Raw genomic sequence first — 126,500 nt, 5'->3', positions numbered from 1 at the left:
TGATTCATGTGGTTTAATTTGTTATTGAACACCTTTGGAAAATAATGACAACTCATTTACTTATAATTAAATAGAGAATTGAGAAAACAAGTAAGCCCTTAGAAGACCATTTTAAAATCCAAGAAATTTTTTAAATCATCACTCTTTTTCAAATGGCATAAATTAGTCTTTCTTACTTGGGCACCCTTCTCTTTTTTTCTTTTTTTTTTCTTTTTTTTCTTTTTTGTTTTTTGGGTTAGCTTGTTAGTACACACCTATGTCAATACACACATTCCATGTTAGTACACACCCATGTCTAACTTACTTGGGCCCCTTGATTTAGGGTGTCAATTATCATTTTTGAATTTGGTAGGAATCAATATTCAGGCCGCCAAACGATCCCCAATCCATCTAATAAATGTCCCAACTCCCACGTTCCAGAAAAACAATAAATTCTAAGTTTGAAAATCAAGAATTTGGGTCTTTAATGCAAAATCTATCGAAATCCATGTTGCCCAAACAGGGAATTATCATTACAAGCTTCAGTAGTCCGCAGACTACCTTTCTTTTATCTTTTTATATTTATGTTCTTCCCCTCCGTTGCGCGTAGTTTTTAATGAGTTTGGCTGTTTGCTTTGAAATGTCTCCCTCTCTCGACGCTCTTGGGATGAGAGCGGCTTTTCGCACACGCATCGTTTGAAATGGCCAGTTTATTTAATACTCTGGATTACCATAATTGTTCATGCACGTTCATTCAGTAGTTTTACACGTGGCATTATCTGCCCCTAATAAAACATTAAAGTAGTGTTTTATACTATATATGACATATACGGTCAATCTTAAATTTATTAAATAATTATCACTCTTGATTAATGGTAACCCACTTGTTAAATAAGGACCGTTTAAAGCTGTCATTGTAATGGATGAACAGATGTATTTCATTTGGTATTTTAAAGTATTAAATGATTTTAGTGGTCGAAATAAACTGTATTACAGAAGATTTACTGATAATTTGAGCTTTAAGTGCATTCCACGAGTATAATTTTAAGTGCATGAGTATCAAGTACAATGCTTCGCCAGAGTAACGAAGCTTTTCTCGTTTGAAAAAATGGTGAACGTTGACGTTTACTTCTACTACTGCCACGTGAATCGTGATATAGGGGTTTGAAATGTTCCTTGAGAAGTGGTACGTTGATCGGTGGCACACTTGCCGGTGAGGCACGCGTGTCAGGGATCCAACCACTTATGAGGTGGGGCCCACCGTAAAGTTGTAATGGTAGGAAACATGCTGGCCCACTTGTCAGGTGGGTCACTCACATGGATTGCGTCCTGCCTACGGCTGGAAGATTATTTGTCCATGCAGGGTTGTGTGGGCCCACCATGATGTATGGATTTTATCCAATCCGTTCATCCATTTTGAAAATGAGGCAGATCAAAGGCTCAAGTGGACCAAACAGAGACAATTGAACGGTCACCATTAAAAACTTCTCAGGAGCCATAGAAGTTTTTGATCAAGCTAATATTTGTATTTTCCCTTCATTCAGATCTACATGAGCTTGTGAACGGTTGGATGCAAATAAACATCAGAGTAGCATCTGGGAAGGTTTTAACGGTGGGTATCATTATCACCGTTGCTTGTTGTAGTGTGGTCCACTTGAGCCTTACATCTACCTAAATTTTAGGCTTATATCGTAAAATGATCTGGAAAAATGGATGGACGGCGTGGATAAAACTCATATATCACGGTGGCCCCACAAAGCCCCTCCCTGGACGGATTATTGTCCAACGGGGTAGGACGAAACTCGCTTCAACTGATGCAAGACAAATTAATGGTCAGAAAAGCTCTGTCCAGTCATTCATATCCAAGGCGTTTCGACGTTCACGTGTGTGGCCCACCTGGTCAGTGGACGTGCCTGATCGTTGTGAAAGGGAATGTTCAGTGTCAGAGCTTTCTGACGTGTATCCTTATCCGCACGCGTAAAAAGAGCTTTCACGCGTGCCGCCAATCACCTTAACAGTCTCTACCGTAGCGGCCCAGGCAGGGGCTCTGTGGGGCCCACCGTGACGTATGTATTTTATCGGTGCCGTCGATCCATTTTTAAGATAATTTTTAGGATATCAGGCAAAAATCGAGATAGATCCAGGGCTCAAGTGGACCACACAGTTGGAATTGAACGCACACCGTTAAAAACTTCTTGAGAGCTGATCGAGCTGATATTTTGTTTTCGCTTCATGCACACGTCAATGTGACCTTACGAACGGTTCGGATGGCAAATAAAAGTCACGATGAGGCGTACAAAAGTTTCAACGGTGGGTATCATTATTACTGATGATCCCTGCGGTGTGGTGCTCTTGAACCTTAGATCTATCTCATTTGTGGGTTCGTATCTTTAAATGATCTTAAAAACATGAATGGTCAGCTTCGATAAAACGCATAAGTGACTGTGGGCCCCACAGATCCCCTGCCATACAGCACGATTAGATCTACGCGTGAATGGCATCAGCATACTTTTTTGCCGAACGCGGATCGCGTCCTACCCCCGCCAGGACGGTAATCCGGCCGGGCATGGCTCTGTGGGCCACCATGAAGTAAGTGTTTTCTCCATGCCGTGTTCATCTATTTTCTCCAATCATTTTAAGGTTTTAGGGTATAATACTGAAAATAAAGCAGGTCAACATACCGCACTAAAGGAAGCTGAAATGATAATGATACCCACCGTTGAAACCTTTCTAAGGGCCACCGTGATGTTATTTTAGCATCCAACCTATTCATAAGGTCATGTAGACGTGGATGAAGTGAAAACACAAATATCAGCTTGATCTGAAATTTCTCCAGCTCCCAAGATGTTTTTAATGGTATACATTCAATCCCCACTTTGTGGTCCACTTAAGCTCTGCACCTGCCTCACATTTTATATGATCCTAGAAAAACGATGAACGGCGTGGATAAAACACTTCCATCACGGTGGTTCCCACATAGCCCTGCTCGTACGGATTACCGTCCGGGCGGGGGTAGGACGCAAACCGCGTCCTTGTTCGGCACATGTTTTTCACGACGGGCTCGCGAACGGACGCGGATTACGTGAGGAAAGGGTAGCTGTTCAGTGGGTGAGGCCATGACCGTGGGCCCACCTAGATGTAGGTATTGTATATCCGTGCCGTTCATTGGTTTTGACAGCTCATTTTAGAAATGGTCCCAAATATTAGGTAGCACAAATTTCAGACGGACCACACAATAGAGATTGAATTCCCATCATTAAAATTTTCTTGAAGGCCACAAAAGTTGTGGATCAAGCTGATATTTATATTTTCTCTTCATCAAGGTCAGTGTGACCTTATCAACGGCATGGATTGCAAATAAACATTACAATGGGCCATTAGTAGGTTTTAATGGTGGGCATTCAATCACTACTGTTTTTCTATAGTGTGGTCCACCTAAGATTTGGATGCCTTAAAATGAGCCGACAAAAAAGACAAACAGTTCGATATACAACACATACAACAAGGTGGGACCCATCCACTAAGCCGTTATGCCTCACCTAATCTGCGGTTGCCCTGCATGGTGAATGGATTAGAGTATTTGTGTTGGAGATAGCTTCATGTATTCAATTTGCATATATGGCCACATAAATCATAATGTGTAGTAGATGATTCGATTTTGATCATCCATGCATAAGTAAATGTTGTTGAGCGTGCTAGAGTTGAATTGGACTCAAATACAACATCATATGAAATAATGGTGATTGAACTGCCATCTTTAAAAATCACATGTGAGCAACAAAAGTTTTGCATCAAGTTGATATTTGTGCTTTCCTTTCATCTAGTTCACGTGACTATATGACCTAATTAATAGGTTGGATGGCAAATAACTATTATACTAGGCCTTAAGAAGTTTTCAATAGTAGGCATTCAATCACCAATGTTTCCTGTGGTATAGTCCACCTGAGATCTAGATCTACCTCATTTTTTAGCTCATGGCCTAAAATGAGTTGGGAAAATAAGGGGCGGCTGCATGATCAAACCCATGTAGCAGGGTTGGGCCCAACACTTTGTATTTGAGGGGTCACTATTGAGTTCAAATCCCTAAGGGCCGGTTTGGCCGGTTGGATTGGAAGGGATTGGATGGTATTGGAAGGGATTGGAAGTTAAATCCCGGGATTGGCCAGGCGTGCCAAACAGAGTCGGTGATTTGATCCCAATCCCATGGATCTTAAGACAATCCATTAACAACACCATCATTACCTTTAAATCCCATCCAATCCACCATAATCAGTTCAAATTTGCCTAGGACGTGTTTAGTTCGAGGGATTAGAAGGGATGGGAAGGTTTAATCCCAGGATTCACCAAGCATGCCAAACAGACTACATATAGCAATTCAGGGATATAGCAATCCCATGGATCTCAAGACAATCCACTGACAACACCATCATTACCTAGAAATCCATGCCATCCACCCTAATACCATTCAATCTCTTCCAATCCACCCGGCCAAACAGGCCATAAAGGATCGTTAGGCACTGTGGATTGGAGGGGAATGGAGCCCTCGTTGTTTGGCAGCATAAAGTTCCATTCATTTCAATATTTGCAAGTGTAACATGTATGTCACTATACACTATCATTCTATTGGGCACATGACTCACTAATAATGATCAGCACCGTCCAAACATTGTCCATGTAAATCAACGATTAAAAATCATTGGTTAGTCGATCAAACATGATCTTGTGCTTGTGGCCCATCCGAGACTTGGAATTTCATCATTTTCCAGCAAAGCATATATTTCAACGGACTTATCACAACCATTATGTCAAAAATTACATATCTCACTAATTAGAGATATTAAAGTTGATTTAGTTATTAAATTCAAACCCCTGTAAATATATCATGGATAGGTACTTTTAAATTAAAGTTGATTCATATTCCAGGGTGTCAAACAAAGTAGGAGGATTGCAAATCCAAGGGATTTCTAATCCCAGGGGTTCCAAATCTACGCTCCCAAACAGGCCCTAAGAAATTTAGGTTGATTCAAAACTCAAGTGGGCCATAGGACAAAGAAGAGTAAGGATGGGGAGTCGGGCATTAAAAGCTTCATGGCTCGTAAATGCTTCAGTGTTGGTGGGTGTTAGGTGAAATAACCTGAGTAATGGGTTGGATGATATATAGACATTGTAAAAGATTTTAATAAGCTAACATTTCTATCCCTACTTTCCTTGCAATGTGGCTTACTTGATTTTTGGGTTAACTTGGTTCACGTCCTGAGCCGTCTCAAATGATAAGCCAACAAAATGATCGGGACATGCATCATAATGACATTGTAGAGTTTTTTGTTGCACAGACTAGCACTTTGTAGTTGGAAGTAGGCTACTCACCTTGAGAAAGGCAAGCTCTACAACAAGGGACGTTTAGATAAGAAGCACTTACAAAATCACAAGGCATGCAAAGTAACAGAAAGTAAAGGACTTGAGTTATGGATCCTAAATTAATGATATGTTTGGATGGTCGATTACTCTAATGTAGTGCAAAACTCACATCATTATAATTTATTCTAATTATATAGAGTGAGTTGTCAAATTTCAATTGCTTGGTGATTATAGAGGTGTGTTGATGTGGCAAAGTTCTATGGGCATCTAGCAATTCAAAAAATGAGGTAGATCTAAAACTCAGGTAGACACCACAAAAGCAGTGTGGATTGCAATTCAAAACTTCTAAAGGTTTGCAAATGTTTTGGATCAAGCTAGTATTTGTGTTTTACCTTCATCCAAGTCTGTGTGACCAGGTTGGATAGCCAATAAACTTCACAGTTGGCCTTAAGAAGATTTTGATAGTATATGATACTGTCCCCACTACTTTCTTTAGTGTGTCCACTTGAACTTTGGATTAGCCTCAGTTTTTTGACTCATGCCCTAAAATGATATTGCAAAATGGATGGAGCATGTGGATATAACACATATTGATGCACATTACGACTATACTATAGTAGCTAATCCAAACAAGACCTAATTAATGTATCAAGAACAAAATTTACATTTATTTGATGACCTTATTATTGGATAAGAGGACAATTATTAAATGATTAAAAAAAATTTTAAAAAAATAATCTTATGAACTTATTTTAACAAACAAATGTCCATAAACAAAAGGTTAGAATCAATTAACAAATATGATTTAGTGGGCAACAGTGCATTTCACAGTTTAATCAATTTAATTTAAGTCAATGTATGCCACCTGTACAACTTCAAAGTGCCCAAGTATCAAGTGTCATGGAAAGCCCGAGTATCGAATAACTCCCTTTTTTTCAAATGTCTGAATCCCTTTAAAATTCGTACACGTGAGAGTGGTCCCTGCTTTAAATGCCGTGACCCAAACGTGGAACGATGCGTCTCTCCCATGTAAAATTCCTATCCAATATTTTCAAATTGAGAAATGTCTACGTACGACGATGTTGTACGTTAACTTCATACAATGTTTTCTTTTTCCAAATTAAGCCTGGTCGGGACCTGACCGTGGGCCCACCTTGATGTATACATTTTTTATCCAGGCTGTCCATCCATTTTACTGGCTAGTTTTAGGGCATGATCCCAAAAATGAGGTAAATCTAAACTTAAGGTGTACCACATCATGAGAAATAAGGTGATTGTACGCCCACCATTAAAAAAACTTCTTAGGCCTGCTGTAATATTTATTTTCTATCCAACCTGTTCAGAAGGCCAAACAAACTTAGATGAAGGGAAAAAATTTCATTAAAACTTTTGTAGTTCACGTGAAGTTTTTAATGATCAATCATCCTTTTTTTCTGTTGGTGTGGTCCACTTGAAGTGGAGATCTAATTTATTTCTTGGACTCATGCTTTAAAATGAGCTGACAAAATGGAAGAGTGGCATAGCCATACAATACATACATCAAAGTGGGCACTACGACCTGACCGCAGCCGAACCCGTGCATAAGGTGGACCGCAGCATAAATACCAGGCTAGGAAAAGATGGGACCAGTCTATTATCAGATGGGCCTCATTTGATAAAGTCTTCTCAATTGATTGGACGATCAGGAACCATCCAGACGGTTCGATGTCTGATGCAGGTTATTGATCAGATGACTAGGATAGTTCAGTGCCCTTGAATTCTGAGATATGGCCTACTCAAAAGGTGACCCACCAGAAGAACAGTTCCGATCACCACATGGTTGCAGCTTGTACCGTTAGAGGGTGCTGCAGGTAGGATTTAGCCCTGCCCCTAGCCAATGGCTAGTGGTCCGTGCTCTATGGGCCCCATGTATTTCATCCATCCGGTCTATCTATTTTTTCAGATATCTTATGATATGATATAAAAAATGAGGTATATCCAAATCTCAAATAAACTACATCACATGAAGTAATGTTGATTGAACGCTCACTATTGAAAACATCTCGTAAGCCGCAAAAGTTTTGAATCAACCTTATATATTTGTTTTTCACCTTCATCTAAGCCTATATGATCTAATCAACAAGTTTGATGTCAAAACAGCATTTTAGTGAGTCTTTGAAGGTTTTTAATGGTGATTTCATTTACTATTGTTTTCCTATAATTTGGTTTACATGAGATTTAGATCCCCTTATTCTTAAAATCAAGCTCAAAAACGATATGAAAAAATGGATGGACAGCATAGATAAAACACAGGCACTATGGTAGAACCCATAGTGCATCGTCCACCACTCGTCTAGATGTCTGCTACATCAGCATGATTTTCATATTTTATCCACTCTATTCATCCATTTTACCCTATAGTCTTAGGGCTTGAGCTTAAAAATGATGCATGGGTTTTAGAATTTAATATTTATAAATTTTTAGAGTTTAGGATTCGGGGTTTAGGGTTCTTTAAGGTTTAGAGTTTAAAATTTCGAGTTTAGGTTTTAAAATTTAGGGTTGAAATTTTCTTGCAGCCACTGTGTGAATTCAACATCTATTGTTGAAATATTCTCGAGGGCCACATAAGTTTTGTATCAAACTTATATTTGTCTTTTCTCAAATGGGCCACACAAAGAAAACATTGTGAATTAAAAATCTACTGTTAAAAAAAAATCCTGGGAGTATAAAAATTTTGGATCAACTTTATAATTGTGTTTTTATTTTATCCATATTTATATGATTTTATGAAGAGGTTAGATGGCAAATAAACATTATCGTATATCCTAGCAAGGTTTCAATGACGGAAATCATTATTCTCACTGTTTCATGTAGTATGATCCACTTGAGCTTTGGATATGCTTTGATTTTGGGTTCAATCTATTGAATGATCAGGAAAAACGATTGGACGGCGTGGATAAACCATATCCATTCACGGTGCGCCCCACTGAATTTCCTCAGCATGATAAGAGCGCGCTGAGTAAGTAGATTGCCTTTCATGCAGGGCGCGCCGCTGCAGGAGTACTTTACCGAGACATTTGCTAGCCCGCGCGAGCGCGACTTCAGTGCTACCCGGTAAATAGGACGATGAAGATACCGTGACCATAGTACCTACCTAGACGTATTAATTATTCATCCACGCCGTCCATCTATTTTTTCAGATTATTTTAGTATGCAGTAACAAAAATGAAGCATATATAAATTTCAGGTGGACCACACTACAGGAAACAGTTTTTATTGAACACTTAACCGTTAAAAACTTACCAGCATCCACCGTAATATTCCAACCTATTGATAAGGTCAAGTAGACCCGTATGAAAGGAAAAAAACAAAAACCTGGTCGCTTACAAAAGATTTTTAATGGTCAATAACAACTTTTCCTGTAGTGTGGTACACTTCAAACAAAAGATGAACGGCGTGGATATACAATGCATACATCGATCTGTCCACCTACGGCCACATCGCTGTTTCCGTGTCACAGCCAAGTGCGCACGTGCATAAAGTGGTCCCCACCGTGGATTCGGACGTACATAGAAATCAAGACCGTCCATTCATCAGCGGCCTACTTTGTCAGTTAAATGCTGAAAGCTGCCCAGTTTTGAATTGTCCATGGTTGTACAGGAAGGCCTATCTAGCACGTGGAGTATATTCATCAGGGAGCGGATTAGGTGAGGCCCCAGAGGATCCAAGGTGGGTGGGACTCATACTTTGGGGCTCATACTGATATATTTGCTTTAAACCCACACCGTCCAACCGTTTTAAATGTTCATTTTATAACATGATCCCAAAAATGAAGTAGATCCACATCTTATGTAAACTATATCATAGGAAACAGTGGCGATTGAATCCCTACCATTAAAAACTTCACGAGAGCTACTGGAATGTTTATTTGTCATCCAACCTGTTGATAAGGTCACAAACATCTTCAAAAACCACACAAATATCAACTTGATCCAAAACTTTTATAGATCTTAGGAAATTTTTAATGCTCAATTACCATTATTTCCTATATCACGATGCACCTTGGATTTGGATCTACTTCATTCTTTGGATTACGCCTTAAAATGAGCTTTCATTATGGATGAATAGCGCAGATGTAGTCCCGTACATTACAGTGGGCCCTACCGTAACGGATCCCACCAAATAAGGCAGTCAAAGGGGATTAGGTGTGCCAGCCCCGCCTCATCCAAGCAAGTACGATGGGCCCACCTTGACGTATGTATTCTATATTCATATGGTCCATACATTTTTGTCAAATTATTTTAGGGCAGGAGCCTTAAAAAAAAGAGATTTAATTATTAAGTGGACCACGCCATGGAAAATAATATTGATTTAATTCTCTACCATTGAAAACCTCCTAGGCCCAGCCTTCATATTTCGGTAATATTTATTTACCATATGTTGATAAGGTCACATGATCTTGGATGACTGGAAAACCTAAAAATATCAGCTTCATCCAAAACATTTGTGGCTCATCAATGGCCCATCACCATTTTTTCTTATGGTACGGTACACTTAAAATGATCCGATAAAATGAATGAACGGGTTGGATATAAAATAAATACACCAAGGTGGGCCCCACATCCACCGTACCTAATCCACTCTCACATCCTCACCTAAGATAGTGTGGCCCTAATTGTGAGGCTTATCTTAATTATTTATTGTGCATCCATGTCGTCCATATTTTTTGAAAGCTCATTTCAGAGCATGAACTAAAAACTGAAGCTGATCCAAATGTCAGGTGGACCACATCATAGAAAAACTGGTGATTGACCGTTAATAACTTCTCATGAGCCACAAAAGTTTTGGAATAAGCCTATGTTTGTTTTTTACCTTCATCCAGGTCGGTGTGACCAAATCAACGGGTAGGATTTGCAAACAAACATTACGGTCGGCCTAGGAAGTTTTTAATGGTAGGCGACAAGTAGCCTAAAAAAGCAAGGATACGATAGCCGTCCAAATTCAACTGGCAGAACTCGTTACAATTTGAATGACTAGAGTTGTCCCATTCTCTCAGAGTTTGTCCCAGAGCCCACCGACATGTGGGCCCACCAGATAAACAGTCCGAATAACCTGATAGGCTTGACACGTTTATCGTGAGAGGGGAACCTGTTGTACAGAGCCCGCGTACAACACTCGTCATCTCTGGGCCCACCGTGTTCTTTACGTGACATCCACTCCGTCCATCAGGTGGGCCTCTCGATATTATGCTTTAGGGACAAAACTCAGGTCAATCTAGAACTCAGGTGAGACATATCATTTGAAAAAATGGGGGAGTGGACGGCAAACACAGATTTGTGCGTGGCCCCACTATAAGTAGTTATATTTCATCCAATCCATTCATCAGGTGAAACCTACAAGGATGAACATACAACCCAAACTTATACTGATCCAATAATCATGTGGCCGATAATTCGTGAATCTAGAGGTTTTAGGCGTGATTTTTAAGATTCATCATTTCAAACTTCTTCCCTTGATGTGGCCCACCTGATAACTTTTTAAATACAATATTTTATCTTTAATATTAACATGAGGATTCTCACCTGATGGACGGAGTGGATTTTTCGTGAACAAGACGTAGGGGATGTTATAGACAATTCCGGTCCCGAGAAGAAGCTGCACCGCGTGAAAGAAAGGGAAGTTTTTGATGCTCCGGCAGCGTATGGCTCTTGATACACAGGCCTTTAGAAATGGTAGACGTGGAGTATATTAACTCAATTTAAACCGACTAAATTGTGAAAAATTCTGGAATTAATTTTCATGAACAGAATAAGCTGATTTTAATGCTCCTAACCTCTGATTTTTGGACACTTGTTTTTTGAAATTAAACCATTGGATATTTTCATTTCTAACCGTCCAATAATTATTCAGCAATCTAATATTTAGCTAACTAAATAAGAGTAATTTTTTGTTTATGATACATCTAAACTGCCACACATAATTTGTACAGTTTATTTTGAATTATTTATATGCCAGGTATGCAATTTCTCAGTTAATTTTAACTGCCTGCGCATCATTCATCACATTCTGCCAGAGTAACAAAATATTTCTCAAAGGACGACGCTCTCCCTCTCTCTAGAGTTTCAACCTTGTATTTCGGTAGGGTTCGAAGTAAAATGCCGGTCCTTTTTGGGCATTTGAAATTTTTTGAATTACCAGTCATCAACGGCATTCCATTTCAGCAGTCTTTTATTCTTTCGTCTTTTAAATTTTTAATCAATAGATAAGGGGTTTTCATATAAATATATTATCCTGACAGCGCAATTAAAGGAAAATAAAAAATAAAAAATCATACTATCTTTCCAATCACGTTTAACCTTAGGATAAAAGAAAAAGCAGGGTGGGGCCCACTTGCCCAGTGAAACGGACGGCCATTTGGTCAGTATCAAACCGACTACTCCTTAGGTACCTATCTGACTGCACAGTGGGGCTTTGTGTGGTCCACCCTGCTTTATTTGTTTTATCCACCATCCATCCATTTTGATAAATCATTTTAGGGCTAAATCAAAGGTCCATCCATTTTGACAAATCATTTTAGGGCTAAATCAAAAGCTCAAGTAGAACACAACAATATGTAGCAGTGGGGATAATGACACCCATTGTTTGAAAGCTTCTCAGGCCTACCATGATGTTTATTGATAGCCAACCTACTTGTGAGCCCGCGCCCCCATGATTTTTGAAATTAGTGCCTTTCAAAACTTGGGATTTCGATCCATCAATACCAACTTTGATTGGATCGAGAAAATCTCGAATTTTTTTGTTTGGTCTTTGTTCGGCACTGGACCTATTCAATTGATAGAATATGGAGGCTTGATCGATCAAGATAAATCTAAAATATTAAATTAGCTTTATGGACACTTTTGAGCATATTCAATTGAATTAAACATGTAGGGTCGACGAGTGATTGAAGTTCACACAATGGTGCGCGCAACTTCTCCGCAAGTGCACGATTTTGTTTCTAATATCGAAATTGTGTTATATAAACTAAGTTATTACAAGATTAAGGTTAACACGTGATTGTTTTATAGAGAGATAGGATTTTGAGAAGGAAAATTTACTTGTAGAAGCGAGGGTTTTGAATTCGTAAGTTCTCCATTTCTTGTAATTTCGTTTTCATAGTGGATTATTTATTGTTTTATGCCGTAGATTTTTCCCACAAAGGTTTTCCACATAAATCGTTGTGTTTCTCTTTGTATATTCGAATTTTATTTCTCTTTACTTGTTTGATTCACATCTAGGCCACATTTGGGTAATGCTTCCATACTCAACAAGTGGTATCAGAGCGATCAAGTTATCAAGTTGGTTTTTCATATTGAATTTGAAGCCATGGCATAAAAAGATATGAATGTTAAGTTTGAGACGAAAAAGTTTGCATGTAAAAATAATTTTAAACTATAGATAGTGAATATCAAAACCCTTCTAATTTAGCAAAAGTTACAACAGGTGCTCCTTAAAAAAGCAAAGTGTCTTGAAACTATGAATGATGAAGAGTGGGGGGATCGAACTAGATTAGAAGACAATTAATGCAATCCAATTGTACTTAGCCGATGAGGTCATCTATAATGTCGTCAATGTGATAACTACCACAAGATTATGGGCAAAGTTGGAGAGCTTGTACATGATGAGGTTGCCCACCAACTATCTGTTTCTAAACAAGCAGTTTTACAATCTAAAGATGGTAAAATGGATGGATCTCAATGAGCATATCAACAACTTTAATAAAATACTTTGTAAATTGATAAGTGTGGAGATAAAAATCGATGATAAAGACTAAGCCCTAATCCTATTAAATCCTCTTTGAGAGTTTTACAAGAATCTCGTTAACACTCTATGCTATAATAGGGAGATTATTGACGTCAAGGTCGTTATCTTAGTCCTTCAATCGAAGTAGTTGAGAAAGAAGAACAGTGATGAAGATTCCTTTACGAATGCGTTGGTTGTTGGGGAAAGAACTTCTAAGTTGGAGAAGAAAAATTCATGATCGAAATCCAAGTTTATGGATAATAGTAAAATGAAGTGCTATATATAATTGCAAGAGTAAATTGAAGGATTGTCGATCTCCTAAAACCCATAAGGATAAGAACTCAAATAATTTAACTAAGGAAGTCAATTCATATAGAGAAGAAACAATCAAATCTAATGATGAAGGCATTGTCAAAAGATAAGGTTGAGCTTTGTTAAGCTTTAATAGACTGTAACATCCTGAATTTTCACTGTTTTGGATTTTCAAAATTCCCTTAATTTTTTTTATTTACTTAATTTATAATATTACTTATTAACCATTAGCACTCAATGTTAGTGTATACAGGGGTGGTACCAGTAAAGAACTGCACCAGTCCGATTAATCAGCCGTAGGAAGCCAATGAATCTGCCCGATCACTTGAACGTCAGGTGTAGTGTAACGTCCCGCCCAACCAGAACAGTGTCCTGGGGCGTTCCACGTAGGATTTGCCACAAGACCGTTTGTTTAAGCTACTCGCAGTGAGGTATCACAAATAAATTAGACCAAGATTTGCCCAATTGATTAGGCCAGACGGGTCCTGATAGAACCTGGTGCGGGCCTCCAAGCCAGATGGCCGTTTACACCTAGTGACAGCCCGTATGGGCTACATCGTGACACAGGAAGGTCAGAAAATTTTAAAAATAAAGGGAACCATAAATCTCATTGGGCTTGTGGACCATCACGGACCATGGACCCAGCGGACACCCAGAAGTGGGATCTGACATTGACTGAATGCACCCCACCAATGCTAGGATGGAAATCTGGCGCTTGTAAATGAAACAGAGATACCAGGCTATCCAACCATCGGATCTCTTCCATATTCACGGTGGAGGTCTAATGAATTTTCCTACACTTGTCCACTAACTCTGGGACCTGATCGTGGCGCGGTGACCGTTGATCGCGAATCAGACCCGTGCGACCAAACCCCATATCTGATCATTCCCAAATTTTGCATAGCCCTTCATCGGGCCATGGAGCACCTATCCTATAAGTTTCATGGTCGGAGGGCCACCAGAACTGCCCCGGTTATCCAAACAAGCTCTAGACCGCTCGTTGGTGGACCACTTGTTCCAAAACTATAGAATAATGTCCGTCTTATTGGGCTTGACGTCCATCGCGGGAATCGAACCTGGGTACGGTCCAGAGCCAGTCAACTTGAGCTGAAGGATGAGTGCATGAGAAGTGCAAATACCCTAAAGGAATGAGTTGGAACTTAAGTGAATTGAGTCGTCCACTCTTATGCAAAGTTGAGGATTTCGGACCGTCGGTTTGTGACCAAACTTCACACGTGGAGTAAGGATATTTCTCTGCTCATATCCGTATAGTCGTGGCCCCGATCGACCATTGGTGACCGTTGAACAGATTTCTAATCATATCTGTCAATCGGCGCATCCAAATGGCAGGCCGATCATGTTTATACGTAGATCATCATTAGGGCTAAGTATCCTACGGTGTATATCAATATGTATACCCTATAGTGGGCCCTAGATCTTGAAAAGACCCTTCCATAGGTCTAGTATAGTAAAAACCCAACACTTGGGGCTATTTCCACCAAATCTGGCATTATAAAAGTGCCTCATTTGGGCACCCCCTCTCCTCATACGATTTTGCCCTAGAGGAAAGGAAGAGAAAAGAGAGAAAAGGGAGAAAGAAGAAAGGAGGAAGAGAGGAAAGGAGTGAACATAAGTAAGGTGGACCCTAGATCGAGGTGGGGCCCAAGGAAATCAAACCCCACAACTTTCTACCTCGTCTCCAAGAGGAAACCCTCCTCCGCGACCGCCATTTCATTCCGTTGATCGCCTAGGTAAGATCCATCACCCATTTTTCTTGAAAACCTTATGATGAGGAGGGGTTTACATGAGATTCTAACATGCAATGCTTGCTTTAGGGATTCCGGCCGTTCAACCCCAAATATCCCCACTCCTAGGTCGTTTCCAAGCCTCCAACAAATTCGAAGGTGCGGACTATTGATCTTAGGTGGCCTAGCACCAATTCTAGTATGAGATTAATGATTTTGATTGCTTGGATGCCATATTAGGAGAATCTATAGAAAGCCTAGGAATTTTAGGTTTGTTGAAATAATATGAAATTGTTGGATTGACTCTTGTGATGATTGTTCTCGCCTCTCACATGATTTGGTGTATGGATGATTACATGTTTATGCCTTGTTTAATTTTTTTCATGTAATGTTGCTTCATTGGATGTATGATTTATTGCTCTTGTACATATGATTTCTCAACATAGAGGAAGTGTTAACTTCCTCACCAACCCACACCACACACATACACTTTATTCATGATATTAATAATTGCTTGTTAGAGAAATTTGAATTGTATGTTGAGCAACATGAGAACATGGTGTTGAATATGCTTGATGTTACTTTGGTAGTTGGCATGCGATGAATCCCTGTTCCTACCATTGGGTTGGTCAGGAACTTGAGGAGAGACGGTAGTCCCATCGGTAGGACTACGCTATGGTTGGACTTGTGGATTTGGGCGGGTGTGATCGGGTGGCTGTAGTTCGACTACATGGGACCCTCGTGCCCGATGTCACACGCCTCATGCTCGCCTGACTCGTAAGGTCTAGCCTACCGCCTGACCAACCTTAATTGTTAACCCTGTTTGCTCACATATGTATGGAACCTGATCCACCCTACAACCATTGTAGCCCATTAATAACCCACTTGAAATTGGTCCACAGCCTCGTGAGCCGGGCATGGTGGAATGAGACACTGTGTCCGAGTTGTCGGCCTATGCTGGGGTACCGCGCCTCCCCATAGTGTCCGCGAGCGATCCCTTTCTCATGGCACTCCTCATGTGCTTGAAGTCGGGGATGAGGAACCCGACGGGATCACGGACCGCGGGATCTCGGCCTCACGCATTGGGGGGTCTTGGCCTCGCAACCCGTTTAGGGCATTGATACGTGGGGAGTACCAGATTCTCAAATCTACTGGATGAATGGACCTAACTAATCACACGGCTAACACGATCATTGCATCGCACTAGTTAGGGTGGCGACTCAGCAGTCGAGGTCGCACTGAGGGAGTGTTGGCATTGGCGATCGTTAGATGGTGTCGCACGAGGGAGCGTTGTGGTGAGGGCATGTATCATGTCATGCTGCATACATGCGCATTAATAAGATTACTTAGACGTGTGTGATTGTTTGTTTTTCATTAAGATCATATCAAAATTGATGTCTGTGATAACTTGAGATTAATAGCACCCACTGAGTTGATCACTCACTCCCACTCTGGGACGGTGTTTTAAAACACCAACCAGACTCATTCATAGATGCAGGTGACTCGGGACTGAAGGAGTCTGGTGAGGCGAGCTTCGAGGAGGAGGACGAGCTGTCCTACTTCCAGTTGATGGTCGGTTCTCCGCCAACTTGAGAGGCGGGATTGGATCGCCGAGCAGGGGCTCAGTTTTATTCCTTTTTGGAGTTACTATTCTTTTGCGATTTTGTTGGGTAGCATCTTATGCGACTCATGTATTCCTTTGGACATGTATATATATATATATATATATATATATATATATATATTTATATTTGTATTCAGTCTCTTTCATTTCAGTAGACTTGTGTGGATGTACTTCATGTTCCAGGAGATTCCAGGCCGCGCATTTAGATTGGATCGCATATTAATGAAAATTGGCTATAAGTGACCTCGGAAACTCGGGTGTCGAGTATATGCACGACCCCCGATTTTCAGGGTGTTACATAGACCATGTTGGATGAGCATCGAATTTGTTAGGTTGATCACTATGCAAGGTTGTTACCTCCCTTCATGAGTTTGGAGGGAGAGATTTTGGGTATGATCCATTCCTACTCCCTATTAAATGAGTGGGATACCCAAGTGTAGGTTATGTTCTTCATGCATGTGTGTCTTTATATGTGTGCAAGGTTGGTCTATAAAATGAGAGAGAGTTATAAAGAGAGGTGTTTGTAATAGAAAAAAAAAACTTAAAAAGATTTGTTTTTCTCTTTGCATCAAGAGAGACTTTAAAAGATATAGTTTTTATATATGAAAAAAGATTTCACAAGCTGTTTTCAAGAAAAGCTTATAATTTTCAAACATCACATAGTGATATATATATATATATATATATATATCACACACACACTCATGCTATAGTGGAATTTCACCATCCATGGTTACTCGAATCCTTGACTAGGCGTTGGAACTCTTGAGAGTCTACCACCAGTGTAAGATTTCTTATTAGATTGGTGAGATTTTCCATGTGATTTTTTATTTTTATTTTTTAATATTCTTATATATTTTTTAATTTTCCACTTTTGTTATGGTTGCTGTAATTTTATAGGTTGGTTTACACAAACATTAATACATCAACACTTTATTGTATGTGTGTGTGTGTATATCTTCGTAGCTGTCCACGTGTTAGCTACAAATCTAGAACGGTTAAAATTTCCCTACTAGGAAGAGTCCGAGGCCTACTCCATCCACAATCGAACACAACATTTCAATGGTTTGGATTAATGATGCATGCCACGTGTTTCTTGGGAAAAAGATGCGAATACACAACACAGCGGTACATTCGCTCTGTACAGCACCACACGACACGTGAAATAATTATTAGAAGACTCCTGGACTGAATAGGATTAGAATCTAATTTACTGAAATATGTACGGGCCATTTGGACAAACTTGTGCAAGATCTGCACCACTCATCAAGCTTCCCCCACCATCCATGGGACATAAACCGAAGGGGATGACAGATGAATGGTCTAGATCATGCACGTGAGTATCACTTCGCGCATATGACTGTGGGCAAGATTCTTATTCCAACAGAGTTAGGTTTCTGTGCGGCCCACCTAATGAACGGCTCAGATGATCTGTACAAGTGCTAGGATTGCAACGTGGATGCATGTAGAAGAACGTGTGATTGTGATTGGTGTGTGGAGAGCAATCAAAGAAGCATGTGTGATTGTAATTAGTGTATAGAGAGCAATCAAAATCAAATTCTTCAGTCAAAGCTAAAATAATTTCCAAATCGTCCATCATATCATAAGTGGGCCCCACATTCGCCCACCAACATACAATGCATCTGAGTCAGAGTATGCATTGGTATGGTGGGACCCACTAAGGATGCTCCATTAATTAGATTGCCATTAAGATAAATTATTAAATGGTCTGCATGTGTTTGTACAATGTTGTCGGTTTAGGCTCTCGGTTTATATGGGTAGGGTGCATTGTTTGGCAATCTAAGCCGTTGATATGATGGTCCTGCTGTGGATGGTCATCATGGAACAAAGATCTACGAGAAGGAAAAATCCTAGCCCTTTAATAGGTGGTCCAAAACATAGACGACTAAGAAAGAAAAACACAGTAATCTAAGACTTTCCAATCAAGGAAGGGAATGACCGTTGAATGGGTTATCTGGCCATCGCCAACGGTGAGGATTACTGGACCATTGGCCCCACTTCTTCAAAAATAAATCCAAATCCGAATGTATATAATAAACTCTTGGTCCACCCCACTGTAGAAATCGATTTTATTTTATATTTTCCTTTTTGGGAGCCGAAAGAGCCGAAGGCACAAAAAATGTAAAGACCATGAATGAGAAAGAACTGAAAAAAAAAAAAAAAAAGCCACTTTTATAAAAGTGTCTTAGAAGATAAGAAAGGAGAAAAGAAAGGCCACACCAAGCAATGACGTGGAGCATGACGTGGCCCAAGCTTTGTAAGGCCCACCGTGATGTATTTGATTCATCTACAGCGTCCATCTCATTTCAAGGCATGGGCCAACAAATGAAGCAGATCCAAAGGGATGGACGGTTAGATTCCTCACAAACATCTCAGTGGGCCCCTGTCACTTCAACATGGACCGTTGATTTATTTTCTTCCTAGCCTTGTATTTTTCTGCCCACCCATTGCAGGTTAGGATGCTCCTTATCTAAGAAAAACTCCGGTGTGTGGGCCATCCAGATCAGGGTCCATCTAGCCAACGATTTTGATCGCAGAATCATGGGCCCACTTCAAAGCCTACCACGACACATTCGAGCCGTTCACAAGTGGGCCCCACCGCATGCATGATCCGGCTTAAAAATTCGGCCGATCACCACAGAAAGGTGGACCGCGCATGTACGGGAAACGAACGGTGAAAAGGATTGCCGACATTGCATACTCACGAGACTGTCTGTTTTCTCGAGTGGGGCCCACCTGATGCCGGCCTACCAACCGTGTAACAAAGACGAAGAAAAACATCTCACGTCTTCCAATCTGAGAAACTGTGCATGGGATCCCGAGCTGTACACGGGTCGAGCCGAGCCGAGTATTGCCCTACTCGTATACGGCTCGCAATGCCCGGGTTCTACTTGTACTCGGCTCTGCTTGGCTATCGGGCATGAATTCCCTAATCGTGCTCTACTCATCCGAGTATGAGTAGAAATCAAGTTGAATTGAGTCTGAGTTTTCGAGGCGAGTTCGAGTCCGAGTCTTGAAGAGATAGAGGGAAGAAGAGGGACGGGCATTGGGCGAGAGAGAGAGAGAGAGAGAGAGAGAGAGAGAGATTTTTTCGAACAGGCGTTGAGAGGGAAGAAGGAAATGGGGTTTCGGCAGGTTGTTTGAAAACGACTGAAAAATGACTGAATGAGTAGGATTTTCTTTTTTTGAGCGGGTTATATATACGAGCACATGAGTCGAGTATACGAGTCGAATATCGAGTCGGGTACCGCTCGTACTCTACTCGAAATCAAAACGAGTCTCAAAAAACCACTCGTACTCGGCTCAAATTCATGACGAGTCGAGTAATTCCGAGTCGAGTCGAGCGAGTAATCGAGTATACTCTGCTCGTGTACAGCTCTACCCATGCATATGACACTCACAGAATGGGATCTAAACCGTTGATTTTGTGGGCCACACCATGGATTGACCAAAACCCCCAAAAAAACACATTGGTCAGATGGTCCTTACCACCCACCGTCGAATAAAGGGGAAAAAAACTACAAAAATGAAACAAAAAAAAAATGGCAATATTCAGAGCTTACCAGCCGTTGATCCAAGTGGGCCCGCAATCAGCGACAAATTCATCAACAAATCAATGGGCGTTTTATGACGATTTTTCTAATAAGCGCCGTTGACTCTTCTGGGATTGTCGCCGTTGATTGAATTGCAAGGGGAATGCAATTGAATCCTAATCTCATACTTAGAGGGACTTTTATTAAAAATTTTCAAAAAATGCAAGGATGGACGATTTTAGCCATTGATGTGACCATAGGTTTGGAAGAGAGTGAGGTTAGTTTAGTCATTTTCCACCACAAATTCTCCAGCTAATTTAGCTGAATGTGTTGTTATGTCGTCCACACATAGTAATTTGATAATTTCAGCGCATGCTGTGGTAATTTTCAACCATTCCTTAGATAGAACTAGTCCAGTCCTTTTCAGAGCACCATAAGTTATAGTGCTCCTGGTTGCAGTGGGACACTTATACCGTCCAATCCTTTGATCTGGACTCTTCATTCGGTTCATCTAGCATGTCATGGACAGTCTTGCAAAAAGTTCTTACCGATCTGATAAATCTTACCCATTTGATCAATGGCCTTTAATATGGACGGTTGGAAAATGCCTAATCAATTATAGATTGGGTCATCCAATCAGTGAGGTTTTTGCATGATAGTGAATGAAACGTGTTCTGAACTTCATGGACGGTCCAGATCAGTCGATTGAACTGTTCAAGTAAACCGTTGCAACTAGGGAATTAGAGTTATGGTGATATGAGAACACCGGAGCATTTCTACACCTGAAATTCTTCTAGATTGTGGTGTCTCATTGACCGTACATGTGGGATAAACGTAACAAAATCTGGACCGTCCAAATCATGGGGCTCTATTGTGGATGGAACTTACCTTAAAATTCACATTGATCAAATGATCTTGTACAGATTTTTTGTTTCTTGAATTAGGCTGCTGGGTATTTTGTTTTTAACCGTCCATCTATTAGAAACCAAATGTATGGATTAGATTGTTCTATCGGCCATATAAATGTAGGGTTATGATCCATCTAAGATGGGACACTAGCCGATACAAGAGATGGCCATTCTAATGGATGGTTTGGATCAATGAATACATTTCCCAATGAGTATCTATAAATGTTTACATGCTCCACACGTGGTGAACCTTAACAAATCCATTTCAACATCACAAGTGAAATTACACTTGGCCAATTTAATCACAACCACACATGGAGCTGCAATGCAGGGTGGCCCACCTGGCTGGGGCTTGGACCAATTAGCTCGGCCTGTGGAACAGGCCTGGATCTGGCATGTATGGTTAGATCAATTTTTTAGTCTGGGCTTGGGCTTGTCCTTTTAGCCCAACCCATCAGTTCCAATCCTCAGTTAGGCAGCACATGCATTTTGAATGTGGACCGTTGATTTCATTTTTCTAAATGTCCATTTTTCATTTTTCCTGTGTAAAATATGGATTCTATTTATTTTGGTGCAGGTCAGGTCTGGCCTGGGCCAACCATTTTTTTGTTGGGCTTGGGCCTTAGCATCTGAGTCCTAGCCATTGATGGCCCATGACCAAAAAAATCCCCCCACCCAAAGATCCTAGCCTTGGATTGTCCGGTCTTTTCTTGATTGGATGTGAACCTTGCCATGTATTCTTTATTAACCATCTAATCTTGGCCATCTTTGAAGGGCTACGATCTTTCCAATTAGAGGGTTGGCTACTCCCTTGCCACCAGCCCGGTTGCTGGTGGTCGATTCTCTGTGGGGCCCACCATGATGTATGTGTTTCATCCATTCTGTTCATCCATTTTAAACCATTTTAGGGCTTGATCCCAAAAATTAGAGGGATATAAATCTCAGGTGGACCACACCGTAGGAAAACGATAGCGATTGGATATCCACCGTTAAAATCCTCCTAAGGCCCGCTGTACTGTTTATTTGACATCCAATCTATTGACTAGGTCATACAGACCCAGATGAAGGGAAAAAACAAAGATCAGCTTGATCCAAAACTTTTATGGCCCCCAAAAATTTTTTAATGGTCAACGTTCATTCAACACTGTTTACTGTAATGTGGTCCACTTGAGATTGGGATATACCTCATTTTTGGTCTCATATCATAAAATGATCTAGAAAAATAGATGGACAGCATGGATGAAACACATACATCATGGTGGGGCCTACAGAGCACCGACCACCAGCCATTGGCTGGTGGCAGGGGGAGTAGCCAATCCATTTCCCACCATATCTTATATTTGAATGATTAAAACAAAGGGCCCCATTTGTACAATCTGAAAGCTCAAACAATGTTGGGCCCACTAATGTATGGGCCTATTCAAAATTTTAATTTTGCCCAACCCAATTCAGGCCCATTGACGGCCCTAGCTTCTTTTAATTAAATTTAAAATAAAGGCCATCTTCATTGCGACGAGCGGCTTATAGATGTAGACGCACTACTTCCATTGTAGCAGAAAATAATTAAAAAACAATCAAAGAGATTTGTATTTTTTCTAGTTAACATGTAGTTAAGTAGAAGGAAGTATGTGTCTTTTGTGATTATAGCTTCTTTGTTTGCATACTGGACATGTAGTGGTCCGACCATTCCTTTCCTCCCTTGAATTCTATATTCGCAAGGACGGCTAAGTTGATTTTTTTAAAAAAATATTTCACCAAATGAAGAAAAAATGGAAAAAAAAAAAAAACGAGATACAACATTAGAGGTGGGCACCGGACCACTCGATCCGGCTAACTCAACTCGTTCGACTTGTTCAGATCCAACTCGTCCTGAACCAAATGGATGAGTCGGTCCGAACCGAGTAGGCTTCGCCCAATCCGAACTCAAACGAGTCGAGTTCAACTCGAAACTTGATCCGGTTAGACCTAACTCGATTCGAAACCTGACTCGATCCGAAACCCAACTCTCTAACCCTACCCGCCACCCTCATCTTCCTCATCTTCCAAGCCCGACCTCTCTCTCTCATAGAGCTGGGCAAAACAAACCTGGTCAGACCCGATCAGAACTGAACCGACGGTCTGGATCGAGTAGCCCCATCCAGATCTAAAATCTTTTCAAGTTGAGTTCGGATTGGCCCTGATCTGACCCAACTCGACCCGAAAACTGGATCTAAATGGATTCGGACCAATCCGATCCTACCCGATGCGGAGTAGTTCTTATCGATACTTCTAATTTTTCCTGTGGTATGGTCCGCTTGAGCTTTAGATATGCATCAATTTTGGGTTCAACCACTAAAATGATCTGTAAAAACGAATGGATGGCGTGAATAAACCACATACATTCAAGGTGGGCCACAACAGAGTTTACTGTGTACAATAAGAAGAGGATTTACACACAGCTATGTAGCTAGCTGTAGGCACCTATCTATAGGTACGTGTCATGCCAAGACGAGCACTGACGCTCCTCGAGCTGTGAGTTGTACGAATGGTTCAAAGGGGATCAAAGTTATATGGCCCCACAGTGATGTATTTATTATATCTACACCATTCATATATATTTAGAGATCATTTTAGAGCATTATCCAAAAAAATGGATCATATCCAAAGATCGTTTGGACTACACCACCAATAGCAAACATAGAATGATTTTCACCTTTAAACAATTCGTAGGGCCCACCATAACGTTTATTTTCCATCCAATCTGTTCATAAGGTCACAAAGACCTAAATTAAGATGAAAAACAAATTTGAAATCGATCTAAAACTTTTGTGAGACTGTGACCCCAAAAAGAGTTTCAATGATAAACATTCAATCCCCATTTCTTTTTTCAGTGTGGCCCACTTGATAGTTAGATCTATCTTACTTTTCCTCTCAAGCCTTAAAACAAGCTCGTCGAATGGATGGACAGTTTTGATATAACACATACACCATGATCAGACCCACCTAACTTGCTAACGTTAATACATTATACACCACCAATGCGCACGACACTTTCGTGCACAACACGTCACAGCTGCACGCCGTTCACAACACGTAAACAACTGTAAGCGCCTCGAGCTCCGAGTTATACGAATGGCTCAAACGAGATCAACATGGGCCCCACAATGATTTATTTATTATATCCATACCGTTTATCCATTTTTCATGATCATTTTAGAGCATTTGGAAAAAAAAAATTAAATCATATCTAAAGCTCAAATGGACCACACCAAAAATAGTAGTGAGGGTAGTGATTTTCATCGTTAAAAAATTCAAGCAGGATCGTACCCAATCCGATCCGACTCGGTTTCCCTGACCGAGTTGGGCTCGGTTCGAGTCAGGTCAACTGTGCATCAAATCGATTTGAGTCAGATGTCCCGGACTCGGTCCCGGATCGGATCGGGTTCGAATTCACCAATGTAGATTTCGGACCGAATCCAGTCCGACTCGGTCCGATGCCCAGCTCTACTCCCTCCCTCATCCTCATTATCTTCTAAGCCCAGCAACCACCCACCACCATTACCCTCCTCCTCCTCCTCTCTCTCCTCTCCACTCTCTCAGTCTCTCCCTCCCTCATCTCTCAATCCGACTTAGTGCCAGCTCAACCTGTCTTGGTACTTCTAACCGGATCGAACTTGATCTAACTCAACTCGATGCCCGGCTCTATACAACATGCAACTATTTTAAAATTAATAATAATTTTGTGAATTATTGCCTTAAAAAATTAATAGCTTTAGAAAAAAAGACACATGTATATAGATGAATACTCACTTGGGCAACTTCTTATGTGAGCACCCGTGTGCACCTTTGTACACATGTCATGGGCACATAATCTGAATGGGCCACTTGATGCGGCACCCCTTCAAACGCTAAGGGCCCAATTTTCAGCTTGATTTAAGACTCTAGTGCGCCATAGCAAAGAGAAATGCAAAATCGAGGGAGGAAATTGTTTCCTTTTTCTAAAGCCCACCAGAGTTTTGTATCGGGCTAAAAGTTGGTTTGGTGAGGTTTTAAGGGATGCCACATCACGTGGACCGTTCAGATTCTGTGCTTATAACACGTGTACAAAGGTGCGCATGGGTGCTCATGTAAGAAGGTGAGCATACATATATGTGTGTGTGTGTGTGTGTGTGTGTGTGTGGAAAATGGTACTACGAGGTCAACCTCATTGGAGTTTCCCATGAGGTCGAGCTCCATGGGGCTCACTGTGATGTGTGATGGGCACCAATACTGTGCATTTGGTATGTCCCCTTTAGGTTATGGGATATGCTAAAAATCAGCCATCTCCATAATTTAAGTGGGTAGCACCATCTGAAATCATGGAAAATCAATCCTAAAATATCTAAAACCACTTGGTGGGGTTCACTTGAGTTTTGGATTTGCCTAAAATTTAGTGTGGCCCCTCATCTAAGTGAGACCTACACAATGGATAGGTTAAATGTCTAAACCACGTCTCATTAGGCCTTATATATAGTCAAGAAGGTTTTAATGAGCAGGCATCCACTTTCAACTGTTGTGTGGTGTGGTTCACCTAAGTCATGGACTGATTTTTAGGTCCATGGCTCACAATAGAAGGGTGCACTTGATTAATGAGATGGATGTCTCGTCACATATCCTGATTGGGCCCACAAAGCTCAACCTCATGGGAAACTTCCCATAAGGTCGACCTCATAATACCATTTTCCTACAGTGCTGGTCCGTAATTCAGAATTAGTTGATGGTAGACTTCCTTCATACCTATATCATGTGGCATGTTCGGTATATAAAAACAGACAAATACACATATATTGTCATTGGTTCGAATCCAATAATAAGTTGAACTTATTATATACCATTGACTCCAGTATCTAATAAGTCTTCCTACCTCCCTTTTTTTTCCCCTTTTATTAATGCAAATATGCATGATAAATCAATATAAACATTATGAGTTATCCTGTAATAAAACCAGTTGTTATTAATACCTCATCCCTTTTCAGGTGAATTTGGCCCAAATGATTGTTACCATGTCATTCACCATTAAATTAAAAGATTTGAATGTGAAAAATTATGAAATATAATCATCAAGGAACTTTATAAGAGAGAGGGGGGGAGTGGTAAAGGAAGGAAAGGGAAGAAAAACTATGAAAAAAATGTGCTACTCTTTCTTTACAAAAGAACTGAAGAAAGAATTCAAACATACTTTTGGTAAGGAAAGGATTCTAAAATTTCCTCCTCATGATCTACCTAAAGTCTGAATTGGGTTGATATTTTGAAATGTACAATTAGCAGGAGAGTACAAACTTGATAAACGGAGCATAGGTCACAAAAAAATAACGCAGTGAGCCACATAAACTCTAGTTGATATGTGGCCTTATTTTCATGGTCCATCACTTAATTTGTGTGTGCAATGGGTCTATGATGGGTGGTTATTATAATGGAAGGATTGGATTAGTATGGGTTCATGGGATAAGACAAGATCACGAACTTCAATATAGTGTAGTAAGTGAATGGCGTGGCTGCAGAGTACTGTAATGAAATTATAATTCCTCCATGTAATAAATTCTATTACAGAGGAGGAAGAACCCTAGATAGAGAGAGAACTTTGGATGTCTCCGGAGCAATTATAAAAAAGTGTAGAGAGAGAAGAGAAAGGGAGAGAGAGAGAGAGGGAGGTTCTTATCTTCCTCTTTTTTCCTTCTTTATGTCATGTGTTTTATACATGTGGAGTCCACTATGTAGATAACTCTTGCATTTTCCTTGGCCATACTTTAAGAGCTAATGTGTGGCTCTCATCTTATCCTTAAGAGGAAACTTTTAGTTGAAGAGCATTACTGATAGAATTAATAGTCTATGGCAACATTAACTAGGTAAATTCTACTAATTAAATCTAATTTTCATTTTCAAAACATACAAATATTTGAATAAGGATTCTATTAAGGAGAATAATAATGCTACACAACAGAAAATAAAATCCAGATCTTAGCATTACGAATCAGCCCAGTCAATGCTGAGATTTCTGCCTTCTGTTACTGCCAAAGGGGATTTAAATTAATACGGTTTTTTATTGTAATTATCTTTTTGTAACAGCTGTATATTTGATTTTGTATTCCTTCCTAATATAGGACTCTTAAGTTCTGTATATATATCACTCTGATTCAATCAATAAACATGAAGGATTATTTCCATTAATTGGCAGTGTGCATTTATCTTATATGGTATCAGAGCACCTACCTCTAACGAGATCACGATCCGAAATTCAAACCATGTCTTCCGCAACAGACGCTCCTTCTTCCTCCACCACTAAAAATCCCTTGGTTGTCTTCAACATTACTGCCCAGATTAATGAGAAGCGTACTCCCTCCACTTTTCCTCAATGGTGTGCTCAATTTGAAGCACTGTTAATTGGGTATGACCTAATGGCCTACGTTACTGGGGATTTACAGTGCCCTCCCCCTGACGATACACCCACTGCTGCCTCCCAAAAACACCATTGGGTTAGGCAAGACAAGCTTATCTTGAGTGCTATTCTTGCATCCACCTCCCCCGCTATCACTCCACTCATCGCAACCGCCAAAACATCTCAGGCAGCCTGGAAAAAATTAAGCACCATGTATGCTAGTCGCTCACAGACCAGGGCCATGCAATTGAAGGAAGAGCTCACCTTAATTCAACGAGGCACTCGCTCTGGCCCAGACTATCTCCATGCTGTCAAAGCATTAGCTGATGAAATAGCACTCATTGATCATCCCATCTCTGATGATGATCTCACTCTCTATGTCCTTAATGGACTTGGACCCGATTTCAGAGAGATTGCCGCTCCTATTCGGGCTAGGGAGAAATCCCTGATGTTTGAAAAACTTCATGATCTCCTTGTCGGTCATGACAATTATCTTCGTCGCATGGAGGCCACTCAACAGCAGCTTATTGCAGCTGCTAATTTCACGGCGAATAAACCAGGAAATGGAGGCCAGCAGCAGAGGTATTTTTCCAAGAACAATGGTTTTCGAAACCCTAATTCAAACCGATCGGGCAACAATCAGTCCAAGGAGCATAAATCGACCAACCGAACCTCGGGCCGAAACAACTCAGCCCAAAAGCGATTTCAGCCCAAATGTCAATACTGTGATCAATTGGGTCATACGACAAAAGGATGTCCCCAGCTGCAGCCCACTAACTTTAGTGCAAACTGTGCTGCGACTTCAAATCCTCAGAACTCCAAGTGGCTTCTTGATTCTGCCGCTTCACACAATATCACTGGTGATCTTGGACATCTGTCCATTCATTCTGAATACGATGGCCCAGATGAAGTAATACTTGGTGATGGTACAGGTTTGTCTGTCTCACATGTTGGTTCATTAAGCCTAAATTCGCCTAAAAAAACGTTCTACATTCGTGATACACTTTGTGTTCCTAATATTCACAAGAAATTAATTTCTGTGCATCACTTCACAAAACAAAATAACGTCCTTGTTGAATTTCACCCATTTTATTTTCTTGTGAAGGAACAGAAAACGGGGGCGATACTACTAAGAGGAGCATGTGAAAATGGCGTCTACATGTTTCCAACTTCACTGGCGACATCAAATTCCACCATGGTTGCTAATGTGCATGAACGAACTTCAATAGATGGATGGCACAACGTCTTGGTCATCCATCCATGAAAATTGTTCAAAGAATTGTTAATTTATTTTCTCTTCCGCTTTCCACCAAAAATTTTCCATCTTCATGTACTTCTTGCAATATCAATAAAGCACATCAACAACCATTTGGCTTAACTAGTCTCAAAAGTTTTACTCCTCTTGAAATCATTTATACGGATGTTTGGGGTCCGGCTCATGCTACCGGTCTTGATGGTTCCCGGTACTATCTCATTTTTGTTGACCGCTTTACCAAATATATGTGGTTTTATCCCATGTCATCAAAGTCGGGTGTCTTGTCTAGTTTTCCACAATTCAAAATTTTAGTTGAAACTCGGTTTCAATAAAAAATACGAAGTTTCTACTCGGATAATGGTGGTGAGTTTTTAAGTCAAAAAAAATACTTGTCCATTCATGGAATAAGTCATTATACCACCGCTCCATATACTCCTCAACAAAATGGAGTCTTTGAACGTCGTCATAGACATATTGTGGAAACCGGACTCACCTTACTACAAGATGCCTCTCTTCCTTTCACATATTGGCCTCATGCGTTTCAAACCGCCACATATCTCATAAATCGTCATCCCACTCCTCTTTTGGAAAATAAATCACCATTTGAAGTGTTGTTTGGTCAAAGGCCAAACTATCTTAAATTAAGAAAGTTTGGGTGTCTTTGTTATCCTCTCACAAGGCCATATAATACTCACAAAATGCAGCCCAAGTCCGTACCTTACATTTTTCTTGGATATTCTCAAACACAAAATGCTTACAAGTGCATGGATCCTCTTACAAACAGGCTCTACATGTCACAGCATGTCCTATTTGATGAACATTAAGGCCCATTCAAAACTCCCAGCCCATTGACTGATGTTAATCCATCCATTGGATCTCCAATCGTCTATCTTTCCCCGTCGAACTCGGTTTCCCCAGGTTCCAAAAATGCCACTTCTGTTCAACCGAATCCATGCACCTCATCTCTTGAAATCCAGCCGCTAGTGACGTCGGAACCGGTTGACACTGTTGGAGCATCACCTACAGGTAATATCTCTTCCATTCCTGTTCTAGATCCCACACGCACATCTGATGCTCTAGGTTTTGGAGATTTAAATCCAATGACTCAATCTATTGATTCCAATTTAAATTCCATTCCTTCGCATACATCTCCGTTAATTGCATCTTCCATACCCTCGACCTCCGTTTCAATGCCGACTATAATATCTGAGAAACCCCCATCTCGGCCTCATTCTATGACCACACGGTTAATGAACAATATCTTTAAACCCAAGCAGATTCATGCTGTCACTAAACATCCCCTTCCATCATCCATTGAACCAACATGTGTTAGTCAAGCTGTCGCTCACCCACAATGGCGTGAGGCTATGTCCAGTGAGTTAACAGCTCTCATGCGACATGGAACCTGGGATTTAGTTCCTGCTCCTGCGCATTGCAACCTAGTCGGATGTAAATGGATTTTTAGGGTCAAAAGAAAAGCTGATGGCTCAGTGGAGCGATTCAAAGCCAGACTTGTTGCTAAGGGGTACAATCAACGTCCTGGCCTTAACTATAAAGAAACATTCAGTCCGGTTGTTAAGCTGGCAACTATTCGAGTTGTTTTATCCATTGCTATTATGAATAGCTGGATGCTGCGACAAATGGACATTAACAATGCCTTTTTACATGGGTCATTGACAGAAACAGTTTACATGGTGCAACCCCCGGGGTTCAAAGATCCTTCAAAAGCTGATTATGTTTGTAGATTAAAAAAAGCAATCTATGGGCTTAAACAAGCTCCCCGTGCATGGTACTCAGCCTTAAAAAGGGCTCTTGTTAAGCTTGGATTTCAGAATTCTAGAGCCGATTCTTCTTTATTCATCTATAAACATGACTCTGTTACTTGTTAATTTCTTATCTATGTTGACGATCTTGTAATTACGGGCAGTGACAAAAAATTTGTGGGGTCCATTATTGACAAATTGGGTGCTAAGTTTTCATTGAAGGATATAGGTAACCTTCATTTTTTCCTAGGGGTCGAATGCATTCCAACTTGTGTAGGCTTGTTTCTATCACAACACAAGTACATTCGAGATTTACTACAAACCACAAACATGTTTGGAGCAAAGGATGTATCCACCCCTCTCTCAACCAGCACTCCCCTCCATCTTCTAGATGGTACTGCAGCTGTGGACAGTACTGAATTTCGAAGAGTAATAGGCAGTCTTCAATACTTGTCTTTAACTCGTCCGGATATCTCTTATGCAGTTAATAAACTCTCCCAGTTTATGCATAAACCGACTATCACTCATTGGACAGCTACCAAGAGGCTCCTCAAATATTTGAAGCAGACAATATTTCATGGGATTCAACTAAAACCAGCAACTGCTCCATACTTAACCACTTATAGTGATGCTGACTGGGCAGGCAACAAAGATGATCGAACTTCAACTGCAGCATATATCACTTTTCTTGGATCCAATCCAATTTCATGGAGTTCTAAAAAACAAAAAGCTATTGCACGTTCTTCAACGGAAGCAGAATATCGTGCCCTTGCAAATGCCGCTTCCAAAACCATGTGGCTGTTAGCTCTCTTCCATGACATTGGTTTTCCACTCAAGGAAACGCCTATGCTTCTTTGTGATAATCTTGGTGCCACACACTTGAGTTACAATCCAGTACAACATTCAAGGATGAAACACATTTAGATAGACTTACACTTTGTGCGTGATTTGGTTCAAAAAGGCACACTTAAAGTCTGTCATGTTCACACTGAGGACCAACTTGCAGATTCTTGACAAAACCACTTTCCAAGCAGCGCACAGAATATCTAAGGATCAAGATTGGTCTTGCCGAAGGCAGCCAAATCTTGCGGGGGCGTATTAAGGAGAATAATAATGCTAAACAACAGAAGATAAAATCCAGATCTTAGCATTATGAATCAGCCCAGTCAATGCCGAGATTTCTGCCTTCTGTTACTGCCAAAGGGGATTTAAATTCATACGGTTTTTTATTGTAATTATCTTTTTGTAACAGCTGTATATTTGATTTTGTATTCCTTCCTAATATAGGACTCTTAAGTTCTGTATATATATCACTCTGATTCAATCAATAAACATGAAGGATTATTTCCATTAATTGGCAGTGTGCATTTATCTTATAGATTCATACTACTATAAAATTAAAATTGAATTTTAAAAATATTTTTTGTTGCATTTTAAAAATTCCAATAATACAATTCCCAAGCGTACAACCACATGCACTATGAAGTGGCAATAAACCATTGTTGGCTCATCATACCATGTGTTACATTATTTTTATACTATTAGATTTGAAGATAAAAAATTTGACTCTTTTATGTTAAGTCAGAAATTTGTTAAAAACTTAGTTATTCAAAATATTCATGAAAAATTTGGAGGTCACAAAAATGATTATCAGCATAGATATTAAAAGAGACAGAAAAATGAGTAGGCTTTAGTTATCTCGGTCAGAATAATTTGCTATTGAATACCATTAGTAAAATTTAATAAACAATGAGGATTTGCAATGATAAAAAATTACGAAAATAATCAGCTGATAATTAGGTCATTATCAATGTATTATTATATATAAACCTCTGACAAAATAAAGGGTGCATTAAGATAATTATTTCTAGTTGGTAAGAGAACTACTCAACTATAACCAATTATACTTTGCAACGTTTTTATATATATAAATATTTTCACTTTTATCTTTTAGGGTGGATAGATGCACTTCTATAAAAAGGATACTTTACGAAAGAGGTTATCATACATGTCTTGTAAAATAGGGTCCTTAAGTCTTACTTGGCTGATAGACTCTCAGGAGTTCCAATACCGGGTCAAGGGTTCGAGTACCCATAGGTGGTGAAATTCCACTACGGCGTGCATGTGTGGGGTCTGTGCCCGTGTGTAAAAAAAAATGTCTTGTAAATTAAATTATTTTATAGTACCTATGTTTTTTTATGAGCAAGATAAGACATGGGACCTGCCAAAGTACATCAAAATGGGTGGGGCTTAGGTGGGTGGATACCTGGCTGTGGGGTCCACTTTAATGTATTTTCATTACATCCATGCTAGCCATTTTTATGAGGTGGGTGGATACGCCGGCGGTGGAGTGCTATTCATGACATGATGTGAACATGACATCTTTGGCCACGTGTGCACCATAGGAAGGTATATGATTTTTCATGCGAGATAAGATTATTCTGTACGGTCCAGATTTATTTATTTATTATTATTATTTAGGTCTGGGAACACGACACTGCTAAGACATCATTTCTCAGGGTGGAAATATCATTTTGGACTTCCCCCTGAGTGATCTGAGATATGATCCATTGGATAATTGCCAACTTGACATGTTCGTGTGAGATCCACACCGTTCACCAGGTGTAGAAGACGGTGAACATGGTATGGAACGAATATCAGAGTGCTCCATATATTACATGGCCCACAAAGGCACGGGAACAATGGATGGCATGAAAGAAGATAACCTGTTGAATGCACTGATGGACGGACCTACTTGATTCTTGGCCCCAGTAATCTTAACCGTAGGATTACAAGCAGTGCCGACCACGGATGGATGACACCCAGATTTCAATCCTTTTGGGGCACCCCTGTTCAAAATCTGAATTGGTTAAGCCCAAACCCAGCCAAGTGATCCCAACCACTGTGGGGTCCACCTTGATGTTTGTGTTATATCCACTCTGTCCATCCGTCTCATCAGCTCTCATTTTAGGACATAAGCCCAACCACAAAAGAGATCCTAAACTGAATGGGCCACACCACAGGAAATGGTGGGACCTTCACATGGCAGAAGTTTTATATCTGGCAGATTTTTTTGTTATTCCTTTCATCCAGGTGGATATAACACAATGATTGCATGTCTTGAAATACCATGGTGTTGTAGCCGTCCAATTCCATGTTTTGAATTTTTTTTTGCTACGGAAAACACTGGATTAATAAAAATAATGTTTGGTGGACCATGAAATTGTGATCAATGGACCAAATTCACAAGTGATGTCGTTTAGTTGTACACATGTATAACTAGAATGCCACGTGTAAACAGTATATACATATGAATGGTATAGATAAGCGCATGCATCAATGTGGGGCCCACATGTGTGGGCGAGGATGGGATACTGACAAGGTCAGTAGCCAAATTGCTACTGAAGTGACGCCACCAAGCTCTGTGGACCCCACCATGATGTATTTGTTGTATCCATTCCGTCCAACCATTTTTAGAGATTGTTTTATGGTATTACTGAGAGAATGAGATAGACATAAAGTTCAAGTAGACCCCTCCATAGAAAATAGTGGAGACAGTGACATCTACTGTTCAAAACTTCTTAGGAGCCACAGTAGTTTCCGGTGAAGCTGATATTTTTGTTTTCACTTCATCTATCTCTATGTTAACTTATGAATAAGATGGATCTCAAAAATACATCACTGGGGGCCCTATAAATATTTCAACGGTGGGTGGGTGTGACGGCTCTCACAGTTTTCTGTGGTGGGTCCACTTGAAATTTAGATCTATATTATTTTCTTTGTAATGCCATAAAAGGATTTCTAAAAATGGTTGGACAGCATGGATACAACACATGCATCATGGTGGGTCCATAGCTTGGTGACGTCACTTAAGGAGCGATTTGGCTATTGACCTTGTCAGTATTCAATCCGCGCCACACATGTGTAGTGGATTTCAAAATGCAAGGAAATTCTGGGTGAACAAATGCAATTCCATCCCACCTAATTTTAACTCTTTCCATCCTATCCAAGTGCTGGATGCAATTGCACTGGACCAAATGTAATTCTATCTCACCTAATCCCATTTAATACCATGCGCGGCTCTCCTATGAACAGTTGGATGACATATAAATATCCCGGTGGGCCCGAAATTCATCCCCAATCTCTTAGGGTGTGACCAACTTGAGTTTCAGATCTCCCTCATCTTTGGGCTCTTGTCCTAAAAATATGGACGGAGTGGATATAATATAAATATCAAGGTGGGCCCCATGGTGTTACTGTAACCCCGATTTATAAGCAAGCCGCTCCCATTGCGCACGGCGCACTTTAGCCTCGACCCATTAGCCTGTCCCACCCTTCCCAACCGTCCGATCTGTTCATTCCCCCTTCCCAATCCCAACCTTTTTTAAAAACTTCAATTTTCCGCGCTCGCTAGAACCAAAAACCCTACCCCCAAAAAAATACTCTCTCTCTCTCTCTCTCTCTCTCTCTCTCCAAATGCCGCTCCCTTCTCTCCGAATCTAGGTTTAGGGTCTCACGTCCGTCTCCCCCAAATGGCCCACCCTCAAACCCTAGATCTCATCAAAGACCTCGTCATCCGCCTTACATCCAACCACTCAACCCCACCCGATGGGCCCCACACAGAAAAGGCCCTCAAGTACGCCGTCCGCATCCTCACCAGCCGCATGACCCCTTCGATCTCCCCCGACGAATCTGCCGTCGCCGAATCCATCAAGCGCCGCCTCGTCACCGACGGAAAGTCCTCCGACGCACTCACCTTCGCCGATCTATACTCCAAATTCTCCTCCAGATCGGGCCCCGGCTGCGTCGCCAATCGGTGGGCCGTGCTCTACCTACTCAAGGTAATCTCCGAAGACCAACGCCAATCTGACGGTAAGGCTTCTTCCTTCGCCTCCGCCGCATTGTCTGGCGGTCTCCCTGTTTTGTCTAATAGTTCCAGTAGCCATGATAGTAGTAAAAACCAGAATGGTGGTGTTTTCGTAATTTCGAAAGACCCAGAGGGCATTCGGGAAATCGCTCTCCGGGAGTTTTCGGACTTGGTGAGAGGAGAGAGTGAGGTTTCAGAAGGGGTCTTGGTTAGGGATGTCTTATATGCTTGTCAGGGGATTGATGGGAAGTATGTGAAATTTGATGAAAGATTGGACGGCTACAATCTTCCCGAGTCGATTAAAGTGCCGAGATCAACACGGATTATGGTCCGGAAGCTTTGTGAATTGGGTTGGCTGTTCCGAAAAGTCAAAGGCTATATATCTGAGAGCATGGACCGGTTCCCAGCAGAAGAGGTGGGGACGGTGGGCCAGGCTTTTTGTGCTGCATTGCAGGATGAGCTGTCGGATTATTATAAGCTGCTGGCAGTTCTAGAATCACAATCATTGAATCCAATACCATTAGCGTCGGAGGGTAATTCGGGGAACTATATTTCATTGAGGAGGTTGGCAGTTTGGTTTGCGGAACCGATGGTGAGGATGCGTCTAATGGCAGTTTTGGTTGATGGTTGTAAGGTTCTGAGGGGTGGTGCAATGGCAGGGGCAATACATGGCCATGCACAACATGGCGATCCGATGGTGCAGGATTTCATGCGGCGCCTGCTTAGGAGAGTGTGCTCACCACTTTTTGAAATGGTAAGGAGTTGGGTTTTGGAGGGGGAGTTGGAGGACATTTTCGTGGAATTTTTCATTGTGAGCGAGCCGGTCAAGGCTGAGTCACTCTGGCGAGAAGGTTACCGGCTCCATGATGGGATGCTCCCAGCTTTCATCACGCCGTCGCTTGCAAAGCGGATTTTGAGGACGGGGAAGTCAATAAATTTCCTCAGAGTTTGTTGTGATGATCAAGGGTGGGCAGATGGCACATCGGAAGCAGCAGCTGCAGCAGGGACCACAACCATGAGAGGGGGGCTTGGATATGGTGAGACAGACGCACTTGAAACGCTGGTTGTTGAAGCAGCGAAGAGGATAGATAAGCATTTGATGGATGTTATGTACAAGCGTTATAAATTTAAGGAGCACTGTCTTGCAATCAAACGGTATTTGCTTCTTGGGCAGGGAGATTTTGTTCAGTATCTGATGGATATTGTGGGGCCTGAACTTTCAGAGCCGGCCAATACGATCAGCTCCTTCAAGCTGGCGGGGCTTCTGGAAAGTGCGATCCGGTCATCAAATGCACAATATGATGATCCTGACATATTGGATCGGTTGCGGGTCAAGATGATGCCGCATGATGCTGGAGATAGGGGCTGGGATGTATTCTCATTGGAGTACAATGCTAGTGTCCCACTTGATACCGTGTTTACTGAGTCAGTCATGGCGAGGTACCTTAGGATATTCAACTTCCTCTGGAAGCTTAGGCGTGTTGAGCATGCACTGATTGGAGCGTGGAAGACTATGAAGCCAAATTGCATTAGTTCTGACCTTTTTGCTGAGCAAGGAGGTGGGGTCATGCTGCATTTGGTGTCTGTGTCGCGGCGCTGCCAAGTGCTGTGGAATGAGATGAATCATTTTGTTACGAACCTGCAGTATTATATCATGTTTGAAGTTTTGGAAGTGTCATGGTCTTACTTTGTTGATGAAATGGAGGTGGCAAAGGATCTAGATGACCTGCTCGTGGCACATGAGAAATATCTCAATTCGATTGTGGAGAAGTCTCTTCTTGGGGAAAGATCCCAACATATTTGCAAGGCTCTTTTTGTCTTGTTTGACCTCATATTGCGTTTCCGTAGCTATGCGGACCGGTTATATGAAGGTATCAGCGAGTTGCAATCGAGGTAGCTTCCATTTCTTTGCTATACTTCATTACAGTCGTCATTTTTTTTTCCTATTTCAGGGATCATTTTGACTAGAGAAAACTGCACTTTTAAATATCCCAAATGCCATAGGCCCGGCACCTGCTGTTGTGGTTCCTCCCTGGCAAAAGGAAGTTTGGAATTTCTGTTTTTTAAAAGTTATCTTGTCCTTATGGTCTCTTGTATCCTGAAAAGATTTGCCACATGAGAGGACTATAGTCATGCTGACATCGGCAGAAGTCAGGTCCCACCTTAAAAGTAATGGGCTTTGGAGTGTTTTATGTGCCTCCCTACTCAGCAGTGAATGGGAGACATGGCCTTCTGTGACTGTTAATTCCAGTGTATTCTAAATTGGGTCTCTTTTCTCTTTGTATCTTAAACTCAGTTTAAAATCATTTGTATGTTCTGGTTGCATTTGATCATGCTAGTCTGCGGAAGAGTGGCCCTAAAGGCAGGAGAAAATCAAATTTAAAGCAGAGTCGTGAGCAGTCGAAGTTGGGCGCAGGGGTTGGTGAGGGCAGGAAGGCCAAAATGCAATATGCTTTAGAATTCCGCCGGAAAATGGGAGAAGACTTGGACACAATTGCAAATGAGTATTTGTCATCACTCAAGGGTTTCATTTCTCAGTTGCCTGTGCAGCAACACGTTGATTTGAAGTTCCTCATGTTCCGTCTTGACTTCACTGAATTTTATAGTCGGCTCCCAGCCACTACTTAGGAAAATTAGGCCACTAAAAGAGTGAGTTTTGACTTCAAGAGCAGTTGTTCTGGATTGTATGGGTGGGCAATTAAGGGGCCATCTGTCTGTTGTTCTCTAGATGACATGTGACTTGATCAGGAGTTTCCTGGGGAGTTGCTTTTCAAATGCATGTCTTCAGGTGCTGGTAATATTCATGTTCTCATCATGTAGCTTTCACAGTTTGTTTACCAATTCACTCTAGATATAATTTTGTGATTCTCATTTCATATTTCTTCTGCAGATTTACTTTACTCCTTTGTGGTGACAGTTGTGGAAGTTTTGTGTGGCTGATTTTTTGAGGTATATTGCTATCATTAACTTCAGGTGTTCAATATATTAGTGTATATGTTTTGGATTTGCGTTACAGTGATCTGTTGGTGTTTTAACAGTTCATGCCGTTAATGTTACAAGTTGTCCTTCTGCGTCTGTATATCTGTACAATATATTTTCCTTGGATAACCAATAAGTTTTTTTTTTTGGCCATTCTTTTGGGAACAATGACTAACTGATATTTGCATTCTCCCTTTTCCTTCTTTTCTGTGTGCATATGCTTCCTTAGTTCTGCACGTGTGTTTATTATGTAATTCCAGTCATTTCGGAGCTACCAATCAATATATGAGTTCTTCAGTCATGATTAGCCACCTCTTCTTTGCTTCATGGTCGACATCTGCAGTCTACAGCACATGCATGCCGCAACTTTCAGTGATTGGTTGCCTTGCATTTTTGTACCAGGTTGTTGAGGTTCCCGAAGTTCATTTTAGTCTAATCTCCATTAAAATACAGTAACCTGAATAGAACAGCCAAAGAAAGCTAGCATCAGCTGAGCTTCACAGAAGATCACCAAAGCACTAGTGTGTTTGTGTGCGTGCAAGCATGTGGGCGTGTGTTTGTTTCGAAACACTATTGTGTTTGCGTTCATGCATGCATGTTTGTTTCAAAACACTATTATGTGTGTGTGCCTTTACAATCCTGTTTTGCCAGTCAATCTATGTGTGGACGTGCATGTGTGGCTTTACAATCCTGTTTTGCTAGTCAATCTGCATGTGCGCCTTCACAATCTTTTTTGCCACCTTTCACGTTAGTATCTTGTTCCATTTGTGGGGGTTTTTCCCCTTTTAATTCTAGAATATGACATTTTCTGGTGCTATTTCTTGAACATACATTTTCTCATATTAACTTTGTTGATGATTATTTAATTAATGAATATTTAGCTTTAGTGGCTTGTTCTTTTATTTACTTGGTCCACACGTCAGCCGAACACATCTCATTAGTCATTACAATACAAAGACCATAAATGAGGTTATAGATGAACTGGCATAGAATGATGTCAATAACAAGCTTGATGTGTAGCCAAATCATCAAATTCAATTGTCTTTGTTGCTTGATGATCCTCCCTAGGGTGTGTTTGATGCTCAAGTATCACATTTGAATACATCTTATCTAGGTTATGTCTACTTGGCATATTTATGACAATAAACATCCATGTGGTGAATACTCAATGGCAAGTTTTCTAAATTACTTGATCCGGAAATGTAACCCAATTTTATGCTAGGATGAAAAATGCCCGTTTTGTACCATTGCTCATAATTATAATGCTATATATGTGCCCTAGAGAAGCCATGTCACTGAATCAACTTGAAGGTGATCAAATGGATTCTAGATAGGTGAAATCAACACCATGCTTGTGAAATCCTTTCATAACATGTGGGTCCCACCTTTAATTGCCATCCGTCTCAAAACAATCGCTTTGAATGGGTCATCCAAACCTATCAGTCAATGGCAAGGGAAACGAATGGTACATATTGATCATACTATAAATGGTGCCATCATTGATTTAGACCCTCCATCGTGTGGGTCCTACTAGTTTGGTCTAAAAAAATCACTTTGGTTTGATGATCCTATGATGAGATTTGGGAAGTCTTTGGTGGGTATTGGAATGACATTGCACCATCTTTTTGGACATCAAAAGGGCCTATTTTTCGGGTATTGCAATGACCAGTGGGCATTTAAGTTGCCGGAATTTTTTATGCCATCATCCTCCAAAACTCAGAACTGTGAGGGGAGTGGGCGTCAAAATACCCACTCATTCAAATTCCCCCAACCCAAATGACTCCATAGCTTCTTGGCATATGATGACTGGTGGCGTACCGATTGCACCTCATTTGTAGCTTGCCTCGAGAACAACATTTGCTCTGCCTCCGATATAGATTCTTTTTTAGGAGCTATGAATCATTTTATTAAAGAACTGCCAGGCTGAACAGCTAGAACAGAAAAGAACAAACAGAAACGAAATTACAAAGCCAAAACAGATCAAGCTACATCCATGTTAACATTAAAACTCGAAACAGCCCATTCCACAACATCCCTTTTAATCTTCCAACACACTTGGGCACTTGGCAGCATCTTGTTATTGAAGCAGCAACATCCCTTTTAATCTTCCAACACACTTGGGCACTTGGCAGCATCTTGTTATTGAAGCAGCAACATCCCTTTTAATCTTCCAACACACTTGGGCGCTTCGCAGCATCTTGTTATTGAAGCAGCGAGCATTGCATTCAATCCAAATGTTCCAAAATACGGCCAGAAGGGACAGCCTCCAGAGAGTCAGTCTCTCTTTTGGCAAGTGCACCCCATGAGCAGCCGAAAGCAATTGCGAAGTGTGATGTGGCATAGCCCATTGCACCCCGAAGATGGAGAGGATGCCCCTCCTATACAGAAAATGAGGCTTTCCTAAAGAGAACTCAAAGGGCTGCCCCTCAACTCTTAGCATTGGCTCCATAGTTGATGTCAATAACTCAGAGTGTCTGCTCATCACAAACAAACACATTTGGAGCATTACAATCACAACTATTGTACACTGGGTAATGATATTTTAGAAAAAAGTACACCAGGTTATCGAAATTACTTAGTCTTGGAACAAAGGAGAGCCAAATCTATCAGTTGGAGTACAAGTGCCCAAATACAAGGGTTGTCCTAAAAAGGTGACATGACCATTAGGTCATGGGTCACATAATTGATAGCCATTTCGCATTCACTAGGAGCAAGAAATATCTGATAAATTGAAGGAGAAAAACCATACGAGGCTTCTGCTTGACAATGTCTTGCAAATTTTCAATTGCCTTGTCCAGGGAGATGTAATGCCAACATGGACCTGTACATAAAAGTATAGATAGGTTGTGGAAACATGGCTCTACATTCCTCTAAAAATTGAAACATGAGTCTGGTCATAGGCATCCTACTTAGTACGTGATAGCTTAGTTGCAGGGTTCTTCTACTGAGGTGCCTCTCATGCTTCTAACTCATGCTCCTGCTTTACATGCTTTTTATATTGCTAACATTTTGAAACAAATGCTTTTCGTGCTTCTGCAGTGAATCTAACCACCCTTCTCATGTTTAGTGCAACTAAAGTTGATGCCATGAGAAAATTGTTGGGAGTCAGAAAATAACAAACCAAATTCAATAGGGTATTTTGAACCATATCATATAAGCATCCATCCAATATCCAGGGCAAGTTTTGGTTTCATGCTGTGTTGCAAAGCAAATGCAAGTGCCTTTTTCATGATTTGGACGGACTACCTAATGAAGTAGCTTTTGGATGAATCATGACTCATGTCTTATTTCGCTGACATTTTGTGGTTTAAAAAGAAGATTTTGAATCATTCTTTTCCCTTTTTTCTTGATCAAAACTTTTTATCATCCATTCAGGACTAGAGACTTCTATTTCAACTTTTAGTAATTGTGGTGGCGTTTGAAGGGTTCCCGATCGTTCTCCAAATCCTAAACCACAGGAGAAAGGAACTTTCCCATTTAGTTTGAACGAGGACAACAATGATAGCATGTTGATTCATGATGCTTCATGTTTGCTCAATGCCTACCGAGTGATGGACTTCTTTTATAGGCAAAACCATTAGCATAATAGGCAATATAGGGTGTGTAAGGTATGTGAATCTTATCTTGTATTATAGGTACTCAGGGATGTAGGTTTACAATACGTTACTACTATCTATAGCATAGTGTATATATAACTGTCCTTTATCTCAATGGAGATCTATAGTTTTTCCAATACATTCAGTTTGTTCTCTGTGAATATGACATTGTCTCAGAGCCCTTCATGACTGTTGATCCTTGTTGCTGTCCCAAAATGTTCTTGCGCGTGACCTCCCTCTTCTGACTGGTGACCTCTGAGTGATGTGTCTCAACCATGATTAATTCAGTCACACCAATCAGCCATTGGGTGTACTGTTCAGCTGCACCTTTCGGCTACTATTTGTAAGCTCTGTGTGATTGTCCTCGCACAGGACCCATCAACTGCACCATTTAGCTATCCACATGCAACAAGTGATACTCTCTGTTTGTCCTCTGTTTCTTCAGTCCACTGCTAAACCATCTCTGCAATTGCCACATCTCCTGACTGTCATCTTCTTTGAACAGAAATGCTTTTGCCATATCCTCTTTCCTGACTAGATCCTATTTTCTTGTCTTTTCTTTCTTTCTTTTTTTCCTTGACTCTCCTCTTTTGAACCCACCATTAGTAGAGTTTTTGGTCAGTGAAATCTCCTGTCTAGTCCACATTAGAGGATGATAAAAGCTTGAGAGAAGAGGTTGAGGAGAAAAGTAGGGCTCTAAATTTAGTACCGTGAATATATCGGAGAACATTGGCAAAATGAACAATTCTTGGAGCAGGCATAAACTGATTTATGACATGAAAAGGTGTTTGCAAAAGTGCATCCAAATGCACAACACAAAAGGGGGTTTGGCTCAAAATGGCATTTTAGGAGTCAAAAGCTCCTTTTGAGGGTTTGTCCAAACGCGTCCTAAGTTGCATACTGATGATGGTATCAAGCAAATTGGCAATTCAGGTAAGAACTTTTGAATTATTTTCCCATCTGTTCAACTTACTATTTCCAAAGGCCCTTGACTTTTAAGGAAAATTTTCATTAAAAGTTTAACAGGGATGAGTTGACCTATTTGTGAATAAGCCATAGATGGTATAAAGGATTGTACCTTGCTATGGATTTCAAGATCAGTTACAAATGACTCAATACAGATGGCAGGGATGTCGGGAGCTTAGAACAGTAGGATGGTGGCAATGAGTTTAACAAAGCAGGTGTCCAGAATAGAGGTGAAAATAGTGTGGTCCAGTTATTGTCCAAGCGATTGTGTGACTGATTGTCTTGATCATGGTGAGGCAGAGACGGGTTGAATCTCAAATCCAGTGCCAGTTGCCGAGGAATGATCCCAGCATGAAATGGCAGATTTGGTGCTGTGAAAGGAGAATGACAGTGTTGACTTGGTCTGTAGACAGGGCTAGAGAAATGAATTTATTTCAGATGAAAGATTTTTTACTATTTTTTAAAGCCAAACAAAAGAAAACAAAAAAAACATAACAACAAACTGGAAAACAGAAAGAAAAAACAACCAAAACCCTCCAAAAGAAAACCCAAAAACACCTAAAACAGAGCTCAGGCCACCTACTCCAAGATAAAATACCACAATAGATTTGAAACTGTACAGAGATGAATGTGCAAATCGGGGTGCTATTAACACAATTGCAGGTATGTTTTATCAGGCAGATGTATTGGGACAAACAAAGACCAGCGTCCTGAAGCTTTTGGGCAGTTGGTAAAAAATGGGAGCTCTATAAACGGTGAGGATAAGGATGGGCTAGATGCTCTTATTGTCAACACTACTTGAATGCAGATGGAAGTATGTTGTTAAATGGTGGGTTCAAAATTCGGACCTGTTCGAGATGGATCTTTTAAGGCAGATATCTGTTAGAAGATGGTTTGGAGATGTGGTAATCCTAGAGATGGCGTTGTTAGAAAGACTAATATAGGATGATGAGAGGTCAGATCAGGCCCTGCAAATAGAGGGCGTCATAGTTACGTTTGAATAGCTAAATGGTGCTGATGATGATGGTTGAACGTTGCCTCTGATGTGTTGTACGCAAGGATAGTAGCAAAAATGGGTTCCGAAAAGTCGTGAGTAAGAACTGCAGCAAGGATAGATTTCTCACAGGCATAAGATCAACTTCTACAATCAGCTCTAATACCATGTTATATTCACAAAAAAAGCAATTGTCTGTATTGGAAAATAGTTTTTATCTTCATTGATATATAGTAATATATACTTCACGGTATGCGTATAGTCAGACAGCCAACTTACCTGGTCCAAGATGCATGGGTCGATACACTTGAACATTTTTAATCAGGTGATATTCTCATGATTTTTATAGACTGTTCTTTTGCCCTTTTTCTTTCTTTTTTTTTTAAAATAAAAAATAAAAAATAAAAATTATTGTTCATAGAACTTTATATTTGTTGATTCATCCATTTTTCGATATCTTCGACCCAATCAGAAAAGAAATTACAATTTATGATGAATCATCATTCATTGGCTGTTGCAACTTACAATCCAATTTCGATTTTAAGAACATTTTATCCAACACCAAGGGACCATAATGGTTTTTGGATGGGATGGTAGAAGCTGACTGGCTGACCTACCTCAGGCCACAACTCCCATCTCTGGATTAGTATTTGAAATACAGGGATCATGGGAACCTAAATTCTAAGTAGGCTAGGCCCATTGAGTTCACATGGCTCGCATTACTTTTGCAGAACTGTAAAATCCAGCATTAGTGAGATCCATGGCTGTTTATCTGATTGGTGGGCATGACTGGAGCCTGGCTGTTTATCTGATTGGACCAGAGATCCACGCTGGAGCTCTAATCATAATAAGTGGGCCCGGTTATGGGCTTGTGCTGCACAATCTATCATCCTTGAATTTTAGGCCTGGGCCATGACTAGTGTGCCTGATTTGTTGTCCATCGCTTTGCTTGCGGTCCGGATGGGGTGTAGAAATCCTGAAGCCAAACCAGCAGCTTGTTAGCCACTGGACCGCCTGATTGTGCGGTTGCATACACGAGTTATTTGATACTCTGGCAGTGTGATGCTCTATACACGTGCACAGACATGTTTATCGGATACTTTACGCTCAAACCAACCCCCACCCCAAAATAGCGGTAACCACTAATTCCTCCAGATTCGGACATCTGATCAGTGGGCATTTGTTTGTTGAATTTGGACGGTTGATGTTTCTCCGTATAGCTGTTTTGGTAATCGCATTAGGTGTGCAGTCGGAAGTTGGGATCACGTGTGTAGATTTCCGGGTGTAACCTATCTGCAGCGGTTCCTACTATTTTTGGTACATGCATGCTCCATGGAATCTCTCCCAAGGACATCAGTCTCAAAAACGGTTGTGATACAGCTTTTTTCTTCTTCTTTATTTTTTTTTCCGCCAACATGTCAAAATTGTAGTGTAGGATATCCAATCCCAGCAAAAGGTGGGCTCCACCATGATTATAACCTGAAACGAAAATCAGGCCAATCCACTTATTAGGTGGGCCAAAGCAGTTGACCGAGTCATACCATCGGCTATCCATTTTTATTTTTATTTTATTTTATTCTTTATCATTTTTTATCGTTGGGCCAACCCACCCATTTCAATGAGCTGGATCAGCTGGTTGAGCCATCCGACCCAACCAGATAATATCAATTAAATTGGTCGGGTCAGGTTGGGGTGGTGGGCCACATGTGTCAGGTTTGTTCTGGCATTCCTGGCCCATTTATTGAATGAGTCAGGTTCCAGCTTGCTTTCTTGGCCACCCAACCAATTGCCAGCTCTCTAAGGCTTAGGTCGACCCCACAGGTCTCTCTTAGTCCAAAGCCAGACCTGCATTGGACCATGACCATAAAAACCCAACAAACTAGATACTATTGAGGGGAAGCAATTGGCCGCTGATCCATTGCCTCTAATTGCCGCATCTGTCACACATAGCTACGATCAAACCCTTAATTCAGTAGACCCAATAGCCAATGGCTCATATATCTTAACTCATGCTGTTTGCACAAAACACAATCCTTAAATCTGTGCCATGCAAATGTAAATCGGACGGAAGAAACAGAGAAGCAATGGTTTTGATGGATGGTTAGGAAATTTTTTTATTCAAGCTAAAATTAACATTTGGGATCAGATTCAATCAATCATTTTGTACATGAACATTTGGGTTCACAGTTTTGATGTGTGGGGTCCATTTAGTGATATGATGTGACGGTCCTCAGTCCTCACTACTGTACTGTGGATGTCATATGTACAGAAATTCCCTTAGATTGGAAGATCTTAGCTGGGGCAAGCTTTGACCTTCTTCTTAGTCGAATGAAGAATCGTTGCTGTATTCTATCCTAACCGTCCAACCATTTTTGGATCACCTATGGACGGGGCTAGTGTTCTTCAATCTGGAGGATTTTTGGTGCATGCAGTGGGGCCCACAATATCCACTGTTTGGACTACTGAACCCAGTGTCCCACCTAGCTCTACCCTAATACCTCTTGCTATTAATCAACAAGAATTATGATGCATGGCCCACATACTTGCACATTATACATGGATTTTCAGTTCCGATTAAGTAGGGCCCCCATGGTTGGGCAATCCTGACCATTGGTCTGTTGAATACCGCAATTGATAGAGAATGCCCTAAAATGCTCAAAATGTCGACCAATATTAGGAATTTTCAGTTCCGATTAAGTAGGGCCCCCATGGTCGACCAATATTAGGAATTTTTTAACAGTGGCCAAAGGTAGTAGTATCTCTTCTCAACAATTCCAAAAATCCAACCACTAAGATGGTCCTCTCCAAGAGATTTCTGAGGCATTGTCTATCCACCATGGGAAGCAATGGACCAACGATCTGGATTAGTAAACTATCGGGCCCACTTGTACTTCATTGTGCATAGACTCTGTGTGTAATACACCAATTTGAATTTCCAGCTAAGCCCGATTGGTGGGCTCGTGGACTGTTGAAATGAAAAGTAGCCACTGTTCTGAATTCAGCTTAGAAGTGTATGATTCTGAGGTTGGGATTGTTCAACTGATCTGATTTTGGGATGATGAACTATCTGCAGTGAGTTTCTAGATTTGGATGGTTTAATTCGAGCTATTCATCCCGCCGGTGCAAATTTATATGTACATGAATATCAACCATCACACTCTGCCAGAGTATCAAATAAGTCCCCTTCTTGCTTTTTCTGCAATATTTGGTGGGCCTCATTTTGTACATCTTGTCATTTCTATTTCCTTTCTGTTTCTCTTCCTTCTTTTCTCAATGATTTAGAGGTGCAAAGGATAATCAATGAAGCTGATTGAGAACACGTGGAAGCATTGCACACATGTGTGAGAGCACAGCCACCATGAAAATAACCCGCCTTCTCATAAGGTGGGCCACAGGTGAGACAAACACACTGTTCAAAAAGATCCTTTTCTAACCGTCCCTTTTCACAATACATGTGGCTCACATGACAACCCAACCTGCCTATTTCTGAGACAGGGCACATACACTATGGTCCACCTTATGAACGGCCCAAATCACGCATGCATGCGAGTATTCTCAACCCTCCCCGCATGAATATCCCTGGCAGGGCTCTTCATGCATGGAGTGCCATAACACTCACCTAAAAATCAGGGCAGCCTGAGAGTGTTTCTAGGCGCACTTATCCAGGGGCTACCAGCAATTGCAAACCTCCATGGTGCATTTACATGCTCAGGTGAAGCATATTCGATCCCGACGCGTGGGCCAACCAATATCTTCTCTGGATCAGGACCGTCCAGAACTTCTAAACCACCTGGTGGGACCCAAAACAACCATGTGAGAAATGCTGCCAAAAGACCCAATGACTTTACTTTGTTAGACAGATTCAAAAAAAGAAAAGAAAAAAGGAAAGCCAAAACATACCTGAGATGTAAAGAGGATGGTTCGACCATTCTGTTGAAATTCCCAGCGCTTGACCAACCTAGAAATAACAAGAAACGACAGAAAGCGACAATGATCATGCTAATCAAGGGACAAACACAGTCTAGTTTTCTTCACAGTCAGAGATGGGAATTTATGAATTCCACCCCACTAGTTTCTATGATGAAGGAGATGGGTAGAACCGAAAAAACAGGAATATGGTAGAGCTATATCTCTACATTACATGTGGAAGGATTATCCATGAATCTGAACTTCCCAACCAGTGGACATCATTATGGACGGATGGATGATGTTTCAAAAAATCATACTCAATCAGAAGACCATAGCCATTGCTTCCTAGTCAAGTAATCTCTGAGGGCGTGTTTGGCTGTACCGTCAGATTTGTGGTTGGCAGAGGGCTTCCTATGCTTACTTAACATGCTTGGCATTTGGGATGGCACAGAAACAGAACCCACATTAAGAGGGCTCCTGTTATCACACTTTTCCACCCCGAATCATGATCGATATAACAACAGGAACGTCCCGTTCGTATCTCAACCATGGTTTCGGTAGCTTGGCGTTCTCCTTATCTTAGGAACCAGTAACATCCAAACACACCATTAGATATTTGTGCAGCTACAGAAACCATGATGTAGCAAGTCATTGGCATGAGTTACTAGCCTCTGAAATGAAATAGAAAACCAGACAAACTATAAAAAATAGGAAGCAATATTTTGCAATTTTCAGTCTCAAGATCATATGCTCATGACTATTGTAAAGAAAATCTCATCAAATGCCTTTTTACTTATAATCTATATTTGCTTTGTTGATTTTAATATCATATTTCCTCATTTTATCTATTTACCAACTGTCACTAATATTTTATTTTTTTTTCAAAAATCATCATCATCTACACCCTAAACCAACTTATTGGGGCCAGCTGCATGATTCCTGTTCCACCATTTCACTCTAATTTTTTTAATTGTAAATGGAAAAAAAAAAACTTAAAATATGTTTCTGCATCTGGAAATTTTTCTGTGGAAGGCGCTACCCTTGATATCATTTTCTCTTGAATTAGAACTCTTAGGTTGTGTTTGGATGCACACTTGAACCAAATTTCATAATCCTTTCAAGTCCAGCTTCAAAGTAATATAATCAAATACAAATATTATGAAATGTTGCTGCAATTTGGTTACTTCCACTTTGTTGAACTATGGCTGCGATTCAGATTCAAATCAACAACACATCCAAAAGTAGCCATAAGAATCGGTGGCTGTAAGAAGGCCCTATTCCATTGTGTCACCCACTATAGAACAGAACAAGCTTACAATTTGGAAAATGTAAGGACTCGAAATGACAAATGATTTTGGATTCTTGAAAATATAAAAGGCAAGGATCCTCTTACATCAACGCGCATCATTGTAGTACTAGTTGATCAATGGACAAGATAAAGGCACACAAATACAAGGGTAGCATGTGCGACTCGTGGAGAGAGAGAGAGAGAGAGAGAGAGAGAGAGAGAGAGAGAGAGAGAGAGGAAAAGGTGGAGCTACAGGCAGGTACGTGTTACACATATGGCTACACAAAGAAGGTAATGGTGGGCGACCCATTTCCACTTTTCCCCTGGCTGTGGCCTAATCGAGTCCCCGATCCGCCTAATCTTCAGGCAGGCGTCCTAACATGAGCTGACACAATATATGTATAGAGGACGTGGATTGCGTCCTACCCCTGCCTGTCTCTAGCCACGAACAAGCAATCCTGTGGGTGGGCCCATCGTGATGTATCTGTTTATCCATACCGTCCATCCCTTTTCTCAGATCATTTTAAGGTATGAGTTCAAAAATGAGGCAGATCCAACGCTCAAGTGGACCACACCACAGATGACTATTGCATTTAATGCTTTGTGCATTTAATGCAACCAAGCTTATTATTTGGTGTGGTCCACTTGAGCATTGGATCTACCTCATTTTTTTCCACATACCTTAAAATGATATGAGGGAAGGGATAGATGGCGTGGATAAACAGATACATCACGGTGGGCTGGCCCATAGAACTGCCCGTTCGTGGCTAGAGACGGGCAGGGGTAGGACACAATCCGTGTCCATGTATAGAGTGGATGTCATATAGTCATCAGGATGGACCCCACAAGGCCTTTTGTCTCACGGTCTCTTTAATTAGATGCTTCGTGCATCTAATCAGGGAAGAGGAGAGGTTGTGGGCTACACGCACTTTAAAAAGTGAAAGGAAGTGGGTGCAGTCTAAGCTATCACCTGTGCTGTAAAATCTCAACTGTTCACTGCCAAGCAGCTACAAATGAAGAATTTACCTCTCATAACCCATGTTATTAAGACTAATTGCAAGGGCAAAAAATGTCTGAAGCTATTGGTGCTATATATGGTAGAGATAAGTCCCGTAACGGCGCAAAAAAATATGAAAAAATATGGATTAAATCTGGAATATTCTAAGCATTCCAAATATGTATTCATTTATAAATTAGAACATGTTTATGGTGGTGTAACGGTCCACTCTTTGGTGAGAAGTTGTATCGGATGTCTGATGAATTTATGAACCGGATAACCCGAATTTGACTACAAAATTCATATATTTAATTTTCTAAATATCTAATTTATATACTTAACAATTTGATATCATTTCTCCCAATAGTTCTTTTAAAAAATGAAATTAAATTCAGGTAGATCGCGTTGCCAATTTGGGGCTGACTTGGAGGACCAATCCATGCCCCAAATCAGCCTCAAATTCATGCAATTTATTGGCATTATCCCACTTGTGAATTGGTGGACATTTATTGGATAGTGAATCATGAAAAAAAAAAATCAAAAGGCCCTATTTTAAAAAATAAGCGTCCACAAATTAACAATTAAAACTATTCAAACAATTTTATTTTGGCATTTTGAGTTAGCAATTACAGTCCATAATTTAATTGATAAATTTTAAGTTAATACATGTCTCGTGTACAATTTTTTAAGGGCCCGAATTAGGTAGGACTCAGATTGTGAAGTGTAGCACACGAGTGTCAAAGTTTTTTGGACCCCACTCGTGATGAATGTGTTATATCCACACCGTCCATCCATTTTGCCAAATAATTTTAGGGCATGAGCCCAAAAATGAGGCAGATCCAAAGCTCAGGTGGACCGCACCATAAGAAACAATAATAATTAAACGACTATCATTAAAAATTTATTGGGGCTACAAAGTTTTAGATCAAGCTGAGATGTGTGTTTTCCCTTCATCCACGTTAGTGTGACCCTATTAACAGGTTAGATGGAAAATAAACATTACAGTGGACCCTAAGAAATTTTTAATGGTGAGCATTCTATAACCACTATTTCATATGCTGTGGTCCACCTGAGATTTGGATCTTACTAATTTTTTGAATCATAATCTAAAATGATGTGGCAAAATGGATGGACGGCATGGATAAAAAACATACAGCATGGTGGGGCCCATGTGGCACGTATACAATTTTATTAAATTGTGCAACGTGCTGCGTAACGCGTACCAGTCCATTCATTTGACGCAAGCAAGTCCTGTGGGTCCGATCATGAGGTATATGTTATATCTAAACCGTCCATTCATTTGCGAGCTCGTCTTAAGGCTTGACACGAAAAATAATACGATCTAATTATCAAGTGGACCACACGCAAAAGCGTGGGGGATTGAACGTCTACCATTGAAACCCTTTTTGGGATCACGGAGTTTTAGATAAATATGAAATTTGTTTTCCTCTTCATTCAGTCCTTGTGAACTTATGAGCAGAATGGATGGAAAATAAACCGTTACGGTGGGCCTACGAATTTTTTAACGGCGGTGAAAATCATCATCTCGCGCTATTTTTGGTGTGGTCCAGATGATCTTTGGATACGATTCATTTTTTGGGTAATGCTCTAAAATGATATTTAAAAATAGATGAACGGTGTAGATATAATAAATACATCACTGTGGAGCCCAAATAACTTTGATCTCCTTTGAACCGTTCGTACAACTCGGAGCTCGAGGAGTGTCAGCATTTGTCTTAGCGTGACACGTACCTACAACAGCTAAGCTGTTGTGTGGTACACCTGCACAAAAAAAAAAAAAAAAGGACAGAGGGAAACCGAAAAGAAAAAAGAGGGAAAGAAGAGAGAAGAAAAGAGAGAGAGAGAGAGAGAGAGAGAGAGAGAGAGAGAGAGAGAGAGAGAGAAGAAGAAGAAGAAGAAGAAGAAGAAGAAGAAGAAGAAGAAGAAGAGGAAGAGGAAGAAGAAGAAGAAGAAGAAAGAGAAGAAGAAGAAAAGAAAAGAAAAAGGTAAGTTTTTTCTCTTTTTTTTTTCTTCTTTTTTTTTTCAAGGCCCGTAAATGCCATTACGAGTCCGTAACGGCAGTTATGGCCCGTAACGGCTGTTACGGTCACAGAATTCCGTAACGCCCGTTTCGACCCCGTACCGTTACGTATCAGCCGTCAACTGTTCACTGCCAAGCAGCTACAAATGAAGAATTTACCTCTCATAACCCATGTTATTAAGACTAATTGCAAGGGCAAAAAATGTCTGAAGCTATTGGTGCTATATATGGTAGAGATAAGTCCCCAGTGCACAGTAACTAATACCTGCTTATATGACTCAATTAGTATCCACCGATATCTTCGCATTTCTTCAAATTTATTGAATTCCATCTTCTCAATAAATGACCGAAAGGAAAACAAAGCAGTAGTTGAGATTGACATCATTCTATGTTTCATTGTTTTCTACGCTCATGTCATGGTTTCTAATGACTTAGAATTGCCCTTGTCATTTCATGTCTATGCGCATGGCCCTCAGGTTGTCTAAATCAGACAATGCTATGTATGAATAAGATTGTGGAATCTTGGACCACAAATGATTCACTGGGAAAATGTTAATCTCACATGTGTGAGGAAAAGGTGTGACATGCATTGAACGGTTCACATAGGATGTGGGGCCTGCACATACAGATATGGCACCCTTTATCTATTCGGATTGCAACTACATGACCAACCCAAAATATGTGCATGTGCCTTCGTCTAGCATACAGGCATGAGACAGGAAGGCTCCAATTCACTTTCATCTCAGTGCCCCTGATATCCTATTATGTTTTACATCCTTTTGCTAGTTCTAGATGGAGGGTAGTTCCTTTACAAGTCCTTGAATAAGCTTACTCAACAAGGGTCGTGTGGGGCCTACCGTGGTGTGTTTATGGCATTGAACCTGTCAGGCAGAATCGTCCACCATGAAAGTGGGCACTGAAAAATCAGGCCGATCCAGCTATCATGTGGGCCACCATGTAAATTTAGAGGTTTTGGGTGGTTGTCATTGTTTTTAATGGTGTGGCCAGCCTAATGATTGGATAGGCCTGATTTTTGGGGCGTCCCATCATTATGGTTGGCCTCACTTAATGCATGGGTTGGATGGCACAGACACAATAGGGTGGGCCCTACAAGGAAATAGTACATAAGCAGGTGAATAACTTTTATCACTTTCAATTGCACCCCACTTTTATCACTTTCTGACATGACTCAAAACACCGCCTCACCATTTAAGCTTCAATACAATTAATTAATGCATGCAGGTTAGCTTCTCTTCTTGAGGAAAAAGGTATGCTGCAAGAGTTCTGTGGCATCTTCAAAGCAGTAGAAGCTGTATAAGCAAATGTTATATGTGCTGCCAAAATTTCAATGAAAAAGCAAAATGGTGAGGCTTCCATTATTTGAACATAGATATGGACTGCTCGAAGAATAACTTTGAGCAATGTTGCTGCTTGGTCAGTAAGATTACAGTGAACTTCATAAATAGCTGAGCAGCATTCAAAACAAGCTGAATGGTCCAAGGCTGCACATTCCCACAAATAATGTGGAAAATTCACCGTATTTTCCTAATCCAGCATTCAGGTGCTAAAGGAAATAGAGAACAAGGAACAGGATAGTGACCTTCCCTGGCCCCGTAAGCAGGATGGGTTTCTCTGTTATCTGACCACGACGTTGCTGAATAGTTTCCAACCCTGTAGTTTTCATGAAGACATTTTAGAGAAGAACGAGTCCTTTTTGAAATAGAAAAGCAAAGCATGCACGCAGCTACCCATTAGACTAAAGACTTACAGAATATCCTGAAATTTAACAATAAGAATCGCAAGCACAAAAACATGTAGTGCAGGCAGATCCAAGGCCAACCATGAGTGTTTACATCCAAATAATCGAAAGTTAGAGCTAAATGGACGCTAAGTATAGATTTTTGGATGGCATGATAGGATGGGACCAACAGGGAAAAAAAAAAAAGCAAAGCACATGAGCATGACAAAGCCATGCAAGACAATATTTAGACACTAGACAAGGCCCAAAAACAACCTACGTTTGAAATATCCATCAGAAAAAAAAAAAACAACCTAGATTTGAAATCCAAAAATAAGAATCATTTCATGTAAATTTCAATAATTAACATCAGGGTAAGGAACATCATCCATGCTAGGCACCTATTTTTGAGAATACAACTTACCTGTTTCATATAGGTAAAACTGTAGAAGGTCACAAGTCATGAACACAAACACTGGAGAAGTAATTTGATTGATTTGGTAGTTGAAAAAGATGCTCATTGTTGGCTCCTAGTTAAAAAAAACTGAGCTATTTGTACCAAAAATCACTCACCTGAAAATTCTTCAATGGTCTTATTGACACTTCTGGTTAAATGGTTGGGAACCATGTGACAACAAGCAACAGAAATAAGCATGAGAAAGGTAACATGCTTTCAAAAAGACATGCAAGGACTGGGGGGTAGTAAGATACACTGAAAGAACTTTTTTTTTTTTTGGTGTGTGTGTGTGTTTGGTTGCACTAAATATCATGATACTTTGCACCAAAGTAGACTGATTAATCATGAAACATCATGATATTTTGCACCAAATTAAACTGATTAATCATGAAATTTCATAATATTTTGCACCAAATTAGACTGATTGATCATGAAATTTCATAATATTTGGTGCAATCATCTCTGAAAAATAATCAATATTTGGTGCAACAGCGAAGTTTTATTAAGGCAAACAGTACACACAATCCATTAAGACAATGGATACGAATTTCCAACATAAGCTTGCCTTTGTACACCATGGGCTAGCTCATTAGCCACATAATTAGCTTTTCATCATCATCATCTAAGCCTTATCCCAACTATTGACATCGGTTACATGAATCCTGTTCCGCCATCCCACTCTATCAAGGGCGTAACTTCAGTTAGACCATAGATCATCAAGTCATTTCTTATTACATCTACCCATGTCCGTTTGGGCCTTCCCCTTGCTTTTTCAGAGCCTACAACTTGTACCAACTACCAACTTAGTCATCCTAACTGGCGCAATTTTTGGTCCATGGACTAAATTAGACAAAGATGAGTGGTTCCAAAAGTACTTTAATCTCCGCAACCCTAGTATTGCTACTCAAGGGATTTAATTGATGTAGGCCCATGGCTCACAGTAGAGCCCAACATGTGCTCATTTTGGGCTGTTTGTGGTAAGATTTGGTGCCCATATGTCAAAGATCACATTTGCCATCTGTGGAAGATATGGGGCCGATGTGCAAGATATGATTGAAGTTTTTGGGGAGTACAATGTCTTTTGCTATTTTAGGTAAAATCTTTGTTGGTGGATTTTTTATTATCTTAAATAAATTAGAGATTGATTTGAAACCAATTCAGCTTGATTTGAAATCAATCTAATAGTTGTGAGATCTTCATTAAAGATTCCATGGGGATTGTCTTTGAGGGGAGGGGGGTAGGAGGTATGGCATTCCACATTTTCTAAGGTATGAGTTTTCTCAAGTATTGTAAGAGAAGTTTGAACACCAATAGAGTTATTTCTCTCTCTCTACTGGAATATTTTGGTATCAGCTGCTAAGAGATTTTTTTTATACTCTGCATCATCTCCTAATGGCTTCAAATTGACACAATAAGAGTTTACGCAAGTAAACCAATTAATCCATGCACTCACAAAGCGAGTAGATCAACTCACGCATATGGTAGGCAATCTCACTAATCAAGTGGGAGAGCTCCGACATGGAGAAAATCCAGAGATTGAAGTTGGAGCATGAAGACACATAGGGGAAGGTCCCTCGTCAAAGTCCTAACCAACAACGAGCAGCCCTAGCTGATGAAAATACCAATGATTGAATCCTCTAATTGTTGGAAAATAATAGAGACCGGAACTAAGGTGGAAATTCCAAAATTCCATAGTCGTTTACATGTTTGCAACTTACGATCTTCAAATCAAACGAATCCGTCAAGGTAAGGAGTTTGGGAAAATGTCAATCTCCTTCATGAATATAAAGACTTAGTACCCGAATAACTCCCAATTGGATTTTAATGCAGGGGCATTTTCATACCGGGCTCGAGTGGGGTAGCCCATGGGATGCGGGGACACACTTGGGGTGGGTGACCCATGTGATTTGGAGCTCACGGGGGAGGTCTTGTGTTCGAGACTCCTCACCGGGGGCGATTAATGCAAGGGCATTTCACACCGAGCTTGAGTGGGGTAGCCCGTAGGATGCAGGGACACACTCAGGATGGGCGGCCCATGTGATTTGGGGCCAACGAGCTCACAAAGGGGGTTCGGCCGAGGTCCTAATCCATGAGATGTGGAGCCTGGGCTATGAGATAAAGGGATTAATTCGTCATACTCTAACAGTTCGAGCTTTTAGAGCAAGTGGTTAATTGTCCTGCATCAAATTGGTATCAGAGTGGGAGGTCTCGTGTTCGAGACTCCTCACCGGGGGTGATTAATGCAAGGGCATTTTCACACCGAGCTTGAGTGGGGTAGCCCGTGGAATGCGGGGACACTCAGGGTGGGTGACCCATGTGATTTGGGGCCCAGGGGGGAGATCTCGTGTTCGAGACTCCTCACCGGGGGTGATTAATGCAGCGGCATTTCACACCAGGCTCGAGTGGGGTAGCCCATGGGAGCCTGGGCTATGAGATAAAGGGATTAATTCGCCATACTCTAATAGTTCGAGCTTTTAGAGTAAGTGGTTAATTGTCCTGCTAATGCAGGGGCATTTTCACACTGGGCTCGAGTGGGGTCACCTGTTGGATGTAGGGGCACACTCGAGGTGGGTGACCCATGCGATTTGGGGCCCACGAGGGAAGTCTCGTGTTCGAGACTCCTTATCAGAGGTGAGTAATGCGCATTTCACACCGGGCTCGAGTGGGGTAGCCTATGGGATGCGGGGACACACTCAGGGTGGATAACCTATGTGATTTGGGGCCCACAAAGGGGGTTTGGCCGAGGTCCTAACCCACGAGATGTGGAGCCTGGGCTATGAGATAAATGGATTAATTCGCCATACTCTAACAGTTCGAGCTTTTAGAGTAAGTGGTTAATTGTCCTGCATCACCTGCATCAGATTTCCTCCTATAAGGAACATTCATCACCAAATTGATTTAGTGCCAACTGCCAGGTTCGAGCCTACCAAATGACTCTAGACAAGCTCAACCGATAGGTAAATTTAGCATATCACCATGCGTTGTTCTTGCATTATTAACCCCTAAGAAAGATGGATCTTGGAGAAGGTGCGTGGACGATTGTGTGATCGACCAGATTACTATTAAGTATCAATTTCCTATTTCACAATTGGACAATATGCTGGACATATTGCACGGAGCAAAGATCTTTTTGAAGATCGACCTTAGGAGCAGATATCATCATATTAGTATCCGGCCCAAGGACGAGTGGAAGAGTGCGTTTAAAACTAGAGATAGGTTGTACGAGTGGCTTGTGATATCATTTGGTCTTTCAAATGTGTTAAGTAATTTCATGTGGCTAATGGAAAATGTAATTTGCCCCTTCATATTTTTAGTAGTTTATTTTGACGATATTCTTATTTTTAGTCCCGACTCATATGTTCAACTTGATCACTTATGGCAAATATTTGACGTACTACAAGGCAATCAATATATATTAACTTGAAAAAATGCTCAATCATTGTCGATAATGTTGTATTTCTGCGGTATATTGTATTTGCAAAAGGGATCAAGGTTAACCATGAGAAAATCAAGGCTGTTACAGAGTAGTCCACCCCAAGAACCCTTTCGGAGCTCCATTCTTTCCACGGCTTGGCAACATTTTACCAAAGATCCATTTAGAATTTCGATACAATTATTGCACCTATCACCAATTGCATGCGTGAAGGCAAGTTCGTATCATCTCAAGTTCTGTGAAATGGTTCAAGCACTACGACATTGGAGGCATTACTTGATTCATTAGGAATTCATTATATATTCAAACCATAAGGTGAGATTTCTCAACTCCCAGAAAAAGTTGGGTGTCTGTTATGTGAAGTAGATAGCTTAGCTACAAGAATATACTTTCCTTTTGCATCACGAAGTTGGAAATCAGAACAAATCGGCAGATTGTTTGAGTAAGAGGGTAATTCTATAGGAACACTCGCCATAGGGGCCGTAGAATTTAAGGCATTACAAAAATACGAGGACTCCATTTTTGGCAAGGTGCTCAATAGATGTGTGGAATCAGAGATCCAAAGTGTGTCTCACACAAAAAATATTTATTAAAGCATTCTTGCTTAGGCATTCTCGAAGGATCATTGTGAGAAAAGGTCATGTTTGAGCTACACAAAGGACTGGGTGGATGCTTCATAAGAGATAAAACATTGGTCGTGATGCAGGAAAAATACTATTGGCCTAGTATGCTTTGTGATGTTAAACAGTTCATAGCAAGATGCTGTTGATGCAAGGTCTCTAAAGATCATGTGCAAAATATTGGTCTTTATAAACCGCTTCTCATTCCAGTCGTACCATGGATGGACATATCCATGGACTTCATTATGGGTCTTTCAAGACTTAAAAGGAGAGTACATTCAATTTTCATTGTGATGGATAGATATGTGGATGGTGGTGCAGATAGCTGATAATGATGGTCCCGACTCCAAATGCAACTTTGTGCATGTTAAGGTTTCAATACACTCAGCTCACTATATCATTACTCTTATATGAGAACTATTCCTCGACTCTCAGTACACAGAGACTGAAAGCACATGAATTTCACATCAAGTAATCAAATCAAGATTCACTTCTATTAGACTACACATGTGCAGTAGGATCCACTTGATGTGAATCCCAAAATTGAATTTCCACTGGTTACTCTAAGAAACAAGAAATATGTGTCTTTTCTTCAAAAAAGGGATATTTCAACCTGTAGAAACAGAATGCATGGAGAGCATAAGACATACCACTAACAGGAGCACACGCACGTATTAAGACTGCTGCGCCAACTCCTTCCTTGTCAGCTACAACGTTAAGCATTTTATGCAAGCCGTAGCATAAATAAACATACGCATGGCCTCCTGGTCCAAACTAAAATCCAATGGAACAAATAACGTAAATCAAATATATGTGTATATAAAGAAATTAAGAAGGAGAAAATGTCCAACGTTAACCGCTAAAGTATAAGTTAGTTATGATGCATTAAATCTCTATACACATGGCAGCACACATGCATGAGATCAGGACTATTTGTCGAATGTACCTAAGCATGGTCCATAAGCCAAAAATCACACCCGCACAATGATCCTAAGTTCCTAACCATCGGTTACAGGATCTCGCCCAAATGTCGACAGTTGGACTTTTCTCCATCCAACCATTTGTAATCCTCAACAGTCCTCCAATCAGTGACTGGGGTGACCACGGTAGCACCCAATAGATGAAAGGTCCAGAACCCGTACATGCGTACTGTATCAGAATTGCATGCTTAATAACTCAGTTAATATAGACAAAACTGGATCCTCCCTCTTAAAGACAATTTCATAGTCTGTCAAAGTGTGATGGATAATACACGGGGATTTAGAAAATACTTAGAAATTGAATACTTGGCATACAAGTAATTCAAATTAAACCGTCCAAATTATGGGGTACCAATTTAGATGCATCACGAACCAAAAATTAAGCTTACATTTATTCAACGATCAAAAACGAAAAATATTCAATGATCTTATTTTAACAAACAAGCGTCCAATCAGAGGCGAGAATTGCTCAACCAATCTGATTTTTGAATTGTGACTTCACATTAATGGGTTCAACAATTCAGCCGGTCTATTTTGAGTTAATATATGCCACGTGTACCATTTCTAAGTGTCCACATATCAAGCATCATATACAGCCAGAATATCAAACAACTCCCCTAAAGAGAAACAAAGAAAACAAAGACACTGAAGCCTCCAATTATATACAAATTTTAAAATTTTTACAGGAGAATAAAAGTGATTTGCTTACAACAGGGGCTGTTCGTGCCGTAATCCCAAAGCGACCATGACAAGCTGTATCATTTGGTCTATAAGCTTCTACCTGCAAGAAGCATTTCTCATGATATTTACAGTCAACATTATGGAGAGTCCGAAAATAGCATTTGCCATGACAATTTTTCAGTGGAATTGCATTGATTCAGTTCAAACCATGGTTACAAGACTCATCCAAGTTGGGTACGACTCAGACAAGTTAACTCAGATTCGGCGCTACCCAATCCAGTTCGATACCACGAGTAGGGGCAAGTCAGGCCGATACACCACCAACTCAAGTGAATCACAACTCAAAGTCCCAATCAAAGCATCATATACAGCCAGAATATCAAACAAGTCCCCTAAAGAGAATCAATGAAAACAAAGACATCAAAGCCTCCAATGAGTCGATGCCATCACAATTTTTCAGTGGAATTGCAATGATTTGGTCCAAATCATGGTTATGAGACTCATCTGAGGCAGGCACGACTTAGACAAGTCGACTCGGATTCAGCACTACCCAATCCAGTTCAATACCGCGACTAGGGGCAAATCAGGCTGATACACCACCAACTCAAGCAAATCGCAACTCAACTCCAGATCAAATGAGTTGATCTGAGTATCCGAATCTTAAAACCATGGTTCCAACAAGCATGATATTTACCGCCACACACACATAGCATTAATGTGCCCAGAATGTTATTTCCCTTGGCAATCCAAATTCCAAACAGAACCCAGAGAACGAAAAAGGACAACTCCAGGAGCGGCCCAATGTGCTGTATGTAGGGCCACCACATTGTAATGTGCCTGCTCTTGGTGATCAGAACCGTTCATTTGGTGGGGCCTGATGTGGATGGCCTGCAGAGCAAAGATGCTGCTGATGGACCCCACCACGGTACGCAAATGGATGGTTCAAATAGAATGTGGCCAATGGTTCACATTCAACAAGAAACAGCCATGATCAGATGAGTTTGTTTGGCAGGCTGCGACTCAAGCTCACCGGCATGGATCGCCTGTGGGGCCCACATGCACAAACGTCTGGATGGTTAGAACCATCCATCTTCTACAATGATGATTCTGACCATTTATGTGGGGTCGATTTCGAACCGTTGAAAACTTTCTCCTCGACGGTCCAAATTCAGCTACACACACATCAACAGTCAGAATCATCTGCCCATCCACGACAACACCCAGATTATAAACGGTTCCGATCATCCGAACATCTCAAAAAATGGGCCCCACATGCCAATCCATGTTGGATGAGCAAAAACCACAGCACTCCGATTGGCCCAATAGTTTCACCGCGTGCCATAGATAGCGGGGCCCACCTGACCGACGGCTCCGATCACCCAAGATGAAGCCCCCATAAAAAGAAGAGGCTCCTGCGGTACTACACTTTCGGGTAGTCCGGAAGACCACGAAACCTGTTCTGGAGACAGAGAGAGAGAGGGTTTCGTTTTCAATACCTCTGTTATCTGCAGAATGACGTCTTCTCTTCGAAGGAATTTTCCGAGGAGACGCGGAGCGAGATCCAAGGCGTCGATCTTGAAGAAATCGGCGGTCAGGATCGGCCCCACTTCGAAAGATGGTGAAGGGTTTGGGAGGGAGAGGAGGGATTGGGCCTTGCGAAGTGATCGAACGGTTGCAGATTTTCGAGAAACAGGAACGGCTGGGATTCTTTCTTCGCTTTCAGCTTGAATCGTCTTCTTCGATGTAAGGATGCTTTTGCTTCTGAGTCGCGGAGTTCTCGTCATCTCTCCGTGACTTTCCCTTCCCGCGTTCGCGGGCTTATTTGGAAGAGGAAAATTTTTACTCTGAGAGACTATGGTCGATGATACGCAGGCACTTAGAAATTACATACCTGGCATATATGATTAATTTAAATTAAACCGTCCAAACTTTGTTTCCGAGTTTTAGATATATCGTGAACCAAATGTTATACCTATGTGATTATATGACTATTAAATATTTAGACATTTATTGTACAAGTAATCTTAAATTCCTACCAAAAGTTGAAATTTTATAATGGGTAAAAATGGATTGACCAATAAGATAATATCAGGTGGGACACTTGCAGTTGGGTCAAATACTTGTGTACAACGTGAGCTCGACCACCGACAGCTATGATAAAGAACTCGGCCTCATTCTCAGTCCGAGCGAGAAATGAGATCGGCCTCAATCCTCTAACACAACCTTAGGTCTACAATTTGCTTGATGCTTGGGGAAACTCGACAGTGATTCGTTAAGGGAACCCATGTCGATAGAACCCCTCTGTGGAACGATCGTCTACTACGCACTTCTAGAGTTCCGACCTGGCTCCAACGGACGTTACCCAAGAATCCAACCAAGGATCTTGGAAAACCTACCACAATACAAATCTGTTTGAGATATTCACCAAAGATTTCAAAGGATTATTGCGATACGCCAGGGATCAAAATTTCCCTACAATACGTCCCTACTAAACAGGGAGACCACCTCTACACCACCGTCTCTTCTCACTTATAAATAAGAACATTCTTAATGGTGAAAGATACACAAAATCTCACCTAAAAACTCATTTATACTATTAGACTCATATTCCCTACTTGACTTAAGCATTGGATGATCCCCCGCTGCAACCAGGGTCTCTTTTGTCTCTTCATATGTAGGTATTTGAAAGTCTAAGAAGGGTTAATCAGATTTCTGCATTAATAATTTCTATTTTCTAAATTTCCCTCGTGTATTCAAGGTATCTATGTGAGGAGTCTAAAGAAGTTACGTGGATTCGGAGTAGTAATCCCGTTGGGGAAGACAGTGATTGACCTCATCATGTCCACCCCTATGTTACCAAGTTTTGGATTAAGCTTATATTTGTGTTTTTCTTTCATATACTTCTGTATGATTTTATGAACAAGTTGAATGAACAAAGGAGACAAAGCTTGGTATGATTTAAAACTCTGCAATCCATTAGCGTGGCCCATTTAATTATTCCTTAAGTTCATAATTTGCATGCAGGGTAAGGGTACTCACCTGCTAAATGGAGTGAATTTACCTTATATAACATGGACTCTTTTGTTTTTGTTTTTTGTCCAACTTGTTTTTCAACTTCCTAAAACAAGTTTTGCAGTTGATTCCGGCCCTCGCGGATTGCATATTGACCTGACCTAGTGACCAAGCTAATGGGATATAGGACTCATAATAAAGGTTGTCTTTCTCCTATGTGTCTTTTCATTTTTCCGACTCATTTAAAGATATAATTCAAAAAATAAAGCAGATCTAAATTTCTTGTGGATCATACCAGGCAAACAGTCATGATTGAGTTTTGAATCAATTTGATATTCGTGCTTTCCCCACCATGCAAGAGGTTTATGTGACTCAATCAAAAGATTGGATGGTAAATAAACATTACAATGGACTTTAGGAAGCTTTTAATGATGGGTGTTCAATTACTATTGTTTTCTATGGTATGGACTACCTAAGATTTGAATCTATCTTATTTTTAGACTTATGCTCTAAAATGATATGGAAAAAGAGATGGCCAAAATATATAAAACATATACGCCCTGATGATGCCTGCATATCACCTACTGCAGAGTAGTATATACTCCCCAGCCACCTGGGACTGACAAAAAAGGCTTGGCAGGTGACCCAACACTAGCCAACTAGCTGTTGTCAAAGCTCTGTAGGCCCCACCATGATGTATGTTTTTCCACCAACTGGTCTATCCTGTTTTTTTTTTTTTTGAATTATTTTTCTATATGAGGCCCAAATTAAAACATATCAAAAGCTTAAGTAGACAACGCTTTTTTTAAAAAAAATGGCATCTTGGAACCTTCCAATAACATATAAGGATGTTTATTTGCTATCCAACTTGTTCGTAATGTCAGACGGATTTGAATAAAGGAAAACAAAAATATGAACTTGATCCAAAACTTCTTCAACCCTAAGCTAACTGTTTCTTATGGTGTGGTCCACTTTAAATTTGAATCTGCCTCATTTTGGCCTAATGCCTTAAAATGAGCTCGAAATATGAATGGACGGTGTGGATAAAATAATCACATCATTGGTAAGCCCACAGGGCTCAGACACTAGCTAGCTTGCTTGTATTGTGGTCCACAGCCAAACTGCATCCCTGCCCCGACCGGCAGCCCGGACTGAACTCAGCTACGGACGCGGATACCCTGCGAAAGCCTTCCGCCGGGAGTTCCTGCGCAGGAAATGTTTTTGAGACATCCATTCCGTCCATCCGTTTTGTGACATAATTTCAAGACTTGATCCCAAGCAGATCTAATACTCAAGTGGGCCGAACTAAAGTTAAAGGTGGGTAGGGAAATTCTTACCGTTGAAACACTCCTGGGATCGACAGTGATATTTACACGCCATCCATACCGCTCATAACGTCATTTATACTGGGATGAACTGAAAACATAAATATTTTCCTGATTCGAAACTTCCGTTGCCCCACGAATATTTTAACTATGGACGTTCAATCCTCACGTTTTTGGCCCATTTGAGTATTTTATCCGGCTCCTTCTTTTTTACTCTAAGCCTTAAAATGAGCTAATAAAACGGATAGAGAGGGTGGATTTTTCACAAACATCACGGTGGGCCCCACCTAGGTTCCCATGCAGGGCCATTCGCAGGAAATCCGCGTCGCTCGGCTACACTGTGTTCCGCAGCTAACACGTGCTCCGATCTACCGCACAGACCATAGCTAGGCACGTGTCAAACGTGTAAAATGCACGTGGAACACCCAAGACACAAGCCTCCTCCCATCTTCCAGACCCTTCCATTGCCAGAACCCTCCAGAAAAACCTCCGCTTTCTCCATAACTCTGGGCACAACATTGCCTCCCTACTTCCTCAATATCCCATCCCACATCTGACATTTTCCATCTCACTCTCGTCTAATCCCACCATCTCGACCGTTGATCCTCATCATGGCCAAGTACGGCGAAGGCGACAAGCGTTGGATCGTTGAGGACCGCCCGGACGGGGCTAACGTCCACAACTGGCACTGGGCGGAGACCAACTGCCTTCAGTGGTCCCGCACCCTCCTTTCCCAACTCCTGCAGGATCTTCCCATCCTCTCCGGCGAATCGAATATCTTTATCCGCACCAAAACCCTAGAAAGGCTCGATGGCGAGGCCTACGTCAATGTACGGAAGGGCAAGGTCATTCCTGGCTACGAGCTCAGTCTCACCCTTTCCTGGGAGGGCGAGGCCCGCGGCGCCGACGGCTCGTCGCTGCTCAAGGTCGACGGCACCGTCGAGATCCCGTACATCGCCGACGAGAACGCCGATGAAGACCCTGAGGTGAAGATCACCGTCAAGGACGATGGGCCAATCGGGAATACGCTGAAGGAGGCTTTTGTGTCGAAGGGGAAACCGATTGTGCTCGAAAAGATCAGAATTTTTGTGGACCGGATGGCGAAGGGAGGGCCCGCCAAGGATGAGCTTGAAGTGAAGAAGCCGGTGAAATCTCAGCCGGCGTCCGCAGCGACTACGGCTGCGGTGGCAGCCCCTGCACCAAAGCCAAAGAAGGAGGAGGGGAAGAAGGGTTTCAAGACGATCACAATGACGGAGAAATTCAACTGTCGGGCTAAGGATCTTTTCGAAATCTTGATGGATGAGAATAGGTGGAAAGGGTTCACTCAGAGCAATGCAAGGATTAGTAAGGAGGTCGGGGGGCAGTTTACTCTTTTTGACGGGGCGGTCTCGGGGGTGAATGTGGAGCTCGAGGAAGGGAAGCAGATTGTGCAGAAATGGAGATTTGGCAGCTGGGCGGATGGGATACATTCGATGGTAATCATTTCCTTTTTTTCTCTGTTCTTGCCTTTAAATTTCAATTGGTTGATTGGGTTCTTATAGAAGTTTGTTGTTTTTTGTGTTTGACTGTGATATTGGTTGGGTGCTGATTTGGGTTAATTGGGTTTTGACAGAAATTAACTGGTTTGGTTTTTGATTAGTTGATCACTGGATTGGTTATGGATCTGATTACAAGGGTTGATCGGTTGGATGCCGGTTTGGGTAAACTGTGTTTTGATTGAAATTTAACTATTTTTGATGTTTGATTGTTGATTGCTCAATTGGTTATCGATTTCAGGTTTAGATTGACTGATCGATTGGGTTTTTATGTAATAGGCTGATTTGGTGTTGGTTATAATGATTGATTGGTTGGGTACTGATTTGGGTTACTTGGATGTACATCATCTGGTCTTTTATGTTTGATCATTGATTTCTGGATTGGGTATGGATTTTGGATTTAGAGAAACACAATGGATGCTTGTGAGCCTGTAATTTTTCGAATGTGCTTACCGAGTGTGGGAACCCAGGCTGGCCAACAGGTGTGTCCTTTACATGCCATGACATGAAAATCTGCCATTACCTTTGCAACCCACGAATATTGAATCACGAGCCTTGGTCAATCTTTTTACACTTTTTTCTTGGGTGCATGTGTGGGACAACTGATGGGTGGTCCAGTGTATTTTTGGGCCAGGTTACACAGATTGTGGTGTTTGCCTGATGGACAGCTTCAATCTCACTCAAATGTGCCATGTTGGCACGTGTGGGGTGGGGCAAGTACATTCGGCAAGTGCAATTGCAGTACCCTTCGTAGATCTGTTTGGATTGATTTGGTTTCAATGGTGATTCGGCAAGTGCAAGTGAAAGTATATTCAGCAAGTGCAGCTGCAAGAACCCTTAGTAGATCATTTTGGGTTAATCAGTATCAATGTAGATTTGTTGTTTTGATGTTTGAGTATAGTTTTGGATGCTGATTTTGTTTATATGGGTCTTGAGGGAATCATGTTTGATCGTTGATCGTTGGATTGGGCATCGGTTTGGGTCTAGAGAAACACAATGGATACTCACTGAATGTGCTTGCCTAGCATGGGCCAATTTCGCACTTGTGTGTGATGCAGACTGATTATCATGTATGCCCCGAGATGCCATGGCCTGAAAATCTGCCCTCCTCAGTAACTGCATTAATGTTGAATCTTTAGTTGCAATGAATCTTTCCACACATTTTTTTCTTTTTGTGCATGTGTGGCCTAGATGGGCGGGCCATTGTATTTGTGGGCCAGGGTGCTTACCTTGTGGGTTCTGCCTAACAGGTGGCTTGGATTTCGCTCAGGCAAGTATGTTCGGCAAGTGTGAATGCAGTTCCTTTGTAGGTCCCCTTGAATTGATTCGGTATTGACCTAGATTTGTTGTTTTTCATGTTTGAGTATTGTTTGGATATTGATTTGTGTTAATTAGGCTTTAATGGAAATTAATTGTTTTTAATTTTTAATCATCGATTGCTATTATTGCTTTTGGCTTTAGAGAAACCGATGCAGGGAAGGGCATGAAACAATGAGAAGAAGATCACCATCTTCCTCAAGTAGGCAAAACCTCGAATCCTCAAGGTCGTTCTTGAATCTACGACAAAAAAGAAGGAAATTTTCAAAATTATATTGAGAGATGATTCTAAGATTTCCTGATTACATCACTAACCCTCATTCATTTAAAAGTTACCCAAAATAGCAAAACTCGTCTAAAGCCTAATTTGCCAAAAATAGAAACGTCTAGATAAACCTTATTGGAGCATTCCCGACATGATTTTAGTAATTTCTAAAAAGACAAAAATCCTAAAACTGCAAGAATGGAGAGACGTGACGAAAACGGAAATTACCAAACACAGTAAAATTTTCCTAAATTTTGGATTTTGACCCTCAAGACAAGTGTTTCTTGCAAAATGGACTTTTGTAACCTGCTAGGTAGGTTGATCGATCCTAGAACTACCATTACATATAAATCGATAGGTCGTACGTTTCGTGACGATGTCTGGATCAAAAGTCATAGTTGTTTTATGGTCAACACTTCGAATGACAATTTCTTCATATCCGGAATGAATCTCTTCGAATTGGACATGCCTAGGACCTAGTTACACCATGTCCTATGTAGGACTGGGTTCAATTCTAACAAACTACTTCTGCGTTTATTCGGACTTTTTTAGGTCCAGCTGTACTAAGAATGCATATGTGGCACATCCTATATTAGTCCCCTCCATGTGGAAAGAACTTGTTCTCAAGTTACTCAACGGACCGAGCTCATGAGACTCATACAGGTCTGCCACATTGAAAGTCCGTGAGATCTTCATGTCCTTGGGAAGATCAACAACATACACGTTATCATTGATTTTCCTGATTATTGGAACATGGCCTATTTTCTTATTTCCTAGCTTGTTATATATCTTAGTTGGAAACCTCTCCTTGTGCAAGTGGACTAGTAGGTTATCACCCACTTTAACAACCTTCTGGCGCCAATGTTTATTATCATCTTCCTTATACTTGACATTAGGCTCCTGTAAATTATTTGGAATGTTTGTGGGTTCTACTTCTTTCCCCGTTATGATTGATGCATAAATTCCCCCCCTCATAAGATTCTTTTACGGAATCTTGTACAATTAGGAGAGATCGCTCCTCCGCTTTTGAAGTCTTGGGTTAGTTCTTCTTTCTCATATGGGTTAAGGATAATCTTTCTACCGTTTTTAACAAAAAATAAATATATTATCCCGGCCTCTATGCATGGCATTGACATTGTATTGCCATGGTCAACCAAGTAGCATGTGATAAGTCTCCACATTAACTACATCATACATTACTTTGTCCTTGTAATTTTACCAATAGAGAATGGAATACATCCTTGTTTAGTTAACCTTGATTCTAACCTTCTTGGTCCATCTAATTGTGTACGGAGAGGGGTGTTTCTTTGTTTTCAGTTGTAGCTTTTCCACTATAGGCTTTGACATGATATTCCCACTGCTCTCGCCGTGTATGATTAGATCATAGTTCTTTTGGTTCACGGTGCACTTTGTTCGAAAATTGTTGTGATGTTGCAGATCTATTTCTTTATTCGATGTGTACAACAACTTCCTCACAATCAGAGTGGTGGCCTACGATTCACCATTATCGAGTGGTGGCTTGCGATTCATCATCGGTATTGCACCACGAACATGATGATTGCGAGCTTCATCGCCGATCTTAGGTTTCTCATTATTACGAACATGGGTTTGTCCTAAGGCCTTCCATCAAACAGTTGATCGTTGCCTGCAATCCTTGCACGGCTCGCAAATTCTCTTACTGGAAAGCTTCAAACGTTGCCACTGTCATAGGATAGTCTCCTAAAGCACCGCTCGCGAGGTTATTCCCCGAACCATTGTTAGATGCCATCGAAATGAGGAAAAGCCTCGCTCTGATACCAACTGATGCAGGGAAGAGCGTGAAACAATGAGAAGAAGAGCATCATCTTCCTTGAGTAGCAAGACCTTGAATCCACAAGGTAGTTCTTGAATCCACAAGACAATAAAAAAGGGAGAAATTCGAAATTGTATTGAGAGATGATCCCAAGATTTCCTGATTACATCACTTATATAGGAAAAAAGCAAAACCTTAATTCATTTAGAAGTTACCTGAAATAGCAGAACTCTTATAAAGCTTAAATTTTCAAACATAGAAACGCCCAAATAAACCTTACCGATGCATTCTCGACATTATTTCAAACAATCTCTTAAAAAGACAAAAATCCTAAAACTACAAGAATATGGGCATACGATGAAAATAGAAATGATCAAAAGTAAATTTTTTCCCTAAAATTTCGATATTGACCCTCACGACAAGTGTTTCTCGTGAAATGAATGTTTGTGACCTGTTATGCAGGTCGGTTGACCCCAGAACCATTGTTACGTGAAAGATCGATAGTTCATGCATTTCGTGACGAATCCCAAAACCCGGATCAAAAGTTACGACTGCTTTATGGTCAACACTTCAAACAATAATTTCTCCATATCTGGAATGAATCTCTTTGAACCGGACATACCAGGGACTCAGTTACGTCATGCCCTACCTTATGCATAATTGAGTCCGGTTTTAACTGACTACTTCTGCTTTCATTTGGGCTTCTTTTGGTTTAGCTGTGCAAAGAATAAAAACACAATACATGCTAGTGAGTCTGTACTTGTGGAATATGCTTGCCCAGCATGGGCCGATGTTGCACTTCTATTTTTGCCAGGTCGCTCATCAAGTGTGCTTCTTACATGCCATAGCTTGAAATTCTGCCCATTGCCTTGTCAAACCATGCATATTGAATCTCGAGTCTCGGTCAATCTTTTTACATGCATTTGTGGCAGACATGGTGGATACCAGTGTATTTTTCAGCCAGGGTGCATGGATTGTGGTATCTGCCTGAAAAATGGCTTGGGTCTCGCTCACATGTGTCATGTTGGCATGTGTGGGGCAAGTGCCTTCAGGGGTTGTTTGGATGTGATTAAATGGGGATAAGAGGTGTGTTTGGATGGGAGTAAATGGAGCTGAATTGAAATCTTGAGGAAGAGGAGATATTTGGGAGTAAATGGGTGAAATGCCTTTTTGGGCTCCCTTGAGTCACACGAGTAAAAAAAAAGTGTTACTACGCACATGTCCGCTGTGCATTTGGCATGCCAATGATACTCCAAAACAAGCCAACATCGGCTACATCACTAAAATCACACCAATAGAATGATCCAAACCGTCCAAACGTTGGGCATCTAAATGGACGGTTAAAAAACGTGGTCAAGTTGATTGTTTATGATCCTTATGTTTGTAGCCCACCTGACTCTTGGAATTTTCTCATTTTTGGCTAAACTATATATATTTTAATATGCTTATTACAATCAATTTTGTCAAATGTCATATATGTACACTAAATTTCCAACGCATTTCAATCCAAACAGAATATTTGGATTCCAATGCATTTCACTCCCATCCAAACACAATTTACAATTGAAATGGGAGTAAATGTGAAATTTATTCCATTTATCTCCATTTACAAGCTCCCAAACGACCCTTAGCAGATCTCTTTGGGTTGATTTGGTTTCGATGTTGATTTGTTGTTTGCTGTTTGAGTATTGTTTGGATGCTGATTTGGGTCATTTGGGTTTCAAGGGAATTTCTTCCTTTCAATTGTCTATTAATTTTTAATTAATTGTGAACTGATGTTGTTTTGGATGGACTTTGCAGGTGAAGCTGACATTTGATGAGCCCGAAGCAGGGTTTACAACTGTTCGGTTGATGCAGACTGATGTTCCAGAGGAAGACAGGTTGGTTTTCCTTTAACCTTTCTCACCATTCTTATCATGCCATTAGGTCTGTATCTAATTTGAATTGGGCGTGTTGCAGATATGGAAATTCTACCGTTGTTGAGAACACAGAGAGAGGATGGAAGGAGCTGATCTTCCACAAGATCCGTGCGGTTTTTGGGTTTGGAATCTAATACTCAAATGGCAAGAGCTTCCTACCATGTAGAATTTTTTAATCTCTTTGTGCCTCTTTAGTTTCATGCTTTTCTGTTGGTTGATTTTGTTACATCAGTCAGCACAAACTGCATGGGTGCTCTATGGTTGCAATCATATTGTCATTCTGGTTCATGTAGTTGAAAACCCGAGGACTTCATGAGTCAGCTTGCTAATTATCCATGTAAAACGCTATTTGGCATTAGGACCTCCACAGTTTAACAAAGCCAAGAGGATACATCTGTTCTCGTCATTTTTCCTTATTAGCATGATGAAGGTGTTGCATATATTGAATTTGGGACTAAGATCATTGTATTGTGTTTTATTTTCAAGTGTTTGCAATAATGACCCTTCTCTTTATACACTGCCTGTGAATATAGTATGTGGTGGTATTTGTGTTAACTGTACCATGGGCAACCAGCGATCTTCATGGTTTAGGGTCGGAAAATGCCAACTTGATTTGAAATCATGTTTGGTTGGGTTGGAAATTATCAAATATATTTGTGTCAGGTCAGGTTAGGGTCGAGTATATAGGAATTCATGTTGGGTTCGGTTTGTGGGTTGCGGGTCGGGATTGGTTTGACCCTCAACCCAGCCGTTTGATGTGTTCCCATGCACCCCCATCCCCATGTTTTGGTTGTGGGGTGGGCTCGGGTCTACCCTCAACGCAACCCTTGGATGAATTGCCGTCCACCTGCTTCCCATGTTTGCGTTGCAGGGTTGGCTCGAGTTGATCCTCAACCCTTGGATGAGTCCCCATATTATCCTGGATTGAGTAGGAACTGCTCTAATCATTCGCTTCCTAATTTAACGAAATGATTTGAAGTATAGGTAATTGACAATGTGCTCAGGAGATTTCTGGACTCCATCTGATTGTGTAAAATGCTGGGGCCTACTTATGGTGGTTAGTGTCTTTGAGAGAGAGAGAGAGAGGTCTAAGAAGGGGTGTGGGCAATGAGCTAGACACAGAGGAAGGCGTGGGTGTGGTTTTGACTTGGTGCTATGAGAGGCTGAAGCATGACTGTTATGTCACAGATGATATTCCACCAGTGGTATTGTAAGTATATACATGCAATTGCATAAATCAAACCACAAGTCTCTACTCCATCAATATAAATTTTCAGTATCTGTGATCGACACTAACAATGTATAATCATAGTTGGGTTTGATACGTAGAAATAGCATCCATTTTGCAAATGATCCATGATCTGGATGTTGCCTTATGGAATGGGAAAATCCTACGGTGATAGGTGATTTTCACCAAACCATGCTATTCTCTTTTACTATTTCTAGTCTCGAGCATTGAGCATTGATGGGACAGTGCACATTGTTTACGTTGGAGCTGTAGTTGTAGCCATTTGATCTGGGACCATGTTTCAATCATCCAAACTGATTATATGATGGCTTTTACTGTGGACGCTTTGATCATGTATATCTTTTTCTTTGAATGTGGACCATCTACTTTAACCACTGTTCTGTGGATCATTGATTGGTCTTCTAACCTTGATGGCTTTTCTGGGCTTTGTCCCACCACGGTGAGGTCCATCATTTCAATTGTATCCATGCTTGCAACATGCGCCAGAACCAACTAGACCTAGATCCCATCGGTCCTCACCTAAAAATAGCAATACACAGGAATGTATGGTTGCAATACGAGTTCAATATTCTCTATAACGTGGTCTATGGATCTTGGCTACAGCCATGAGAGCAGTGCTGTTGATGGGCTTTTGAGCCCAGATTTTGAACTAATTGGGTTGTGCATCCCGCCAGCGGATTAATCAGGTTGGGGCAGCCCAAGCCCAGCCAATTTACAAAATGGGCCAATGAATCTTGTCCAAACCTGACCCACTAAAAGATTTTAGAAGCCCAATCCAACCTGACCTATTTAATTGTAAGTGGGTTGCGCTTGACTGACCTGACCCAGACCACCATGACCCAACTCGGGTTTTTAAAATGGAATATGACACGAATGCATACATAAAAAATCATATGTACGTTTCCTCTTTATTTTGTTTTGCGGTTTGGGTCAGGTCGTTTGGCTTAACCCATTGGTGACCTATATGGCGGCTTAACCCATTTACTTAAAACGGGTCACGATTCTAGCCCTAGCCCAATCCCTTGGCCAGAACAGCAGGTATGGCTCTACTGACCATTGAATTAAGGAGAGCTTGATCGCATCTTTATAAAGAGGGTTGCGATATAGGGATTAGTGGGCTGGGCCTGGAAACGTGTGGCGACCGAAACGTGTTACAATACATCCAATTTATCCATCATGTGACCTCAACAACCCCACCCGAAAAAAATAAATCATCTATTAAAAACTTTCATATTGCATTTGAGGCCCACTGTGAAGTATCTACTCCATTCATTAGTTCTATGAGCGAACTAAGAAACCTAAAAATGAGGCAGATCCAATAATCAAGCAGATCATGCAATAATAAGTATGACCATAAAAGTTTCAGACTAACCATATAAACATCATGGTGGGCTCTTCAGAGGTCTCAACAGTAGGCGAAGCCATTGCCATTCCCACTATTTATAGCCATGTGGCCCACTTAAGTTTTGGATCTACTTCATTTTTTAAGACCCTATTCTATTGTGAGCTTGCGAAATTGATCCTCATGGAGATTGTTGGTGGGGTTTTTTATGAGATCCTTCTACTGCCATTGTTGCTGATTTGGATTCATTGTATTAGACATGCTTTCATGCTTATGGAGGTATGATTCGCGGCTTACTTGTCTTGTCAGGAAAACAAGGTGCTAACAGTTGATAATCTTAAAGATTCAATGTACCATAAATGCCTACCTTTAATTAGTCTTGTTTCCACCATGGCTTTTAAGGGTATTGATTACATGTCTAGGATCATCTAAGGCATAGATTGGGTACTACCCCCATTGGGCCCTAACTTGAGACGGATAGTCCTATTAGGAGCTCTGTGGAGCCTACCATGATATATTTGTTTTATCCAAGCTGTCCATCTATTTTAAAAGATAATTTTAGGACATGAGCCCAAAAAAAAGGCAGATCGAAGGTTTGAGTGGACCACACCATAGGAAGCAGTGGTGAGAATAACCCCCACCGTTGAAACCTTCCTAGGGCCCAATATGATGTTTATTTACCATCCAACCTATTCATAAGGTCACATGGACCTAGATAAAGGGAAAACATAACTATCGGTGATCCAAAACTTCTGTGGCTCCGAAGAAGTTTTCAACGGTAGGTACTCAATCCTCGATGTTTCGGGCAGTGTGGTCCACTTGAGGATTTTACATGCCTTATGTTTGGGCTCACAACTTAAAATGATTTCTCAAAATGAATGGATGGCATAGATAAAAAACATACATCACATTGGCCCCGGACGGACGCTCAGTCTCTAGCTAGGTCCTGGTGGGGGTAGTTCCCAATCCCAACCGATTATCTAAGTCTCATGCATCTGTAGTTTGAAACTTAGATGAAAGGTCCTAATCAAAAGCACCATGACAGAAAATACTCTTGTTTTGAATATCTTGCCATATTTTCCTCATAAACTAATTTAAGGTGCATTTGGTTGCACCAAATTTCATGAATATTTTATGAAGGGATAATGTTTATGATATTTGGTACAACCAAACACACCCGAGACAACATTATCACATTAGTGTAGCAAGTTAATGGGATTTATTATTCTGTAATTTTTCATGAAATTGTTTTATTTCAAGTTAGATTTAATTATTTTTTTATACACATCTATTTAAAAATTTAAAGGGTTTTTATTGCAAAATTCCTCCACCATTCTGATTTTACCGAATAATGGCTTGAGAAATCTGTGGTATTTCACCTGATGACCAGTTCCGTGGGTTTGCTCTCTACAAGCGACGGTTGGACTCTCCTCCTTGATATTGCCCGATTAGGCAAATGAAAAAAAACATGGCAGATAGTCTCAAAAGGTAGACTAATCCATAAAAATTAATATACACCCCCAAAATATTCAAATTCAAGTGTAGCCCATGTTAATTTTATCGTTGTTTTATTTATTTATTTATTTATTTTTTTCTTTTGCGATAACCATATTGAGGCCTACATATCGTGTCGGTCCTATTAGTCATGATTTTCATTTTTCAAAATTTAGATATGGGCATTTTTATAATTTCATTCTTCAAAAAGGCACCTCGCTGTCATTTTTAATTGGCCAGGCATTATTTGGTAAAATGTCAAATCTTGTGTTAATTTTTTTATTGGAAATTTTATAGTAAATTTCTTCTAAAATTCAAATTTTACCAAATTGCCTAGCAGTTGAGGAGCGCATTTTACTTGTTTTCTTTAAAACAAGTAAATTGAGAATTGTGGCGCCCACAAGGTATATGTTTGACATCCAACTGGCTGGATAAATGTACCATAGCATGATAATCAGAAGGACCACAGCTCTCATAGATCCAAACCAAAAATAACTAATACACACCACTCAAAAACATTTAAAACGATGCGTACAATATCATATCATGTGGGTGGTGTGAACATCATGGTCAGTTTTATATGTTAGATGGAGTGGATGTTATGTTATACACATACTAAATGGTCCACAATTCTTCACCACACAATCTTTAAAAGAATAAAAATTAAAAAAATAAATAAAAACACTATAAATTAAGATATCTTGATACTTTCACCTCATGAAAAACATCTCCTCTGAATTGCATTTCATAAAGGCATTGCTTACTAATATGCAAATTTCTGCAAACTTTGTTATAGAAATCCCTTTTCTATTTTCAGCAAAATCTCATACATGTGGGGGTAGCCAATGATATATATATATATATATATATATATATATATATTCTTTTAGAGATTCTTTCTTCTTTTAACTTAGGCTAGATTCTCAAAAACATTTGTAGAATATATTCTTATTCTACAATTAGGCATGTGGGGCCCATGGTGATGCATGCATCATCTACTCCCTCCATCAGGTAAGCACCTCGTTTGGAGATAAAAAAAAATTAGGCCCAGCAATGACTTAATGCGACACAATATGTAAAATATGCCTAAAACTACTAAAATCACATGGTGTGGCCCACCCGAGTTTTAAATGGCTTGAATTTTTAAGTCTCTTTTTATCCTGGTGGAGTGAATCTTATTAATGAATTGGGACCGACAATATAAAATACGGTGCGGTGGGCCCCATGCACAACATTGAAGGTTTTAGTGGCAGGCCTCCCAATCCAACTGCTCCCTTTGTGACCGCTCCTGTTTTAGGCTGGGATAGGGTGAAGTTAAAAGCGGATGTGGGCCTCATATCATGATGGGCCCTGTAAGGGCCTGTTTGGTTTTAAGAATTACATGTAAATGAATGTAAATAAATGTAAATAAGTCATAATTACTTTTACATCATGTCTGAAAGATGGGAAAATACCTCTCTTAAATGTGTCTCGAAAATCCTGCTTACATGCATGAAATTGGACGGAAATGCATGGTGGTAAAATTTGTGGGTCCCACAATCATATATATGTCTGATCCACGCCATCCAAATGTTTTACCATCTCATTTTAGGGCATTGACCAAAAACTAAGGCAGATTGTAAGCCTAATTGGACTACATTAGATGAAGCAAGGGGATAATGACTTGCACCATTCAAAACCAAAACCTTCCTAGGGCCCATAGGGTTGTGGCGCTGTCATCCAACCTGTTCATAATGTCACATATACATGGATGAAGGATAAATATAAATATCATCATGGTCCAAAATTTTCATAGCCCACGATAAGTTTTCAATGGTAATCATTAAATTCTCTTTGTTTCCTCTATGTGGTCAACTTTAGCTTCACACTTGCCTTACTCTTGGGGTCATACCATAAAATGAGCAAGTAAAATAGATGGACAACATGGATTAGACATATACATATAAGTTGGCCCTACAATTTTTAATGCATCCATTGTAGCTTTTTTCCAATCTTGGAGCAGCACCTTCCAAACATGAATAGCTGTCACTTTAAGGTAAAGTAGATGATGGCAATTGTCGCTTTAAGGGAAAGCAAAAGAAGGGAATTATCGATGTAAATAATAAGTGTCAATTTGCAGTTTATTTACATTGTAATCCGAAAACCAAACAGGCCCTTAAAGTAGTTGTAGAATAAGCTCTTCTATACTAGGGTGTGGTGCACTTGAAATTTGGATGTGGGCTTAGCTTATAGATGTGGGCCTTATATCAATGACCACCGTTTCCTATGGTAAAGTCCACTTGAAATTTGTATCTATTTATCATGTAGTAAAATAAGCTCGAAAAATAGATGGACAACTTACATATGTAAGTATATCCCACTACCTCCTTAAAGTTCTATAAATAAGAGTGTTGTAATTTTGAGCCACAACAAATCTAAATGAACCTTATATATTAGAAATTCGAATTTAATATAACTTCAATTCTTCGTTTTGTGAAAGCACGTTTAACAAAATAAGACAATCAATCAATTTAAAACACAAACACATAATTTTTACGTGGAAAACTCTTATGAGAAAAAACTATGGCACAAAACAATAGAAATCTCTACTATAATCAAAACCTTAGAGTTACAAAGCTCACATCTTATTATAAAAGCAACCTGATCTCCGATTACAATGCGTAGCTTAGGAAAGCTTTGTCGAAACCATTCGAGTTCCTTATTATAATAGAATTCCTGAGAAGATCCATTCGTGATTGTTGCATGCGGGATCTTAGAGAAAATGTCTGTCTTATGCTGAAAGCAATTTGCCTATAACCCATCAGCAATTGAGAATGTAGCGAATCAAGCTTTAAGGACAGGGTATTTATACGTGATTCAGCCTAGTGTTAATTTAAATAATCTTATTTTTAGTTTTTCATCATATTTTTTCCAAAAAGCCTTATGCGTTGAGAAAATTCATTCCCAAGCCCTGACAAGTGTAGAAAACCCTCTTAGATTGTAAAACTCGTCTTCTGAGAGAAATACTCATATTTTACAAGCCTTACTCGTATTAAGCCTTAAATACTTTGATTTGCGCAAAATCACATAACTGTGTTGGACCATTGGCAACTATTGTTCCGTCGATTGAATCGTTGGCGACTGTCGGTTAGACCAATAGGGACTGACAAAATATGCTATGCTTCTAAGAAAACCTCTACTCTATAGGTTGGACCGAAACCGGTCTAACCGGTACAACCTTGCTTTGACTCTCATATTGCAAAATCCAAGACATCTACAGAATAAGGAGGAAGATTGAAGAATTTCGGGCACTTGCCAACCCAACACAATACAAATTTGTAGCGCAATGCTACTTATCTTCATTTATCTCAACTTAGAAGTAGTGTAATCCAACTTATCTATACTATTACACTAGAGTGACTTTATCCTACAAGTAGAATGATCGAGTTCATTCAAGTTATTACATTAAAATTACTTAGCTTATGAGCAGTGTAATTTTTACCGTTTATATCCAAGTCGCTGTATTTAAAATAATAATAATAATAATAATTATTATTATTATTATTATGACCATTTTCCTTTTATTTTAGTAGCATAATTTTCTTCACGTACACCCAGGTCATTCGATTAATGGTCATACATCAGTGTGAGCCCCACAGTTAAGGGGACCCACCTACCTAAGGGTTCCAAAGAATTGGGTCAGCTTAATTTTCGGGATAATGACCAAAATGAGCTGTAAAAATGGTTGGACGGTGTTGATTTAAGGCTCATAGTCATAGATCAGTGTGAGCCCCACAGTCAGGGGACCCGCCCACCTAGGTGGATCGGGGGATCCACCCAAGCTGCGCCCCGACCATTGATAGCCCTATTTCCAACGTGGCACTCAATTAGCCAAAGTTGCTCCCACTTACAAGCTGCGCCAACATTTTCGGTTTTATATTGACAGAGGATCCAGCGGACAAAAATTTACGGAATAATGCAAATTGTCCATCAGGACCGTCCATAAGGACCAGTCCACTCTTCATCCAATACCATAAAAATCACAACAATCGAACGGCTCTAAGCATTCCTGAATGTACCTACCTTCTATGAGCGTTCCCATTCTACATGCCACAAAATGGACGGTTCTGATTTTTCCAAGGTAGAAGAAGACGAGTAGACTGGACCTAATGGACAGTTCAGATAGCCGACATGGATGGCAACAGGTCCAAAAACCACTAAGGTGCATGCAGATGTTTCCGTACACTTACCCAACTGGATCATTTCTCGTCTTTCACGTGATCTTGACCGTCCGCCGTCCGCCAAAAGTGGTTGGGTGGCTTTTGACGCTTTTGACGGGTCGTTTCAAGAGAGAGAGGAAAAAAGCTAGATAATTGAAAACGACATCCGAAATTTGGGGCCGGTTCCTTTAATAACCACTGAGATGGCTGATCGTGGGGCCCACCTTAGTGTTTGTATGGAATCCAACCTGTCCAGCAGGGTTGCACCAGTATCAAAGTTGGACGCCCGAAATTTAATGCTGATCCAACTATCATGTGGGCCACCACATGAATTTATGGGTTTCTGGACGGTCGTATATTGTTTTCTATTGTGTGGCCCACCTAATCATTGGATGTGTCTGATTAATGGTTCCATCATCATGACTGGACACTTAATGAACGGTTTGGATGGCATATGCACTACACGGTGGGCCCCAAAACATGCAACAGTGTAAATGCAGGTTAGTGGATCTATCTTACACCGCGATAAATCAATCGTGACTGTCCGTCTGCTTTCCGCTAATTTGGATGGCAGAAGCTTAAAAATAAACATCCATCGGATAATCTCAGCCATCTACTCAGTGTCCTTAAAAGTGATGGTATTGATCAACATTCAGGGCCATAACTGAAGAATATTAATGGATGGGATGGTAATTACAAGATGGACGGTAGGGATTATACCATATTTGGTTGTCACGCATAATCTACCATTAAAGAGGAATCATCACGTGCATCCATCGCAAGGAAGCTTACCATGCTACATGCCTGGACATCCAACCGTGAAAAAGGTGAACCCCAGACAGAAAGTCAGTCTGATCCATTCATCAAGTGGACCCCACAACCAAAATCAGTGGGCTGTTGTTGATCTAATATAGAGCGTTTGGGCTACTGAATGCTTTTAAAAGCGGATCATCCTAATTTTTGTTCCATGTGATCTTAAGAACGGGGCCCGCTCTTTCTACGGCTTGGATGTCGTACACGTATGCCACTTTAGCTGAAAAAGAAAAAGTGTACGATCATTCGATATTATATTGTACAATGAGATTCTACAGGTGATGTGACGTATCCACCGTACAGGTGGCATTATTTGCACATCAATCCAAATAATTCGAAACTTGGGCCCATCTGTTGGGGCAGTGATTGGATGATCATAGCCGTTGATTGGAGAGAGTAGTTTGTATAAAAAAAAAATTATAGCCGTCGCCTGAGAGATTCGAACTCTCGCGGGGAAACCCCATGTACTTAGCAGGCACACGCCTTAACCACTCGGCCAAAGCGACGATCTGTTCATTAGCCTGGAAAATATTTTATTTGGCAGGTTTCATTACTGGACACGTGTGCAAGACCCTAGCCTTTCATCAAGTGGGGCCCAAAGCTTACATCCTGCATAAATAAATCATTCCGTATAACTCCTAAGTGGGCCACGATTTAGGAAGACGGTGAAGATCAGAAATTTCTAACCATCCATTTTGTTTAGCACATTGTGGCCCACCTGATCAATAAAATAGCCTGATTTTCAAGGTGGAAGATCTAAATAATGCTGTCCATCTGATGGAAGGCTCTGATCTCGTACGCCTCTCTCTCATCTCATTGAAGCAAACCGATTTAGCTGCTTGCCAGCCATTTCAAATAATTGGTAGATTGTTGTACTATTTACCGTCCATTTGGTTGTGTTCAGTTACCAAATAAGATGGACGGCGGAGGTTTCACTTACCATAAACTACTCTGCTCATGTGATCATTTTCTAGAGTGCATGTCGGCCAGACCGATCTGAGCCTACTAATTAATCAAGCCGGTATTGAGCTTCGATGCTGTTTATATTGGGCCGGTCCAATCCCATCCTATGTATTAACGAGGCCCAGCCCATTTACATCAGACACGAATTCCCTGTAGAGCTGGGCATCGAGTCAAGTCGGACTGAGTTAGGGCTGACCCGACTCGATCTGGTTTTCAAATAGGCCTAACCCAAACTCAACCCGACTTGGTACTGAGTTTGGCATGTGTGACGGCCTAACCTGATTTGAGCCCGGGTCTGGCCTGGACTAATTAGGACCGAGTCCAACCCGATTAGAAGTACCGAGTTGGGTTGAGTCGGGTCGAGTTGGCATCGAATCGATGCGGTCGTTGGGTTGCCCTTCTAAAGCAAGGGCTTGGGCTCAAACACTGGACCCAATGGCTGAGCCCAATCTTAAAAATCTAACCCTAGGTTGTCCAGACTATGCTAGTGGTGAATGACTCGGTGCAATCATTGAGTGACTCAATGAATGGTTTGGAAGTAATCGACAACCTGCCCTGTTCAAAATACACGCGTCACTTAAAAGCACTCTTGGATCTGCCATAAATGTTTCAATGGTTAAAATTATGTGTATGAAATAAACCTACACTTTCGACCACTTCTCATTTCTTCTCTCATTTAGCGGTATGAGATTAGTCATGCAAAAATTAAAATGAGCTCAATGGCATTTACAACATATTACAATACAATGAAGACCCTTCCTAAGTTGGGCATCAAGTTGAGTCGGATCGAGTTAGGGCTGACCTGACTCGATCTGATTTTGAAATCAAGTGTAAATAAACCATGTCCATAAAACGAACAAAGTAAATAAATATTGTAAAAATTCAAAAGTAGATTCAGAATCTCAGATGGAGTTTTACATACAAACCAATAAACTATTCATTCATTCAATATCTTCTGTATGATGAATGCCTTTGTGGTGTGTAACCCAAGTAACCTTGTTCATAATAGTAACCCCTTGCTCCACCTTTATCGCCAAAATCATCATTTGGTTATCTTTTTTATGGCTTAAAGTACGAAAAAACTCTAGGCTGAGTCCGAGCTGAGGGTTTATAAAACATAGTTGTTTACCTCTATTAAATTGGATAGTGAATATGCATTTTCATAATCATTTTTCATAAATTCAATAAGTTTTTTCAGACTCTTTTTATGATCTAATTTGTACGAGATTCCCGGCTGCTTATAGAATGTTGTGAGAGTTTTAAGAAACTTTGATGATTTATCGTTTTGCCTATGTCCCGTACTCATGCCTGCTTCAACATTATATTGTCTCAAAGGGGGTTGATGTTGTTGTCTGGTCCTGAATGTCAACTTGAAGCTTTGTTTTACGGCGTTTTTATAATCATGTTATTCTTGTTCTCTTATTAGTCCATCTTCTTCTTCTCTATGAACTGTGGGGGTATGTAACGCCTCGTGTTTTTAGGACCCGAGTATATGACTTGTTTTCCAAAGACCCGAGTCTTAACCTTAAAGGATTGTCAAATTCGAGTATATATTTTTTTCAACTATCAAAGTAAATAGGTAAACGTAGAATGAACAAGTAAGCATAAAGAAAAAATTACAATTTCATTTAGAATATACAAGAGATTGCCCATAATAACTTATACAAACCAATGTCTATGAATTAACAAATACATGGATTTTACAATTTATACAAGAGAGATAACAAAATGCATATAAAATCTGAGTCGCAAGATCACGTAGCGTCTCGTGGCAATACAGCCATACACCCTTGGCACTTGTACCCAACTCCTCACCAGCCTCAACTGAATATCACCTAGACCACTTGTTCTACCTGTACGGTTATATATTTAATGGATGAGTGACAAACTCAGTGTGAATTCCTCTTAAGATTACACACTGCCACATTAGGTAAGCATAGTTATAAAACAAAGCATACAAAACGATACATGATGCATATCTTATTAGATGCATGGATGCGTAAATGCAGTTACGCTTCGGGGATGCTCGTCCGTGCGGAATTTGAGCTCGTCACCCATGCCAATACGCAATCAACGTCCCAGGGTCAACCGTGTGGAATACAATCATCAACCTGAGAAAATTATCTATTCGGAACAATAGATCGATAGTCGGTGGTCTGGGAGCTCGCGAAACGATACCCCAATGATCTTAAGGGCACGTGCTACAGCATCCAGAATTAGCCACCTGTCATCGCCAATATGCTATGGATGCATGATTAGCCAAACCATTATTAGTCCAGTAACAATTAGCCAATTTAAATAAGCTCAATGTCACTACGGGGGCTCGTCACCAGCGTAGGCTGACAGCTCGGGCATAGGTCCTACACCATCCCCAGCTCATGAGACTACCATCTTAGGATGTTTAATGGAACCCCGTCGACTAGTGGCCAATCATATTACAATATATAGGGCTTACCATCGCATGGTTGTACAGTATAAAACATTGAACCCATATAGGGAAAATACCAGGACAAAGCCACAAAGGGCGATATCAAAACAAGCCACATAGGGCAAATATCAAAATAAGCCACACAGGGCGAGTATCAAAACCATGCGATAAAAGACAATCCTTGAAAACTATTGGACACAACAACCCTGGATGGTAGGCCCACATCAAATGGTCAATTTAGACCACCATTCAATAACCACTAAGCCGAAGGTCCATTACAATCACAACCAGTCGAGTTACATCCCAAGTATGGGTATACATTTATAGGTGGGGATTTCCTACTGATGTACCAATTTAAGTTCCATAAGCAATCCACAAATAATCCATAAGCATGAATAAATATGCAGGATAAACATTAAGCATGTAATGTAGCAATTTAATTTCAACAATTTACACATGTGACTATAAAATGGAGATTAAAATAAAATAAAAACTATAACTTAAGCTAACAAGAAAATAAAAAGCTCAAGGGGAAGAATCATCACCTCACGATCGAATCACCACTAGTGTTACTAAGTGCTTGCGCCCTTATAATTGAATCCTACCATAGATCATGAGCTTATATCATTAGATTCAAGTTCCACGCACTACTTAAGTTTAAGATCATAGCCTAGGGTTTTAGTTATCTATCTTAGGGTTTTAATGTAGAATTTGGATTTTCATCTTAGAGTTTAGTTAGATGCTTAGATTCTGGAATTCGAATTATGATGTATGTGCAGCTTAAATACAATACAATAATGTGGTTAGTTATAATTTAACGTTAATGATAAAATTAGTATTTGCGATTATGGTAATAGTAAGCATTCTAATAAAATAGTATAGCCCATCATTAAAGGTAATATTTTTCAAGTGATGGATTCCATGTTAGTATCATTAATGATGGTTTCATTTATAGTAACTAACATTAGCGTAGACGGTGTATTGATGGTTATTCGTGCTTAATAATTTGCATCAACCTTAATGATGTAGTCAATATTAACTATTATAATAATAATGGTCGAGTAGTATGATCTATCACTAATGGCTATCTTTAGGAATGATAAATAAATACTAATATCTAACATTTAACAGTTGTGGTTTTATTCATGATAATTATTACCTAGCATTCATAACCTGTTAATGGCTAATCATATTTAACAATTGAAATAGGAACACCAATAATAATGATAAGTCAGACAACTTACTTTGAGAGAGGAAGCTAACTCACGATGATTGACACGACAGCAAGTTGGGTTTCCAAACCCAATCTGTTTCCATCAGTCCCACGTGACCACCACTCCACTCACTCCATCTTCTATCTCTCCTACCTCTCCTTTCTACAAAATACACCCAATAATCTGGACTCAATCTGCTATAATCTCAGCAATGGGCCAAACCCAACCAAGTGGAAACTGGGCCTGCATTGGGGTGACTAGGCCCACCAGCCATGGCTCAATAAATGAGGCCTGGATTGGGCCTGAAACTATCCAAAATCAAAACCCGAACTGGGCCTTGTTTTGCCCCAAGGGTTATCCAACAAACGTTTAGGAATTGGACTGGACTGGGCCATTCTTGGCTCAACCAATCATGGCCTAATGAGACCGTTTTTAGCTGAGTGTGGCCTGCTGTTTCAAAGTGTGCAGCCCACCAAATTTATGGTGAGGTTTACTATATTTTAAATGTGGTGTAGCCCACCTGTTTTGAATGAGGTGCGGCCCACTGAGATTTGTAGGCTGTCGGCACCGGATTCGGCGATCGGGAATTTTGTGAGCCCATTTTCCGAGTTTGGGGCGTGACACCTGATCTCGGCCCTGTTCAGCCCAGCTTCTGGTCCAGCAAAAGGGCTGCTTTCAGTTTGGTTTCATGACCCGACGAAGGGATTGTTTTCGGCCTTGATTGGAAGGCGATGTCGGCCCTGATCCGAGGTTGTTTTCGGCCCTGTTTCAGCCAGTTGCAGGGCCAGCTAAGGGGTATTTTTAGCTGAGAACATGGCCCCTTTTTTCACCTTGTACCAAGGCCTGCTTCAGGGTTGATTTCAGCTTGGATTTATGGATTTTCAGCATGCTATTAACCCAGCCAGTGGCCTAGTTTCAGCCTCGTTTGGGGACTCAAGGAGATGGAGGTTAGGGATTTCCTGACTTGCCCCAACTCGGCTCGGTTGAGCGGCTACAACGACGCATCCACCCACTTCCTCTCTCCCTTCTTCTCTTCATCTTCTTTCTTTCTTTTTCCTTTTCAGTTAGAGAAGTCCAGCAAGCTCTGGACTTGACCCAGTCACATCCTAGCTAGCCAGACCCAGTTCGACTCGATCTGTGAATCAGTTGAGGGCGCAGCAGCGGTGGAGAAGAGGGGTGCCGTTAATGGCAGCTCTGACCTCCCTGTTTCTTCCTCCAATCAAATCCTTAGGGATGGTTCGTTTGGTCCCCAGAAAACTCGTAAACAAGCTTCATTGAAGCTTGGTGGAGGATAGACCGGTGGGTTCGAATGGAGGGAGAAACGGCCAGTTTCTCTTTGTGTTACCGTAAGAACAAGAGGTAAAGTGCTTTCCCTCCCTCCTGTAGGAATTCCAACGCCCTTAGGGCCGTTGGATGCGAATAAATGGCTGTGATTTAATCCCAACGTCTGATTTCTAAAAACTATTAAAGAGGGGTGGTTTCAGCCACTGGTTTTTCTCCTTCTGGTATTAAGGAAGCTCTAAACCAACACCCTATTAATAGACGGCTGATATTTCTCTAGTTTGAATGGTATAGATGCAAAGGATAGGAGGTCCACATGGATCGCCCAGTTGGCAATGTAGCAAGTTTCTATTTTTGGAAAAAGGCAGCCCGAAAAACCCTCTTGCATTGGTGCCTGTGGGAACACAAGCAAGATTCATCGGCCAAACCAACCATGGTTTTGGTCAGAAAGGCCGTCCACAACAGATGGACGGATCGGATCGTGAAGATGGGTCCAGATAGTGGGCTACAACTCAAACAAATGGGAATGAGAAAACACATCCGATTTAAACGATCGCAGGCGGGAAATTTCCCATTTTTGGACGAGCATGGGTCAGCACTCGTCTGACCGTGTTGGGAGTCTAGTGTATCGCGGATGCACCACCCCAGATGGACATACAAAATGAGTGTGGGGCCCACGATGATTTCCATCAAAATCTGATCCATCCACCAAATTCCTCGAGTCCAAATAGCGCCCCTAGCCAAAGATCAGGAAGATCTCAGGTTTAGGTGGGCTATATCTCTTGATTCTTTCGAGTTTCATTGATGATTACCGATAGTTAATGGTTGGGTTATTTCCAGCTTGATCACCAGCGATTTTTGAGGTCTCTAAGCTGATATGGGTAGATCCTAGTGGCCGCTTCTGAAATGTGGTGGTTAGTTGACATAATCAACTTGTTAAATCATCCTAGATTGAGTTATGGGACCGACGAACGGTGGATTTACTGAGTCGGGTCCCAAAACTGATGGTGTGCATCTTAACTGTCCTAATCGAGCATTACGTGAAGTTTCCTCACATTTGGGTTCCTGAAACTAGGTCTTTTGATGTTTGGCGTTGATCTCACTCTTGTGCGATGGTTAGGTTCACCTCAATTTGAACACCAATGGTCAAAGACCCTTTGGGATCATCTGTGTATTCGGGATCATCTGTTTCATAAGTTGATAATACCCTTTGTGCTATTAAAGTCTGTAATAACATTATTTGTATTATTATATTCATTTTATTTTTGTTCACTATTATTATATGTGTATACATAGATATTTATTTATTTATTTATTTTTATTAGTAGCATCTCATGTAGGACCCGCCTTTGATTAGAGTCATCAACAGTTTGAATCTTGTTAAGTTATGTGTCCAAATCTCAGGCATGGCCACCAGTGGATCAGTTTATGGTTAGTTTTACGATCCGATGGTTGAGTTGTGGAAATTGATCGTTGGAATTTTGTGATTGATTTATAGTATATCCGATGAGTCCTAATGTATGGCTTGGTCGTATTGGTCAAGAAATGGATTCCAACATTTAGTGATATGTCCTGAAAAATAGTGGATTTGAGGATTCGAGGTTCACGTTGGATAGTTGGATCGGATCATACACATTAACTTAGGACAAATTTGAGGTTTGACTTATCTCTGCGATAAGATGAATACCGCAAGCCTAGCTGCCAGTTTCGATCACGGGTTGGAGACGCAGTCTTTATCATAAACAATCCAGAGTCAAATCCGAGGTAGATTGACTTTAGAATCTACAAATGTATTATGGATTGCTCTAGCCCAAATCCAGAAGATTAAAAGCCATGAGGGTCCACGGTCCACATCAAATGGTTAAGATGGGCAGGTCGTGAATTGCTAAATGATGATTGTAACACAAGCTATGTGTGTTTCCACACACGTTCATACTAATTTGGATTTAAATGGTAATACCCAGGTATTGAAAAATACGGGGTGTTACAGGGTAGTTCCTCTGCTTAACCCTTATTTGATTATAATAAGCATACTTTTATATCTTCTGTGGCTGGTTGTATTGGTTATAGGAGAATGAGTGGTGAAAGTCTTTGTATTTGAGTCGAGAATGACTCGAAATAAATCTCAGACTTCTAGAGGAGTTTTACTGCATGAGGGAGTGTCTCCTCCTCGACAAGTCAAATATAATTTTTATCGATTTGTTTCGTTTTCCACATAACTTGCATTGTAACTTTATCTTTTTATCATGAGAGTAAACTTGGGCTCCACAATCTCAACTATCCACCGATGATATATCTATAAGTGTGTATTTTAAAAAGAAATAATATTTGGATAGGTTGGGGCAACATAAATAATTAAAGAATAAAGATAAATAAACACAACCAGCCACTCATATGAGATTTAAGCAACATTAAGTCATTTAAAAGCATAAATGAAAATAGAAAAAATATAAAAAAATAAACATTAAAATACACAAGATGATTAGTGATAAACATAGAAAATATTCATCCATCCATCAAATGTTACAATTCAAGTTCATAGATAACAATTGTCTCATTGTCGTAAGTAAGTGCAAGGAAAATAGAAGGCAATGTCTCATTTTGTTTTATGCAATTGTTGCAGGTACCGTCTCATCCTGCTTCTCACTCTCATCTTTCTCGAACTCCTCATCAACAGAGTTTTCTTTTCCCCAGATCGGACATAGCTAATCTTGTGTACAAATGATCACTTCAATTAATTCCAGTGTAATTGAACTTCAATACTTGTTCGTGACCCTACTCCCCGTACTAAAAGCATATTTTGACATCATAGTTGAAATTAGAATTAATAATATGTCTCGTGCTATTAATGAGAGCAAAGGGTATCGTGATTTACGAGCTTTACACTTCCACTAGTCTAAAACATCAATTTCTTCGCATTTGTACTTTATAAGTGGCTCATTAGATAATAGTCAAGTTATGTTTGGGTTGTCTGCGTTTGAGTCTCAACATGTGTCATAAAACACATGAAATCGCCAACTGTGTTTCGTTGTGCGTCAACATTATAAGTATAACCCACTTGATGAGTTTGACTTGCGGTATTATCTTTTACGGCTCCCAAAATTTATACATAGAAATTGTACAAATCTTCAACTATATCACGAATCTTATCAACCTCAGTGGCACTCTTCTCACCATATAAAAATTTTAAAATGAATATAATCATGAACATCCTGTACTGAAGATCAATAACAATTGCAACAACCATTACTAAACTACATTCAGACCAATATCTATCAAACTTTAACTGCATACCCATAATCATTAATTATAAAAAGTCTGGTCCAATACATCTTTTGTACAAAAATTTTTTTACTATCCAAAGTTATGACAGAAATATATTTGTTGTTGGATACTTGCTTCATGAAAAGATCTTCGTTGTGTCGTAAAAAAATTGAAAGGAATTTGCAAATTGCTTCAGCTCTTGTCCAATCATCATAAGAAGGCAACCACGAATATGCAATATCACTCTTCGCATAGTGAGAGAATGCATCTCCGGATCCAACATTTCGTAAGTTGAATTTCAACATGTCATGACATACAGCTTTATCGTTCTCTGAGATGACAAATTCAACCGTTTCACAATCTAATTTCATGTATTTAATCATTAAGATGACCCTCATATGTACTTTACACTCTCTCTTATATTCTCGATCATCGGCTCAATTGTTTTAAGCTAATCTCCTACAATCAAGTTTTGGATGTGTGCACAACACCTAACATGAAATATTTTTTCACCAAAATACAAGTCACTGGTGGCCCTAAATTGGTTCTGCAAATTCGTTATCACGCTACCATTTGCAGAGGCATTGTCTAAAATTATCTAGGAGATTTTCTTCTTAATTCCCCACTTCACAAGGCATTTGTAGATGTAGTCTGAAATCATCAAACCAGTTTGAAGAACCACAAGATAACGAAAGTTTATAACTCTTCTGCAGAGCCTCTATTTAGCATTGATATAGTGGGAAGTTAGTGATATATACCACTTTCATTGATTGAATGTCGTCCACAAATATGATGTCAAGCTGATTTGAGAAATCGATTCCAATTATCCTTTCAACTTGACTTTCTCACTTGCATACAATTTTATGCACGCTCTCTTTATTGTTGTACGTGAGACCTTGGTTAAGTCCTCTGGTTAATTCGACAAAAGGACTCTCTACCATCTAAAATGGTTTTTCATTGGCAGTAATAAATATAGCCGTTAATTCATTCACATGGTCTTTGTTATACATATAGGTGGACAATGTACTTTGTGACGGACCCACCAAAGATTGGTTAAATGAAAGTGTCTATTGGCATAGGGTTTGGCTTATCACTTTTTTATGACACTTCAAAAGGTGTTTATTCAGAGTTGTGGTCAACCCATTTACTTGTTTAGCATATTGAGTCTCGTAGTACTTTCATTTTACCTTCACCATGTTGTTTTTTTAGGATTACTTCTTTAAAATCTTCATACACTATTGATCTTTAAAAAAAAAAAAAACTTTTACTGAACTTTGTGATTGTGAGGTGCTAATATTAATCAAAACCTATGCATCTTTTAAACCTAATCTTTCATTCAAGATCATTGGCGCGCGAAGTGATTGAAAAATCGTTGGGGTATTAAAAATTTCCTCACTAGTCATCTACAAATTGAAAGATACTAAATCAGATTTGTAACACTCTGTCTTTTTTTTTAAACTGTGGGTTCCACTGTTCCCTATGATGTGGCCCACTTGAGAATTGGATTGCCCTCATTTTTGGGCCCTTGCCCTAACTTGACCCGACAAGACTAATGAACGGTGTAGATTTGTCACATCATTCCTGAGGGGCCCATTCAAAAAAAAACAAAACAAAACAAAACAACAAGTGACGTGCTGATGCATATCACCCCACAACCAAAACCTCTTCTCCACGACTCTCTCTCTTTCCTTCTTCTTCACCATACAGTTGCGCACATGAACCCATCCACCATGCATGTCACCATCATGGTGGGACTCACTCCTCAATCTAAACCGTCCAATGAACCCCAACCCTCGATTAACCTTAGCCCTTGAATTTTTTTTGCCTAAAAACATTTTACGTGGCTCACCTTGAAGCTTGATTTGAACTAATTTTTTTAGCACTAGGACCTATGGAACCTGATTAATGGCCTGATTTCTCTCAGCCATTATGGTGGACCCTACATCACTACCCACTTCTCACGATTACAACAATCGAAAGTAGAAATCTTCCTAATACACGAAGTTACGCTCACATGTTCCCTCCTCTTTCAGTCTCCTTCATATACAAATCTTCTCTCTCATGATCAGAGATTCTCCTCAGTGATTCTAACATGCTCACTCATCGATTCACAGCAATTGAAAAGCCTACCATTGAGATCTCTAAAATAAATAAATAAAATCTCTTCTTCTTTCTACTTCTCAATTTAATGCAACTAGCTGCTGCACTTTCCAAGTTCAGAATCGACCAACAAAATCAATCTAAGCCTCAATCTGTGGAGCCCACAAACTTTGTATGGTCTGTAAGAACCATCCACAGTTGTCAGTGTTGCAAAATGCATCAATCTAGATTCTGACATGATCTTCTTCTTCATCTACACCACCACCATCTGATATATGTAAAGCAGCATTACGGTAAGTAAATCTTTCCACGAGGCATATTAAAAATAGATCCGACCATTAATTAATATCCAGGGTCTTAGTATGTATATTTACATCTTGTAATAGGTAAATTGTTTTTCAGATAATTAATCTGAAAGCAATGTATAATTGTAATATAAGCCAACTCACTGAGTCAATTAGCTTGTAATTATTTATTTATTTTTAGAAGTTTTTGTACAGATAAAAACCATAATTATGAGAATTGTATTGGAACCATAAGTAAATCTTATATGATCGGACCAATTATAGCATACGAATCCAATTTTGTTCGTGATTGTAACATTGAATCAGATTTGTAGCAGACTTTGTTATCCAGAGAATAATCCTACGAAAATTCATATCTATATCAGAGTGTTTTATCATCACACTAGGTAGGTGTTCTTCCCTGTTGAAAATTTTAGGTTAACATATCGATTGATTTGATTATTTATTATGTATTAAATTTATTTGATCATTGTCATTAGTTGAATATTATTTTATTTGATTTCTTGGATGCATATCGTAGAGATAATTTATTTGAGTTATTAATTGACTTTATTTCATTTATCGTGGCGTGCTTAAATTACAACTATTTCCTTATTATTACATGATGAAGAATGTATTTCAATTTACGGGTGCTCTGCCCCAAAAGGATCACCATGTTATTTGTTTATAGGTGCTCTGCCCAGGGTCATTCTCGAAAGGATCGGCACGGTACGGGTGCTCTGCAGAGGGTCATAATCGAAAGGATCGGCACGGGTGTTTTGCCCTGGACATTTCTCTAAAACGATCAACATACACGGGTGCTCTGCCCTAGGTATTTACCCTAAAAGTTTATTCACCAGGTGCTCTGCCGAGGGTCATTCTCTAAAAGAATCAACACCGGTGCTCTGACGAGGGTTATTCCCTAAAAGGATCAACACACATGGGTGCTCTGCCCTGAATTGAACCAACAATGATTTTAGATGACTGTATTATCTTATTTTGTTATTATGAAAAATAATTTGTTATTGTTGTCACGTAAAATGCCGATTCAATACTCGTAATTAATCCTATTTATTTTATTGAGTTGTATTGGTGTTAAAGTAAAATTTTCAATTTTGAGAAGGATGTGACCTTACGAGCCGTCGCTCTCACACCCGTATAGACTGTTTTGCAGGGTTTATATATAAAGAACCGGTTGGGCAAGATTGATGATTTTTCCTATTGTTCTATTTGAAGATTTCTTAAAATTCAATGCATTTTATTATTATTATTATTATTATTATTATTTCAATGTAATTAAAGGTTCAAGATTTGATTAGTGAACGTTATTTAATAACAATGATTATTATCATTTTAGTTGCTCTGATTGCCTTGAAAATGCATGAAATATGTGGGTTGCGATGTATATTTTATTTAAATACAACTCACAGTCCTGAAATTCGGGTTCGGGCCTGGCCAACTTGGGTTTCGATTTTCGGGGCGTGACAAGATTAGCACTATAATGCATTAAAAGTTTATACTAAACCCTAAATTAGTCACTTATTCAAGGCTGTATAGATTTTAATACTTTCATATTCTCATTTAAACGGCCACGCCGAAATTTCGGCAACATCTCCTCATGTCTCTCCAGATATTTTGATATTCAAATCCATTCTCATGCCAAAAATCTAAGTAATGTGAAAATATTTGATATGGGAAATAAAAAGGAAGAAACATATTCAGAGAGAAATGGGGAGATGGAGCGCAACTCATGATGCGCATTTAAAATTTAAATTGGCTATATGAAAGCATACTATCTATCTAACCTTGAACTGTTCAAAGTGGGACAATTCGAGTAATTTATATGTAACAAAAAACACACCATATCTATGTTTGGCCACATAGAAATCTTCAAATGGATAACTAATTGTCTAATTCATAAAAATAAATCACATTCGAATAATTGTCTTATGCACAATAATATGCTAAGCAATAAACAATGTAATCCATACATATTAAGCTGACTATCTAATGCACAATAATAAGCCAAGTAATAAGTAATGTAATTTATATTTCACAAAAATAAACCACTAATTGTTTAATTTTAAAAAATAAAAGACATTAGCCGTTTAAGATTTAGGGTTTGGGTTTAGGGTTTAGGATTTAGGGTTAGGGTTTAGATTTTACGGTTTAAGGTTTAGGGTTAGGGATTAAGTTTTAGGATTTATGGATTATATGTAGGGTTTAAGTTCAGGGTTTATGGATTTGGTTTAAGGTTTATCGATTAGGTTTAGGGTTTAGAGTTTGGATTTAGGGTTAGTTTAGTGTTTGAAGCGGTTAAGACCGAGCCAAATCGTATACACCACAGCTAGCCTGGCTGCACCCAAACATGCTAAGACGCACCGCAGCTAACCTAGTCGCACACGAGCCAGCTCAGCCGCAGCCTCCCAAATTAAAAATTAAGAAATTAAAATATAGTAAACTTTCTTTAAACCCTAACAAGCTGCTGCGGCTGGGTGGGTGCAAATCGCTGATCAAGCAATTGTGGGGGCTCAGGCTCAAGAGATTAGGGAGGGAGTGGAGAGGAGAGGAGAGAGAGGAGGGTGGTGGTGGTGGTGGGTGGCCACCGGACTTGGTAGAGAGAGAGAGAGAGAGAGAGAGAGAGAGAGATTGCGATTGGGTCGAGAGAGAGAGAGAGAGAGAGAGAGAGAGAGAGAGATTGCGATTGGGTCAAGGTCCGGTGCGGTGGGTAGGGTTAGAGTAGTTAGAATAGAAATTAGTTTATATATACTTGAACCCAGTTGAGTTGAGTTTCGAATCGAGTCAAGTATGACTTGTTCAAGTTTCGGGTCGAGTCCCAAATAACTCGTACTCGATTTGGTTTGAATTCGAACAGGGAAAAGCCTACTCAGTTTGGATCGACTTACCCATTCAGTTTGGGTACGAGGACTGGGACGAGTCGAGTAATCGAGTCGTCCACTCCAGTACCCTGCTCTAATTCCCTGCAAAAACTTCCTTAGAGGCAGAAGCTAGATGGGCCCACCGTGATGTTCGTGGAAAATCCACTGCATCCATCCGTTTTTTCAGATCATGGTAGGAAGTGGGCACAAAAGTGATGTAAATCCAAATCGCATACCGTTGAAACCTCCCTGTGTACATCGTGATGTTTATATGCCATCCATACAGATTATAATGTCATTTCCAGTGGTTAACTGAAAACCCAAAAATAATTCTGATCTAAAACTTATGTGCCCCACGAATGTTTCAACGGTGTAAGTTCTATCCTCTGTCGTGCAGCCCACCTAAGTTTTTGATATGCGTCATTTTTAGGTCCATGTCTTACCATGATCTGAAAAAGTGGATGGACGGTTGGATTTCTCACAAACATCACGGTGGCCCACGTAGCTTCCCGTGCAGGAAGATCCTGCGAAAGGCTTTTCTCAGGCAATCCGCGTCCGCTTACACCTAACAGCTGTTGTTGCTGCTGGTAGCATTTCGTGAATTACACGTTTCTTCTCATCAACCAACCCACAACTTGCTGGTATGATGTAATACGTACACGTGGTCCATGGTTTGGTAATCCAAACCGTTGATACGTGTGGGCGCCACCATGAATGGGGATGCATGGAAAAAATTCCACACTAGCATTCACGTTTGGCCATTTTCCCATTGAATGTGAACCGTTGTTACTATTCGTTTTGTCTCAGTTATCTATGTATGCTAACGGTCTAAGGGTTGAAATATTGAAATCTGGAAAGAGTTCCGTGGAATCTCAACCTGAGGGGCTGGCCCATCGTATCAATTGTTTGGATCAATGAACCATGGGACCAGAATTCGCATTTGCGAAATGTGTAGCTTTCTGAGGTTTTTCTGCTAAGGAATGTTATCTGTGGGCCCAATTAATGGATGGTCTGGATCTATCTATTTCTTTCCCCGATGGCATGTGTGCAGCGAGACTCTTCACTCGCGCGAATACCACGGATACTCCTTATCATTTTTCACGATCTAAATAGTCACTCCTGGTACCACTGCTCCAAAACAACGGCAACACCAACTCCACATGCCCCATCTTCAAGCGCTAAAAATTGGTCTGCCACATCTGATTTATTTTATTACATGTGAGTGATCTGATACGTTCAAAGTTTTTAGATCTCAATATTCTTTCGATCTTGTTAATATTTAATTCAACATTCATTCTAATAAATTCCCTATGAGAGTTTTGTCAATCAACGATCCAACTCCATTATCCATTTACAGATCATTTGAAGATTAGAACGGATTTTAATTTATTTATATGAAATTAAATAGTATATTTTTTCTCATTAACGTCTAGGATCGACTTCAAGTTCATAAATTAGCAGGCTCTGGGTGTTTATGTCTAGCGGTTGAAAACACCGCGTATGGAGACTAAGTTTCCCAAAATAAAGAACTCCGATCGAAGCAAAGCCCGCGCCTCCTCCGAAGGGAGTTCGTTTTGCCTCCGTCGCGACGCAGGAACCAACATGTATTGTCACCTACTGGGGCCCACACGCTGAAATGGCCCTATGATTGGAACCGTCAATATTCTCTCTACTGACACAAAAAAGATAGTTCCTTGTGATCACACTTCACAGATGATGCTAGCTTCTGATATCTAGATAAATGCAAGCCATTGAATATCTTCTTCTCACTGTTTCAAATTCATCTGTAGATAGTAATAGTAAAAATCATCCATCCAGAGAAAGTTCATTTGAAAAATCGTATAAAATAGATACCGAAGCATGGACGGTTCCGATCATATGCCCACTCAGCATGTGGGTCCCAGTACACGGCGACACATTCTGGTTTCTCAGTCGCGATGGACCAAAACGAACCAGTCCCACTACACAAGCCCAAACGCGAGCAAGCGAGCAACGGCGAGCAGCAGCAAGCGAGAGAGCGCGAGCCACAGATCCCGAGAAGGATGTCCTCGACCGCTGCAACTCCATCTCCTCCTCCTCCGCCAGCAACCCCAGCCCCGGCGCCACGTCAGATCTTCTGGTGTCACTTCTGCGATATGAGCGTCTCTCTGCTCGCCACGTCATCACCCCTCCACTGTCCCCATTGTCAGGGCGACTTCCTCGAGCACATGGAGCCCCTCTCTGAAAACCCTAACCCTAACCCTAACCCTAACCCTAATCCTTCCATCCTCTTCTCCTCCTCCCATACCCTTTCCTTCTCCGACTCCTCCGACTCCGACCCCGAACTCCCCCACAATTACGATCCTGCCCCTGACTTCCACGTCAGCGCCACCGCCAACCTCCTCGGCAGCCCCTACCTCGACCGCCTCATCCACCACCTCTCCGACGATCCGGACGGCGGGCCCCACCGCCACGTCAGCGGATCGTCCCCTGCCTCAAGGTCTTCAGTTGAGTCGATCCCTACCGTCAGGATCACCGCCCCGCTCCTCGCCTCCGATCCGCTTCTCTGTGCCGTCTGCAAGGACGAGTTCGTCGTGGGCATCGAGGCGAAGCAGCTACCTTGCAAGCACTTCTACCACTCTGATTGCATCCTGCCGTGGCTTGAGCACCACAATTCGTGCCCGGTATGCCGATACCGCCTCCCGACCGATGACCACGGTCGTCGGCCCCGGACGCGGGTCGCCGTGAGGTTTGGAGATGAGGGCGATGACGAGCTCTTCGGTATGGGGAGCACGCTGCGGCACATAGCGCGGCGGCATAGGCTCGTCTTCCCTGCACGGTCGTCACCGACGCAGATGGCTCAGGCTGAGACGAGCTCTGCAGGGCCTGCGAACAGTGGGGAGACTGTCTCGAGCTGGCCTGTGGAAGGGGGGAGCAATGCGGGTGCGGGCACTGGCAGCGGGACCGCTGGGAATGGCAGGGCGGCAGTGGATGATGATGGCGATACGGTGATGTCAGAAATTAGAGGGGGTTTGTTCGATTGAATTGGGCGTCCGATCTTTTCTATTGACGGGAGCTCTCTTTTTCTTCGAAATTAAGGTATGTTTTGACTCTTGTGATGATATAATTTTGAAATTTATGTAGCATCTTGGATTCAAATTGGGAGTCTTTGTTTGTGCATCTTTTGAGTCCGAAATGGCATTTGATTGATTTTATAAAGGCGCAATTCAATGATTAATGGATGTGGTGGAGAGAAGTAGTGTCTTGATTAGGTAGAGTGTGTTTGGATGCTCAATTGGACAGAATTGCAATAATTCATATCAATAAAAAGCTAACGATTGAGGTGGATGTGGCACTGAATTAGATGTGACACTGTTTGGATGTAGTGTAAACTGAACAGCTAATTACTATTCCAAATGTTTTAAGTTGGACTTGAAATGATGTTGGTGGTACTAGTCTCATGTTGGTCAGTTCCTCATTATTGGAATGAGTTATTGCTATTCATATCAATTTTTGCATCCAAGCACACCTTTATGGACTCGTTATCCAATGTGAGGTTTGGAATGCTTTTGTAGATCTGATCTCAATATAGTTCTCTTAGCGTGTGGTTTGGATTGCTTTTGTAGATCTGATCTCAATGTAGTTCTCTTAGTGTGTGCTTGGCATGTGCGTTATGCCTGCAATGCAGCTTTACTTCTTTTTACTATGTGTATTCGCGTATTTTTAAACTTCAAAGCTACTTTAAAATACTGATGTTGTAGAAGTTGAGAAATGTCAACTTGAGAACTCTAGCTTTTGGGCAATTTGGAGTAATGTGCAGAAGTTATTGTGCTACAATAGGGTTGAGATTGTCAAAACACCTGAGACAGCTCAGGTGATTGACCCTATTAGGGTGCATGTGCGGTCGACTAGTGAATAGGGAATGAACCATTCAACTGTCGAAAGCCTCAAATATCATAGAAGTGAAAATGATTGTATGATTGTAAGTCATGAGTATCAAACCATTTGTCAAGATTCTTCATGTTTGTATTTCCAAGCGACCACTTTGGTGTTGATTGGTCATGTTCGTTCATTCTTTGTCACCTATGCTTGTAACATCGTAGGAAAACACAGCCTGCATGGTAGGCCTTGACAATATTGACTAGGGTGGTAGCTTGCAGACCTGAACGGTGTGGAAAACTATAAAATGTGTTCAAGGAATTGATAGATCTTGAGGTTGGGCTGTTATGAGATCAGAAGGGGTTAGAAACTTGACCTCACCTGCATAATATTGTCATATGTGATCACATAAAGCGATTATGTGATTGCATATGCCATTTGGAGACCATGGAATGCATATGCCATAGTGGCATATGTGGTTTTTGTACTGTTAGGTATTATGCAGTTGCACAAAGAAGTATACGTCTGCATAAGCCACAATTATGCGATTGTACCATCGCATACTCATAAGTCCTAATGGTAAGATTTCTGACCTTTGGGACTTATTTATTTGTTTTGCTTCCTTTTCTCTCCTTTTTTGCCTTTAAGTAGTGCCTCCACTCCTTCCGTTTTCCTTACTCTATTACTCCCCCCCCCCCCCCCAAAACACAAAAATTCTCTCAATCTCTCTTATTGCCTATTACTCTCATTCTCTCTCAACTCTCACTCTAATAATCTCATTCTCTCATAACTAGTTACCTCTCTTACTTTCTTACTCTCTTATACTCTCACTTTCTAGTTTAAATTAATTATGTTCAAAATCACATCAATAAAATTTCTTTGTTGTTTTTTTTCTTCTTCACATTTTTGAGTACATGAATTCATTTGCTTACTCGTTAGTTGATTTTTTATAGTCTAATGGATGTAATAAATATAACAATTAATGAAATTGGTAATAAAACTATAAAAAACATTTCCTTGCACTTTTAGTATCTTTATATATTTTTTTATAAATTTTTTCCGAGGTTTTTATTTTTACAAAAAAAAGAAAGTTTCGGGTTTGTGGGATTGCATGTGCGCACAGCTCCCTTGGGCCGCATGTAATTGCTAATGCCATTTGACAACATCTGCGTAGTGTGCGTAGTCTCCACTTAAGAAATGTGTTGTTTTTGTTAAGCTCAAGAGACTACATTGTGGAAGGCATGTAGAGGAAGAAAAGAGAGGAGAAGATACTATATATATGTATATATATCTCTACTAGCACTTATTTATAGAACACTTGTTACAAAATATAAGTTCAAAATAAATGCAATCAAATCCAAAAGATACACCATCTCTAAGAATATGTTGCACCACAGGGCAACTAAATGTGTGTACTTTCACACTCAAATACACCACAATGCACACACACAGAAGTTAGTGCGCTCGAACACCCCCCCTCAAGCTGGAGCATGTACATCATATATGCCAAGCTTGCCAATGATTTTGGAAATTATGGGAGAGGCTGACTGCAGTTCCGATGATTGTAGTGGCTGTATTTGTACTGCAGGCACTTTAGATGGGTGGAATGTGAGTCACAGGCAGTTCTGCCAAAGGGCAACACTTCTGATGGTTGTGGAATGTTACGGTAGCACTTCTGGTGGTTGTAGAATGTTTTGGCAGCACTTCTGATGGTTGTAGAATGTTCCAGTAGCATTTCTGGTGGTTGTAGAATGTTTTGGCAGCATTTCCAATGGTTGTATGTGTTAGAATGATAAAGTCCCTTGATAGACATTGATTCACCACACTTTGACAGCTTAAGCTTTTAGAGTAAATGGTTGTTTGACATGGTATCAGAGTGGAAGGTCCTATGTTCGAATCTCGAGAGCAACAAATATGCCTCACTAATATATTATTCTCCTGCGGGGGGTCAGGAAAATCAGGTCCGGCCCAGGGACCGGGAAATCAAGCCCAGCCTATTTATGGTGTGAGTGTCCCTCCACCCTTGTCGGTATTTTCCCGTGCGTGGTGGGTGTAGTCCCTTAATATACATTGATTCACACACTCTCACAACCTAAGCTTTTGGAGTAAATGGTTGTTTGACAATATGAAGATTCGACAACACTTTTGGTGGCTAGATGACGATTTGGTAGCATTTTCAGTAGTTGTTCATGCATATGGGCCCTTTTTATTTCCTGACAGATCTAGAGAGGCTATTTGATCTACTAATGATGGAGAGCCCTTTAAAACTTCATGACAGAGTTGTAAGAACAAAAAAGGGGGGAAGTGCAAAATAACGGAGATTGGAAAGATGAAAGGTATCATGGCTTTGATACAATGTTAAACTCAAGAGACTACATTGTGGGAGACATGGAGAGGAAAAAAGAGAGAGAGAGTGAGGAGAATTTTTTTTTCATCTCTCCCACTCTGCTAGCTCTTATTTATAAACTGCTTATTACAAAAGATAAAGCTCAAAATAAATTCAAATCAAATCCAAAAGATGCACCATCATCTCTAAGAATATCATGCACCACAGGACAATTGAATATATGTGTATTCCCAAACTCCAAGATGGAACAATGCATGTACACCGAATACTGTGTATTCAAATGGTTTTAATGTGATGGATGTGTTGGATGTGGCTGAGATTCAAAGGAAGCCACCCACGGATTGAATTTGTCTTCAAATTGGATGGCGCACTGGTTTTGGCATTAAGCTTAATTCGCCTTTCTAACTTAAAGGAAGCCGCCCACGGATTGAATTTGTCTTCAAATTGGATGGCGCACTGGTTTTGGCATTAAGCTTAATTCGCCTTTCTAGCTTGCTCGAGAGTGGAGGCATTTGTGCTGAGCTAAGGAGCTAAGGGTATTGGAATGAGAAGCATGTGGATATGGTTTTGGAGTAGCGTCTCCCTCACTGTCTTTCTCTCTCCCTCTATGTGTGTGTATGTGTGCATCAGGCTGTCAGTGCGTGCACAGACAAGAGATGGAGGGTCCTTTCAATTGGATCGACAACGGAATCCAAATGAGAAATTCGAGGCTTTTGTTTTTTGTTTTTTCCCCCAAATGCATTTTTAATTTACAAACGGGTTTTGTTCATAGGCATTCGAGCTGTGTGGGGGCTACCCATGATGTGCATGTGGAATCCACCCTTTACAATCATGCCACTAGAGTTCTAATAGTTTCAGGTGAATTTTCGGACGTTTATAGTTGATTTTTGGCGGAGGAAAGGAAAGAAATAAAGAGGTATTTATTAGCCTTTCTATTTGCCTAGGTACATCTGGGTCCCTATTCTCAATATTGGATTTTTCATCAAGGGGATGGCCATCTTTAAGGGAGGGGAGGGAGGAAGAGGGAAGGTGTTTGTTATTGCAGAGATTAATGAAGGATCACATGGGGTGGTGGTGTAAAGTGGGAGTGCCTTTGCCATTGTTGGATTCATGGTTTTAGATATACGCTTACCCTTTGTGGTGGAAGTGGCTTTTTCAATATATTCGAGGGGTTATAGGGGCAATGGACTTTGATATAATGTGATAGAAGAGATTAATGGTTGATCACATGGGGCAACGGTGTAAACTGGGGGTGATTGGAGAGAGTAACGGTTGATCACCGGCGTGTAGGACATGGATCAGATAGGGCAATGGTGTAAAGTGGACATTGATCATAGAGAATATCAGTTGGTTCCACTTGCACTTGAAAGCCGACAAGAAAAACGAAGGATCTAGGATGACTGATCCGAGACTAGTGATCGTCAGTTCATCACTATTTGTAAAGAGTAAGTGGATCCAAAATTGCTTAGTACTCCAATCGGATGCAGGACGTGTGGGATCCACAATTACTTTGATGTAGCTGGTTATACACAACAATTAATTTTGGTCAATTTGATTAGGAAAGACTAAATTCTAGAACAATAAAAGAGGTTGAATAAATCCTAGGCTATTATCTAATTCAACAGAAGTTGGAAAGAAAAACTAAACAAGCATAAGGAGAAGCAAGACGAGGAAAAAAGAAGAAGAAGGATTAGAACATACAAAGATGGAAACGAATAAAATCAAATGCTAGAAACAATAATAAGAACAAGGGGAAAACTTGATCAATTATGCGTTTGGAGGGATATATTCTGTCTCATTGGATGCCCACTCCTTGCTCCCTTGAACTTAAAAAATGGTTTTAGGATTGGTTTTGAAATAATCCATTCATGGATGTGTTGTGATTTTTGTGTGTGTGTGTGTGTGGAGGGTCTCTATGATAAATTTGCCACAGTAACTACCTAACGGGGTGGTGACTCTGTTGTCCTGGAGATCATGATTTTGATGAACCCTTTCCACAAAATTTCACTGTGACAACTACCCAATGGGGAAGCGATTTCTTTTTGGAGAAAGGAAAAATAAATAAGTAAATGAATTCGAGGATCTAGAAGAGAATAAAATATGATGAATGTATTGGATGATTTTTTTTTATTTGTCCAACATTGTATTGGATGAAAGAATTATAAGAAACAAAAGAAGAAGGTAAGATTAAATTTAAAACTATAGATCTTACCAAGTTGGGCCCTTCCTCATTAGCATTTTCTTGCTCTATCATCCTTGATTTTCTCTGTCCTCTATCCATGGATTTTCTTCTCATATTTTGTTTTATTCTCTCTATCTCTCGTTCTCTTCTTATGCGAGAGGGGGTTGGACATTGGAGGGCTAGAGGAGGTGCAATGTGAGGGGTCATGAGATGGGGTGAGATGGTGGGTATGGGCTTACGCTGCTGGTTTTATGGAGGAGTGGAATATGAGAGAAATAGCATAGGTGGGAGCTTATCTGATGCGCCGACTGCACATTATGCTTGACACGTTGGTCCTTTAGGAGTCTCTATAAATGGCATTATGAACTCAAATCAAATTGTCTAAACTGTGAGGCCTGTTGCTGGTAGGCCATTGTTCAAAAATCAGGTTGGTTGGAAGATCATGGCCACTGATATATGTCTGCTTGTTTTTTAAAATTGGACCATTGGATATTTTCATTTTAACTTTCCAATGAATGTCCACAGAATGGTTGGGTGATTTAATCAATGGAATCTTTTGGATCATGATACGTCAAACCAAGGATCCACATTCCACAAGCTGGGCATTTAGATTTGAATTAGTTGATTCATTGGGTTTAGTTTCTAAACACATGTAGCATCCATTATGCTCCACCAGAAGATCCATTCTTTTTTTCTTATGGATGAAAGAGATAGGGAGGATAAGAAGTGCGGGGGGTTTTGATGATGCTTGACACGCTTCCATAGGGAAGAAGGGATGGATATTTTGTAGAAAAGGGTTTATCAAAGTCATGATCTCTATAGGAAAGGAATGGCAACATCTTTAGGTGGCTGCCGTGATTGGGCCCTTGCAAGTCCTGATTTCCGTGGCTGCTCGTTCTTTGGCCTTTTGGGGGATTGGGATGGAGATTTTGGTGACTTTCAGCTGATGTTTTGTCTGTAGCAGGGTCCCTTTGTTTTTCTGGTTTTCTTTTTTCTCAGGTTGGTGACAAGAGGGTCACCTCCTATGCTATGTTGTGCTTTCTTCGCTATTTTGTAGTTTCAATGAAATTTCATTATCTTTCAAATAGTCATCGTGGTATTTTGTTGTAAAAATCGTCCATGAAAGGACAAATTTTCACTCACATTCATGCATAAGTGGTGAATTTGTTGTAGAAATCGTCCATGAAAGGACAAATTTTCACTCACATCCATGCACACACAAGTGTCATAGTGTTATAAAGTTTCTAACATGGAAATCTCCAAAAATCTAGGCACAAGGACACTTTCATACACAAACAGGTAATATTTTAATAAAAAAAGTTAATGTTCATCATCATCATCTAAGCCTTATCCCAACTGATTGGGACTGGCTACATGGATCCTGTTCCGCCATTCAACTCTAATGGCCATAACTTCAGTTAGACAATAGGTCAAGTCTTTTCTTGCTATCTCCACCCATGTCCTTTTGGGTCTTCCTTTTCTCTTTTAGAGCCTTCAACTTGTACCAACTCACTTCTTCTAATTGGCGTAGTTCTTGGTCTCTGTTGCATATGACCAAACCAACTAAGTCTACTTTACCTATTGGTGCTATTCCTAAGTTCCCTCGAGTATATTCATTTCTTTATCTATCCTTCCATGTCTTGCCACTCATCCTTCTCAACATCCTCATTCCAGCTACACATCCTATGAACATGTTGTTCCTTAATTGCCCAACATTTCCTCTCATAAAGCATGGCTGGTCTTATAGCTATCCTATAAAATTTGCCTTTCAATTCCCTATGGAAAGTATGACTAAGAAATAAATAAAACAAAACAAACCATGAAATATTAATAACAAAGAAACTAACAAAAGAACACACATGGTTAACAATTACGAGTGATCTAAAGTAATAAATAATCAATTAATAAGACGTTGAAAATCACACATGATCGTCTTAAAAATTTAGAGAACCCCAAAAACAGAACATAAAAGGTTGTCGGTTTTTTGTTGCATGTGTGATGAAATGTCACTTAAAGTTTCCAAGAGTGTTGTGTCCAAGAGTCTGCAAGTGTCGGCACGTCAACAAGTGTTCAGGTAATGCTAAGGGATTCTCTTCTCTTGATTACAAACAAGATATTCAATAATTGTAGTGGTGGCTGTTATTGTTATGTACGGGCCGTAATGGCCATTATGATTCCAATTCACATGGATTCCATGGTAATTCCCTATGCATATTAAATACACTCTCCCCAAATGACCCCTTATGTGAGCGTGCGTGATGAGAGAGTAACTCGTGGTCCTGCCATCTGGCAGTTCATACATCTGTTTCTTCTCTTGCCTGGTTTTATAAATTGGCGGTTATCTTTAAGGGAAAAAAGGTCTCGCAGTGACTTGGACCTGGATCTGACTGATTAGTAGCCAGATCCCAGGAATTGGACTTGAATGAGATCTGGACCCAAACACGGTCCCAGACCTGGGTCTGAGTTGGATCAGGTCCATTTCCTTGGGTTGACCTAATCCATTCGTGGGCCTAGACACTATCTAGCTCCACATCAATGTGGCAAGTTGAAAGAATTTAAACTTTAGAATGTTGTGATGAATACTTGTCTTTTCCAAAATGCCACAATATTTATAGAAGACCCAAACAAGGGACTGTTGGTGGATGCCAAGTACCACTAGTAATGGCAGCCCACAGATTCAGAATTGAAGAAAGAACATGAAAGTTTTATTTGAGCATGAATGTACAATATATATCAAGTGTATCAAACATATGGTCTAATTGTCCTTTCTTATAGTTGTGTAGAGTCTCAAGAAGTATTGAGAAAGAACTCTGGAAAAAGTTAGATCTCAATCACCATGTCTCCAGATGTTATTTACTAAAATAATAAAATAAAACTACCTTGCTGGCAAGAAAATAGAGGTAGTGTAATCTAATTAGGGAATTACCTTAAAGGCCAAAACTTACTAAAATACCACACATGTACATGATCAAATAGGTTTTGGTGCTGTATGGATGGTCCAAACACCCCAATAAGAGATCTGCAGTTTGTATAAGGGCCGTATAAATATTACATTGGACTTCTGAGGCTCTGTAGTCTTAACTGGTTAGCAGTTTAGGCCATCCAATTGAACTTGTGGGTATGGTTGGAAATTGTTGTCTGAAACCAATTCAACTTATTATAATTTATGATAAGCTTGGCCCAAGATGTTGTACACTATGTTTGTGTTCTCAGTTTGTACAAATGGGACCATGATTTAATGATCCAAAGACTTGATGTGATGGGCCTCACTGCGGATGACCATGCACCAACATTTTCTTAAATAGGAAGATATTAGCTATTGAATATTTGGCCTGTGTAACATAAAAAAATTGTCATGTTTGGCTGAATGTAAACCTCTGCTATATTTTCTTTCATAACTGCCTTTGTTTTCCACATTTTGACGAGTGAGGAAATTTTCCTGTCAGTGAGATTTTTGGTGCATGGGTTTGCCATTATGGGGCCTGTAATTTGGACCACTGAATGATGGGGGTCCCATTTGCTCAAAAAACAAAAAACCGATGGCACCGTAGGGACTTTCGATGCAATCCAAGTAGTCCAGTGTTTTTAGAGTAGTCCTTTAAGGTTCTTGTACAACCATTGTATAATACCACTTGGGTGCTATCCTTTGCTGCAATCTGTTGACCTTGATCAGGGATCTTCATTTGTTTTTTGTTTTCATAAATCTCTAACTTTATGGAAATAAGAAAGATCCTAGTCAATCTTCACATAAATAGATAGATGTATGCGAATTTCAAATGTAATTGGATAGATGCTGGGAGTGGCTCTGATATTAGGTTTGCATGTTTTAGTGGGGTAATTGTACATGCTGTAAGCTATACTTTTTGATGATTTTCTGAAATGACTTGGACATTTCCATGGGTAGAACGAAGCATACTTGCAGGTGCGGATGAATACGATCAAGTTGAAATGCGTGCATGGTTTATGCTCCATTCGGTCAGGGAATCCAGTGAAATTGGGTTTAAGTGGCGGGCCTCATGCCCTCTTCGTCATATGAGTGCATGTGGGCAGCACTTTTGCTTATCTTAATGATGCCTTTGTTTTTAAAGTAAAATGTTCCAAAACATTCCATAATGGTGAGCAAGCAGGGGTAACACAGCTAAGCATTTGCTGAACATGGAGGGCATGGGGCCCTGACCTTAATCCCTTGCTTTTGTGGGATTGCCTGCCTAAACAGAACATTAAATCACTGCATCAGAGCACATATTGGATGTCTCTTGATATGTGTCAGATGCTATGTATGATTGTTGTGAATGTTCCTTGATTTTGTGCCATATCAACTATACATATGTTTTGTTTTGTGTCATAAGGTTAAAAGATCATGTATTTTTAGCTTGTACATATAATCTCTATCATATATTATGCAAATAGCTTTTACATTTTTGCCCTTGCAATTAATCTTCACAGCATTGGATATGCAAGGGTAAACTCATCACAAAAACGTAGCTGCTTGGCAGGGAGAGGTTGGGATTTTACCACAGAAGGGACAGTATAGATTGCACCTGCTTCCTTACTTTTGATACCTGTAGCCCACTCCGACCTCTCTGCGTTTATCTTGCATCCCAAACAAAGCGTTTAGTTAGGGAGACCATGCGTTAAAGGCTCTTGTAGAGCCCACCCTGATGACTGTGACATCCACTCCGTATATTTGTTATGCAAGCACATGTTAGGAATCAGCTACTGGTGTGGGTCATAGCAAGGAATACAGTGAGATGGGTCACCCACTGTTCCCTTTTCTCTTTCTCTTCCTGTAGCATGCAGTGTGTAGCCCCCTTAGTTGCAGGATCCATGTAACTAGGTGCTGCTCCTGCTTGGGAATCTCGCTTCCGCTCCTGCTTCCTACTTATTTTTACTTGTTTATGTTTTTGAAAGAAACGATGCTTCCCCACTCTCACACCGAAATTTGTTGCCACTTCACTTCACAATTCATGCAACTGTAGTAACCCCACCTTTTCCTCCGTCTCTCTCCCTTCTCTCTCTTTATCTTGGCATCTCTCCATGTCCATCACACATGCCATACCCCTAGTCTTCTTTGTATGAGACTTAACTATGATTAAAACTTAGTCTTCTTTGTATGAGACTTAACTATGATTAAAACTATCATGAGTCATATCGGTTTTGGTCAGGTCCGGGATGAGTCACCAAGCCGAAATGGAACAAATTTGGGGTGAGTTGTACTGGTTTCTGTATCCTGGTGAGTCACTTTGAAACTGCTATTTGAGAGCAGGATTTTACCTCATGGATGGTTGTAAGAGAAGAAAGTAGTTTTTGACCATTTTTTTCATACATTTGGTTGAGAAGGAAGAAAGGAAGGAGGAGAAAAAGATGAAGAAAAATAATGAAAGGACGAAGAGACACAGAAATTGGCTGAGTGATGGTTTGTAACACTCCCCCTCAAGCTAGGGTATGTATAATCATAAATGCCAGTTGATTTGTGACTTGACAAATGGCATACAAAACCTTCTCCTTGATAAAGTTACAATCAACCTTGATATGCTTTGTTCTTTTAATGTCAGATAGGATTATTGGCAATGTGGGAAACTACTTGATCATCACAACATAGCTTCATAGGAGTATCCACCACAAATCCAAGCTCGCCCATTAATGTCTTCAGCCATATGAGTTCACATGTTGCATGAGCCATAGCTGTATACTCTGCTTTAGCACTTGAACGAGACGCCGTTGAAGTATGAACTTGAGTCTTCAACCATATGAGCTCACATGTTGCATGAGCCATAGCCGTATACTCTGCTTTAGCACTTGAACGAGACACCATCGAAGTATGAACTTGAACTGCCCAAGTAGGTTTACCCACAATATCCCAACACGTATCAACCGTGTGGTTATTAAGACCACAATGAGTGCATTGTCGGTTACTCCGACCATTACTAAAATCTGTACTGAGACCTCTTCAGTTATTTCTTCTTCCCCTTGAATCTCTGACACCAAATTGGCCACCATGTCGACAACCTTGACTTCCCCCATCACCTTTGCCAGATGTAGAAACACGGGCTGAACGATTTGAAAGAGACGAACTCTGTACGCTAACTGCATGTTGAACACGAGCGAATGTGTCAGTAATAAAGGGGGGATGCTACCTCCAAGAACCTGGGCATGGACAGGCTCAAACTCGGGATGAAGTCCAGAGAGGAATTTGGCAACATGGAATTCCTCCCTTTGTTGTCTCAAAGAATCATAATCAATGGTCAAGGGCTGGTATACATTTAATTCTTCCTGCATGCCTCTCAAGGCTGAATAGTACTCACCAACACTCGTCTCCTTGTTGTAGGGCAAATATGTTTTGAAACAACTCAGAGATTCATGTAAGTGCTTTTTACCCAAATACATTTTTCTCAGATTTTCACATACTTCCTTTGCGGTTTTGAAAAAGATAACATTTGCGCTGCTTTGAGGCTCCATATTATTCCAAAGCAAAGCTCTAATCTAAGCTCCTCAGGTAACCAATCTTCATATTTCAATGAACCTTCTTCAGATTTGAGGAAGTCAAATATTTCTTTTGCCTGTAAGAAATACTTCCATTGATGCAGTCCATTATTTACAAGTAATCTATTGAGTTTGGTCGATGTAGAAGTTCATTGACTCGGATGGAGACAAAATACTTGACTTGGCTTCATTTTCTGTATCAGGGGAATGAAATAAATTACCAAGGGAAGAATGTTTGACTTGAACTTATTCAACAAGTATATTAGAATCCGATGTATACCAACGGACACGATGGTTTGATGCCACTTCTTGCCTCAACACCTTGACACGTGCACTGCTTCTTCAACACTCGTCATACCAACATGTACTAAAATTCTTCAAATCTGACCATAAATCTGACCACAAATGTATGATGCCATACTTTTATCCATTACAATGGATTTAGGTGAAAGAGGGCATCACACACCTTCACGAACCATGATTATGCAAACCACCATATGATGGGTATGAGAGATTTGTGTAGATCAGCCCCCCAACAATCTTTGATCTCCACCTCAAACAAAAGTGAAAAAAAAAGAGAGGAGAGAAGAAGATGTAGTAGATGACGAAGATATCAAAATCGGATCACGTAGGCTCTGATACCATGTGTGTTTGGATAAGAATACCATGTACGTTTGGATGAGAAGGAAGAAAGGAAGAAGAGAGGGAGAGAGAGAGAAAGAGAGGAAGAAGAATGAAAGGAAGAAGAGAGTTAAACACAGAGAAATGGGCTGAGTGATGGTCTGTAACCCTTGTCAGCTCTCATGGTTATTTTGGGTCCTAACATCAATCTCTGCTTCACTTAAGAAAGGGGGATCTTTCCAATATTCAAGACCTGGGGCCTTCAGTTTGTTCTTTCTCAAGAATTTCCCAAAATCTCAACTACTTGCAACCCCCCACAATTTCCCCAACCCAAACATTGTCACAATGCTTGAAGTCATAATTTTAAAACTAGAAAATTCATCGAATCGAATGGAGTGACTCGGTTGAGTTGTTTTTGTTTTTTTGGAAGTCTTGAATGCCATAACTTGGTATTCATATTTAAAATTGGTAAACATTGTGTCATCTTCAGAGTGGAGTTAAAGCTTGCCGTAGTTTTGTCGATTTCTTTTTCCTGAAATTTGCTGAGTTTAAGTCAAAGCAAGTCAAATCATGTTGATTTGATCTCGGGTCCCTTCCCATGGCTCAGTCGTAGACGGAATGCCTTTCAAGACTAAGGTCATGGGTTCGAGTGCCCATGTGGTGTGTGTGATGTGGAAAAAAAAAGTTGATTGGATCAACTGAACCTCATCTTGAGTCATGACAAGATTGAATTTTTCTCGAGTCTAGATGGTCTGATCTGAACCGATTTGGTTGAGTTGAGTCGAGTTTCAGGTTAGGATTATCCTGCCAAGAATTTTGGGGATTGGTCCATCCATAGCAGAGTGCAACAAACCAATGGTCTGGATCACTTGAACCATGGATCCCCATGTGCAAGAACTGAAAAACTGAGCATCATATCCTTCGGTCAAGGATTATAAAATTTCTCGGGAACAATAGGTTGCATTGATCCACTGACTCTATGTTGACTATCTTGATTATTTGGTCAAGTTCATTTGATCTTGTACGTCTACATGGAGGAATGATCACCTATAAACAGGTCGCATGCGAACATCACATGCAACCCAGTACATGTGCCAATGTTTGTAGTGTCCAACATGAAGATCACCCGGTGCAAAGTATCTAACCAGTCCACTCATCAGGTGCACCATGTATGCATGCTGAACCGGACTGTCACTAGATTTGGTTTTAGGCTGTTGGTTGTTTTCATACAGGGCCACCCATGTGATGAGCAGACTGGCCTGATTTTTGTGCTAGGTGATATCCATGGTGGGGTTGGCATTATACATGGGATCAGATGAGTGACTGGGCTGCATGTGAAATTAACACACGGCACTGCTTGTAGTTAGCCTCTACTATACTGCATTGCATTCAAACTTACCTATACTGACTTGTACCCCGTTGCTTTTAGTTTGTGCTTTTTTGCAGTTTTCTGTACAGTAGGGGTTGTTGCAGCAAGCGAGCGGGTATTGATTCAGAGGAACTTTCCGACTGTAATCTTTTTAAAACAAAAGTGCAAATCTGCACCGGAAACCTTCCTACTTTTAAGATGTTGTATTCCATTGTACATTTGATTTCCTTTGCTGCCTTTGAAACAATAATTATATATAAATGTCTTAGATCCTATTTTGGTTCCAAATCCGGGCCCTTGTAGATTTAGTGCGGATATATGCGTTGGAGTGCTGGCTGTGAGAGGCTGATTGTCATTCATCATGTTGTACCAACTTTGGCTTGCCGGCGCTGAGTGCTGTGCATGTGGCCGTTATCTGATTGGTAAGCCAAGCCAGATGTTTTGGGATGGTACAACCACAAGCTGTGGCTTTTAGATGGACTGGAAATGGGAAGAGAAGTTACTTATTGGCAGATGTTTAAAGTGGGAATTTCTATTAGCCAGAGAAGGCTAGGATCATTGTTATATTGTGGACCACTGGAATAGGGCCCCACCTAATGTTTTAAATCAGTATATTGGGTGTTGTATTGTTCACAACTAATACGGATCTGTATTGGGCTGTCTTGGGTCGGCTGTATTGTTAATGGGCAATAACTGTACAATACCTTAAACCTTGTTCTCACCAGATGAACAGTCTGGATTTCACCAGTTGTATAGCTGCACATGTTGTGGTAAGCAGAGATTAGTTAAGGTTTGATCACAAGTGGCCCACTTGATTTGTGGATCTGTTTGCCTTTTGCACTGGTTGATCTTCCACAAGCCGGCCCACCTGTGTGACTGTGTTGTGATCCATTTGCAGGAAAAAAAGAGACTGGTGAGCTTAGCTGTTATGATTTTGTATGATCTATCTTATTGAATCAACAGTAATTTGGGCGGCTGAAATTTTCATACCACAGACCATGCGGTAGAGGTCACACTGATCGGATGATCCCCAAGTATCCGATCAACAGTATCAAATGGACGGTCAAAAAACGATTAAGAAAAAAAATGTCCAATCATTAGTTTGGAACATTTGTCTAATCGGCCCACATGGGTTGCTTTAAGTGGATGGGGCTGATTTTTGCACAAGGTGATCTTCATGGTGGGGCAAACGTAGTGGAAAGGTTGGATGTTGCGCAAATATGATTTGGAAGTTATTTGGTGCGTGTGGACCCTAACTCATAGTCCAATAATGGGTTGGACTTGAAACCTTTCTCTTGTGAAAAAATGGCAGATATTGAAGAGTCAGTATCATCTGATGGAGCTGCTGATGCGTTGGCATCAGCCCTATTGTTTCACTTGTTGATTTAAAGCTGGGACATTGCTACTTGTGAAGTTGGAGAAATTATCATTTCTCAATGGTTATAGCTCAAAAGTTCAATTTGTCCTTGCCTTTGTTAAAATATTATAAGAGATGGAATCTAAGAAAAACAAAAACAATTCATTCTCTTCTGCTTTAAAACCTAAAAATAATATAATATTTTTTTTTATTTACTATTAGAAGCCTCTCTTGTTCTAATAAATGAGTGATTCTTGTTTGTTTCTGTTACTGTATATGTTGGATGTTTGGTTGTGGTACATACGCCCCAAGTGCTAATGCACAACGGGTGGCACTTTTCATTTTTGAAAATTTCCATTTTAAAGTACGCTTGATGGACCCTGTGCCAAGTCGTACATGCAATCATGTTGAAGTGTTGTTGTGCTTTGCATGTTATGGGCAATCATTATTTTTTGTTTGAATTAGTCCATGTAGTCGGCTATGGGTGCAAATGAGTCAAGTCGACTCAATGGGTCATTGTAAATGAATCAAGTCGACTCAATGGGTCATTGTACCTGACCCGACAACCAGTGGGCCTGGGTCAATTTAGACCCACAGGTTTGGTCTGAGTCCAAAAGTTCAACCTGAATTTTAGTTGGCCAATGTAGTGAGTTGACTCGGTTTTTATGCGCATATGAGTCAAAATTGTTATGAATTGGGCGAGTTTTCCAAGTTCTTCTATGAATCCTAAATCCTGGCTGAGTTATGTCTTTTCATTTTACTTTCTTCTTTTTTCTTCTCTTTTGCTTCCTCCTCTTTCTCTCTCTTTGCAAATCAAAGAGAGAAAAAAAAAAAACTCAAATCAAGAGATATTATTTTCTTTACCCATATACTGATTTTTTAACCGCCTTGAAAGAAAAAAAGAAGAAGAAGAAGAAGAAAGAAATAAGCTGCTTGGACTCTGGTTGAGAGTGGTCTATAGGCATTTAGAGCTTACTACACTTAATGGCACTCAAATGCAGCTATCTAAACTGACCAAATAGTGGGGTACATTGTGGTTGAAGCATATCTGTAAAATCACACGGATGAAGTGTTGAGACTCAAATATTGCATAATTTTTCCCATTTATATCTTGGTTTTATGAACATAAATCATCTTAATATTTTATTTTACTCATGTATGTGTTGCAAGGTGAATTTAAGAGCTTGGATTGAAAAATGGTGCTAAAAAGTAAGAATTTGATGCTCAAAAATCACCAAGGCAAGGGATAGATCTTAGGAGACCAAGATTGAAAAATTCACATGTTAAAGATCCAAGAAAACCAAGTGAGGAATGAAGATAATCAAAAATTTGAAGTGAAGAATCCTGAAATCGTCCTGAAAGAGTGCATTCTGAAGTTGTGAAGTTTATTTTGAGAAACTACGCAGCAGGAAGTCTGTTTTAAACGAACTATGCAGCGAGAAGTCTATTTGAAAAAATACATATATTTTAGACGGTTTTTAGGGTTTTTCAACTTTATACGAAAATTGGAGTTCCCTACTTATAAATAGGGCTTCCTAAGGCATTCCTAAACATCATTCAACGCATCCCAAAGCAAAATTTAGGGTTTTTAAAGAGTTTTTAATTGTATTAAAGCTTTGTAAGTTGTATTTTTAGATCTTTTCTATTTGCATTTCTTCTTTATTTCTTATTGCTTTTTATTTTCGCAATTTAATTATGTTTTTCTAAGTTCCCTGTAGCCCAAGCTAGAAGGGAAGCACGTGGGTTTAATATTTCTTTAAGATTATGGTGATTGATTGTTTTAATGATGAGAAGAATGGTGTATGCATGTTATCTATTATTTAAGTTTTATTTTTTTATCCTCTTGTGAGATCCATATGTTTCCATCATATGTGATCCACATTGATGGATAGGCTTACCCTAGATCAATTAGATTTCCTGGATAGGAGATGTTCTCAACCTGTTATATTTCTTTAATATTCATTATCCTATAGATATTGAATACTTAAAATCACTGGCGCTTGAGAATATATGTCAATGGTGCAAATCCATCATTTTCTAATCTTTTATATTATTTATTAAAATATTTAAATTGTTTTATTTTCCGATTAGGTTGACCATAGTGCTTAGATCCTAGTTGTGTTATCCAAGTCATCATGATTTTGGAACATTAACCTGTGTGTGGAACTTTGAAGCTTGAGTATTATTTTATTTAGTTGAATTACATCCATTCAAAAATTCCAAAATCAAATCATCAGATTAATTTTTATTACTTAGTTTGTTTTGCATTTGATTTTTTTCTTCTCACAATTCATCTCCCTGTGGGATTGATCCTATATTCACGGGATACTGCTCACGAACCTTTGCACTTGGAGGCAAGCAATTAAGTTTTGGCGCCATTGCCGGGGAGACAGATAGATCAGATCCATGCAAGATAGCTAAGGTAAGTTTTCTTCTAAGGTAAGTTCTCTTCTAAACCCTTCAGATTTTCTGTAGTTTTTTTTTTTCCTTTTGAAAATAAATCCATTGGGTCTTTCAAGCACTAACTATGACATAAGGTTGCCTCGCTTGGGATTTTATCACCCAAGTGTTATGGTTATCCTACAATTGCTGTTTGATTACAAAGATTATCCGCCGAATCTATTTTCCAGATTAGCATAGTTTAATTTCTCCCTATTACTTTTACTTTTTTTTTTTTGTGGATCGAACCCTCATGGTCGGCCCTCCACCTGGGTTGTTGATTTATCTTGCTTTGTGGATCGAACCCTCATGGTCGGCCCTACCACCGGTTGTTGATTTATCTTACTTTGTGGATTGAACCCTCATGGTCGACCCGCCACATGGGTTGTTGATTTATTTTGCTTTGTGGATCGAACCGTCATGGTCGGCCCTACCAAGGTTGTTGATTTAAGTTTTTATTTTTATTTTAAGTATCATACTTGCTATTTGAATTAGTGGTATTTGTTGTGTGGTGTGGATGGTTTATGTCTCGTTGGAGTAGGGATCAAAACAATCGACTCTCCTCGAAGGGGGACTAGTTCCAGGCCTTAATCATTCACTTAGAAGAGGCACTCAACATCACTTGGATTTCATGACACCCGATTGATAATCCAAATCCAAATCGCTAGATCCAACTATAAATCAAAATAGAGAAAATCAACCTAATCCTTCTCTTGAGGATGAAAATGAAGTTCATAGGAATGTGTTAAACCAATCACGGACTTTACGTGAACATTTACACCCTGAGAGGTCAACTTTACCATCTTGCATAGTGTTCCTTGCTCACACAGGGAACATTGATTTTAAACTAGATGTGATTCAATTAATTCCTAAATTTCATGGCTTAGATTCTGAAAGCTCCTACTTGCATCTCAAGGATTTTGAGGAAGTAATTGCAACATTACGAGTAAATAATGACAATAGAGATGTACTTAAGCTTAGGTTATTCTCATTTTCTCTAAAGGATCGGGCCAAAGCATAGCTCAACTCTCTAAGACCTAATACCGTCACTTCATGCAAGCCTTAAGTAGAGAGTTTTTGAAAAAGTTCTTTCCCTAGTAAAAAACAAATGCACTAAAACAAGAAATCATGTTATTCTCCCAAAGGGGGAATGAACTATTTTTTCAAGCTTGGGAGCGCTTCAAAGACATTCTAATTACTTGTCCACATCATGGTTATGAGCCATGACATGTGATTGATGCTTTCCGAAAGGGGCTCACCATGGATACCCATCAGTTCATAGAGATGATGTGTGGTGGAACCTTTCTTGACAAAGATCATAATGAGGCTTGAGATTTTCTAGATATGTTAGCAGAAAATATGTAGTCATGGGATGTCTCTGCTAAATCAGACCAAACTAAACCCATTCCTAGAGAGAAAGTGGGGATGTATGTCCTAAGAGAGGAAGACGACCTTAATGCAAAATTCGCTGCATTGGTTAGAAAGGTCGAAGCCTTGGAAATTAGGAAGGTTGATATGGTTAAAGCAAACACTTCCTTAGGTAATTTTTGTAGCATTTATGGTGGTACAGACCATGACACAAAGGATTGTCCAATAATCTCAGTTGTACAAAATATCACGCATGAGTATGATCAAGCAAATGCTATAAATAACTACTAAAGGTCAGTTATGCAACCAATAGGAAACACGTATAATCCAAATTGGCGTAACCATCTTAATCTTAGTTGGAGGAATGGACCACAAATTAATGTGCCCAATGCACCTCAAATGCCTCCACAAAAAAACTTCTTTGAGGTACCTAACAATGCACCATATGTGACCCTACCAAATCGATCATCTGTGAAGAATGCATTGACCGCATTCATGAACTCTTAAGCTCAAATGAATTAGTCTCTAATCTAATCAAATCAGGAATTAAAGATAGCTGTGGCTAGGATTGAGACTCAACTAAATGCTAGGGGAAAAGGCACCATTCCTTCTCAACCTGTGCCAAACCCTAGAAACACACATTTTATTGGAGACTCAAATCCAAGTGAGCTACATCATGAACAAGCTAAGGTCATCATTACCTTGAGAAGTAGAAAAAAGGTTGATAATAAGATAATGCAACCGGTAGAAATACCGGAGGATAAGCCACTGTCTCAAGAAAATGATGAACCGCTATGGTTCAAGAGCCACAACAACAAAAGGATAAAGATACTAAGTCATATGAGCCTCCAGCTCTGTTCCCATCTAGCTTCGGAATCCAACTGTCCCTATAAAATATCAAGAGGTGTTGGATGTGCTCCAAAAAGTTATTGTCAATATTCCTCCGCTTGATGCCATTAGACAAATTTCATCATATACTAAATATCTCAAGTACTTATGCACTGTAAAAATGCAATCAAATGTGCACAAAAAGCTCCACCGAGAAAGTGAGCGCTATCATTCAACAAAGGGCCGTACCCAAATACAAAGACCCGGAAAGTCCCACTATTCATTGTATTATTAAGAATTTCCAAATTGAGCATGCTTTGCTAAATTTGGGTGCAAGTGTCAACTTAGTACCTTATTTGGTTTACAAACAAATAAGGTTAGGCGAGCTTAAACCAACCATGATTACACTCCAACTCGCTGACTGCTCCATTAAGGTACCAAGGAAAATTTTAGAGGACGTGCTACTCCAAGTTGAGAAATTCTACTTTCCCATGGATTTTATTGTACTAGACACTGAACCGTGTGTAAATGCTAGCGTTCTAGTTCCCATCATTTTAGGCTGCCCATTCCTAGCAATTTCAAATGCAATCATAAATTGCAGGAATGGAATAATGAACTTGTCTTTTGGTAACATGACTCTAGAGCTAAATATTTTTAATCTATGTAAGAAGCCCATTGATAATAATGAGATCCATGAGCTGAATTTCATAGATTGCTTGATAGAAGAAGAGGAATTGGAACCTAGTCTGACTGAGGAATTGATTCAAGTCATTGGGGACTTGAAAAATTCTGATTTAAAAAAAGTGTTTGCTGAAATTTCTAATGATAATGAGAGCACTACCACCCAGGACATTGGTATGTACCAATGGAGACCGCGCACTCAAATCCTATTTATCAAGGACTCGTGACCTCTGCCATCACCAACCAATGTTCCAAAGCTTGATTTAAAACCACTACCAAATGAGCTTAAGTATGTATACTTAGGTGAAAATAAAACTTATCCTGTGGTAATCTCTTAATTTTTAGATAAGGATCAAGAGATTAAATTGTTGAAAGTTCTAAGGGACCACAAAGGAGCCTTGGGCTAAACCATTTTTGACATCAAGGGTATAAGCCCTTCCATATGCACCCATTGGATCCACCTCGATAATGACGCCAAACCGATTAGACAACCTCAAAGGCGTCTCAATCCAAACATGATGGAAGTTGTAAAAAATGAGGTGATCAAATTATTGGATGTGGGAATCATTTACCCAATATCTGATAGTGTTTGGGTGAGTCCAACTCAAGTAGTCACAAAGAAATCTAGAATAACTATTGTCTAGAATTCTAATAATGAACTCATACCAACACGTGTTACCACAGGTTGGCGTGTTTGTATTGACTATAGAAAATTAAACCAGGTTACAAAGAAGGACCATTTCCTTCTATCATTCATTGATCAAGTTTTAGAGAGGGTAGCAGGTCACTCCTTCTATAGTTTCTTGATAGATATTCTGGATATAACTAAATAGAGATAGCCCTGGAAGACCAAGAGAAAATCACGTTCACTTGTCCATTTGGCACGTTTACTTTCAAACGGATGCCATTTGGATTGTGTAACGCCCCAGCAACTTTCCAACGGTGTATGTTAAGTATTTTTTCAAATATAGTTGGGAAGTTTCTTAAGGTTTTCATGGACGACTTCTCTGCATTTGGGAGTAGTTTTGAGGAATGCCTCAACAATTTATCTCTTGTCTTATCTAGGTGTGAAAAGAAACACCTTATCTTAAATTGAGAGACATGTCATTTCATGGTTCAAAAAGAAATTGTTTTGGGCCATGTTATCTCCAAAAATGGAATCGAGGTAGATTGCTCAAAACTCGACATTATTGTTATTCTACCTATCCCTCGAACTGTTAGAGATATTAGATCACTTATAGGGCATGCTGGTTTTTATAGAAGATTCATCAAGGACTTTAGTGCCATTACTAGACCCTTGACTAATCTTCTTCAAAAGGATGTTCCATTTAAGTGGACAGATGAGTGTGCAAGTGCCTTTAATAAAATTAAATCATCCCTTACCACTGCACCTATCATGCGTCCACCAGATTGGACACTTCCTTTTGAACTAATGTGCGATGCAAGTGATTATGCCATAGGGGCTGTTTTGGGCCAAAGGAAAGATAAACGGCCCTACGTTATTCACTATGCGAGTAGAACTCTAAACTCGGCCCAAGTGAACTACTCAACAACTGAAAAAGAGTTACTTGTAGTAGTTTTTGCTTTGAATAAATTTAGGTCCTACTTGCTGGGATCCAAAGTGGTCATTTTCACGGACCACTCGGCTTTGAAATATTTGCTATCTAAGAAGGATGCAAAGCCGAGACTTTTGAGATGGATCCTCCTACTCCAAGAATTTGACTTAGAGATAAAAGATAAGAAATGAGTAGAAAACGTAGTGGCCGATCACCTTTCTAGATTGGTGTTAGATGATTCCACTGAGGAGATGCATATCCAGGACACTTTTCCTAATGAACAATTTTTACGATCTCCAAATTGCCTTGGTATGCGGGTATAGTGAACTATCTTGTAACAAAAAAATACCATATCATTGGAAGTCACAAGATAGGAAGCGTTTTGAAACCGAGGTTAGGAACTTCTTCTGGGATGACCCGTATTTATATAAATATAGGACTGATCAGATTTTTAGACGTTGTGTCCCAGAGGATGAAGTTCAGAGTGTTATTTCCTTTTGTCACATGGAAGCATGTGGTGGCCATTTTTCTGCTAAGAAAACCACTGCAAAAATCCTACAGTGTGGTTTTTACTGGCCCACCATGTTTAAAGACACATGCTTTCTGTGTTGCTTGTGATAGATGTCAAAGATTGGGAAGAGTGTCCCGGCGCAACATAATGCTTTTATCCCCAATTTTACCATTGGAGATTTTTTATTGTTGGGGTATTGATTTTATGGGCCTATTTCTATCTTCTTTTGGATTTCTTTATATATTGGTTGGTGTGGACTGTTTCCAAATAGATTGAGGCAGTTCCAAGTAGGACCAACGACAACAAAGTAGTCATACGATTCCTCAAGGAATATATTTTTTTCTAAATTTGGAACTCCAAAGGCCATCATTAGTGATGGTGGGTCTCACTTTTGTAATAGGACATTTGAGGCTTTGATAAAGAAATATAGCATCAAGCATAAAGTGAGCACCCCATACCACCCACAAACGAGTGGGCAAGCTGAGATTTCTAATCGAGAAATCAAACACATTTTGGAGAAAACTATAAGGCCGGATAGGAAGGATTGGTCCCTCAGACTATCCGATGCTTTATGGGCTTATAGGACTGCTTATAAGACCCCGATTAGAATGTCTCCATATAGATTGGTGTATGGGAAAGCTTGCCACTTGCCAGTAAAATTGGAACATAAATTCTATTAGGCAATAAAGAAATTAAACTTTGATATGGATCAAGCAAGTGGACAAAGAAAATTAGAGTTCAATGAATTAGAGGAGCTGGGGAGAGACTCCTATGAAAATTCTAAAATCTACAAAGAGAGGATCAAAGCTTTTCATGACAAAAATATCCTGAGGAATAATTTTTAACCTCAGCAAAGGTCCTATTGTACAATTATCGTCTCCAGTTCTTTCCGGGAAAGTTAAGATGAAGATGGACATGCCCCTTCATTGTGAAGAATGTTTATACTCATGAGGCTGTTGAAATTGAGAATCCACGTAATGGCAATGTGTACAAGATTAATGGTCAGAAATTAAAGCCTTATGTGGAAAACTTTCATTTGGGAGAGAAGTCCGTCCCTCTTTATGAGGCAGAATATTCAGATTGATGCTCCTAGTCTGACGGAGCATTTGTGTAGGATTTGTATCATATTCAATTTTTTTAGTGTCACATAGCAAGTGAGTTTTTCATGGCAGGTACTATCCACCATTTCTTTTATTTTTATTGTTCTCTGCATTACATTATCATTATATTGGGGACAATGTAGATTTTAGGTTGGGGGGTGTGGCTAGTCATCCATGTGAGTTTTTTTTTTTTTTAATTTTTATTTTTATATATAGGTTTCAGTTTTATTTATTTATTTATTATTATTTTTTTAAGGTTTATGGAAAAAAAATTCAACATTTTCAAAATAATATTTTTATATACAAGAATGTGAACATGATATTTTGCGAATTCCAAAGGCAAAGTTAATACTTAGTCTAGGTTGATAGTAGTCAGAAATCTGATAACTGAAAATTATAGACTTGAGTTCAATTATCTAATCACTAGTTTAAAGTGAGTTGTAATTTGATGTACTGAATTCACAATACACCCTAGCTAACTAAGTGAGGAATATGATATGTGAATTAGAATAACAAATTTTGATTCAAACAAGGTTGAATGAACTAGTACAATTGATATATGCTTTAAAAGAAAAAGAGAAAAAAAGAAACCTTGTTTAATGACCATAACAATCGTGTTAGTAATTTGGAGTAAGGATACCTAAGTATCCATTGTTGTTACCATAACAATTTCGATACCTTAGGTTATGAAGCAAACCCGGTGGGAATCTTCATCTAAGGGTGGTCTAAAATAATGAAGATATGATGATAAAAGAAGAAAGGGCATGAAGAAAATGAGATAATTAGAGATTTCATATTCTTGGAATGATTGAAAGGAGTTAGGATAGAGAACATACATATTTCTCAAAGTTAGACTAGTGTCACAGAGCACCTAAGGATATTAGATTATAACTATTCTAAATTTTGATTAGGTTTCTGAACTCAAGGATGTAATGGATTAGGAAATTGAGATTCTAACTAACTTCAAACTTAGGGTAAGTATTATTTTGCTTTGGAATTCATATGATGAATGAAGGCATAATTGTATAAATTTCTGAGTGTTGAACTATTTTTCATGTTTTCAATGTTTGTGGGTAACATTTCTGGAAACCCTCACGAGACTATAACTCGTCCACTAGGGGAAACCTAGGGGTTTAAAGGCTTGTTGCATATGCTAAATGCAATCGAGATTACCTGCGAAAGTGGTGTAGTTAGAATTTTTTTCATTTTAATTTTATTTTTAAAATTAATTTTTATTCTTATTTTTATTTTTCTTCGCTTATTTTGCTCGGGACTAGCAAAATGCTGGTTGGGGGTGTGTTGAGACTCAAATATTGCATAATTTTTTCCATTTATATCTTGGTTTTATGAACATAAATCATCTTAATATTTTATGTGAATTTAAGAGCTTGGATTGAAAAATGATGGTAAAAAGTAAGAATTTGATGCTAAAAAATCACCAAGGCAAGGGATGGATCTTAGGAGACCAAGATTGAAGAATTCACATGTTAAAGATCCAAGAAAACCAAGTGAGGAATGAAGAGAATCGAAGATTTGAAGTGAAGAATCCTGAAATCGTCCTGAAAAAGTGTATTCTGAAGCTGTGAAATTTATTTTAGGAAACTACGTAGCAGGAAGTCTGTTTTAAACGAACTATGCTGCGAGAAGTCTATTTTAGAAAAATACGCATATTTTAGATGGTTTATAGGGTTTTTCAACTTTATACGAAAATTGGAGTTCCCTACTTATAAATAGGGCTTCCTAGGGCATTCCTAAACATTATTCAAGGTATCCCAAAGCAAAATTTAGAATTTTTAAAGAGTTTTTAGTTTTATTAAAGCTTTGTAAGTTATTTTTTTTTTTAGATCTTTTCTATTTGTAATTTTTTTTTATATTTCTTGTTGCTTTTTATTTTTGCAATTTAATTATGTTTTTCTAAGTTCCCTCTAGCCCAAGCTAGAAGGAAAGCATATGGGTTTAATGTTTCTTTAAGATTATGATGATTGATTGTTTTAATGATGAGAAAAATAGTGTATGCATATTATCTATTATTTAGGTTTTTTTTTTTTCACTTGTGAGATCCATATGTTTCCATCATATGAGATTCACATCGATGGATAGGCTTACCCTAAAAAAATCAGATTTCCTAGATAGAAGATGTTCTCAACCTGTTATATTTCTTTTATATTAATTATCCTATAGATATTAAATACTTAAAATCATTGGCACTTAAGAATATATGTCAATGGTGCAAATCCATCATTTTCTAATTTTTATATCATTTATTAAAATATTTAAACTGTTTTATTTTCCGATTAGGCTGACCATAGTGCTCAGATCCTAGTTGTGTTATCCAAGTCATCATGATTTTAGAACATTAACCTATGTGTGGAACTTTGAAGCTTGGGTGTTCTTTTATTCAGTTGAATTACATCCATTTAAAAATCCAAAAATCAAATCATCAGATTAATTTTTATTACTTTGTTTTGCATTTGATTTTTTTTCTTCTCACAATTCATCTCCCTGTGGGATCGACCCTGTATTCACGGGATGCTACTTACGAACCTCTGCACTTGGAGGCAAGCCAGATGAAGCAATCCAAGCTATCCAAAACGATGGTTACAAAATTGGCTGTTAACACTAAAATAGTGAGTGTTTTGAATTCAAAGGGGAAAATAAGATGTGTTTACCATAGAGATGTATGCGAGTTGAACCAAGTCGAGCTTGGCATAGCTCGACTCGGATTGGCCACTAGCTGACCCCAGCTCGAACTTGGCTCGGTCACTAGCTGACCCCAGCTCGAACTTGGTTCGGCTCGGTCCTGGAGCCGAGATCAAGCTTGTGCGGCATTTTCAAAAACACATGGAGTGTACTTTCAATTTCTTACTGTATGTAAAACAATAGCAACTGTTTATAGGTATTTCATCAAACACCTTGTAGGCAACATCAAAATCAAGAAAAAAGGGTATTTGTTTCATATACATACCTTCCTTGCCACTAGCCGATACTTCGTTGAGTCATTTCATCAAATACTTGGTGAGCAACATCAATATCAGAGTAACTGAGTCACAGAACTGGTTCGATTTGAGTTCAGTTTGAGTTGTGGTTCAATCCGAGTCGAGTCGAGATCGGGCAAGCTTGAACTTTTTTTTGAGCTCAAAAAATCAGCTTGACTCTGCTCGAACTCAGTTTTGAATCGAGTCGAATCAAGCTTTTTCGAGTCGAGTCGAGCGAGCTAACTGAGCTAACTCGGTTCGTGTACAACCCTAGTTTACCGTTGTTCATTTTCTTTTTTCTTTTGGTTTTTAAATGCTTTGTTGCGATTTTAGTTGGTTTGGATTGTCAAACGGGGTTTATTTTCTTCGATGAACAGTTTACATATGTGGCCCCACTGAAGATATGTCATCATTTCAAAATTATATTTTTTGAAGCATTAAAACTCTTATTAATTGAAGTTTGTTGGTTAAATTTGAGCCATTCAACTGGCTGCTTAATGTTCACCAATCAGCCAATTACAAAAAAATAATTAAATCTTTGTAAATTTTAATTGGTAACCAATCTAAATAAGCTCCATAGTGTGTTTACACCCATTTTCAGTGCCTTGATGTGGTTCAATCAAAGGCCATCACGTGTTGACTTTAGAGGCCAGTACTAACAAAAATCCTACTATCGTCCAAGAGTATCTTTGTTTGATCTTTATTTGATATTACACATTCCGTTATCAATGCAGATGCGTAGACCCTTGCGTTTGCCTTTAAGAGAACACATCAACGGATGCCACATGATCATGTTTATCATGTTAATTAATGAAACAACGTGCCCAACACATCTATAAGAGAAATGTCGAGAGAATGGATCTTATCACGTATTTGATTATGATACACTTGGCGAAGCCATCTCTCACCGTCCTTGTAATATAGGAGATCTTCAGAGAGCTTATAGTGTTGAATAAGGTTCCGAATAATGGGAAATCGAATTGATATTCGAACAAACCTGGATATGTTTCGGATCAAAATCAAGAGAGACAAATACATTAGTTAAATCAGGTCCCAAGCTATACATCGATCGCAATCAAAAGAATGAGAGAGCTTGAGGACCCAATCCTGTGGTTGTGGATCGATTGGAATCAAGAGAATGGGAGAGCTTGAGGACTTAATATATCCTGTGATTGTAGATTGATTGAGATTAAGAGAATGTGAGAAATAGATTTGATTTGATTCGATAACATATCAATATTAGGTGCTGAATCCCTCCAGCATTTTAAAGCATAAAAAACAATTGTTAAATGCAGAAGGTGGTTCGATTTGGACTGCCCAATACCTCGATTGAAAGTGCAGAAGGTGGGCCACCAAATGAGCGGCCATGACCAATTTGAGGTCTGTGATAAACCCTTGAGATTTCTTGATCTTGGCTTGGTTGTCTTCATTAGAGGGATTTTAACATATCCAAGCCTGATCCCGAATTTATTTAGTGAGACAAGATTTTTATAGCATGATCAACTATGAGAAGAAGCTTCGAGAACTCAGTAGTTTCTGATGAAATTACGCCAAACACATCTATCTACTTTAAAATTTATATTTTTAATTGATCTTAGCATAGCTTGACTTAATTTTAGCATAGATTGCTACTGCCTAGCAACTTCTGCTACGATACCTTAGGAGTATATTAAATATCAACAATCTTAAGTTGTAAGATCATGAGCAATTAAGTTTTGATTTTGCTGATCATATTCATCCGGTTATATCCTATTGACCACCTGTCTCGATGGTTAGTTATGATAGATGAATCTTATATTTATCTTTCCTTTTCGTTTATTTCTTTGATTGTTTTTATACTTGATCGATCGTAATAGGCTATATATTTAAATATTAATAACATCAGCATTATTTATTCTTCTTTTATTTATTTGTACATTTTTATCTATTGAAAAATATTGAGCCAAAAGTA

General features: G+C 40.0%; 4 protein-coding genes and 2 non-coding genes across 18 annotated transcripts; 3 read left to right on the top strand and 3 right to left on the bottom strand.

Annotated features, from left to right (window-relative positions):
• Positions 1-35,013: 35,013 nt before the first annotated feature.
• Positions 35,014-44,405, top strand: LOC131226718 (gamma-tubulin complex component 3). 10 transcript variants are annotated; one of them, XM_058222382.1, is made up of 5 exons: positions 35,014-37,413; positions 37,860-38,308; positions 38,411-38,469; positions 42,273-43,028; positions 43,739-44,405. In XM_058222382.1, exons 1-2 carry the CDS (start codon positions 35,186-35,188, stop codon positions 38,146-38,148), a joined length of 2,517 nt encoding a protein of 838 aa, XP_058078365.1. In that variant the 5' UTR covers positions 35,014-35,185; the 3' UTR covers positions 38,149-38,308; positions 38,411-38,469; positions 42,273-43,028; positions 43,739-44,405. The 10 variants fall into 10 exon arrangements, with proteins under 10 accessions (XP_058078365.1, XP_058078361.1, XP_058078364.1 ...); XM_058222378.1 differs by having other exon boundaries at positions 37,860-38,314; XM_058222381.1 differs by lacking the exon at positions 42,273-43,028.
• A 2,706-nt stretch (positions 44,406-47,111) lies between these two features.
• On the bottom strand, positions 47,112-62,097 carry LOC131227429 (DNA-3-methyladenine glycosylase). The gene is made up of 6 exons (XM_058223237.1): positions 61,696-62,097; positions 60,228-60,299; positions 59,189-59,312; positions 53,891-53,961; positions 47,956-48,013; positions 47,112-47,845 (listed from the first exon to the last, which is right to left on the bottom strand). Exons 1-6 carry the CDS (start codon positions 61,981-61,983, stop codon positions 47,682-47,684), a joined length of 777 nt encoding a protein of 258 aa, XP_058079220.1. The 5' UTR covers positions 61,984-62,097; the 3' UTR covers positions 47,112-47,681.
• Positions 62,098-65,008: 2,911 nt separating this feature from the next.
• On the top strand, positions 65,009-71,770 carry LOC131227030 (uncharacterized). The gene is made up of 3 exons (XM_058222716.1): positions 65,009-66,011; positions 71,246-71,325; positions 71,405-71,770. The coding sequence occupies exons 1-3, from the start codon at positions 65,148-65,150 to the stop codon at positions 71,496-71,498; spliced, it is 1,038 nt and encodes a 345-aa protein (XP_058078699.1). The 5' UTR covers positions 65,009-65,147; the 3' UTR covers positions 71,499-71,770.
• A 9,115-nt stretch (positions 71,771-80,885) lies between these two features.
• Positions 80,886-80,967, bottom strand: TRNAS-GCU (transfer RNA serine (anticodon GCU)). The gene has a single exon. It is a non-coding gene; the product is annotated as a tRNA-Ser (tRNA).
• A 15,829-nt stretch (positions 80,968-96,796) lies between these two features.
• On the top strand, positions 96,797-112,022 carry LOC131228035 (E3 ubiquitin-protein ligase RING1-like). 4 transcript variants are annotated; one of them, XM_058223870.1, is made up of 4 exons: positions 96,797-97,952; positions 108,427-108,494; positions 108,602-108,704; positions 108,817-111,030. In XM_058223870.1, exon 1 carries the CDS (start codon positions 96,812-96,814, stop codon positions 97,895-97,897), a length of 1,086 nt encoding a protein of 361 aa, XP_058079853.1. In that variant the 5' UTR covers positions 96,797-96,811; the 3' UTR covers positions 97,898-97,952; positions 108,427-108,494; positions 108,602-108,704; positions 108,817-111,030. The 4 variants fall into 4 exon arrangements, with proteins under 4 accessions (XP_058079853.1, XP_058079852.1, XP_058079851.1 ...); XM_058223869.1 differs by having other exon boundaries at positions 108,602-111,030; XM_058223868.1 differs by having other exon boundaries at positions 108,427-108,704.
• Positions 112,023-116,640: 4,618 nt separating this feature from the next.
• On the bottom strand, positions 116,641-116,747 carry LOC131228425 (small nucleolar RNA R71). Its single transcript, XR_009162928.1, has one exon. It is a non-coding gene; the product is annotated as a small nucleolar RNA R71 (small nucleolar RNA).
• Positions 116,748-126,500: the final 9,753 nt, after the last annotated feature.

The sequence above is a fragment of the Magnolia sinica genome, chromosome 15, assembly GCF_029962835.1.
Source record: "Magnolia sinica isolate HGM2019 chromosome 15, MsV1, whole genome shotgun sequence".
Lineage (NCBI taxonomy): Eukaryota > Viridiplantae > Streptophyta > Magnoliopsida > Magnoliales > Magnoliaceae > Magnolia > Magnolia sinica.
Note: the sequence above shows the minus strand (reverse complement) of the source record. Positions and strands in the feature narration are given on the sequence as shown.

Bases quoted from the DNA above. Each gene is read 5' to 3' on its own strand.
- LOC131227429 (XM_058223237.1), bottom strand. From the start codon at position 61,983: ATGACGAGAACTCCGCGACTCAGAAGCAAAAGCATCCTTACATCGAAG. The intron at 59,313-60,227 runs GTAAGCAAATCA...ATTGGATTTTAG, and splicing joins CGGCACGAACAGCCCCTGTT to TTTGGACCAGGAGGCCATGC. The intron at 48,014-53,890 runs GTCACTATCCTG...TGTTATTTCTAG, and splicing joins TGCTTACGGGGCCAGGGAAG to GTTGGTCAAGCGCTGGGAAT.
- LOC131228035 (XM_058223867.1), top strand. From the start codon at position 96,812: ATGGACCAAAACGAACCAGTCCCACTACACAAGCCCAAACGCGAGCAA.
- LOC131226718 (XM_058222381.1), top strand. From the start codon at position 35,186: ATGGCCCACCCTCAAACCCTAGATCTCATCAAAGACCTCGTCATCCGC. The intron at 37,414-37,859 runs GTAGCTTCCATT...TGATCATGCTAG, and splicing joins ATCAGCGAGTTGCAATCGAG to TCTGCGGAAGAGTGGCCCTA.
- LOC131227030 (XM_058222716.1), top strand. From the start codon at position 65,148: ATGGCCAAGTACGGCGAAGGCGACAAGCGTTGGATCGTTGAGGACCGC. The intron at 66,012-71,245 runs GTAATCATTTCC...TGGACTTTGCAG, and splicing joins CGGATGGGATACATTCGATG to GTGAAGCTGACATTTGATGA. The intron at 71,326-71,404 runs GTTGGTTTTCCT...GGCGTGTTGCAG, and splicing joins GATGTTCCAGAGGAAGACAG to ATATGGAAATTCTACCGTTG.